The sequence below is a fragment of the Lissotriton helveticus genome, chromosome 3_1 (genome assembly GCF_964261635.1).
Source record: "Lissotriton helveticus chromosome 3_1, aLisHel1.1, whole genome shotgun sequence".
Lineage (NCBI taxonomy): Eukaryota > Metazoa > Chordata > Amphibia > Caudata > Salamandridae > Lissotriton > Lissotriton helveticus.
This window is the reverse complement of record NC_136061.1, coordinates 961584576-961728754: the sequence shown is the minus strand read 5'-3', so window position 1 is coordinate 961728754 and position 144179 is coordinate 961584576.

Here is a 144179-nt window from a genome sequence, read left to right as displayed (position 1 = left end):
GCTGTTGCTGCCTGATTTGCCCCTACCTGCGGTATCGTAGCGCTAGACTGGCTGACCTTGTTGTTTGATATTTAATTTAATTTACATCGTGTGCTGCTCGCTTGCCTAATTGCGCTGTTGCTGCCTGATTGTGCCAGTACTGCTTGGCCATTTGTTCTCGTTTGTTGAGGCTGTGCCCCAAAGTCGTCCTGCTTCGCTTTTTGGCTCGCATCCATTTTGTTGTTGTTATTGCGCCTCCCAGCCTGGCTCTCCACCCCGCTCCCGCCTCCCAGCTGATCCCCCCTCCCACAGAAAGGTTAGGCTCTTCCCTCGCTAGCAAACGCTGTGACCGTCCTGAGTGCTTCAGAAGCAGTCGCTCCCCACACTGCTCCCTGCTCCTACCTGCGGTATCGTAGCGCTAGACTGGCTGACCTTGTTGTTTGATATTTCACTTATTCTACATTGTGTGCTGCTCGCTTGCCTTATTGCGCTGTTGCTGCCTGATTTGCCCCTACCTGCGGTATCGTAGCGCTAGACTGGCTGACCTTGTTGTTTGATATTTAATTTACTTTACATCGTGTGCTGCTCGCTTGCCTAATTGCGCTGGTGCTGCCTGATTGTGCCAGTACTGCTTGGCCATTTGTTCTCGTTTGTTGAGGCTGTGCCCCAAAGTCGTCCTGCTTCGCTTTTTGGCTCGCATCCATTTTGTTGTTGTTATTGCGCCTCCCAGCCCGGCTCTCCACCCCGCTCCCGCCTCCCAGCTGATCCCCCCTCGCTCCGCCCCCTCCACCATCCTCTTATGACAGATGCCTTTGCGCGCAGCGCTCACGCGCAGCAGACGCGCCCCATGCGCGCCGAAGGTGCGCCAAAGGTAAGCCCGTCTACGCCCGTCCGCGCCTGGACTGCGCCCAGCGCCCCTGACGCCCGCAAAACGCACCCGCATATCGTATGACGCCGCTACCCTCTTCGCCCTTAACCCCGGACGCACACCACAATGCTGCAAAGCTGCCCCAGGACACACCCATGGACCCTTCGCCTGTCAATCCTGCAAGTTCGCCTGCATCAGGACTCACACCAAATCCACTAACTCCAAACACAACTCCGAATCTAACCACCTGAAATGCATCCTGCTGAACACCCGCTCTATCCACAGACACGCCACTGAACTCTGGGACCTACTCGACACTGCATCACCGGACGTCGCCTTCCTCACAGAAACCTGGATGAACGCCTCATCAGCGCCCGACATCGCCATAGCCATACCGGACACTTACAAGATCATATGAAAAGACCGCACCAACAAAACAGGAGGAGGCATTGCCATCGTCCATAAGAACACCATCCGAATCACGACCAGCTCCGACTATAACCTCGCCTCCGCCGAACACCTCCACTTCCAGATCCACACCGACCCCAGGACCACACTTAGAGGCACCCTTATCTACAGACCACCAGGAACCCGCACACAATTCAACGAAGACATCACTGACTTCGTCAGCCCACATGCCCTCACCTCCGAGAACTACATTCTACTAGGAGACCTCAACTTCCACCTGGAAAAGAAAAACGACAGCAACACCACCACCCTTCTGGACAACTTGACCAATCTTGGACTCAAACAACTTGTTGACACCCCCACCCACCTGGCCGGACACACGCTCGACCCTATCTTCACCTCCAGCAAGCACATCTCCTTCGATCACACCACAGCTCTCCATTGGACGGACCATAGCTGCGATCACTTCAGCTACAAAAAGACCTCGACCCACAACCCCCCACAACCTATTCCTCGAAGAAACTGGAACAAAATCACCACCGACCAACTCTTCGCATTGCTTAACCAAAACCCTCCTGCCATATCATCGGACCCAAACCAAGCCGCCACCAAACTCGCACAATGGATCACCCACAGCGCTGACGAATTAGCACCCTTGAAAAACCACCAGATCAAACAAGGTAGCAAAAAGGCCCCCTGGTTCAACGATGACCTTAAGAAATCCAAGAAGTTATGTCGTACTCTCGAGAAAACATGGAGAAAAAACCCAACCACTGACAACCTGATCACCTTCAAAGACGCCACCCGCAAACACCACCAACTGATCCGATCCACCAAGAAATCAGCATTCAAGGATCGACTCGACAATAACGCCCACAACAGCAAGGAACTATTCAACATCGTCAAAGAATTTACCAACCCCACCGCCGGCATCAACGACATCACTCCCTCCCAAGACCTCTGCGACTCCCTATCCTCTTTCTTCCACAACAAAATCGCCGACATACATAACAGCTTTAAAAACCAGCCAGAAGAACAGACCACTCCACCCACCACCGAAACAAAACAGCACCCTCACAACCTTTGCGCCTGGAACCCAATCACTACTGAAGACACCATCCGCCTGATGAACTCCATCCACTCGGGATTGCCAACCGACCCATGTCCCCACCACATTTTCAACAAAGCAGACTCCATCATCGCACCCCATCTCCGCGATGTCATCAACTGCACCTTCAACACCGCTACCTTCCCAGAAAGCTGGAAACATGCCGAACTCAGCGCCCTTCTGAAGAAACCCACAGCAGACCCTTCTGAACTTAAGAACTACCGCCCCATCTCACTCCTCCCATTCCCTGCCAAAGTCATCGAGAAGGCCATCAATAGTCAGCTCGCCGCCTTCATTGAATCCAACAATTCCCTCGACCCCTCACAGTCCGGCTTCCGTGCCAAACACAGCACCGAAACCGCCCTCATCGCAGCCACAGACGACATCCGAACACTACTGGACAACGGAGAAACAGTTACCCTCATCCTTCTGGACCTCTCCGCTGCCTTCAACACAGTCTGTCATAACACCCTTATACAACGCCTCAGCAACGTTGGAATACAAGGAAAAGCCCTGGAATGGATCATCTCGTTCCTCGACGGGAGAACGCAGAGAGTCCGCCTCCCCCCATTCAAATCAGAAGCCACCGAAGTCATCTGCGGAGTACCACAAGGATCATCACTCAGTCCCACCCTCTTCAACGTTTAGATGAGCCCCCTCGCATCCATCGCGCGACAACACAACCTCAACATCATCTCCTATGCAGACGACACCCAGCTGATCCTCTCCCTCACCAAAGACCCAAACACCGCCAAAACCAATCTACACGAAGGAATGAAAGAAGTAGCCGAATGGATGAAGAACAGCCGTTTAAAACTAAACTCAGACAAAACGGAAGTCCTCATCTTAGGATCATCCCCCTCTGCCTGGGACGACTCATGGTGGCCACCAGCCCTCGGTACAGCACCCATACCTACAGATCACGCACGTAACCTTGGCTTCATCCTAGACTCCCCCCTCTCGATGACCAGACAAGTCAACGCCGTCTCATCATCATGCTTCAACATCCTTCGCATGCTCAAAAAAATCTTCCGTTGGATCCCCACCGAAACAAGAAAGACAGTCACCCATGCACTGGTCACTAGCCGACTGGATTATGGAAACACCCTCTACGCCGGAACCTCAGCCAAACTACAGAAAAAACTCCAACGTATCCAAAACGCCTCAGCCAGACTCATATTGGAGATCAAGCTCACATTTCCAGTCACCTGAAAGACCTCCACTGGCTCCCCGTCAACAAGAGAATAACGTTCCGTCTCCTCACCCATGCACATAAGGCCCTCTACGACATAGGACCCGAATGCCTCAACACACGACTGACATTCTACACACCCACCCACCAACTACGATCATCCAATCAAGCCCTCGCCGTAATTCCGCGCATCCACAGATCTACCATGGGAGGAAGATCATTCTCCTACTTAGCGGCCAAAACCTGGAACTCTCTCCCCACTCACCTCCGCCTTTCACAGAACCACCTCTCCTTCAGGAAGCAGCTAAAAACCTGGCTATTCGATAAGTAATGCACACACGCTCCCTCAAGCGCCTTGAGACCCTCTGGGTGAGTAGTGCGCTATACAAATTCCTAACTTGAACTTGAACTTGAAACTTGCATGAGTCATTATTATTTTATTAGTTAAGTCGCTTACCCCAGAATTGATGTTTTCGTTCTTGCTGTCCAGCATGCCTTTCCTTCAGCAGTCCTTGATGCATCCCAACCTGTGTTGTGGGTTTCATCACCATTTTCAGAATTGTCATCATTTATCACTATGAAAAGTTCCTTTTGTGTCAGTATGTTTGTGTCAGTATATCGAACACCTGGCAACAATTTTATATTCCATCTCAGGGAAATACTGCAAGGCCCCACTACTCTTCTTTAGATGACTGAATCTGAACATTTGAAACCCCAAATGTTCATTCAATAGCTGTCATTGTATGTCTGTGTGCAACATTATAACACCTTTGACTGGGTGTCAGTGAATTGAGGTATGGTGTGAACATTCAAGAAGGTATAGCATATACACTGCCACCTGAAACAGAGATAAGAAACTCCAGACTTACAAGAAAGAAATAATTACTGAGGTATTATTCTGAATGACGAAATGCTAACCCTGGGCAGAGTTTACGGAGTTGCACTACGCCGAACTCTGCGAAGTGCAAAAAAGCCTCCGCCGCAATACGCAGAACTTCGCAAGCGGCGGAGTACGATAGAAAAATGCAGTTCGCTGTGATTGCACAGTGCCGGATGCTTGACCGCACTGTGAAATCAATGTGAACGGCACCATGCACAGTGCAAGTGGGCCCTGCTTTCCTTTTCTGCCACTCGAGTAGATTTTTACTGCAGCTTTCTCAACGTGAACGGGCAGTTTCTCAACGCGAGCTGTAATGAGCAAACCTGACCCGCATTGAGAAATCTCACCAGGATGTTGATTTTCCACGCTCGTACTCGCCAACTTGACGTGGACGATTGCGAAAGAGGAAAAATCTCGCCGATAGGTTGGTTTTCCTCACTCGCCAACTTGACGTTGACGAACACGAGCGAGGAAAAAAACTCCACTCTGCAGCGGGAAGTGGAGTTTTTTGGAACTCTGCGGTCTCCGCGTAACACTGAGCGCAGAAAACTCTGCGAGCGGAGCGGAGTTCACCGCTCAGGGTTATGAAATGCACCTTACCTAACAGGAAGCCATCTACTAAGTCACCTCTTGTATGACGGTTTTATAAGCCATTGTGTCTGAAAATGTTGGAGTAATTGGTGCTCCCAGGGTATTGAACTTCAAGGAATGTCATGAGGGGCTCTGTACTGCACATATCTGTTATGAAAAGTGAGTGCTGGCTTCTGCAATTGTGGAACAGGTGGTATTTGTAGGAAGCTGGGTTTCTGTTGCAGTAACCCCCCCACTTTTTGCCAGGTTTCTGATGAGCTTTGACTTGATGTGCCTTGGGTCCCTGCCAATCAGGTTCCCAGGGCCTGTGTTCCTACCCAAAACTGTACCTTTGTACCCCCAATTGGTACCTCTCTGGCAACATGTAAGTCCATTGTAAAAGGTACCATGGGTACCAACGGCACTGTGACCAGGGAAGGCCTCTAAGGGCTGCAGCACATATGCCACCCTTAGCGGTTCTGTACCTTAACAAACACACACTGTCATTTCAGGTTGCATGTTTTGGTGCAGAGAAAAGTGAAGAGTCGACATCGCACACATACCTGTGCATCCTGATCTGGGAAACCTGACGAGACTCCATTTGTTTTTATACATTCAAACGCGCGCGGTTGGAGCGCGTCTTGGGGTGGCATGCATTTTATATTGCCTTGGAGCATTGCAAAATATTGGATTAAATTTCACTATGGTGTGCATTCTATCATTATGGTGTGATATTTATGCCTGTTCCGTCCATGGAATATTTTGCACCCTTGCTACATTTTTCATGTATATTACAGTCAATATGATTAACAAGTATAGATATAGGACACAGTAGGTTCTTTTTCAAAATATAGTTGAATAATTAGATAATGTGAGTAGGTTCACTAATGTGTTTTTCATCATCTAGCTAAAAATGCTGCCATCAATCTAGCAGGTACTATTATATAATCCAATTTACAGTTTCAGCATGTTTTACAAAATATCGTATGGTTTGCAATTATGAGCAAATGTTTGCATTGTACTTAAGATACTCGCTAAACGCAACACTCATAAAAAACGGGTTTGAGTGCTTGTTAAAAGTTCAATACACGGATGGAAACTGATGTAACATCAAATGTTTGTAGTGTTTTTCATGCTGAGTGGATTTGTTTGCCATCATCTAGATGCTATGTGGCACTTATGTGATTCTCATCAAAATTGTAGTTTCCCTGAAGAAGGGCACATTTGCCAGAAATGCATTGGGAGTACCATCGAAATGTTGAACTATATGGGATCATGAACCATCAGTGTCTTGGAGTAAAGGCTACGGGCACTTGTTAAACTGTGGAGAAACTGAGAGACAATGATGTGTGGTTAGAAAATTAGATTACCTGAGAAAACATTGGTTTAAAATATATGGACTCATTGTCTGAAACTTTTTTGGATGATTCATATTCATTCAGCTGTGCATCCTGATCTGGGGAACCTGATGAGGCTCCAGTTGTGTTTTCATACATTCAAATACCCACGGGTGGAGCACGTCTTGGGGTGGCATGCATTATATATTCTTTAAAAAAGAGAGGGACCCTTGGAAACCCAAAGGACTAGGGTTCAAACAGAAAACCGGTCTGCCATACAGGTGTGTGGGGTGTTGCTGGGACATAGCAGACTGTTGTGTTGGTCTCACAAATCACAGTGTGTCCCCTTTTTCCTTTTTTAAACTATGAAGTGGTTGGTTAAAGTTATATATATGTTTTGTATAATATTTTCGTTGTTTAATACATGTGTTTTTGTTGTAGATGATTTTATTCAACAAGGGTACGCTAACCTGTAGTCTTGAGAAAGATGGTTCAACCAGACTAAATGATTGTAACGTGTCAACGCCAGTTTAACATAAATTCGTCAATATTTTGTTACCCTAGATGTTGATGGACTGCAGTACATCATGGTTCATTTGAACAATTTGTAGAGATGGTTATGGTTTTTTATGAGTAAGCTTAATGTCTGTTTTAACTCTTATTTTGTGTTTTTAATAATGTCTTATTTTCTGTATGTTATTATTGTATTCAAGACATAAAAAATATTTTTTGTTATGCGTATGAAATGATCTTTTAACTTTGTGAAATATTTTTCATACATTTGACTTCCAGACGTAGGATCAGTAGATTTTTGTGCCAATTCATCATGACAGTTGATTTGAGCAGTGACCTTCATAGTTGGATGTTGGGCGATTGAGTTTTGTGTTTGGTGACGTGTTTATGAGTAGGGCTTAAGAAGTACTCCCAGAGAACACAGCCTTGTGGTTTTATGCATTATATATTGCCTTGCAGCATTGCAAAATATTGGATTAAATTTCACTATGGTATGCATTCTATCATTATGTTGTGACACATACCTGTGTGGCATGCCTTCAACCCACTACCTATTGTATAGATAAGACACCCCTCTAGCTGGCTGCACTATACCACTGATGAGGATACAGTTACATGAGCACTATTCCCCTACAGTGTCCAAGTCCATTCGTAGACATTGTAAGTCCAGTAAAGCCATAAATAGTGTATGGTCTGGGAGTTTGTCATTACGAACGCCACAGCACCATAATGGCTTTACTAAATTCTGAGAAGTTTGGTAGTAAACTTCTCAGCATAATAAACCCACACTAATGCCAGTGTGGGATTAATTATACCATGCACACAGAGAGCATCATAGAGATGACCCCTGAAAAGTGACCAGCTTCTGGTTGGTTTCCTGACTGTTAAACAAAAGCCTGCCACCACGAGACATGTTTCAGGACCCCTGTGGTGGGATTCTTTGCTCCCTGGGCCCAGAAATAAAGCCTTTCCTGGGCAGGGGTGGTCCCGCCTCCCCAAGGGGGGAAGAGACATATGTGGCAGGAGAGCTTCAAAGGCCTTGCCGCCTTTGTAACATGACCCCGAGCCTCTCCTGCTATCAGGAGCAGGAGACCTACTTCCTGTCTCTCCTCCTTTTCGGCAGGAGGATAGGAGGAAAAAATCTGCACAGCCCAGAAGGTGTGCCCACCTCTGCCAATCCCACCCCTCAGGTGGGGGAGGCGAGGTAAAGCCCACTCTTCGGTGCCCGCCATCTTGCAGATGGCAGGAACTCTCCAATCAGTGTTAGGGATTGTGCTCACCCCCCACGTGGGGTGAGTACACAGAGAGCGTAGTCACCCTAAGGTCAGTAGCCAATTGGCTAAAGACTTCGAAACCCCTAAAATGCCCTAAATGCAGTATTTAGGGGCGGCCCTGAACCAAAACAGATTCATGCAACCTACAAAGAAGAAGGACGAAAGAAGACTCCTGCAGAGGAGAATGCAGAGAAGAACTGACTTGGCCCCAGCCCTAGCGGCCCGTCTGCAGTTTCCAGAGACCCTGCGCTGAAAGTCACCCTGTCCTGCTTCAAGCAACCTCCAGAACCCCTGGAAGGACTGACTGCATTCAATAAAGACCGGATCTCCTGTGAACTGCAGCTCTGTTCATAAGAATGTCTAAAGTAAGACTCCTAGCCAGATGAAGACAAAGAAACCCTATGCCTGGAATCACCACTGTACCCATCGCCCATGGCCCAAGTCCGAGTGGCCCACTGGTCCCAGCGAGGTCCCCCAGCGCTCCAGAGTCTGTGCCCACCATAAGCTGACCCCTGCAGGACTCCCCAACGTCGCCTGCAGCCTCTGCACGGAGACCCCACCAACCGCGAGTGACCCGGTAAGGTGTAATTCGACCTCAAAAGGCACCCCTGCATCCGGCCACCGAAAGCCCTGGAGAAGAGGACCTGAGGTGCACCTACATCCCCAAGCCCTCTAACTTACCTGCCCAGCTGTTGGTTCCTCCCGGAAGACTTCCTTGACCAAGCTTGCAGCCAAAATCCAAAACCCACACCTCCCATTGAAAACAACAGGGCACCGGATGCCAAAACAGCACCATGCACCCGCCCATTCCAGTGCTGCTGTGGGTGCACTTTGTATGCTAACTTGAATCCCCCTTTGCCCTGAGCTTAAGTCCAGGAGCTTTGCTCCCTCAACCTTGTGGCCTGCTTGTGAGCAGCCACCAACCGGAGGCCCCCTATCCCCATTGGATAACATTGGGCCTCAGCACTCCGCACCCAGCCACCCTAGTACAGCTGAGGATGTTTTGAGAGTGCATCCTTGACCCTGGGGGAACCCTTATTCCAACCCCAGAAACTCACCCCTCACGACCGTTTACTTACCTGCAAAATGATAACCCTATTTTCTTCCAAAGGATTGCATTGACTGTTTTCCTCTGAAAAACTTACACGTGGAGGGTGTTTTGTATGGGAACATAAGAAACTGTGTTTTGCGAAAAACTTTTTTACTTACCTTTTATCTAGGAAATGTCTCATTGTGATATCTAGGCATATCACACTGAGTAAGAAAAGTAATCGGAAAAGTAATCTAAAGAGTAATCAGACAGTACCTGCAAAGTCAATGAAAAGTAATCTCAACTGTTTCTAAATAATTGACCTATCTGTATACAACACAAGTACATACAACTGCATTCAACTGTATTGTTGTGCCAAGTATTATTTCACTTACTTGCACCAGGCCTGGCTTGGTTCTAGAAATAAAATACAACAAAATATTATTTTTATACAAACAAATTAGTCTGTGTTCAGTCTCTGAGTGTGTGAAATAATTTCTTGCCTGAGTGTGTACAACAAATGCTTAATACTATCCTCTGATAAAGCCTTATTGCTCGCTCACACAACCACACATAGAAAGTATGGTATTATCTACTTTAGCCTCTGCCTACCTTTGGGGATGCACCCGACTCTGTGCTCATTATACCTTAGTTTGGTATAGTACCTTCAGAGCCAGCTTCGTACAGTATTCAGTGGAAATTTAGAGACAAATCAAAACATGTGAACTATCCTTCTACGTGTGGAAAGCTAGTAATTCCTAAACACTCCAACGTGGTGTGGTGTAATTGTTTGAGGTGCTTGGAAATACTATGTGTGTGTTAATTTTAAGCAACAGTGCATCCTGGAAATGTATATTTTGCACCTGGTTACCTCCTGCTTCCACATTATGGTAACTTGCAAATCCAAAATTTGTGTTTTGTAACCATTCAATAATTGTGAATGCTTTGTGCATTCAGTTACCAAATCACATTTTGGTATTTACTATGTTGTGTCATGAAAAATTATAGTCTCACAAATTATTTTGTTCCCTTTGCATTTTTTTGACCAGTATGTTAATGGCTTTTTGTACACTAAAACACACAATTTTACAATTGCAGCCCAATTTACGACTTAATTGTAAATCACAAAACATTAGTCCATCTGGCCCCTAGAAACTGTTGAGATACTATCGGGTCAATACAAAATTCCTCTTCTAATTATGTCAATAGGGCTAAAAGCCCTATCACCTACTGATAATCTTCATTATTTTGAGTTTAAGTATTCCTTGTCATTCCTTCTCCCTGCTTTCTCACCCTCCCAAACCAAGGGTCTGTTATGACCATAGTTTAGTTGTGTTGGAATGTGACAGCCTCTTGTTGCATTGAAGTGTGAAACTAACACACCAGAGAAAATGGATCTTCTTTATGAAATAATGCACCTGTAATAAGGTAGACGTGATATCCACCATGTTTGTGAGGGAGTAACCGATCTGCCAACTCTAAATAAGGCCCAAAGTTCTTAGAGAAGAGGGTAGAATTGATGACTCCATGGTGAGGCATAACCTCACTTCGTAGGAATTGTGATGAGAAAGACCTGGACTCAGAATCAGTAAGTAATCAAGCCATTAATATACAGCTACCTACCTAAGTCATTATTGACCCTGTTCTCAGGCACGTCGCCACCCACGCCGCACAGCACCACCTGTGTGTCCGCGCCCCCAAGCCCGCTGCTGCCGCTGCCAGAAGTTCAAGGCCACTGGTAGGCCGTAGGTTCTGTGCCAGTTTGCCTTGCTGTAATTTTGCTTCTCTTGTTGTATTGTGTCTCATTGTGTGTTTTATTCCTTTTCTTTCTACTTTTATTCCCCCTTTATTCCTCTCGTATTGTACTGTGCTCTTTTGTTGATTTCTCCGCCCGTTCTTCCTGCCGCTGTGTCCCCTATGGCTCTGCCCCCCTGCTAGCCCATTCGCCGCCCCGCTCCCAGCTGCTCCTCCCTCCCACCTCCCCCTATATGGCAGGTGCGCGCAGCGCTGGTGCGCCGAAGGCATGCCTAAGGCAAGCCCGTCTGCGCCCGTCCACCCCTGGACTGCACCTAGCGCCAGACACCCTGGTTCCCGCGAACACCAGGACACCCGACGCCGCTACGACGTCAACACCCTCCACGCACTCAACAGCGGACGACCTCACGCCTGCTTCCTGGCCGCCCCCAAGTGCACCAAAGGACCCTTCTCCTGCCGGAATTACAACTTCACAAGTCTCCGAGCCGCCAACCCGCCCACCAGGACAGGACGCAACCACCTCAGATGCATACTTTTGAACACCCGCTCCACACACGCAAACATGCTGTCGAACTCTGGGACCTGTTCGACACATCCTCCCTGGACGTCGCCTTCCTGACAGAGACCTGGATGAACGACTCCTCTGCACCCAACATCACCAGAGCCATCCCGGACAGGTATAAGATCACCCACAGAGACCGCACCAACAGAGTAGGAGGTGGAATTGCCATCATCCACAAGTCCACCCTCAAGGTCTCGACCAACTCAGATGATACCCTCAGCACCGCCGAACACCTGCACTTCTAGATCCATACTGATCCCAACACCACCCTCAGAGGAACTCTGATCTACAGAACCCCCGGGCCCTGGCCTCAGTTCAGCGACTCCATCGCCGACTTCGTCAGCACACAAGCCCTCGCCTCCATGGACTACATCCTCTTCGGAGATCTGAACTTCCACCTCGAGAACAACAACAACACCAACTTCACCACCCTGATCGCCAACCTCGCCAACCTTGGACTCAGACAACTCGTCACAACGCCCACCCACTCCGCCGGCCACACACTCGACCCCATCTTCTCCGCAAGCTCCCACGTCTCCTTCAGCCACACCACCGAACTCAACTGGACCGACCATTGCTGCATCCTCTTCACCTTCTAGAAACCCACCACGCACCACCGCACCCAACCAATCCCCCGCCACAGCTGGAGCAAAATCACCAAATACCAGCTAATCACCACACTCGCCCGAAGCCCACCCGCTGACCTCACCGACCCCGATGCCAGCAACCTCAGGAGTTGGATTGACAACTGCACCAACACTCTCACCCCGATCAAGAAACCCTCCAACAGACGCACCAACAAGAATGCCAGCTGGTTCTCCGCGGACCTCCAGACCTCCAAACAAACCTGTTGAAAACTAGAGAAGAAATGGCACTGCAAACAGACATCGGAGAACCACGCAGCCCACAAGAATGCCATGCGCCAACACCACACCCCATCGGATCCGCCAAAAGGACATCCTTTAAGGACCGCCTCGACAACAACGCACACAACAGCAAAGAGCTCTTCAACACCGTGAAGGAACTTTCCAACCCCAGCTCCAACACCAACGACATCCCACCATCTCAAGACCTGTGTAACTCCCTTGCCACCTTCCATCGCAAGATCGCAGACATCCACGACAGCTTCGACAACCAGACCACCATGACAGTCAACGACACCTCAGACCTCACGGCCACCCCCCCGCCCCCAGCGCCTTGAGAGCCTCACGGGTGAGTAGTGCGCTCTACAAATTTCCTGATTGATTGATTGATTATTGTCCAATGTGTGAGGCAGAGATTACCCAACACTTGCAAAGATGTATCTAACTAGAAACTGGAGCTTTGAGTGGAGTTGGGTGGAGATGCTGGAGAGGAGTTTTTGGATTACTGGGGGCTGCTAGGTGTGCCAGTTTGAGTAAGAAACACTTACTGAAATAGAAGCAACATTCTTGAAACATTCAAACCTATCCAAGCAATGATATTTTTGTGTGCTGAAGAAGACGTCCTTGAGTAAAGATGTCAGCCTGTTACACCTAAAGGATACAGGCTCCAATCCCAATGATGCAGCTAAAGAGCTGAGTGTCTGCTGCAGTAATCGGTAGGTCAACTGCTGTTCACAAGACTCAATAAAGGTAAGGAAGCTTGATAGGTTAATGCAGCTGCTAATAAAAGAGTGATAAGGGAAAAGCAGAGAGGGAGAGAGAGGCACAGAAAGATAGCATATGTGTTTGTGTGTGAGAGAGAGCTCAGATTCTTTTATTTTAGTGTAGGTATTTGGTATATTGTGAGTTTAATTCTTTAGAGAATGTCTGGACTTTACAGAGAGCACTTATATGTCTTTAGAAACATCACAAACTTAAAGTGATTAACATGGAACCGGATTTACAAAAACTAGAATGTGTTTAGGATGTGGTGGATAGCAAATGTTAGTGAGGTACCATTGGGGGTTGGTACCAGAATATTGTAATCTAATAATATTGGGTCCTTAATATATTTTCCAAAAAAACTGCCGCCCCCTTGGAGTTAATCATATAAATCTATACTCAATGAAGCAATACTTTAGTAAACCATATGTAAGCCACAATACTTATGCCAGGCAATATTTTTTGTTATTGATATTCTGACGTATAGCTGTTAGACTATTTTACATTATGAGTTTTTTTTTAGCATACCCAGATTTGTTTACAATTTCAGATACAGGGATATATAGCAATCTGCTCACAATCACACAATTTGTGGTTGCATGCTAAAGAAGAAAAAAAAAAGACGAACGTATTTCCCAATTAAATCTCAGGATTGTCTTGCTAAATTAGGACAGCTGGAAAGTATGAACTGATGCACTGAGGGCTCTCAGCGCATTCTCTACTACCGCCTATAAAAACATAAAGATAGATGTGTGTTTTCATTTACTCTCCCAACGCACCTGCCTTCTCCAGTCTCCTCTCCCAAAAGCAGAATAGTTTCCATTGATATTTCAGCTGCTGTCTTCTTCATGGTGTACATGTATTTTAAGGAAGAAGATACAAAGCACAGTTTTAAAATGTGCAAAGTGCACACAACAGGTCATTAGGGGAGAGGATGTGTTCTCACGGCTAACCTACCGACTTTGGAGCTGGGAAACCAAGGTTCGAGCCTCGGGGTCGACTCCACATCTTGTGATTCTGGGCAAATCACTTAATCTCCCAGTGCAGACCCAAAAATGTAAATGAATGTTATCCTTGTGTAACGTAACTGGTGCTCATGCAAAGCACTCCAAAACTTTCGGGTCGAGTTCGCGCTATATAAATCTGCAAAACAATTATGCAACCATGAGGTCTCAATGAATGTACATCTCTTCATTTAGCTCTTATTACAGGAGATGGGAGAACTGATGCTGTTATCCTGAACAATCCGGGGCTACCAATACCATGGGCATCTCTAATTTCAGTATGGGGAAATACACAGCATTTTGACCCAGAAATGGGCAATCACTGTAGGATTTGATATTACTGCACCAGATTCCAAGGGCAATTCCACAGTTTTGGTGGTTTTCTCCTTTAATCTTTACCAGTTTCTAGCTGGTGAAATAGCTGGGTGTGAAACACATGGATCGGAGTTACCAGTTGTGTGATCATTATTTCACCCTCACAGTTTTCCCATCATGATTCCGGTAGGTTAAATGAGCCAAAATGTATTGTGGAAAAGGCCGGTAAAATAGGCAAATCATGCAAAATTCAGTGTGTTAAAATTGATTATGTTATGCTCCATTTTTCTTTTAAAAACTCAGACCAAGTTGTATTTACCAATTTACCATATGTGGTAAATACTTCACCCTGGTGAAATAGTATTTACCATTTGAGGTATGGTAAATATCTTCCTCTATTCTGACGCACTTGTAGTGAGAGCCAAGGAGTGCATTATTCCCACACATTTTGTAATTCCAGATTCAGGAGTTACTGGTGACTTGTAATGGACGCCTTTGTCTACGTCTAGACTGCTGCTGCTGCTATCTGAGGGGGAAACAACCTTTACAACACAACTTTTACAACGCACTACCATTACAACTAAACTTTTACAACGCAACATCCATTACAACGCATGCAATTACAACACAACCATTACAACGCATGACACTACAACGCATGTCATTACAACTCTGTCATTACAACGCATACCATTACTACGCATAACATTACCATCCAACACTTACCCACTGTTGCACCCCCTGGAGTTAGAATAGTAATTTTTACCCCTACACTATGAAACACTTATCCTACTGTTGCACCCCCTGGAGTTAGAATAGTAATTTTTACCCCTACACTATCCAACACTTACCCTACAGTTGCACCCCATGGAGCTAGAATAGTAATTTGTACCCCTACACTATCCAATACTTACCAAACATTATTATTATTATTATTATTATTATGCGTTCTTATATAGCGCTCGATTACCCGTAGGCATCTCGGCGCTTGCCTTGGGAACCCGTCCTGGCTTTTCCCTGTGAGATACCCGTACTCGGCATCCCCAGGGTGAAAGCCAGGCATCCCGCCGCGGGAGGGCCGTAGTGGAGATTAAGCAGGCTAATGCCCAGAGCTGCAGAGTGTGAACCCGTGATTCGAGTAGGCACCGAAACGAGAATTATCGAGTCCGTGGATATTTGGGCTCAGGACCCTGCCGCGTCGGGAATTGAACCCTGGTCCCGGGTCTGACCTCTGCTTCAGGTCTGCCGCCTCTAACCAGTGAGCCACACTTCTCCACACGCAATGTAATACTATGCGTTGTAATGGTATGCGTTGTAAATGTATTATGCGTTGTAATGGAATGCGTTGTAAATGTAGTTTTTAAAATTTCGTTGTAATGGCATGCGTTGTAATGTAATGCGTTGTAGTGGATGTTGCGTTCTAAAAATGCGTTGTAAAGGTATGCGTTGTAAAAGTGTGCGTTGTAACGTCATACATCTTATCTGAGGAAGCCCTGTGCTGACATTGCTGGATCAGCCTGGGGAGTCTCCAAACCCAATATGAATGTGTCACAGTTTTGCTGATATCAGTCTTTTTTTTGCAACTTTATTGAGCTCAAGTTCGACCTGAAGGTAATAAAGTTCTTTATATGGGCACCACTTACATTACACAAGGTTACATTCCTTTAGGTACAGGGAGATTAGGTGATTTGCCCAGAATCACAGGATGTTGAGCCGATGCCGAGACTCAAACCTTGTTCCCCATTTCAAAACAGTTGGCAGCTCTGGTGGTAACACCACATTCTCTCCCCAGTCTGTCTCTGACGCCATCCATCTATCCCTTCTACTTCCCTGTCAATGTTTTGTGAATTAAAGTGATCTGATTGAGTGAGACTTGTTTACAGTTTATGGTGTGCCGGTAATCTTTAAAGAAACAGTACCCCATAAATCATAGGACAGGAGTCCACCAAAGCCAAATGCTGGGCTTTATAATGCTTTTAAGGGATAATTGGATGTGACCTGGCAGATCGCGTTTCCATCGGGTTTCTTTTAATCCAAACATCACTTCAGAGTTTTCCACTCATTTTAAGGGGTCTCTGGTTTATTGTCAGATCTGCCCTGAGATTCAGCTCAGGGCCCCAAGCCAGGATGGCTCTTTTAGGCCCAACAGGAAGCCGGAAAGTAAACCAGGCCAAAACCACAAAGCATGGCCGTGTCTTCCAGAGCTAAACTGAGCTTTAACAAGGCATCTTATAGCCGTTTTAAAGAGAACAAGCCCCGTAGGGGGCTGAATTTCTGGCACCAAAATGCTAGCATCATGGAGGAATTTCATCTGGTGAATTCCACTCTACATTTAGATTTTTCTTCAGAAACTGGAGACTTTTCTTTTGCCTTTAAATGAGACTCTAGCCTTTTACTTGTTTGATGTGTTGCGTAGACCGTTGTCACACTTATAGGTAGTAAGTGACTGATCGTGAAGACCCCTTTGAACAAGCCAATAATCACTAGTATAGTGTTTGTGATATGCCCTCGTCACAATCTGTTGACTTGGGGTGGTTTAAGGTAAAAACTGTTTCCATTATAGCCAATAGGCAGTGGCTTATTGATAACGAAAATCCTCCATTAAAACAAACAGGCGGGAATTACTTATTGTGAAATGCGTGCTTGACCGTGCCCTTAATTTCTCAATATTCATGCACATTTTCATCTGTGGGATTCAGCTGTGTAGGAAATCAATTCTTAGCCTTTTTAAAATAAAAAGGCAGGCTGAATTGTCAGATTTATTGACTGTTTTTATTGTGTTTACTGATGTCTGAGTCCTTCCTGAGTAAGTCTTGGACGTCTCTACCTTGTTACCAGGGCTCGAGTCGGGGTACCACACGGGTGGACGGTGTCCCCCCACTTATTTTACCAGGAGCTCGATAACTGGAGCAAATGGAGCCACACATTCATTCTTTGGCCTCTCTGGGGTGAGATCGGAGCTCATTCAGAACACTGCTCACTCGCTGGCTTGTCTGATGGAATCGCATCTAAGGGGTGAGCGAGGGAAGGCAATGAGTCTGATGGTGCAAGCCACCTCTCGTGACGTCACTTCCTGTTGTGACGTCAGCGTCCCCCCACTTCTTTTTTAGGACGTGTGACTTGCTTGTTACCTTGTGGGTCAAGTGCTATGGGGTACTTTATGTTCAGTTTTGGAAACAATGATGAAGTGGCCCAGGTGACCAGAGATAAAAGACCCCAATTGGCACAGCTGAAGGACAGTAACCCCAGATTGACCTCTGTACTCCTGATCTTGGTCCCACATCAGCTGCGGCCCGTGCAGGTAAGAGCGGTGAGGCCGGGTGGAGGGAGGGGGATTTTGACAGACGACGAGGGAAACTTATTTATTTAATTTTCCCTTGTAGTTGTCTGTTTATCCCATCCCAACCTAGCCCTGCTGCCCAACCACTCTTACCTGCACAGGCAGCTCCTGTCTCACATCTACCTTTACATAGAATGTAAAATACAGTTACCCATATTTTTCATATTTTTGTAATTTTGTTTAGAAGTGTGATGAGTCAAGTACAAGCTGTTTTTGGCCTTGGAACTTGAGGGACAGGGATTTTGATTGCAAGACTCTGTTAATCATACTGCTACTGAGATTTGCACCAATCAAACTTCCCTCGTGCCTCTGCTGTTTTAGACTGGGCATTACCTAATAAAATATTTTGAAGGATTTAAGATTATTCAGTCTCTCAACATGGATTGGACAACTCACCCGTTTATCATCTAGAAAATGAAGATTCCAGTGCCTGATCAAATGGAGCATAAATCATTTTTTGAAATATATAGATGTAATAAAACCTAATGTCTCAAATTAAATATAGCCTTTACAAAAATCTAACATTTAGGCATTCATCAGCAGACAAAATAACTTTACAAAGCCATCAGCTCTTCCTTAAATGCCAAAGGAAATAAACCAAGTCCTCACCAAGCCCTCAACAAGCATAGAGTAACCATGAAATATGCACCCACTTTGTGCCAAGATCTGGATATGTACTATACAATTTTGTCCAGTTTCATTCAGGATGATTAGGAAACAGAAAATACTGCCCCTAATAATAGGTTCTGAGCTAAATTCCGATTACTGTGCAAATGGGCTTGCACACAGGGATCCGAATTACGAGCTGTGTGATAATGATCACACTCTCATAGTTTTCCCTGACAAATTCCAGCAGGCCAAATGTTTTGAAATGTATTGGAGTAAAAGATTAAAAACCTTGGCTAAAAAGGCACAACATGCAGAATTTGGTTAGTTAAATAACAGTTCTGCATATTATGCCTCATTTCCACATTGAACACTTAGAATATGAGGAATTTACTAACCCTGGGCGTAGTTCGCAAAGTCACGTAGCGTGAAGCTACGCGAAGATGTTATTGCACTACACGAGCAACGGGTAGCTTCGTGAGCGTGCGCAGTTGCTTGGCGCGCCCGTTCACGATGCGTTTTATTTGTTCAGGTGTGTTTTGTGCGTGTTCGGGGCGCTGTTTGCGTGCTCGGGGGATAGTATCTCGCGAACTTACCCATGCGGTCGCCTATGGGCGCAGCCATCTTGTTTTTCAATTGTCCCGCCCGCTTGCAATGCCTTATTTCCTGTTCCGGGTTGCGTACAGCGTGTTCGCGATGCACATGTCATGTTTGGGAACACAATTTACTTGTTCGCGATGATTAGTGCGTGCTCGCGGAAAATATCTTGCAAACTTACCCACGCAGTCATGAATGGGCGCGGCCGGCTTGTTTTTCACTCTATGCTATGGTTCTAGGCCTAGTTTTTTATCCTCCTTCAATCCTTGCAATCCTTCGTTTTTAACACTGTTTTTATAACTTTTTTTATTTATCATCTATCTCTCTCTAGATTTATATTTTGCATTTTATTTCTACTTTTACTGTTTGTTTTTTTAACTTTTCTACTGTTTTCTATTATTTCTTTTTTGAGCTCCTACTTCTTCCCCCTAACTTAATTTTGTTCTTCTAACTTTTCTTTTCCGCCTCCTATACTCCCAGAACCATGGCCAAGGGTAGCAGCAGCACTGGTGGCTGCTCCAGGGGCAAGGCGCTTGCACCCAAGAGCCGCCTGCCTTGTGGCAGAATGCGCCCTGCAGGGGTGCAGGCCAGGCAGCTTTTTGGCGAGGCGGAGGTTGCCACCCTTGTTTTTGTTATTCAGTCCACCTCCCCTTGACCTTGGCAGCAGGTGGCAGGCCGGGCTCCGGGTGCCCTACCCAGGAGCGTCACAGTCGGTGGGCGAAGGTGCGCCGGGCAGTGTTTCACTGCTCAGGTGTCCGGCGTACTCATAACCAGCTGGCCCACCGGTGGTCAGACATCCTGGACCGGGAGCAGGACCTGTTGGAGCCGCTAGGTGTTGAGGTCGTGGGGCTAGGTGAGTAGCTAATATATAGTAGTGTAAGTATTGTTGTGTATCATTTTTTGAAAAATAACAAGATTACTGCTGCCTACATTGCAGGTAAATTAAGTTTAAAACTCTTCTGTGATTGTAGGACACAGGTGCTCGGCTCTACTCTTGTTAGCAACTTTGCGCTAGCTTGGGCTGATTAATGTAAGAGTTTACTTTAGAGAACTGAAGTTAGGTAATGCAATTGCTAGAGAGACTCTGGGGGCATATTATCAAAAACTGCGATAAAATTATTGCCGTTTTAGCGTCAGGAAACTGCCGCTAAAATGGCGATAATGGGCTTGATAATATGCCCTTGTGAATTTCCATACCAGCCCAGGTTAACACCAGAACCTGGGCTGCTGTGGGAATTCACAAGGACATATTATCAAGTCCATTATCGCCGTTTTAGCGGCAGTTTCCTGCAGCTAAAGCGGCGATAATTTTATCGCAGTTCTTGATAATATGCTCCCTAGTCCTTCCATTGTCCTCCTGTAAAATAGTGGTGGATGGATACTAGGTTTAGTTAGTATTAGTTCATCATTTTTTTACAGTCTGCGTGACACCTCCTCTGTCACTGAGTGCTGCTTACCCCAGCTCTCCATAGAACCTTTTGGTTTTGTAGTTTGCTTAGTGAGTGGTAGGCTTAGCAGTGTCAGTCAGTAGCAGAACAACGATCAGACACAACCAACCAACAATTTGGTGTATGCACAAATGTATGCATGTGTTGTGTCCTCCATCTCATCTATCCATTTTTGAAGGCAAAACAAATGAAAATGCAGACTTACTGAACAATGGGCCCGTCTGGAAAAGGTGGTCTAGGTCAGGTGGTACTTAGGCTTCCTTAGTATTCTGGAAACTGAATGATTATGGAACATTGGATTAGTATTCATAAATAAGTAGACGGTCCGTGAATCCTGCAAGCCAGTAGTCGATCTGATTAGATAGGTCAATTTTATTGCAATTGTTTTTTTCTAAAATGTTTTTTGAGCGTTTTTTAAAATGATTTATTTGTTGCACAGCACTCATTAATGTTTGCCTCTTTCTTTATTAAATCTTACATGATCAGCACCACCCAGGTGCAAGAAGACGGGGTCTGAGTCGGCGGGACAACCACCAGAGGACCGATCCTCTACCGAGGGCCCTGCTGCTGGCCCCAGTAAGTCCCCCAGTGGTTAATATTAACAATTATATTTCCCTAACTTTTACCACACCTTATTTTTTTTTAACTATTACTTATGGTTCCACTTCCTAATTCTATTCTTTACAAAAGCTTCTTTGACCTTGACTATCTGTTTCCAAATTCTGGTTATCCCTGCCTCTGCTATGACTCTCTGTACTACTACTATTAGTCTGTCTGTAGTTAAGCTTGCCCAGTTGGCCACTCTTTATTTAAGGTTTTCTTTTGAATACAACTTCCGATTGACCAATAGGTCTAGCCACTGGGTACTGTTCTTTGGGTTGTCCTCTTTAATCTTGAGGCTTTGACAAATCACACCAACAAAATGCCCCACCAGATATTGACTCTTTTTTTGTTAGGATAGTACACACTAGCTACTACTGTTGTGGGGATTCTGCACAGCCACATACAGAACTATGCACAAGAAAATAGGATGTTGGTGATGGGAGGTTGGACCTTACTCACACCTCAGTCAGAAGAACCCACAATCCCCTGACCGACTAGCTATAGTGTCTAATTAGGTCCCAAACCCCCACACGAACATACTCAATGATTCCACAACCTAGAACATAACACCCTTTCGTTCACTCACTCGTTTAAGTCCTCCCCACCACACCAAATACCACAGAGTCTATGTGTAAGTTCAAAAGGTGTATTAATTTTCAAATAATAAACTCTGTTTGTTGTTCTATGAAATTAGTACTACAGCCAGCTCCAACAGCAAAATGTATAAGATTAAAACAGTAAAGATTTGTTACAAGTGCATAATAGAAGACAAAAGATCTGTGTGAATTCTGGGAGACCCCTCACCGTAGAACATAGAAAAACTGGTTACATCCATCATAAGCTCTGCAAATCTCTGGTTTAGGGAATCTTCCGCCCATTATGAGAAAAATGGTGCGCGTTAGACAGTATAATGCAATTATGCAAGCATTTCGCAGTCATGCCAAAAAGTGTAACATGTTATGGCTAAGCAATATGGACTAACCGAACTCCATAAAAAAAAATGGCTTGTTTTCGACCTCTTCACTTGTACGCAACAGTCATGTGGCCTCAAAGGCGTCTTAGTGCACAATGAGCTATGAGGTAAGATGCGCAAAAGAGTCTACATGAATCTAAAATGGTTACATGGCTCAAGCTATCTTTCCAAAGGGTAGAGTAGGACTAGAGATGACCCAAGGGACCATAACACTACTGTCTGTCTACTGACTCTACTCGAGTCTAGTACCCAATTTGGACCAGTGAGGATGTATGTTGTACATGTTGTACTATTTACTTTTTTTTTTTCAATCTTCCTAGTGAAAATGAATAAAAAAGGGGGAGGTGTAAAGGCATCTAAAAATGTGTAAAAAAAATTCTAGGCGTACTACCAGTACCAACCACCAGTACCGGCGGGGCCAGCAGCGATGGCGATGCTGCCATTCCGGAGGGGGCAGGTGAAGATGCATCACCTGCAGGAGCTACAGGGGGGAAACCAGCAGCAGTGGCGGGTGTTGGTAAGATATTCATTACTTATTGGCATTACTACTAGCCGGAAGGGTCACTTCACTCACTGTACTGTTGAAGAAGACACCCTTTACTTAGCATTAGCATTAGCAATAGCATTACCAGTGTGAGTTGAGTAACCAATGGCCTCTTCTATCTGACTCCAACTCAGCTGTGAAGGTTTTATGGAGAAGACTAAAAGTCAGATCAGCTGGCCTTGATGGATGTGTGTTGAACAAAAAGGTAATGAAAGGTTGAAGGAGGAAGGACGGACGAGATGTGATATGACTGGTCAAGAAGGATATGTTGGAAGCATGCATAGGTGGCTGATAGGAATCAGATCAGATGCATGGGTAGTTGAAGGATGGGTGGAAGGTGAAAAAAAAAAGAAAGAAGATGCCTGCCTGGGTGGGTGACACAGTATGGGTGGGTACTAGATAGCAAGAATCATCAGCCTGGTTTATGGGTCAAACTCAAAGCCAAGGCAAGCAAGGAAGGAACGGATGCATGGATGGTTGTTGGTGAAACCAACTAAGGTTTGTTATGAGATATATAAAAAAGAATTATAGACATTTACTTTTAATGGATGGATGCCTGAATGTATTCAATCATCAAAGACAGCATAGGTGGAGGCTGTCACTGGATGCAAGTATTACTTTGAAGAGAGTGTAAAAGAAACTGCACCAGAGTAGCAAAGAGGAGGGGAATATATAAGTAGTATTTTCAGTATACAGTTGACTCTGTAGTTTGCAAGCACATCATATATATATATTATTATCAAGCGCCTTCTTTGACTCTGAGGACCACTCCCTACCTATGTTAATTTATTTTTGATTGTGTCAGCCAGCGTGCAAAGGGTGGCCTATCTGTTGGTTACACAATCAATGAACAAAGTAACTTATGCAGTAGCAGTCGGTGGTGGGAGTGCTGGCGGGTGGTGATGTGGGGAGGGGGAGGGGCAGGGTGGGGGGTAGTAAACTATGGATTATGATGATGCAGTGCACACAACAAAATTTGTTTTATGTATTTGTATGTTTACTTACCAGTAATTGTCTGCAATCCATAGTTTACTATCCCACACCCTGCCCCTCCCCCTCCCCACGTCACCACACGTGAGCACTCCTACCACTGACCGTTACTGACCTTATGTCGTTGGTCAATATCTAAGCAACGATCATTGGATCAGATATATAATATCAATCTGCCTTTGTGTAGTAGCCAGGGCGGAGTGAAAGTGAAATTGAGAAATTGCCCTTCATGTAACGGAGAGAGTATGGACAGTGCCACCCGTAATAGAAAAATATGAGCTTCCCCAGCTGCAGACAGTAGTAAATAAAAGTAACGGGAGTCTGCGTCGTGACATGTATGTTTGTCTTGGGTGCAAGCTTAGCTGACTGAGCTGGCATGCCGGCTACAACAAGGTTATGTAATTTAGCTAAACTAGAGGTTAGCTAAAGACTGCTGTTCTGTGTTCTGGAGCCCATACTAGTGCTAGTATAATGCCTGAAAAACTCTAACAAATGTTAGAGGCCGAGGAAGTGGGAGGATAGATACTTACCACAAATGTTATGTACTGCGCTTGCTAGTGCTACTATGCCACTATGTGTTGAATTAATTTTGTGTCACTGTGTTGCTAAGAGTATTGGTTACAATTCTTTTTCTTTCTTGCTATAGATCCTCCTTCCAATGAAAAACCATCACGGAAGTAGTTGGCAGCCAGGGCCCAGCGTCGGAAACTGGAGGCCATCTGCCAAGAGTACCGTCGGCTGGTGGCTCAGGCGAAGGAGGCGGCGGCAGCAGCTGGAGCCTCCTCCAATGCCCCGGGCCCCATCCAGGCCCCGCCTCCAGTGGGATGGCGCCACGGTCAGGCAGCCGCCCACCGCCGCACATTTTCAAGCACTGCTGCCCCGCACCCTGGATGTAAGTGCAACTGCAGGGCATTTCGCCGCAAAATTCTCCTCCGGGTGGCACAGCAAGAGGACTAGCTAGAGGAGCGAGTTAAGATCATGGTGGACAAACACCTGAAAACCCGCCGAATTCAGAAGGACCCCGTTAAATTGCCCCTTTTTTATTACTTTTGTTGGTGGGTGGGAATTGGGTGTTGGAGTTTCTGGACATTGTTTGGACTTTTTTAGTTTTGGACATTGGTTGGGGTTAAGGAGGGAGTGGGTCAGGTTTGGGATAGTTTATTTTTGTTAGTGAAATAAATTATATTTATTTATTCTTACACATACGATGTTAATGTTTTGTGGGGGCTTACTGTTTTACAAATTTATTTACGTCACATGGTTTCCTTGCTGCTGCAGGGCAGCAGCCAGTGTTGGATTTAAATAATCTGTCAATTTTTTTAACACACAAACAGATAGATGCGGTACCCTTCACTGAGTTATATTTGTCCTACTAGTACTGTCAGTCTCTCCTCCTAGTCCATTATACCTCCCACCAAACGTATCTTACCTGTGATTGATGATGATTAAGTTTGACACAGCAATTGCTGCATTGTTTCCCAAGACAATGGAGAAGATGCCATGGTGTGGTGGTAGGTAGTAGTAGACACTGGCACTAGCATTTGCAAATAAAACAAAAGAGACAGTCACTTGCCTGAGAGAGACTGTGGGAGGAGTAGCAGAACGACGTAAAGTACAGTACAGAAGAACACTGCCAAACAAACAATATTGCTACCGCTAAAGTAAAATAAAACAATGGTGGCGGGGACAGCCTAGTACAAGAAGTTAGGAAGTTATTACAATAAACTGTAGTTGTGTCGAGTGAGTGACTTAACACAATCGTAATTCGTAAACTTTACTGCTGTGTGGTAGGATGTTGAATTTGATGATGAATTCAATCAATACCGGTACTTAATAATTATGATGTATTAGGTGGGTCCCTTTGGAAAAAAAATTGATTGTACAAAGACTGAGCATGGGTGGGCAAGCAGAAGAAGATCCTCGCCCTGCCTTGACATTGAATTAGTGTTGCTTTCACCACATCTGCCCCAGCAAGCGTGTGATCAATTGTTGGTGTACATTTAATGTAGTCACATCACACCTCAATATAAATCACACAGCCCGAGGGAAGAGGGTTAGGGTTTGATGAATGGATGGGAAAGGGGGGTTTGGGGAAAGGTTTGACAAAAAAAAACAGTATGCATGGACACAACAAAAGAAAAACACAATCTTGGAAGACGACCATAATCCACCATCCAATAAATCTATAAAGGGAGAAAAAGGAAATGCATGCATGATGAAGATAACTTGATGGTTAATGAGTAGTACTTACTGACTACTACTAGACAATTAGATAGTACAGGGCAGCAGTATTATATGAAATTAGCCTTGCCTGTATGCCCTCAGAGAGACCCAAATTAAAGTACATGCTGTAACGGGCTTACTTTTAAAGCTTGCAAAGAAAATTAAGAAATAGTTGTAGGGATCAATTAGCAAAAAAAACAATAACAAACAGTCGTAATGATTGAAGAGAAAAAAGGAATCAAATTATTTAAAAGACGAATGATGAATGATACTAAAGGTTCACTCTGCACATCATTCTTGGGTGCCACTGCCTGCCTGATGCGGATTGGTAAGGTACATGTGAGTTGTTGCTCCCAGTATAATAGCAGTGGGTAAAGGCGGGCCTAAAAGTGTAGATGGAAAAACAAAAGGGGTATTGAAAAATAAATGAATTTTAAAAAATCAATTACGGTGGAGTGCAAGAAGACAAGACCGTTCAGTAAGAACACTTTCAAACTGAGGCGGCTTGGATACATTGTGTCTACTCTATTTACACAGTATTAAGCTACAACAACAGGACATTAGCCAGCACAGAACAGTACCATGGCACCGGGCCGCAACCCAAACTCCATTTACCTTAAATTTTGACAGAGCCAGAAAAAAGGCATATACAGCAACCTAGCATTTCCCAAATCAAGTGACTAAATCAATGCACCACTGTCAGTCATACCACAACACTGGACTCCATCACTACACGGACATGTAGCCCAGGTCTGCTAAGGTTCTTGTTAATTTGTTTTGTACTGTTTACCTTTTATGCCAGTTCATGAAACGCAGTTATTCCATCAATCATCTCCGATGCAACTGACTGACTGCGTGCAAAGATAGTATGGTCAATCATCATCATGGTGTGGAACGTGTACATGTTGTCCAACACCAATTCAGTCTGTAGTGAGTGACTCCGATTAAGTCCATCCATATCCCATATTGAAAGATTGCAACGGATATTGGCCTGCACCTGCAGTATTAAGAGTACAATGTGGTTAACTTATTAAACAACAAGAAAACATTGACTGTCACTTGAGTCACTTTTACTTTGTAGATTAACTAGTATAGTTTGACTTCATGCACATTTGCTCAGAGTCAGCAAGCATCCAATGCAATGCATTGCATCATTCATTAATCATTACCTGTCTTGCTCTTCTCTTTGGCTGTCAGATCAGATGCCCAGCCTTCTGACAGTGATGAGTTTATTTTTGGATGCCTGCTCAAGTTCTGACAGTGAAGAGTTGTGGATGCCTGCAGACAGAGGTGGTAGCCTTAGGACAGTGATGAGTTTTGGCTCGGAAACAAAACAGAAGATAGCTATAGTCACGTACGTTTCACTTCTTATGGAGGGACTGTTAGAGGCAACATTTATTGTACTATTCTCCATCCAATGTCTTGCTTGATGGAAATGTATTTAGGGTGAGTCAGGTAGATGGAGCAGGACTCTGAGGAGTGGAGTGGACAGTTAAATGCACAGAGGTGCAACTCCAATAGGTAAATAAATATAGGAGACGGTGGTGATGGATTTGTTGTGATTTGATTGAACCAGAAAGACAGATACACACACAAATAAAGGAAGGAAGAATGTAACAATTTGAAAGCCTAGTTGTCAGGGAAGAGAGCTTGTCCTCAAACTCTGGTGGTTCGGACAGAAGTAGGTCATGTCACCCACTACTTATGTCTTCGAAGTCGCTCTCCTCTTCCTGCTGTGATTCACGTATTTTGTACTCCGGTGGTATGAAGTGCTGATTCATTTTGATCAAGGTTAACCTCTCCATGCTTTTGGGCAAGAGACTAGTCCTTTTCACAGTTACAATGGCACCAGCAGCACGGAAAAAACACTCAGAAGAGACACTTGTGACAGGGCAAGCCAGATACTTTATCGCCAGCCTGCTGAGCACTGGCCATTAGCTTCTTTTCCCATACCAATACACCAATGGGATTTGCTCCATGAAAACCTCTGTTGTGTCATCCAGATAGGCCTGGACCATCAGCTCAATGTTCAGGGGTGCTCCGATTTGCTTGTCCTCTTTTGACTTTGCATCAGCAATGGACTTACTCATCCCTTTCCATAGAAACCAATCAGTTACCATTTTTTTTATGTGGCTGATGATCCTGTTGGTGCTATTGTTGATGTTATTATTGGTAGTGTTAGTGACTGCTGGTAGGCAAAGGCACTGCTCTCAGGCTCTGAAGTAGAACTTGACTCTGGATACCCTGTAGTACTTGCTCTATCCTGGGGTGGCAGGCCTCTCTTTAAGAGCCATTCATTTTCTAAATCAGTGGCTTCCTCAGCTATCAATGTTTTCTACTTGGCAACATCCACTTCTGAAAAAGGAATTACTGCATTACTGTTCAGAAATAATTTGTACCGTGGATCCTAAATTGTGGCAGTAATGTAATGTCGATGTGACACAATGTTTTTTTGCATCCTTGTATTTTCAGATAAGCGAATGGCTAAGGCGTCCGCCAAATAACATGCGTCTACTTTGTCATCCACACCTTTGTATGTTTCAGACACCTCCTTCAGCTGTTGCACTAGCATGTACAACAATGGGATAGTTTGGCAAATAGTACAGTCCTCCTTGTTGACCTCATGTGTGAAGACCTCAAAAGGAAGTAGCATCTCTGTCAGGCATTTAACGAGGTCCCATTGGCCCATCTCAACGGTCATGGCTTTCACAGTAAGATCCCCTATTCTTCTTGTCATGACATAAGCATAAAGTGGTATGTACTGCTCAAACAGACGATCAAGCATGTAATAAGTTGAGTTCCAATGTGTTGGCTCCTCCTGGATGAGTGCTTTGACTGACATGTCGTGCTCACGTTGAATGACCCTCAGCTGCTTTCGGGTTTTAAAAGAATGGTTGAAATGTATGCATATTCTTCTGCAGGTGGGCAGTAAGTTGCTGACTTTGCTTTCATTTTTCAGAAAGTCTTGAACAACAATATTAATGCAATGTGCCAAACATGGGACCCTGAAATAGCCACCATCTTTCATGGCCTTAACTACATTACTGCCATTGTCCGTGGCAACAAAACCAATGTTAAGCCCTCTTGGTCTCAGCCACTCAAAGATCTTGCTGTTAAACTCATCCAAAATGTTTGCAGCAGTATGAGATTTCTCCATAGCAAACATGGCTACAGTTGCATGTTTGTGAGTGTCATTAAAAATCTCAGCAGTGTCAACACCTGCAGATATCTTTTCTCTAACACATGAAAAAGAAATCCAGTGTGCAGTGATGCACATGTAATTAGTGGCTTATCAACTGGTCCACATGTCAGTTGTCAGGTGGATACTCTGAACAACACTCTGTTTTAAGGCTTTTCCAAGCAATTCCAGCACGTCGTGATGTAGTGCTGGAACAGCAACTCTGGCGAAATAGTAGCGGCTGGGAACCTTCCATTTTGGGCAGATGGTTGTCACAAATTCCAGAAAACCCACCCCTTCACCAAAGAAAGAGGGAGAAGGTCCATTGCTAACATTTTAGCCAGCTTTGCATTGTACAAACGTGCTATTGGGTGGTTGCGTTCGTACTGTGCCTACGGCCTAGTAAACTTGCTAAGAATAGTAGGCTGCATGGTCTTCCTTTCTGTTAGGCTCAATGTCGCACTGCTGGGGAAAGGGCTACTTTGTGTACCACTACCAGAGAGAATGTCCCCCTCTTCTTCTTCTTCCTGTTCCACCATGAGCAGACCTTCTACTTGTTTATCCCCACCAACAGCAATGGCTCCAATTTTTATGCGACGAAGGTGGTCCTCCCAGTTGATTGCTTGGTGTTTTTTCAGATGGGTCATTTGGCCTCCGGTACCATAGTTTGTACCAAGCTTACCACGACTAACAGAGGTATGAAAAATGGAGCATATAGCAATGTTCTCCTCCTTTTCGCTAACTGTAAAGAAGTCCTACACTGGGGAGCTTAACTTTTGTCTCCTGCTGGAGGAGCCACTTCCAATGCCGGATGATCTAGAGGGTGTGTGTTGAATTTGACTCTGTAGCTGTGCAGTACCACTACCTACTTCTGCTGAGATGGTGCTTGTGCTGGATGTAGGACGCTACCGGCCCTTTGCTAATGTAAATATGGAAGCTGGAGGTCGTGTTGGTGTTACTGTTACCTGTGTTGGAGGTATGCGTGCTACATCCCTAGTCACACTCGCAGCCATTCTGGATAGGGTAATAATGTTGGTCTCCATGTCCTCGGGCCGGGAGTGATGTTCGTGATGACTGGCTCATCATCAGTATCCTGCTGTTCTACATCGACCTCCATAAGTGTAAGGCTTTCTGGAACCTTCCTTTTCCCTAGCCTGGTCTTGGGATGTGTCTCCCTCTCATGCTCATGTTGTGGCTCCCAAGTGGCATATAGATCATCACAAGGGATGCTTGGCGAAGAACTCGATGGACTAACCCTCCTTTTCCTTGCTGGGGATTTGGAAGACAATGGATCTCCTGAATGAGTGGCTTCCTCTTCTTCTTCCTCTGCATGAGGCTCAATTTCCTGAACTGCCCCTACTTCAGGAAGAACAACAACTACTATTGCGGGCGGTGGTTGCATGCCGTTGTTGTTGACCATTTATCTGCTGTGTTGTTCCCTCCTGTGTTAATTGTGTACTACTTTGAGATAGCGATAAGTTTAGGTCAGGCTCAGCATCACTGCTTTCCACCATTAGGCTGGCTACCTCTTCCCCACTCATCTGCTTGGGCCTGGGTTGGTGGGTTGGGCCTAATGATGCGGAGGTGCTGCCCCCAGCTTGCCCCCCAGACACCGCTGCTGCAGGTGTAATGTTTGGTTTCCCAAAAAAGATGTTGGGGGAACACCAGACTTAAGTGTCACTTCTTTTTTGTGTTCCTTCTTCTCAGCAACTTTCTTGGTGTTAGAGGACCTGGTACCTGCTTTCTTTGGGCCCATATTCTTCAGATGTCAGCAGCACTCAGTTGCACAAGTTGCAGAGATGTCTGGTCAGGTCACACCACACATCAGTTCGTGTACAACAGCAGGACGTCTGTCTGGCAGCACAACCGGTGATGATGACAGACACCTCCTCCTCAGTCTTTTGTGCACCTAAAAGCAAAACAGCCAGAAGAACATCAGTCAAAGGTGGAATTTGTTGTGCTTTAATTTTAATTACTACTAGTGTACTGTGTACACTCAGGAAGAGTAAGAATAGCAAAATACAAACGTAGTAGGACCTGTTTGGCCTTAATTTGTGCATCATGTGGGATGGATGAACCATCAGGGACCTGCAGCTGGCAATGGGGATGGAAGCAGAAAGCCAAGAGGAACAATGGAAAGACACACAGGCCTATGTGGCTAAAACAGCACACTACTACTACCACCACAAAATGGCCCCTAGGCACATGGTGACTCATCACAGGCACAAGGGCAAGGCCCGGAAAACAATGAACTCAAGCAGGCCTATATCCCTATATGGCCAGACAAAGGATGCCTGTTACACAACACAGCTTTAATGCAAAAAAGAAAATCCGCATGGCTAAAAAGGTTGGAAAGTTACACAACAACACATACACATGCAACAAAGGCATTTATTTAGCACACACCCAAAAAGTTAACTACACCCCAAAAAGTAAAAAACACTTTTGGAATTCAATCCAATGCCATCCTTGTCCTAAATGATGTTTAAATTCAAAATTCCCGTTTTTTGCAGCACCGATGTGAGCTTAACGTTGATTTCGCAAGCGTAAGACCCATTTACTTTGTGTAACTAACCGTTTCCATTTCCCTTAACTGCTTGTCTACCACGCATCCAAGTTACAGCCCACACTTTATTTATTTTTTCCACACCGCCCGTTCACAGACCCAGCCTCAGACGGACTACCATTATTCTTGATAATGCATGGTAAACCCACATCTTTCCTCAACCTGCATGTGACCATAGTATCTGACACATTCACCAACCCGTTCAACGCATGTTAAACCCGCACGATTTTTCCACACCGCATGTTAGCACACTTTTCAGCTGTTTTTCACCGTTGATCTAAGTTGCATTTTTGTATCCTCCCGCAGCGCTCCTTGATAAAGGACTACTTGAGTCCGAAATGCATTGGAGCATGTTTTGAAAACACCGTTGGATTGTATTCAACTGATTGAATGGCGTGATGAAACGCTTCTTTACATGAACCTGTGAATCTTACCAAATATAACAAACATATGAAACTTTCTCATTGAACTTTATTTGAGTCAGTTACGCTGAACCCTACAAGTGTGCCCAAGATACAGGGATGTGCCTACGTACCACGTAGCACACGTTTTTGTTAGTATCAGTTGGACGTATTCGGCCAGTTGCGTCGCCTGTAGGAGCACCTTTACCCTATTTCAACTTACCACTACTTTTTCTACAACCCACTCGTTCAACCTCTTGCTGTGCGCCTAAGCCTTGTCTTCTTGCTTATAAATTCAAAAGACAACATAGAAACAGCTGCTTCAAGCACCCCTGATGAGAACCTCTGAGAGTCTGGGGCTACGGGCAGACTAGACCACAGTGGATGATGCCACAAAATGGCCACAACCACATGGCCTGGCCACCCACAACAACATGAAAAGAAGAAGACAGACAATGCAGGCCTATGGCAAAAGCACAGTGGATGGTCCCACAAAATGGCCGGCACCACATGGCCTGGCCACCCATAACAACATGAAAAGAAAGAGAAGTCAGACAATGCAGGCCTATGGCAAAAGCACAATGCTTGGCTTCACAAAATGGCCCCCACCCACGTAGTCAGCCCACCCACAATAACAAGAAAGTACATACAAAGGACAGGAACAGGAAGTTGGAGTCCCTGAGGAACTTCCTTCCTCTTTTAAAAAAAAGAAAAAAAAAGAAAAATGACTCCATGCTCCAAAAACCACAACCAAATGACAACCTGAGGAGCTTTTTAGCAAAATGAACAAAATCATCATTTTCGAGAAGGTTTTATGCAGCTCGAGAGATATTGTTCGCCAAATTGCGAATTCGGTGTGTTTGGCATGGCAAACTGTACAAAAAAAAGTTGTTATTGCGTGCGCGAACACGCAGATTGAGCACGGGAAAAAGACAAAAACTATAAGTCCGCGTTGTCGCGCTGTGCAGAGTTGCCAAAACTACGCGAGCTGAACTCCTATGGTTTCCTACTGGCTTAAAAGCCCTATTTATTTAACACAGATCCAAAAACTGAAATTGCACCCCAAAAACCACATTTTGCAATTCAATCCAAAGCCATCCATGCCACACATGATGTTACAATTCAACAGACAACACAAAAACAGTTGTTTAACCTTCATGCACCCATGATGACTGATGATGAGTAGTACCTCTGGGCCTACTGGCAGAGTAGGCCACAAGTTTGGAGGCCTATGGCAAAAGCACAGTGGCTGGTCCCACAAAATAGCCTCCACCACATGGCCAGGCCGCTCACAAAACAAAAGGAATATAAGACAGACAATGCAGGCCTATGGGAAAAGCACAATGCCTGGCTTCACAAAATGGCCGCCATCTACATGGTCAGCCCACCAACAATAACAAGAAAGTGCATTCAATGAACTCAAGCAGGCATATATCCCTATATGGCCAGACAAAGTATGCCTCTTACACAACATAGTTTTAATGCAAAAAAGAAAATCTGCATGGCTAAAAGGTTGGAAAGTTAAACAACACATACACATGCAACAAAGGCATTTATTTAACACACACCCAAAAAGTTAACTACACCCCAAAAACCACATTTTGGAATTCAATCCAATGCCATCCTTGCCCTAAATGATGTTTTAAATCAAACAGACAAAATAGAAACAGTTGCTTCAATCACCCCTGATGAGTACCTCTGGGAGTCTGGGCCTACTGGCAGACAAGGCCACAAGTTTGGAGGCCTATGGCAAAAGCACAGTGGATGGTCCCACGCAATGGCTGCCACCACATGGCCTGGCCATCCACAACAACATGAAAAGAAAGAGAAGACAGGCAATGCAAGCCTATGGCAAAAGCACAGTGGATGGTCCCACAAAATGGCCACCACCCCATGGCCTGGCCACCCACAACAACATGAAAAGAAAGAGAAGACAGACAATGCAGGCCTATGGCAAAAGCACAATGCTTGGCTTCACAAAATGGCCACCACCCACGTGGTCAGCCCAACCACAATAACAAGAAAGTACATACAAAGGACAGGAACAGGAAGTTGGAGTCCCTAAGGAACTTCCTTCCTCTTTTAAAAAACAAATTTTAAAAAGAAAAATGTCTCTATGCTCCAAAAACGACAACAAAATGACAACCTGAGGAGTTTTTTTAGCAAAATGTACAAAATCATCATTTTCAAGAAGGTTTTATGCAGCTCGAGAGATATTGTTCGCCAGATTGCAAATTCGGCGTGTTCGGCATTGCGAACTGTACAAAAAGTCATTATCGCATGCACGAACAGGCAGATTGAGTGCGCGAAGAAGACAAAAACTGCAAGTCCGCGTTGTCGCGCTGTGCAGAGTTGCCAAAACTACGCGAGCTGAACTCCTAGGGTTACCTACTGGCTGAAAAGCTCTATTTATTTAGCACACATCCAAAAACTGAAATTGCACCCCAAAAAACACATTTTGCATTTCAATCCAAAGCCATCCATGCCATACATGATATTAAAATTCAACAGACAACACAAAAACAGTTGTTTAACGTTCATGCACCCATGATGACTGATGATGAGTCGTACCTCTGGGACTACTGGCAGAGTAGGCCACACATTTGGAGGCCTATGGCAAAAGCACAGTGGCTGGTCCCACAAAATGGCCGCCACCACATGGCCAGGCCACTCACAAAAAAAAGGAATACAATACAGGCCTATGGGAAAGGCACAATGCCTGGCTTCACAAAATGGCCGCCATCCACATGGTCAGCCCACCAACAATAACAAGAAAGTACATTCAATGAACTCAAGCAGGCATATATCCCTATATGGCCAGACAAAGGATGCCTGTTACACAACACAGCTTTAATGCAAAAAAGAAAATCCGCATGGCTAAAAGGTTGGAAAGCTAAACAACACATACACATGCAACAAAGGCATTTATTTAACACACACCCAAAAAGATAACTACACCCCAAAAAAACATATTTTGGAATTCAATCCAATGCCATCAATGTCCTAAATGATGTTTAAAATTCAACAGACAACATAGAAACAGTTGATTCAAGCACCCCTGAGGAGTACCTCTGGGAGTCTGGGCCTACTGGCAGACTAGACCACAAGTTTGGAGGCCTATGGCAAAAGCGCAGTGGATGGTCCCACAAAATGGCCGACACCACATGGCCTGGCCACCCACAACAACATGAAAAGAAAGAGAAGACGGACAATGCAGGCCTATGACAAAAGCACAATGCTTGGCTTCACAAAATGGCCGCCACCCACATGGTCAACCCAACCACATTAACAAGAAAGTACATACAAAAAGGACAGGAACAGGAAGTTGGAGACTCTGGGGAACATCCTTCCTTTAAAAAAAAAAAAAAAAAAAAAAAAAATATGACTCCATGCTCCAAAAACTACAACCAAATGACAACCTGAAGAGTTTTTTTTAACAAAATGAACAAAATCATCATGCATCAAGAGATATTGTTCGCCAGATTGCAAATTCGGCGTGCTCGGCTTCGCGAACTGTACAAAAAGTCGTTATCGCGTGCACGAACACGCAGATTGAGCATGCAAAGAAGACAAAAACTGTAAGTCTGCATTGTCGCACTGTGCAGAGTTGCCAAAACTACGCAAGCTGAACTCCTAGGTTTACCTACTGGCTATAAAGCCCTACTTATTTAACACACATCTAAAAACTGAAATTGCACCCCAAAAGCCAGATTTAGCAATTCAATCCAAAGAAATCCATGCCATACATAATGTTAAAATTCAACAGACAACTCAAAAACAGTTGTTTAACTTTCACGCACCCATGATGACTGATGATGAGTAGTACCTCTGGGACTACTGGCAGATTAGGCCACAAGCTTGGAGGCCTATGGCAAAAGCACAGTGGCAGGTCCTACAAAATGGCCACCACCACATAGCCAGGCCACCCACAATAACAAGAAAGTACATACAATGAACTCAAGCAGGCCTATATCACTATATGAACTCCTAGGGTTACCTACTGGCTGAAAAGCCCTTCTTTAATTAACACACACACACAAAAACTGAAATTCTACTCCAAAAACCACATTTTGCAATTCAATCCAATGCCATCCATGATGTTAAAAACTTAAAATTCAACAGACACCACAGAAACATGGTTGAACCCATAGGTACCTCTGGGCCTACTGGCTGAAATTTCAAAGAAATACAACTAGGCCCCTACTGAAAGTACAGGCCACCCACAACAGTAATTTTTTAAAACGATGAAAAGCCAAGAAAACTGTAGGTAAAAAAAAGCCCCAATCAAACAAACATGTACACCAATTCTCCAACTTATTTGTAAAATAAAATCTCAAATCCAAAAGTCTTCAATAAATCCAATCCAATGATATGATGCCGCAGACATACACAAAAAGAGATCCTTTCAGCTCCAAATCCAAAAGAAAGTGAACAGCACATGGACAAAGCACTGGGAGGAGCCTGGTGGACAGGAACAGGAAGTTGGAGACTCAGGGGCACTTCCTTCCTCTTGAAAAAAAGAGTAGAACAAAATGACTCCTTGCATAAAAGACTATAGCCAAATTACAATCTGGAGTTTTTCTGAGCAAAATGATCATTTTCGAGAAGGTTTTATCGTGCGCGAGAGATATTCTTTGCCAGATTGTAGTTTCTGCGTGTTCGGGAACACGATCTTTCCAACACTGCCGCCGGAAGGAAGATAGGGTGTCCGAATTACGTGTTTGCGTTCGCACAGTCTCGCGGTATAATGCCGCCGGATGCCAAACCTCATGGCGCAGGCGAACGGGATAGAAAATCGAGTCGGCGAGCGCAGAATCACGGTAAGTCGTTACCGTGCCCGCGAGAATGCCTATTGAGCGTGCGAGGAAGAAAAACAACTAAGCCACGCTGCAGATTGCGTAGTATTCAGCAACTTCGCGCTCGACGCCAACCGCAAAGTTACCGAAACTTCGCACACTCCGCGAGCGGAGCATAGTTTACCGCCCAGGGTTAGAATTTACCACAACTGGTAAATACCTCTCCCTCGGTACGCGATATAAGTACCCACCTAATTCTGCATAAGTTTAAATTAGGGCCACTGAAACAAATTATTTGTAGAGTAAACCAGGAGTCTCAATAGGGCAGGAGTTTTTTATGCTGTACTGCTATCAATGCAATAGATAATATTCCCTCTTCACAAAAACAATGTGGAAACAACAAGATATCAGAGAAAATCAGCAAAAAACTGGTAAAGAATCATAAACAGCCTAGGACATGATATGGTTTATACCCTTGTATAAGTTTTTATTAGTGTTGAAGCATTACAGTTAAATATGCCAAATCCTATGACATAATCAACATTTTATCTTAAGCAGAGTTAGGATGGAAGAACTAAGATTTTCTAATGCAACCAAAGCATCGTGTGATAGAGCTCCATCATTTACACACAGCACATTTTCAATTGAAATGGTCACTACAATTGCAGGGGCATCCCGTTATACTGATAAAGCTATATTACACACAAATGATACTGTCTAAAAATCGGGTTTCTCTTTCAGCACTAAGTAAAGTTTCTTGATTTTTTTCTTAATCTTATTAAAATCTTATTAAAATCTTTCCATCAAACTTCTGAATTACAAAACAAGTGCTTCATTTTTACTTTCCTAACTGCTGAATGTGTACAGTTCATTTACAGTTATTTACATTTGTTTGCCTTACAAAAACTGACGTCCTACAGCATTTCCTTTCACAGTTGTACATGAGCAAAATTGTCACATACTTTACTTTTCTTTCTCTGACTCCAATGTGAGAGGAGTTTGTAAACAGCAATCTCCATGTTAAAAAATAAGCAGTAATTTGTCAGAAGACAAAGACCTACCTTTGACTGCAGTCTTTGATGCTCAGCAAAAGTGACAAGTTAATACAGAATTGAAAGGCATCTTTATTTACTGGTTGGCCTTTCATGACTCAACAAAAATAGGCTTGTGTCCCACTACAGTTTGGAAAACACTGCCTTAGATAACAAAGGGCCTGGTTTAGATCTCGACGCCAAGCCAATCATAACGCTGCAATACAGTATTTTGATTGGTCTGAGTGCCGTGGTTCGGTGCTCAGACAGGCAGTGGGAGCCTCGGCATGTTCTCCACCCAGGCTGCAAGCAGCCTGGGTGGAGACCATGCAAAGTGCGCATGAATTTTAAGCTGGCCCGAGACGGCCAGCCAAACATTACAGATGCACTTACAGAGTATGCCCACCACTCCTCCCCCTGCTCTGAGAGCAGAGCAGCCCTGCATCACCAAGCTGCCGCAGAAGGACAAAATAAAATGCTAATAACATCTAGTTATTATCATTGTATTTTTCCTCTACTTCACTGCTGCCAAGCAGTGGGGCGACGCTCCTCCACTTTAGCTTAGGGGTTGCCAGTGCGTAATTTGTCTTTTTTGATAAAGGCTCTCTTCATCTGCTCAATTAGTAGCACCATCTTGTTATTTGCAATTCTGTTTATAACTCTACTCAACAGAATACCTAGGTATTTAAGCCTGTGAGGTATCCATATCAGTTGTGGGTCTGGCATTGCAGCTTTAACCATGGTAGACGTCACGGGCATTGCTTCACTCTTGGTCCAGTTTATTTTATATTCCAAGAATCTAGAAAACTCTGAAATTAGCTTAATAAACACTAGTAAAGACAGGTCCAGTGAACTGAAGGGTAAGCAGAATATCATCTGCAAAAAGCAAGAATTTGAATTCTCTAACCAGTATGTGGACACCTTCTACACCACAGTTGGGTTCAAAGGGACATATCTCGGTTCATTGCTCTAATGGCTTGGATAGAAGGCAAAGAATTTCATCTAGAAGATATTTGTTTCTAAAGAAAAGTTTGTCACAAAGGATATTCTGTGTCCTTATAGACATATTGCCCATGTTTTCTAAAGCAGTTCAGTAAAAAACATGTATGTTGCTGCCTCAAAAGACATGCTATTATAGGTCATGGTGGATCACCCTTAGTGTTTCTCCTTTTTTTAATCCTATGTGCTCTTTAAAATTTGATATGGGTGCACTGGTCAGGTCCAGTAGCTTTGGAATGAACATCGATAGAAAGGCAAGCATGTCAGACCCCAAAAATCATGTTATTGTCTCTGTGACTTCTCGCTTCCTGGTCCATTATCTGCTGTTGGAAGTTCCACAACACATTTCCTAAGGCCATGGGTATCAATATGTTGTTTTCTGGCATTAACATTTGTTACTTAGATTTGATGTCCGAGTATGGTAAGTTCTCTATAGAATGAATTAATCTCTTTGGCAGTTTCTGTAGTGGATAGCTCCATGGTCAAGATGGAAACTTTAATACTCTTGAATTCACACATTATCAATTCCAGGATGATGATGGACATAATGGCCACCTTAGGTTGTGTCATGTGTTTTTACTATTCAGAGCTTCTGCGAAGAACAACTGTCTGGTCATCCTGTGGCTAGACATCTATATAATGGGGATAAGTGATACGCCGTCCCTAAGTCACTGAATGAAAACAGTCTTTGGAAACGTAACAAGGATCATGATCATATGTGCCAGATGCCGCAGATCCGAACCAGATCCCCAAAAAAACAGTTCACCGGACCCAACAGTGATCGTCTCCCTCTGGTATATTTGGATGTGATAATTCAGGTGTAGTCTTGGCTATCCATTGCTAGGGGAAGTACGAACTCCATTTATGTGTCCCAGTGCAAAAATAGCCACCTCCAGTCACTGTAAATGTGGCCTAATTTCACTCCCTGCCCAATTCAATATGGTGGCTGTCGTGAGGTCCTAGTGCTCCTCTCCACATCCCAAGCATTGTATTCCCAAAGGGTAGGCAGCTCTATATTCACCCTCTCAGACACTCTCTTGCCAGCTGTGACAGCTAAATTCCGCCACACCAATTTTCTTCCAAGTGGCAGCTTGTTGGAGCAGCAGGCTTGGCAGCACTAGCAACTCCTGTACTTTCTCGGACCCCAGATCACTGCTGGGACAGGAAGTGTCATCTCAAGCACATCAATGGTCGCTGCTGCTCAAATAGGATTGGGCCACTGCTTCCAGCCTTGTCCCCATCATGGCAATGCCTGCTTCGCCAGCCAGTGAGGCTTCAGAACTTTGCTGATACAACATCGGCGGTGTCTGAAGTTCCTGCAGTAATATCACTGATAATGTATCAATCAATACCTTTGAGGTACATCAGACACAGGGCTACATTTTGGGCCAGTCCTTCTAGTCATGGTGTAGCTCTGCCCTTCCATCCTATCCGTGGAGTAAATCTAGCACCACACTGGGCAGCTCACAGGTACAACAAAAAACGTCCATAGAAATTAATGGAAGAAGGGATGCAAAATACCATCCCATAGGAATTCATTTTGAAATAATTCAACTGTCTTTATAAATATTTATACACTTATTTTTAGTGCATTGACTTATTAAAAAAACAAAATTATATTAAACTTTTAAATGTTTAAAGCATATTTTTTTAATTGACATAACACATAACTATTAATTAATTAAATTTAATATGCTAGTAATGATGCAAGTAATGATGTTTCCTTTTTACATTTTGTATAAAAAGCAATATTAATTAATTAAAACAATGTATTGTAATTATTTAATACATATTTAATTCATGGATCAATGTAATGTAACAATATTATCTATACATTAATAATGCTTATGTTAAATTAATTAACATTTTCATTTTACCGTAAAGTATTTAAAATATTTTTTAAGAATCAATAAATTCACTGTTGTTCCCTATTCCTTACCACATGCAGATCTCTGGTCCGGTGGTGCAGGTCTCCGCCTATGCTTTAAAAGTTACTAGTAATATCATTACACTGGTAGGTTTACTAATAGATATTCACTCCCTGCACTGTAGGGGTTGAGACATGTAAGTCTACACTTAGGTGAAAAATCTACACTCGGAAATGGTGAATAGCAAAAATGTGTTGACCTACATCTAAGTAAAAGAATACATTTACACAGGAGTAAATCTGCTTGTGAAAGTTTACTTTTGTGAATAGACCATAGGATAAGTTCTATAACTAACATAACAACAGAAGAAAACATCAATTCAGTATCTAAAAGTTGTAAATTAGTTCCAAGTCCTTTTTTTGCATGAAACGTAAAGTTCATTTGCATTCTTCAAATACCCTTTGTGTCAGACTTTCAAAGGTATTGTTTTACCATTCCAAGATTTTGTTTTACAGTTGTGGAAAGATCCAAGACCTCGCAGCTATAACGATGCCTAAGATTCTTATTAAACCAGACACTTTACTCTGCCCCAGTCAACAAATGCATTCAATATCAAACTCCTCATTATCTATTTGGATGTTTGTTCTATCAGTCTACTGTTTTCAAAGAAAGTTTTCACCTGGCACCTACTTACTTGTGAACTAAAGGCAATGACTAAAGACTTCTTATAGAACATACATTCAATGCAGCCACAGAAGGAGGGAATTCTCAGCTGTAATTGACCTAAACACAGGAAAGACGTCTGACATCCCACATAAGCGGAGAAATATGACATGTTCATAAAGAGAAAATGAATAAAGTACACCTATTTGCTTAAAAAGATAGTGCCAACAGAGCTGTTTCTGCTGTTTAATGAGATAAACAGACACATACCTGTATTGAATTTAATGTTATATAAACAAATATATATAGCTAGAGGTATATGCAAGTAAACTATAGATGGGGATATGGTAACTACTAAAATCAAGTTCAGCCTTTTCTTCATTTGTTTGAGAATAAGGGGCTAAATTAATGAACTCTGCAACATATTTTTTTCACAGTGCATGGTTAGTTAAGTGGTGCAGCATCCAAACCAAAGTTTTATGAAGATCACTGTCTCATTGGAAAGATTGAATCTTGCCAACTTTATTAACAGATTATCACTGGTCATTGATCCACTTTATAAAGTTTCAGAGAGGTGAGCCACGTATAGTTCCAAAGTTGACTGCTTTCCATCATCAACAGAAGTGGCACCCACACTTGTCACCAGAAATATTTTTTACCATTGTGCCACAATTCCTCTAAATTAAATTAACTAAGATTTCCTATCACATTTGATGGGTTTTGGAGCACAGATGCTATCCTCTCAAGGTAATACCTCTTTACTGAAGCAGAGCCTCTCTAAATTTGTATCTTCCACAAGAGTGTAGGACTTGGGAAGGTGAGTCTCACTTTCCTCCCAGCTAATAGAGGGAAACTTCAAAAGCCATATTCCAGAAACAAATTTTAAAACATGTGTGGGGAGAATGAGGGGGTGCATACGAAAGCAGGCAGTGATGCACCAATAACCCCTTGTTTTGCTGCAAACTCCCTATTTCAGTGCTTGTGGTTGGCATACATTGTATAAATTATATAGATGTTCTGCTGATGAGGGCTTTCCGAATGAGAGTGTTTGGTTCCAATGCATGTCTTTATTGTTCGTCACCAATACAAAATAGAAGAAAACATTGACTAATGTGAATGTATTTTCTATGATAACAATATGTGTGTATGATCACAAAGTGATGGTATGATCTTTGGTGAAAAATAACATAGATGCGACTGGAGCTTCAGAATAGAGTTGTGGGATTGATGTCCTGAAAACCCCAAGCTTGAACCTTCATACAAAAGTGCTTTAAACTTACCTGTCACTGAGAACTTGGAAGGACTCTATGTTGTGGAAACATTAAAGTAAGAAGAAAACTATATTTGTCACCTTTCTATTTTATGCTTTTTGACTGATTCCTATAAAGCCTTTCTACTTGACTAGTTGTTTTACTTTCTATAATGTTGCCACAGAATCCCCTGGCTTTCTTTTGTACCATCTTTACAAACTAAGGAAGCAATGGGCCATGTGGCTGATCTTGGGAAACCTCTAGAAGTACTTTACCAGGAAATAGAATACCAAGATGGCAACCGACCAAAGTACACAGCAAAAACGACACGTCCTGAGAGAAAAGCTGAAATGCCACGTTGGTGGGAAGAGAGATAAATGATCCACCCCACTACATTATTTTCCTCCTATTTTTAACGAGGTTGTGTAATAATGCTCTCCACAATCTTCAAATATGAGAAATTAATTATTTATTAAAGATACACAGGGATGCGTCAGATAGCTAAGGGGCAAAGAAAGCAAGTGCCAGGGAAAGGTATGGAACACACCTACCTCACACAGTGTTGGATGTCACTACATTCCATGCCTTGCCAGTGACTTAGTACAATTACATCACCACACCTCCTCCCTTTTTAAACAGAGCGTCAATATATACATTACATAAGAAGACGATACACAGTGTTAATATAAACTGAGACTGAAACACATTACTACAAACGGTCCATACAAACTTAAACTAAATCAACAATAAATATGACACCTATTATTTTTGTAGAAAGAAGAAAGGGAAAGAGGAAAGGAAAAATCAAAAAACAATGGAATAAGGAATATCATACCTGAGGATTAAGTGATGTGACATAATCATGTCGTTTTCTATGCCTGATAAAACTTGAGTAATTTTCCTGTTTGTCACAATCTTCTCACTGTCACACGTAGATTTGAGATGCTTATGATACTCTCTAGGTTCAAATCTGGCCATCCCTCTAAAGTGTACTCTAGGATCCAGTGACACAAGGAAAGTGTTCCATCAATTTCCATTGGATAATTTTACAGCATGTTTGCATATTTCACATATTTGTTGTGGTTCTTTAAAATTTGACAGACCATTTCTTACCAAAATGGGATTTTTAATTCTAACCCAATCACCAATCTTCAATCTGTTCTTTTCACTAGTGTTTATAGTTTCAGTTTTCCATTTTATTTCTGTTTGCTGATTTTGCAAATTGCACCATTCATGGATCATTTTAACCATCCAAAATGGACATTACTCCGTAGATGCGTTCATCCTCCTCATGAGTTCAAAAGCACTTTTAGAAGTAGCTAATTTTGCCATGTTCTGCTTGGTGAGGGAACACATGATTCAACCACCACTTCAGTAACCAGCATTTTATTACTGGAATTGCACCTTACACACATTTTCACAAAATCATCAAATTCACTGTCCATTCTTGGCCACAAAAATTCATTTCCTATTTTCTTTTGGTAATGGTTGAACCTAAGTGACCAGTATGGGCTGTAGATACTATTATTTGTCAAAAACATTCAGGAGGAACTAGCTTGTTTTTCCATACTACTTTTCCACCTTCAATGCATAGCTCTTCTGACACCTTCCAGAACATCTGCAGGTCTGCTGACAAATATTTTTCTTTAGGCCACCCCTTCCATAATCAAATACATTACTTCTTTGAGAAAGCTGCCATTGCCTACTGCACTTGCCCACTCCATTTCTCCAATATACATGTTGCTATCAATAATGTAAGCAACAAAACATTCCTCAATTTACATTTCCCATTCTTGCTCTTTAATAGGTAATCTGGACAGACAGTTTGCCCTACAGTCACTTTCTCCCTGGAATATACTATTGTAAACATGTACTCCAAGAGTTTGACACACAGAGAGGAATCTGTCTTTTGGCCATCGTGGCGACAACAATTGGGGAATGTCAATATAAAAATGCTTTTGGCACTCCTGTGAACATACATTTTGTTAAACAGTATATCAGTGCCATTGAAAAATACAGGGCCGTCGGGACAGAACAATGCAAGCAGCCCACCCCAGGCACCCTCACTAGACCTCCTTTATACTACTCTGAAGCAAATGCAAGGTGAAGCCAGGATAGAGAGCCGGAGAGCTAAATAAGCAGCGAAGAAAATTCAGAGCTCTATGAGGAAAATTAATAAGTTGTATGAAGATATGGCTGATAGGGTCGCCCACGTTGAGGAAAGAACAGGGAGATTGGAAGATGATGTCAGTAGGTGGAACTCGTTTAAGGAGGCACAGGAGAAGGTGGCAGAGGATATCCAATGGAAGCTAGAGGACTTCGAGAACCGCCAGAGACAGAATAACATTAGACTTTTGGGGGTTGCGGAAGGGGTTGAAGGGCAAGATGTTAGGCCGTTTGTTATTAATTTAATGAAGGGGGCCTTTCCCGAGATGACGACCTGGAGTTGGGAGAATGAGGTACAAAGAGCCCATCGTTTTCCATTGACCCCAAAAAAATCCTACGGGGCATCTCAGGTTGTAAAACCCCGGGCAATTCTTGTCTATGTCGGTAATTTCCTTCTCAGGCAAGAGATTATGGACAAGGCAAAACCAGAGGCTAGACGCACGTTTGATGGGGTTACATTCTTTGCCCGCCCTGATTTCTGCCACGTTACTGTAGAAATACAGTGGAGATTGAGATAGATAATTGCTAATTGCTCCTCTTCAGAGCCTCGGGCACGAGGCTTACTTATTGTACCCAGCACGGCTTAAGATTATTGTTAAAGGGCACGTTAGAATGTTTTATTCTGAGATTAAGGTTCAACAGTATCTGTCTCAATTAAAAGAGCAGAAGGGAGGATGGGAGGTATTTTCTGTCTTCTCGGTAGATACACAAAACGTAGAGGGGATCTCCCCTAGGATTATTTGGCACTAAGGGCATAGAGGCTGGAAGCACGTGGAGGGGGTGCGACTGCTGCAGTTTAAGCTGTCACACATAGGTCATGAGTGACCTATTTGCTTGTAAGGGGGGTGGGGGGTCTTAGGGGGGTGGTTTTAACTGGGGGTGGGGGAGGGGCAGTGGGCAGGGTGGTGGTTCACATGGTATAGCACAGCACGACATCTGAGATGAATGGGCAGTCACAGAAGGTGTGTTAGTAAAAGAACAAAAAAAAATTCAGAAGGGACAAGGAAATCATGCAGTGACGGCTTGTTTAATTGGATGGGACATGTATTTGATGTATTTTCATGAATGTAAGGGTTGCATCTATTAACATATGCGGTCTGAATGACCATCAATGGGGTTGATGGGTCCTTTTGGAATGTATAATTAATGATGAAATAGTTACCATAGGATCAGTATATGGATCAACAGAGGATGACCCGGATATCTTTGAATTTTTAGATTTAGAGTTGGCTTCTTGGCCCAAGCCGGTTATCCTGTGTGGCGATTTTAATATAAATGGGGTAGGGGCCTAGGTACAGAGCATGGGCAACGTTATCAAGGACTAACAAACAACAACATGTCGAGCGATAGTTAATCTGGCACGTCATAATTCTGTAGTGGATGTGTGGGCATGTTTGAACCCACTAGATAATGGCACCACTTACCATTCCACTCCGCAAAAGGTCTGTGTCAGGCTTTATTTTTTTTTTTTATCAAATTCCCTAATGGCAAGAAGTCAGATTGAGAAACTCCCTAGGATTGTCTCTGACCACAATCCCCTGGTTTTTACATTAAAAATGACAGGTGGGGATAGGCGGGAGCGGGTATGGACATTTGTAAGAGAGTTAATTAAGGATGAGGGCTATCTTAAGCTTATGAATGACTGGATAGTAGCTTTCTGAAAGATTAATCGAGGTAGCACTTCTTCAGGAGTAAGCTGGGGCGCTTTCAAGGCTTGCATTCGTGGGGAGACATTAAGCTACAGTCTTTATAAACAAAAACAAGAAGGGACTAGAGTTAAGAACTTGGTTATAGCAGTCTCGGACGCAGAGGAATAATTAAATTTGGCAATCCTCTCCGGGCCTCTCTGGATCAGATACTCCTAAAAATTGTATGTGCCAAAGCAGAGGTGAATGAAAGTATTGCTATCAAGCTGCGACTTATTTACCAAAAAGGGAACAATGCCACAAATTAAGCGCGCGTGTGGGACATATACTTGCAGTTCGTACAAGACAGAGATCGGCCTCTGGAGAAATTAAAGAAAAATCGGATGGTAAGGGAGGAACAGTTGTGGACTCTGAGGGGGTCAGAGAGGTGTTTAGACAGTTCTATTCCAGACCATATAGTGAAGAGCTCCCAAGGGATCTTTCAGATATCCAACACGTATCTCATGGATTTCTCTGGCCCTTTTCTTTCCGAAGAAGACAGGGAGGCACTAGATGTCCCCTTGACTCCTGAGAAAAATTTTGCGGCACTTAATAGTCTTCCTTCAGGTAAAGCTGCAGGGCCCGACCAGATCCCCATCGAATTTTTTAAAACATTCCAAGTGGCAATTCGCTTCGAATCTGGTTGATACAATCCTGCAGGCTCAACTAGGAAAGTCTGTCCCAAAGTCGTGGGCAGGGGCTGATATTGTGGTGATACCAAAAAAAGGCAAATCACCTTTGGAACCTGGGTCTTATAGACCTATAACCCTTATGAACTCGGACACCAAGATTTACTCCAAGGCAATGGCTCTTAGGCTATGCAAGATTATAGGACAGTTGGTCAATTCTACCCAACATGGCTTCATCCCAGGGAGAGGTACTGCACAGCACGGCCGTAAGGTTATCACTCTCTTTGATGCCATAGAAGTCTCAGGAGATCCCATGGCGGCTATGTTTCTGGATGCAGAAAAAGCATTCAACCGGGTCTCCTGGGACTTTCTTTGGATGGCCCTGACTTGGTGCGGTATTGGGGAGGGGTTTATTAGGGCAATCCAGGCACTCTATCAATCTCCCACGGCCCGACTCAGAATTAATGGAGGGTATACCTCGGAGGTGTAGATTAAACGTGGCACTCACCAAGGATACCCATGTTCGCCCCTGTTATTCGCGGTATATATCGACCCGCTGTTCCGCAAATTGGAAGCAAATGAGAAGATCTTACCTATCAGGATTTCGGGCCAAAGTTTAAAAACACTGGCCTATGTGGATGACGTGGCGACCCCCTCCCCTACTAGCGCTATACTGGAAATCGAAAGGGAGGCCGTGCTATTTGGCCGGATTTCTGGCTATGCATTAAATGGCCCCAAGACCCAGATAATTATGAATAGCCAGGTGGTCCGTGAGGATATACGGGTGGTCAACTCTGCTGTGTATTTGGGGATTAGCATATCAGCTGACTTAGATAAGATTGGGAATAGAAATATCGAACTGGTAATCGATAAAGTTAAGAAGGACCTTGATAGAATGAATGATTTACATTTCTCCTGGGTAGGGCGTTCCAATGTTGTGAAAATGATCATTTTACCCAAGTTCCTTTATCTATTTAGGACAATCCAGTTGATATTTGAGGGCAAATGGTTAGCTGCACTAGAACAATTAATTAATAGATTTAATAGATTTATCTGGGCGCAAGGGAAGACCAGGAGAGCCCTTCGTTTCATGACTCTCTCCAGGGACAGGGGAGGATGGGTGGTTCTATTTCAGGATGTATTATTGGGCAGCAGCCCTCCAGTACATGTGTGGACTGCTGGGGGGTGATGCCTCAGATCCACAGGTTAAACTAGGTTCAACTGATATATATGTGATACTTATCGGTGAGTACGCAAAGAACTGTTTTCTTAAATATACCGATCCCAGCTACTTTAAAAGAACTAGATTTAAGACACTGATGGCAGCTTATAAAATCTGGGCGTCATTTTCTAAAAAACTGGGGCTGGGGAGATTCAATGTTTATACCCGGATCGAAAGGAATATCTCTCTACCGGGAGAAATATTTACCGATTCTGTAATGGCTGAATGGGGAAGATGGGGGATTCGGAAATTTGGTGATCTGATGGGAGTTGATGGAGTACTTTAATTTTCAGATATCCAGTAGTTTTATGGTATCAACAGCAATAATTTTTTTAAGTATTTGCAGGTCCGGAGTTATCTAGTAAATAAACAGGGAGGCTCTGCCGGGTTTTGTAAGAACAGGATCTTGGATGTTATTGAGGCTGGGGTGGAGTGCTCTATTAGAAGATTTTACTCAGAGCTGCCTGCCTTAAAGGGGGGATAATCTGGAAAAATATGGGAGGAAGTGGGCAGACAAGCTCGGGGTGGACCAGGATAGTTTTCAAGACTCCCTTGAACTGGGGCGGACTACACTATGCTCGGCAGGGTTGCAGGCCCAACATAACACAACGATTTATTCCTTGTATCATACACCTGCTAGGATAGCTCCGTGGGGGGGTACTGCCGGTACCATGTGTCCCCGGTGTAATAGGGCTGATGCGGATATAATTCACATCTTTGCATCCTGTCCACAATTCCAGTCACTACATAGGGCTATTGAATCCTTTTTGGATAAAACTTTAGAAATTAGCTTAACCCTTACACCAGCTTGGATTATCCTTGGGGTAAGCGGGGGCGACGACCAATGTACACTACATTACTTTTTTTTTATGGCCATGTTGGTTCTACGTATGTGTGTGGCAACGGCATGGTTGGATAAGGTGACCCCAACTTTTCACCAGTGGTTGGCTAGGTTGCTTTCTGTGTATAATTTGGAAAAAGGGATATATGATAGAAAGGGTAAGAAAGGTAGAATTCTTGGGAAACGTATTTGGGAACCTATTATGAGGTGGAAGGAGAATGTGTAAAAAACTTGGAATTTTGAATTCTGTTTTTATGTTAATCCCTTCACACTGAAAACATCGATTGTTTTCTCTTTGCTTTGTTTCTTCTATTTACTTTTTGTATTTTGGACGAGTGTCTGTGCTATTTGTAAAACTGTTTGATTTATTGTTGTGCGGTCATATAAAATGTAATAAAAATATTTAAAGAAAAAGAAAAATACAGGGCAGTATATAGCCAGTTGCTTTGAATGTAGGCCCTGATGTCCCATGGTACATGAGGGCCTACTTTTCTTCAGCAACAATACAAAAAACATAAGAATTATTACACGTTTGTTAGGGTTTATGTTTTAAATACTTTCTGGTGTTAAGTGGAGGTGGTCTGCAGTTTAAGCTGCCATGCACACTTGCCTGTTCTGCCACCTAAGAGTTGCTATGGCCTCTGCCTGCTTCCTGTTCCTTAACCTCATCACTGCAGCGCGAATTCCGCCGCAGTGCTGAACATTCGTATCGCGGGCGTGGTCATGACGGCTCCCGACCGTCATCAGCACAAGCCCACCGTGACTCATGACGGCCGGGAGCCGTCATGAGCATGGACGAGATTAAAAGTAGTGTGACTGCTGAATCTAGCGAGCATGTGCTCTTGTTCACTCTTGCCGAACCTTGCTCATGCCACATCATTTGCCTCCGACACCACATACAAGTTTTAACCACAACACATAGCCTTGGACAAAAAAGAGGCAGCATGCTGCAAACCTTCTCTCCTTCTACAGTCAACATAGGGAGGGTCGAGGTACAAGACACTGCATAGTAATCTCAAAAGTTTACAAAGTCTGTCCAAGAAACCCAAAAGATTCCCAAAAGAGTAACACTGACCACAGAAACTAACGTTATTACGTTTGTAGTATATTACTCTGTGTGCTCTTTTATTGTACTTCTGGTTATACATAATGGCCCATAAGGCTGACATTTGTGTGGTGTTTCTAATTTCAACTGCTTTAACAAATGGCATATTCTTTTTTAACGATATAGCTCTGAATCGACATTGATGTTTTTTAGTTTATTGATTTTTGTCAAACAGCACTTGAGTTCCAAATCCTTTACCAATACCTTGAGTAAGTACTTCAGGCCCTGTAAATAACAGTACTTACCACAAATACCCAGAAAACATTCACTGTCCTAGGACCCAGATCAAAAAAAGACTTCATAGGGACACTTTATTTATTGAACTAGTGCAGCATTGAAGCTCTGGGGTTCCTGAGCTGACACCTGTAACTGTACGTTGGATGCTGTGATACCTTTGTTGGAAAGAACTCCTGAGTTCCCCTTTCTATCTTGTCATCAACACCTTATAAAAAAGTCCTAGAGAGACAGATCATGTTCTCTTTCCCACTATAATACCATTCGCATTGTTCCATGCAAAGAGAGGCTCCAAGGCCCACGTGCGTGACGCAGACAGGGTGATACCGATCCAACACACTCGCATAGAGATCTCACTGTCAAAATATCCAGTGTAGTGCGATTTTAGAGATTTCGACCACAAGCTCATATTTTAGCACAAATAATATTATTTCCAGCTGTGAGACTAAAGTCAGTGGGACTACTGAGACTGGCCAAGAGCGAGGAAAATATATGGTGCTGGATCCTTAAAATAAGACCATTGAAAGTAAAGCAGCAGTTATTTTAGTTGGAGGAGTATTTATTTTTTGGGTTTGGAGTTAGTCAATACCTTTTCATTTTACTAAAACAATATGCATAAAATATATGTATAACATACTTACAGGGGCTATCAGCCAGCCCACTTCATCAATTGGTCTGTTGTGTCCGCCCATTACAGGATTTAGCATGGAGCAGTAAGTCATCCCTCTTCAGACATGACCTAACTTCACTGTGAGGGACGGCCTTCAGGCCATATGCAAGGAGCGCACCCACACACAAAGTAGTTACCTTCACTGCCATGGTCTCCTATGAAAAATTGTGTTTTTGCGACCCAAAAATGTTTTTGCATCTATGCAATGATTTTGTATAGATTGAGGAGGGCCGGACAGCTTCTTTAACAACAATGCTTTGCAAAACGAATGGCAAATCAAAACACGCACTGACAAAGACAAAAGACCGGCAGCCAACGCCAGATTTGTTGGCTTTGGAAAATAGTTGTTATTCCTGCGATCAACCAGTTCAGTTAAACCACCATCATTTCTCAAAGACTCCTTCTCATGTTCACCAAAGTGGTGGAACTCTCAATAATTAAATACCTCATTGTGTCATTGGTTCCAGCACAGCCACGGCCAGCAACCCACGTCAACGAATATATTATCACCACAGATAAGAAAGGGGGAACACTGTAACCCTGGAATCTGGGTCAGTAAATATAGAACAAAACAATGGTTCCTTATGGGGGAAGTCACAAACCTGGACCTCCTAGTCAAAAGAATGTAAAACCAGAATCAATCTTTATGAATTAAACAGATAATTTAATTCTAAATATAAAATTGCAATGCAGGTGTTCTAAATACGATACAGTGAAAGTGTAAAGTGACAGTGTAGAAAATGTGCATTGGTGATGAACGGAAATTATTATATATATGCAGTTAATAGGTACATCGAAAACCAAGGACTGATAGAATAGATTAATCTTTGGAAGTCTCCAAATAAGGGTCCATAATACTTTCCATGGTCAGTCATATTACTACAATGGTATTATTGGTGACAATTCAACCCTGTCGACAACAATTTGTCAAGGTCATCCTCAGGGCTAAATGACAAGGGTAGTGACCATTTTAGGGAATAAGCCGCAAAGGAGCGGATGAATCAAAAGGAAGTTGAAGAATAGCTGTGGTATTGGGCCCTCAGTTTGAAACAGCATCTTACAAGGATCGGTGCTGTAGGTTTCTATGGGCTTCCTTGGGATCATGCTGCCGCACTACTGATTCTTTAAAACAGTCTTTAAAACGGTCGGCAATATGCACTCTTTGAGTTTTGACCTCAAATAGGTGCAGATTTCCAACTGTTTGGAAACGAAGCGATAGATTAAACTTTTGCAAGTACCTTAGGAAAACTGTGTCAGCCTCAGCTTTCCAGGACTAATCCCGGAAAGGCTTTGTTCAAATGGGAAAAAGGCTAATTTAGTTTTCTGAATGTGTTTCTTTTTTCTCTTCACAGGGAAAATGTTTTCCCCAAAAAGAAACTGCTGCCCCTGCACACAATATGTTTATGGTTGTTGCTTCCCCCTTTTCCTGCCATAAAATTGAATTTACTTTTGCAGTCATGAGTAAATCTCCAACCATTCGATACCAGGAAGAGGTCAGACAGAGGTTTGCAAATACTCACAAACCCTTATGTTTGTATGGCTACAAACGTACAGGACATTCCCGCCCTGGAGCCACCACTCACCACACGAGAGCAGAATTATTCACAAGGAAACCTCTGCCTGGGTGGAAGAACAACTTTTGTGAATCACAAAACATACTTTAGTAAATTGCAAAACATGCTTCACTCTCCTAAATTAAACGCACACAAGCAAATAGTGAATTAAGTTTTAGATTTGTAAGGGGTGAAGATTTGGAACATCTTCAAAATTGCAAAGTTTTCCCTCTGTAAACTTTCAAAGGTTTTTATGCCTTTCCAGAGGTTTTTAAGTTTACCTGCCCCTGTACAGCATGTGACCAGGCGGGAAACAACCTTTACAACGCAACTTTTACAACGCACTACCATTACAACGAAACTTTTACAACGCAAAAACTTTTACAACGCATACCATTACAACGCATGTTTTTACAACGCAAGTACTTTTACAACGCATGCCATTACAACGTAAGTATTGGTAAGTATATAATTATATTTCATATTTTATATGTTTTTTTTTTTTTAAGTTTTCAGTTTTTGGGTAAAGGGGTATTTTTAGGGTTCAGGGACAGTTTTCAGTTTTTGGGTAAAGGGGTATTTTTAGGGTTCAGGGTCAGTTTTCAGTTTTTGGGTAAAGGGGTATTTTTAGGGTTCAGGGTCAGTTTTCAGTTTTTGGGTAAAGGGGTATTTTTAGGGTTCAGGGACAGTTTTCAGTTTTTGGGTAAAGGGGTATTTTTAGGGTTCAGGGTCAGTTTTCAGTTTTTGGGTAAAAGGGTATTTTTAGGGTTCAGGGTCAGTTTTCAGTTTTTGGGTAAAGGGGTATTTTTAGGGTTCAGGGTCAGTTTTCAGTTTTTGGGTAAAGGGGTATTTTTAGGGTTCAGGGTCAGTTTTCAGTTTTTGGGTAAAGGGGTATTTTTAGGGTTCAGGGTCAGTTTTGGGTTTTTGGGGTACAGGGGTATTTTTAGGGTTCAGGGTCAGTTTTGGGTTTTTGGGGTACAAGGGTATTTTTAGGGTTAAGGGACAGTTTGGGGTTTTTGGGGTACAGGGGTATTTTTAGGGTGCTGGGTTAATTTGGGTTTTTTGGGGTACAGAGGTACAGGGTAAAAAAAAATTAAAATAATTAAATTCAATTAAATTAAATTATATTAATTACAATTAATTAAAAAAAATATATTATATACTTACCAATACTTACGTTGTAATGGCATGCGTTGTAAAAGTACTTGCGTTGTAAAAACATGCGTTGTAATGGTATGCGTTGTAAAAGTTTTTGCGTTGTAAAAAATTCGTTGTAACGGTATGCGTTGTAAAAGTATGCGTTGTAACGTCATACATCCGACCAGGCTGTGGAGGGAGTGGAGCTGTTGAAAACTCTCGGCACTTTAAATAACTGTATTCTGTTCTCCATTTATGACCTATTGTTTACCACATGGGTTTATGTAAAGACACACTCTTTGACGATCTGGCTTATGAAGACTGTTCCTGGTCTGTAAGTGGGTGGAGGCACGTGAGGTCACTTTTTCTGTGACTGACACGAGGTGAACAAATAATGGAAGCTCGTCAGGGTTTTGAGAGTCATTAGATTGCCAAAGGAGTACCAAACGTAAGCCTTTTGTGCTCGTAATAAGGTGACCCTGAAGGCGTGTCATACGCCTTATGAATGACACTCGTTAAACCACTTGGTAGTTGATCTTACTTTCACAATTTAAACCTTTTCTCACCAACCACAATCATTTTCACATTATCACCCAAATCATTCTTTGAATACTGTCATACACATGGAAGTAGTTAATAAGCTATGCTGTTTACTATTGCATTCTTACTGCTCGATGCCAGATCCTCAGGTCAACACGATCATGAGATTTAACACCTCGTGCTCACCCAGTCATCCTGTTTGTGTCGAATTCCTGGAGAAGTGATAGAAATATTGTCCCATTTGTGTTAAGAATAGAAAATCTACATCTAATGGATGATATTTCTGTTAAGAACATTATGGTTAAAATATTGATGCCAGATGATATTCTTCTTGACTATATTTTTATATATACAGTGGATGGACATTTACTTCTTTTTGGTGAAGATAACTTCTTATGAAGAATATAGCATGTATAAGGGTAGGGTGCTATGCCTAATGCTAGTGTTATCAGCTGCATCGAAACCTTTACCATACCAATTCGAAAATTAACCAGGGTGGAGAGTGCCCACTGAATTAGGAACAGATATAAAATATTAAAATCATTTTTATTTTCAATATTAAAAGAGTGCCAAGATTGATTGTAAATGTTTCGTTTCACCTGACACGTTTTCAACTGCTCTGCTACATTAAGGCTGCCAAAAGAAAACCAAATAAAATAAATTGATTACTTTTTAGATATGTATGTCGATTGTACCTTAAGGTTTCAATATCTAATTTTATCGATTCATGACAAACTTTTCATGATCCAATTATTAGAACATACCTGTTCTTATGTTAATGATCTCTTTTTTAATGGCCCCTGTAATATCTTCCAATCAAAGCCAAGAAACTCTAAAGGGTGGTTGCAAATCAAATTCAACTCTACGATGAGAAAATGTCATTGCTGCTCTCATGGCAGTCAATGTTTAGGCATTCTCAGGAACAAAACCATGATAAGTTAGATTGTATAGGAACTTCTAAATTCTTACAACATGCTTCTTTCAACAGCATAGATGCTTATATCCATTTCTGTAACCTATTATATCATGGCCGACACATCTTAATTCTGCCAGGGCCTTCGCAATGTGGGACTCAGACGGGTCTGTCCTCCCTGAACTCTACGCTTGCAAGGACTCCACCGTGCAGCCAAGTAAATCAGATGATTTTTAGGTCTCGGCCTGCGAAAGACTGCGCACATGCGCAGTCGATCTGGCGAGATTTAATGACATAGAGTATTTTCCACTAGCGAGGTTAAGCCCCGCCCCTCTTTTCCATTGGCTGGCGTCACCGTTCATGCTAAACGGTGGCCAGCCATTGGAGAAAAGTAAAGAAATAGATGTTTTTTTCTATTTCTTTACTTTTGGTATCATCGTGGCACCTGCGCTTTACTTGTGACATTAAGAGTAAAGCGAGGGTGCCGTGATGATACCAAAAGTAAAGAAATAGAAACAAACTTCTATTTCTCTACTTTTGGTCGTTCGGTCGTTTAACACGCCAAGTTGCTGACACTTATATCAGCTTAAATATTGATTGCCGGCATTTTGGTCCGTAGAGATGCAAACCTAATAATTTCTCTTTGAGACATGAAGGCCGTGAGAAGATGTGCACGGAATAATGTAGTCAAGCAATATTTTTATGGCAAGGTTATTGTTGAGAACGTTCATTTAACATGAACACTGCTGTGCGACGCAGCCACACTCAGCAGGCTAGGGGCATTACTGTCGACAGAATAGCCCATACACATTGAAATTCAAGCGGCATAATTACATTATTTTAAAATACCTCGACAACACACAGTGGTTTTGCATACGTCAAAACAAAAAAGCTTTCCTTCCTCTCTTAAAAGAGGAGGTGGGTGCCTCTAATGAACCATGCGACCTCCCATAACTTATTTAAGACATTAGGCAATGTTAGCATGTGTTGCCCTTTCAAGAGAATGGATTGGAAGATTGGCGAAATTGGATACCACAGTGTTAAATAAAGGTTGAAGGCAACGCGCGTGCGAACTACCGGCTGCTTTTTTCGGAGTCATCTGTACAATGCCGCATAATAGCACTGGAATTTTGCCGACCACAATTCCTCAAAGATCTTTTGCAAACACGTTGTCAGTGTGTCTTGCGCTTTTTCCTTTCCAATTAATCACACAATGCCACCTATTCTGGCCCTCAAATTGATATTAAAATTAGGTGAGCAGGCCCCGGCAAGGTGAAATTTAGCAGTGATTTGTGCTGTTTTTTGGGTCTTAGGAAGCAGGGATTAGGGGGGGCTTCGCCATTTTATGAAAGCACTAACAGAGTGCTCTGAAGCTACAAGAGCCTCATTGTGTAATTTTTCTCTCAAGGACGGTGTAATTTACACGTTGGTAATCGGGCAGAAACCACATGGACGCCCTTTCGAGTTTCACAAAAGATTGCTTTAATACAGCAGCAGGACGTAACGCATAATTGTACCTTCGCACCCAATTCATCATAGACGCTGTCCCGTTCCTCACACTAAACTAAAACAAAGTTTACATTTTAACTCCCCTTTCCCGAATCAAGCCCACTCTTGCTGCTGTTTAGTTTTGACTCTACTTTTCGACCATTTTCTCAATTCTTTTTCAGTGTGTTTCCCTTTGGAATCTTTCTATGTCCTCATTCCTGCCTCTGCACTTCTCGTGGCTAGTGCCTCTGAAAGTCTGCCCCAACTTTTACCTCTGCAATTATCTGCACTGTTGTCTACAGTGGGTTGGTGGCTCAGTTGACTAATGCACCCGTTGCAGAGATCTGAATGTGATCATTTGGACACAGGTTTGAATCTTGGTATCACCATTCACCATTATAAAGCCGACAAAATGAGTCCTCTTGAGTTGCGCAATCTATACAACGCGCCAAGTCGAACCGAAGAAATACGAGTCAGTAAATGAGAGTGCAGGGCTTGGATAAACTCAGGGAGAGGGGGTGGGTGGAGGGGAAGAGCATGTCCACAGAACTCTAAGAGCGCAAAGCAAGAGGGAATGTAGAGTGCAGTGAGGGGTATGGATTGAACTATTGGAAAAAGGTTCACTTGACTTCCTCCAGTCGCAAAAGGATCCTTATTTTTATGAGACCATGTGTTTCAAACACATGGCCTCATAAAGACAAGCTCCGGCGCAATCTCTCCCCCCCCTTCTTTGCCTCTTCCACGCTCTCCTCCATCCCGTCCCGTCTCCCCCCAGCGCCTCACCCCCACCGCCCACCATGGGCACGTCCACACTGCCCTTCCTCTTAGCATGACTTTGCGTAAGTACACCCAGTCCCTCGCCTGAGCAAGGGTGCTAGTAACTCGTGCAGAGAGACCATACTCAGAGCAGGCAGTGCCAAGGTGTGAGCAAGCTCAAAGTGTAAGATGCACTGCCCGTGTTTAGTCGGGAAGTCTCCAGTTGTGAACAGGGAGGAGCCCACCCCAAGCATCTCTTAACAGGGACGGGTATGGGGGGGCGGGCAGCGATTGGCATTGTAAATGACAATGCCACTTATTTATCTGTTTTCAAAACCAACACATAAATAAAAAGTTTGTCATTTACAATGCCATTAGCATATGCATATGTATTTGTATATGTATAAATATATATATATATATATATATATATACATATATATACACTGAATACATACACAGATATACACATATATAAACAACTGCATGTCTATATAAATTACAATATTAATGCATGCATACATATACATACATATGCATAGTATGTACATAAATGTTTAAAAAAAACACTAATAAAAGCAAAGCTAAAAGCGACTTAATTACAAACAGAATAGCTTAAGCTTAACTAAAGTTAAAATGCCGAGACCGTTGCATTGCAAATGCTTGTTTTACAGTGTTGAGAAAACCTAATGTGAGAGCAGGATGTTGCAGTTAGACCTCCTGCCAATGGGCGAGCGGGGGACTTTGATGGACACGCCCTCAAGATCGAAGGAGAACTGTCTTGCTGAATATTCAACTTCCTCACATTCTTCCTTGCCTTCATTAGTACTAGAGCTGCCTGGAGCACGGAGCATGAGCAGGCCGCAGAACAGATTCGAGCTCTATAGGCCAAGGGCCTACTTCACCACTGCAGAGTCAATGGATGGAAATCCTGCATCTTGCTATTTTACTCGGCTCCCTATAAAGCTTGTAGATTTAGGTATTCTGCGTCAGTGATATATTTGAGCTTTAGGATTTATTTTCCCTTTGTTTTCACATGGCTAAATAACAACCACAGCCTTCACAGGACAGCAATCAGTGGCTTATTAGGCTTATACCTATTTGTGTCACAGACAGCATTGTATGCAACGCTGCACAGTCAGCTCCTGCTCATGATTAGTTAACTTGCTTGTCAATCTCTGTTCACTTCTTTTAATATGTGGCTTTCTTCTTATTCTGAGACCCTTCCTCCTAGGGGTAATAGCCTTTTTACCTTTATTTTTGATTGGCTAGAGTGTAGCCTTCCACATCATGGAACTACTTTTGTCACATTTTGTCCATGCCATTACTTGTTTAGCACTCCATCGAATTGCATGTCTTTTCCAGCGCAGGTTTGTTCTCTTTATATTAATCCTCCTGGCTCCCATATGCCTCTCCTCCCACCCTCCTACCTATGCTCCACAGATGCACCCAGGCTCTGGCGGGGCAGCTCCTCCGCAATGGCAGAGCAGCATCACCCCACTGGCTCAGATTCTGGATCAGCCAGCGTGTTGCAGGGAGGTGCGGGCCGGGGCGTGGGAGGGGGGAAGCGCTCATATGTGTTTGGCCGGCCGTCTCAGGTCGACCAAAACACACAAGCACTCTTAGGTTTCTCTAACCCAGCTGTGTGGCACAGCCGGGTTGGAGAAACCCCACAGACTCCCTGATCTGAGTGGAGCTTCTTTCCAGCCCGTTCAGGCCAATACCTGCACTGCTCTGCAGCACGATTATTAGATAGGGTGTCTGTGACGTAGTCACAGTGTCTGCTGGGACAAGGAAGTACCAGCAACAAGGTGCATCGTGGTAGGCAGCTGGTAGCAGATAAGTTGAACTTTCTTTCAAATGTTTTGAGTTATTATTATAGTCCCCACACCCGCGCACCCGCCCACTCTCCCCCCACATCCACCTCCCCTGCTCACCACTTTTTGTATGTGGCGGCCGCCACTGGCCTCTGGATTACAGCCTTGTGAATGCACTGGATGTCTCTAATGCTCCTCAATTGTAATTGTAAATGTGATTTATACAGCACTTACTATCCCTGGTGAGACATTGAAGTGTTTTGCGGTGTCAAAATTAGAAAATCGGCAGATTGGCAAATGGGCAAGTCTGAAATGGGAACCTTGGTGATGCTCTTAGTGATCCATGGAGGTATCTGCCTTTGGTTTTGCCAATGTCTGCAAAGATATATGCTTTTAAACTCCATTGGCATTGGCAAAGCCAATAGGAGTGTCCACCATTTTAAAAGTATAGCAAACAGTCAAAACATCCTTTCTATATGTCCAAGATGGGCAACACATTGCATTGTAACAGCCGACAGCGCACATGACGATGCAACAAGTTGTGCCACACAATGCGGTTGCCATCTTTAAACGCTACAAACCCATGTTTTCATTGCTTTCTATTCTATCTACAGAACCTCTTGGTCACGCTCAAAGAGAAGTGAGTCACTTGCTAAATGTTGTCAAGCAAGACCGATTGGCTTTGTCAATTCATATTATTGATTGCTAGCTTTCTATACCACTTAAAACCAACCCATCACAAATATAAGTGGGTTGAGTATAGAAAGGATCTTCGTAATATTGCATTCTTCTTTCCTTCAGGAAAAATGTAATTTTTTTGTGTAGGTAGCCTCGTGTTTCATATAAGATTGGCAAAACAATTACAACTTGGAAACAGATTGAAGGTGAATAAGAGGTACCTAACAAACATATCCGTAGCTCATAAATTTAGCTAGGATGTAACTTTTAAGATAAAATCACTTAGACTTGTGAGCCATACCTGTATTTCTGAAGGCAAAACTACAAGTCCCAGAATGCAATGTCTTATTGGCTGAAAATATAGGCTTGGTTCAAGTTAAAACACAATACATGGCCCAATTGTCAGCTATGTTTATGCACAAAACAACAATTAAAGGGTGTGTTGTGGGACATGATCATCACCCCTGAACAGTGTATCCACGGCTTTTTAATGGCTTGTTCATTACAGACTGAAAGTATCTACTAGACATACACGTTTATTCACTCTTCTTTGTAAATATACGAGCAGCCATGGTATTTTGGATTTATTCACTCAGATTGTTCTATGTTTAACTTAGTGTTTTGATAAAGTTATAAGGGCTGGGGCTAATATTGTACTAGATATATTTTGTTAGTGCATAAAGGAGTGTTAGTTTTATTTCAAGTAATTACAGTACAAAGCACATGGTTCTTTTAAAAATGTATTTTTATAGCAGGGACTGGTTTCCGTACAGTGAATGGGAGAGACTTCCTGAAGGGCAATGCTGGTATAGCTAAGACAGTCTGTCACAGGTGAGGCTTACCAGGCACAGGAACAGTTTTGCTCCATTTCCACTGATAATTCAGAGGCACTAGACTGGTCTTTAATCCCTTTAGTTTTGACTTTTGTCCATTGTTTTGCACCAAAAATGTAGCACCCCCACCAAGCCCCCCACCCACTCGCCCCATAAACATGTGTGAACTTCAAATCAAGTTTAACAGATGTTATTGGCCCTGGGGTTTAAAATGCACTTTTTGCTATTTATTTTTCTAAACATGTTTTGGGGATTTTGGTGAGCGGTAACAGTTTTGTCCTCTTTAGTCTGTGTTCTTTAATTAATTTCATGAATAGCAATCTGAATATAAGGAAGTCTGGGGCATATTATCAAGGGATTTATCTCCGCTTTTTTGGCTTTAAAAGCCAAGAAAGCGGAGATAAAATTATCTCCCTATCAGCAACAGGGTGCTAACATGCAAATTCGCATGTTAGCACCCTTTTTCTCTACGCTTCCCCTTGCATCTCTAATGAGATGCAAAGGGGGCGTTCCAGAGAAAAATAATAGGAGAAATGTTGTTAAGCGACATTTCTCCTATTATCTAGGATTTCGCTAACCATGTTAGTGATAAAAAAAGCAGCGCTAACCTGATAAAAAAAAGCAGCGCTAACCGCGGTTAGCGCTGCTTTTTTTACACCTGGTATTTTCTTGACTTAGCCATGATATCCTATGGAAGGTGGATATCATGGCTAAGTTTGTGAGCCCCTATCATCAAGCTAGCGCCAAACTCCAAGAGATTATCGTTGGTTTTCCAGCGATAATCTCTCATTTGGCAGTTAGGGCGAGGATTTTTATCACTTCTGAGATAAGCCTTACTAATAGCAAGTTATCTCTGCGATAATTTCCGGCGATGCTTAGCGTTAAAAAATTTGTTGCTAAGCCTCGTTATCGATAAATATCGCTAATCGTTGGTAATATGCCCCTCTGTTCTGTAGGCCTCACAGTCATGTAATTCAGCAGGACCTCGTTGTATGTCAGATTTAGACATGTAGTTTAATAGATTAGGTGTAGAAATAGTTTTATTTTTATTTGTGCATAATTAAGAGGCAATATAAGTGAAACGCTCTATTTGTAACAATCTTTTTTGAGTGTGCTTTTTAACGTTTTTCTTAGCCCTCGTGTTTTACGGTGGTAAGGCCAAAGATCCTAATTTTACTGCTATATCCTGGTGGGCACGTGATGAGGCACACAGATGCTATTTGTAGTGCCAAATAAAAAGGAGAATTAAAAGAAAAAGCCTGAAAAACTCTGGCGCATATAAATTCAATTCTTCCTAGTATTATGAACCAGGAATCCTTCGGGGAATCTTTTCATGGTGGTCGTTAATGAGACTTCCTTCACTCCGGCGATTCCTTTCCTCATTAGTTGGACACATCCTTCGGATAATGATACGGGCGAGCGTAGACACACCCTAGATGCTTCTTGCGCTCCGATCTCAGCTCCTTTCATGTTAAACCTTCTGATCTTCAAAGTTTCTATCCACTTCTGACTTTATGAAAGTAACGCCTTTGGTTTATATTCCAAGGATAGGTAGGCAGGCTCTTTCAATCAGGTAGAACAAGGGTTTTTGCTCTGATTTATTAGACAGATGTTATTTCATCCAATAATGCATGTCTATAAGTGTTGATTAAAAAAACTGGATAACAATTTACCTAATCTTTCCCAGAATGCCATCAGACCAGAGAACTCAGTCATGACGTGGTTAACACTCACAGCTACTGCTTGAAACCCTCCACGTGTAGTTTGCTGTAACATTCAAGATTTATGTGTGGCAGGGAAATCTGAAGGATTTTGGGGGCCCTGGGCAACAAATGTAGTTTGGGCCCCTGTTTGGAACAGCTTTGGATGTATGATCCAATTTCAGTTCTTTCATGCCCTTTTGGCCAGGTCCTTGAAGGTACACAGGCACCCTCATCCAAATGCTAAATGTGTTTACATCTAATATTCAGGTATAGTGACGTGTTTTCAATATTGTAAAGCAGCAGCAGCTCACTAATATTAATGATCTATGTAACACCCTCTCATTTCTCATATGTGAGGTCCTGCTTTGTGCTAAAAGAAACATTTATATGGATGTTGCATTAAGACAGTATTTAAAACAATATATTTAACAATTATTAGAACATTGGAATGTTGGGAGTTCCATTGAAAACAATGGAGTGCTCTGAGCTTATAATGGCTGGTATAAGCCTGGAGCACCAACATTCCAATGTTTCTTTGTTCACAGCTCTGGCTGTGAACAAAGGCTTCAGAGAGCCTGAGGGGATTCCAATCCCCTCACACTCCCAAAAGGCTTTGTTTTTTTTGTTAGAACATTCTGTCCTCTGGTGACAGAATGTTCTAATAGCCTTATAGCCCTTCGTAGATGGGCTATACCGCTATTAAAGTCCCTCTCCCTTGTTAAAGGCCCTCGCTTTCGGCTCGGGGCCTTTAACGCTGGAGAGGGCCTTTAGTAGCCGGTATAGCCCTCTACGGCGTGCTATAAGGCTATATTAAAGGTCATCAGGCAAGACTTTCTGCAGAACAGAGTTGGCTCTAACAGAGCCCCCCTGAAAGAGCCCACTTTGCCCTTGCCTTAAAACTCTCTTATGCATGTAGCCCAGAGTGTTGAGCATATGTAGTTATTCATAAAGGTCTGGACATCATTGTGGAACCAATTACTGGGCTCCATAATGATCCCACATTAAGCAGAAGGAGAACAGATCAAAGTAACTTGAACACTCATTTCAGCCCTTCCCACAGAAAAAAATATAATGCAAATTTCAGTTTGATTCACAGTTCTCTGTGACTTTTCCAGACAAATTGGATAGCTGACCTTTAAGAATAAAGTTTCAAAAGAAGCTACATAATTTGCAAGCTTTGAACTGTGAACTGAAAACAAGATAGAAAGGGTTCCGAAGGCCGAGCTTTGGAAAACCAGAAGGTACTTGTTTTGTGACGGCCAAGATCACGTGTCAAATGGGGCATTTATGAACTTGTAAATGGTTATAAAACTGCACTTAGCTCGTTTGAAACCTAAACATGTATCTATATTATATGCATTCGATAGACCAAGGGGTGTAACCCAGAGTCAAGAAGTTGTTAATGCACTAGGCAAAGTGTGGGCCAGCATGCCAGGATTTCAAGATTCAATAACCATGCCTTGAGTGTGGAAACATTCAATAAGTGGAAGTCAGCAATTCTCAGAGGTGGTGTAACGCCCATTCTCTAGAATGAGGTTGCAGGAGCTCAATGGACTTGACTTTTGGGGAGGCGCATGGAACTTTTTCTAGAGGATGCAGGAAGTTCTTAAGAGTGCACTGGTCCTAATACATTTTCTTTCTCCTTACTTCCATGTCTCTTCATAATCCTTCTTGCACCAGGCAGTCTAATGCAATCACCACAGCTTTTTGACTGTGGAAAGCTACAGATTGTCCCCTGATGAATGTGTCGTGTGTGGTGAGACAAAAGCTCATTAGTGCAGTTTAATTAATCAAATGTGAACAAATGTCGATGTATGATCTTTTAAAACAAGTTGAATTTGATTTCAGGATGTTTAAAAGTACATTTAAATTACTTTATTGGACTATTGTGAGTTCATAAGTCTAAAATGTTGCATTGTACTCAATATCTCCATTCTTCTCCTCTGTGTCTTTAGTTCTATCCGCCTCCATCAATAGCCTTTATCCCTACATACCACCCCACATTCCCCTTTATCTCTCCGGATATTCCATTTCAGGTTTCAATGTGATTCTGGCAATGTAGAGATAAGAATGGCCTTCAGCAGGTCAGTGTGTTTGTATATTGTATTAGTAAATGTATTTTGGAGAGGTGTGGTGCAGCAGCCAGGGCAGCTGACTTTGAAACACAAGGTTCACGGTTCGATCCCCGGCTCCGGCAGCAGCTCAGCTCAGCACCATGTGACTCTGGGCAATAGCTCACTTAATTTCCACGATGGCCCCCAGCGCCTTGAGACCCGTAAGGGTGAGTAGTTCACACTTTACAAATATGGATTTATATAGTGGTTACTACCCTATACGAGGCGTCGAAGCGCTATTCGCTGAGTAGCTCCCCGCTCCAGAACCCAAAAGGATTAGTGGTGGTTTAGTATGGGGAAATATGAGTATAGTATTTGTATTAATATTAGTATAGGGAAGTACAATTTAATTTGAGCGGAGGACATGTGAGTCTGTTAGTTGGATTGAATAGAGTAATGGAGGGATAGAAGAGGTAAGAAAACCAGAAGTGTCCATTGGGAGATAATAGTCAGACCCCCAGGAAATTGCGGCATGGATTAGCAAATTTAGCGGCACAAATATGGAAATTTAGCGGCATAAATATGGAAATTTAGCGGCATTTTTGCGGCACTCGATTTTACTCATAATCATTCATTTTCAGCTTTAAATCAATAGAAAATGTTTCAGCAGAGTATTCCACTTTAAAATAGTTATGTTTAAAGTTCTGCCGCTCTACGGAAGCACAGATACAAACCTAACCTTGTTTGAGGGGGTCCTATTTCTCCCTGGGATGTTCTAGCACCCATGTACACACCCCTTCTGGGGCACTGCTGCCTCCTGGACCCATGAGGCACGACACCTCTTCCTAGGGAGCCTAGGGCACAGGATCGTAGTGGGTGGAGGTGCATTGCCACGGCTAATGTAAGGATGTTAAACATTGCTCTACACCATGGCAGACATACTGAGGCCTGTAGATGGGAAAACGTGTAATGTTTTGTTCACTGTTAGTTAACCGCATGCGCGCTAGCGGTTTTCCCGCTGCGCGCTGCATTTTAAAAAAACCTGCGTTACGTGACGAGCTAAGCTCGTCATCAGCGTAGCGCAGGTTACACCCATGACGAGCTGAGCTCGTCATCAGCCCCGAAGGGGTTAATATCGCATTATTGTAATATGCTAGAGGATGGATTTGTTCTAATCTTAAAAAGGGATGGGGGATGCAATATACGTGCTTTTTGTAAGTTCAGTAATCTTACGTACCAATAAAAAGATTATCAAAACAAAATAAAGAAATATTGCTCTACGCAGATCAGTAGCATGGGGGTGGGTGTGACCCCTTATACAATACAGCCCCTACCTCAATGTGACTTACAGGTGATGTGTGTGCAGTTTACATCCCACCTCTTTACAGTTCTAACCCTGGTACCACTGCACCTCTTGCTCAAATGGCAGCAATCGCCACTGTGTGAAAGCCTTTTCTGTGTTTTTGTGATCCTAGGAACTATTAGCTTCCTCCAATCGCAGGTGGGTTCTCATGCTGTAGGATACCTGCAGTGTGAGCTTTTCTTGACTGTCTTGTCAGCTTTACAAGATTTTCTTAGTGTGACCTTCTACGCGGTGTCTTAGAATCCCAGCTAGGATCCCGGGTAGTATCAGAATTCCTCAGCAGTGCCAGATGACCAGTTCGTAAATTATTGCTAATCTTTAAACTATTACTATTTTACACAGTTTTCTTTTCTTTTTCACTTCAAACCATGCGATTTTTCATTTTATGGTTGTTCATATGGACTTCCAGATTTGAGATGTGTCAGTACTAACATCTCAAGTCTTTCTCCAGTGGTGCTGCAAAGTTGTCAAAGATCCTAATAAATATAAGGAAGACAGGAGCCCACAACCTGTGGTACACGGTGAAAAATCAGCCATAACTGAGGTGCAAAGGGAACATCACACTTCTTGGCCCCTATGCTACTGCACCTGTTGCACTGTTGACAGCTAAACCCCTGGCTGCCCCTGTTTATCTCAAAGTAAGCATCAATCCAGACAGACCTTTCAGTATTTTTTTGTTTTACAGGTTTCTCTAACTCAAACTCGACCCGCAGCACTTTACATGAGCACCAGCTTTTTTTGCTGGTGTATCTTTTAGATACAGTGAGATTGAGTGATTGGGGTCCCCCAACATCAACAGGCACACATGCCTAACACAGCTGAAGGTCAAAGGAGGCAGACATACATCACACAACATCACTTCAGAGACAGGTAAGAATGAGCCATCACAACATAATCTGGTGTGCAAATGTTTAATGCACATGAGCACATGTCAGGTGAATATTAATGATACGTCTACATGATGCAGACTCAAAAGATAGGTGAGGATACATATCCGTTGACATCAAGGGAGTACCTTGTAGTAGTGTGGGTGGTCCATGGTTACATAACCTTGGCCAAGGACCCTATGGAACATGGCTATTTGCACCTCCCACTTACCCCAGCCTCCTGTCGCGTGACTCCTCCTCATCACCATGATGTATATCGTGGCTGTGGAGCTGCGCGAACTGCGCCTCCTCTCGCTGGCCTCTGGCACAGAGACACTGCTGATGCTTGATGCAGCCTCACTCCCCTCCTCCACTCCCAAACTGTTGGCACCAAAAGTCCCAGACTGCAGATGCTCCACTGCAGTGGTCACGTGGCCCAAGGCCTTTGCCACATCACCACAGTAATGGCCCAGGTCGACCTGCAGGGACACAGATCTCCACGACAGTACAGCTGTGCTGTTGCAGAGCTTTGTGCTGGCCCTAATGGAGGCATTGGAACGGAGCAATTTCTGGCGATGCCTCCTGCGCTCGCTCTGTTGCCCTGCTATGGCGGCACGTGGGAGCTCCTATAGGCACATTTTTATGTCTCTGTTACCCTCAGCAATGGCTGTGGTCCTTTCACGCACAGCGTCTGTCATTGTGCCTATTTTGCTTGCCAATTTTGATATGTTGATGTTAATTGCACCAATGTGTCTCCCCTGCAGGCGCTGAACACGCAGCATCCGTGACTCAACCACACCATAGCCTTGTGTAGGCTCCTCAGATCTCTCTGCAGCTCTTCCCAGGGGCCTGCCCCGCTGTCGGACTCAGACACGTGCTGGTGTTTGAGCTGGCGGAGTGACAATTGACTGCCGTGGAACATTTGTGGCTGCTGGTCTCTGCTCCGTCGCCATCACCTGCAGGGAGAGGACATTTGCCCTGTGGCTCGGTGGTGTTGTCCGCGGTGGTGGTGGTGGTGGTGGTGATGGTGATGGTGGTGGTGATGGTGTTGGTGGTGTCGTGGGATGACGTCCCAATGGAGTCTCTGCATCGGTCCCTGCCGGGGTTTCTGAGATTATGAGGCGTCCGCTGTCATCTGAGTCCAGGGGTGATGCGTCTGTGTGTGAAACAGTGCATTGTTATTATTTTGTCTGAATGTATATGTGTTGCATACTTTCAACTACATAAATGACATATTTGGACTGACTATTGGCCCTGTGCTGCTGGTCTCATTTCATTTACATTGGGGATCATACATGCACACTTGGATGATATGACTACAACTCCCATGATGCAACACTTTGGTGAGGGTATATGCATTAGGCACTACTACATGTGCACTGTGATTAGCCTGGGGTAGACAATATGCTGCATATCTGCACTGGCATGCATCTTACCTTGTTCTTCTTCCGCAGCACCGAAAGTGTCCAATTGGGTGACCCCCACGACTGCTTCAGGCTCAATGGTACCCTCAACGAGCTCCTCAAGGGCTGTGTTGGGTGTGACGTTGGATGTCCCCCCTCCTGTGCTAGCTGCATCCTTCACCCTTTCTGCAAACCTCTCCTTCGCCCTTTTCGTGAGGTCATACCACTTCTTTTTTTTAGGTCGTCTATGCTGCGGTGTGTGATTCCTACAGCATTTACCCTCTCCTTGATGCGCAGCCAGATCTTTCACTTTAGTGACAGCTTGCCAAACAGCCTGTCATGTTTGCTGCTCACCCCCTCGATCAGAAGTTCAAGTTCTTTGTCTAAAAACTTCCTCTTCCTCTTTCTGGGCGTATCCTTGTTTTGGGGTGATCCTTATCCATCCTGGAATGCAGTGGTATTGCTGGTTTGTGGTATCAGTGTTTCTCTCCTCAGCTCCGGTGCTCTGCCTCCTCCTCTGGGCACTGAATGAAGCATGGGCTGGAAGACTTCCTGGTTGTGATGTCATCAACCTGCTTCCAACGCGACCTTTTTTTATGCGAATTCGCTAATACCGAAATCGTAAATACCGCTATTTGCTAATTCGGTATTTGCTAATCTTTATTTTAGACTCTTGCTATCGTGGTTTCGGTATATTTTATTGATTTTTAGCGATTTGGTATTAAATACCGAATCTGTTGATGCATCGCGGAATACAAGTACTTATTTGCGATTCCTTATTTCTCGCAAATAAGGACTTGTTTTACCAAATTTGGATGCATATGCCCGTATGTTTTTCCCCCTATCTTTCATTATCCTTATGTTTTTAGAAATGGTTGATTTGGATAGAAATACAATAATATTAGTAAAGTCCAGAGAGCGCCGCCCCACTGCTCTCAGAGCAGGAAAAAGGAAAAATAAAACAATAAAAACATAATTATTATCATTTTATTTTCATAGCTATGGGCTGGGTTAGGGCGGGCGGGGCTGGTATCAAAGTGGGAGGGAGTGGTTCATGCAAATGAGTGCGCATGGCAGTTTGGCTGGCCATCTTGGGCCGGCCAAACAGTCATGCACACTTAGCATGTTCCCTCCCGGGCTATAATACACAGTCTGGGTGGAGAACATGCAGAGGCTTTCAGTCCCCATCTGAGCGCCGAACTATGGCACACAGACCAATCATAATGCTGCATTGCAGCATTGTGATTGGCTTAGGGAACCTGTGTGCTTCCTGGACTCGCCAGGAAGAGTAGCGGAGAGAGGACGGTGGAGAGACAGCGGCCGTGAGGAGGTAAGTGGATTTCTTTTGTACTTTGTTCCCCCACGACTCACCACCCCCTTCTGCCCAACCACCCCATTCCCTTCCAGCCACCACTGCTTCCAAGGCAGAGCAGAACATCCAATCGTGGCCCACCCTCTACCCCATGTCCATTAAGGAGTGTCACAAGGCCCCAGGTTCCTAGAAGGATTTATAGCATCAGATGTTATATCTTGGACTGTGGCAAAAATCTATTGGGGCTTCTGTGTTGGGGTCTGCGATGAGCGTTTTGTGTGCCCATCCTCAAAGATTACTCAGTGGTATCCCTGTCCTCCAGTGTGGCTCAAGATGGGTCAGCATCCACCCTGGGCAACTCTCTAACTAAGTAGTTAAGCATTTTCTTCTGTCTGTTTGTTAATGCGTACAATATTTTTGACGTGTGTAGGTAAGAATTTAAGACACTTTGTAAATATGTTTATCAGTGTTAACTTGTGAAAGTCTGCAACTGTTTGTTGTTGCTTAGTAACTTTAATTGCAATGGATATTTTCAAAGCTAGTCAGTCAAGGGGGTTGGTTTGACTTTATGAGACAAATGCTGTGCAAATTCACCTTTGGTTTGTCACTGTTAAATCTGTTACTATTTCCACATTTTTGGGTTAGAGAATACTGGTAAAGAACATCTTGACCATCTCAATTGCGAGTGTACTCCGTCATTGCTTTGCGCTGCCAACGCCACAGCGGAGCAGTGGATGGAAGTTGTGGTCTTCACTTTTTGTCACATTTGATGTCCTACGGAAATAGGACCCTGTAAGAGATATCCATAATTGCAGTGCAGACCCTCAAACCACAGTGCACAGACTGCGCTATTGACAGCAACATCTCTTTAAATGACATTAATTTCCATGGCCTTAAACCAGTTGTAGACTCCCCAATCCCGTCCCGCTTTGTAGTAAATGTTTCTGTGTTTGCATTGGTGCAATCTACAGATTCACCTCCACATTTTCAGCATCACTAGATGACATGAAACGTGGATGTGTTTGGTCTCCAATTTACCCTCCACAAACCACTTCATGTCAAGGCAAGACTAACCAACTCTCGGTCAGAAAGGTTCCAACCTTGCAACAGTCAAACGTTTGTATTAATGCCCATAATACATTAGAACTTCTACTCTTAGATTGTAAAGTGCCCCGTATCACAAAGAAGGATAAAATGCCACATTTTGGAATCATTTTACAGGACATAAGGGTCAACAGAAACTTAAGAGTGATAGGTCTGCTGCTTCAGTAGCTGGCTCACTGCCCTCCTCTGCCCGCCATGTTGGAATGCCCATGTGAACAGTCAATCAATCAGGGGTTTATATAGCACTCTACTCACCCATGAGGGTCTCAAGGCGCTGTCGGCGAGTGTCGGTAGTGGGAAAGAAGAGCTCATATCTTTTGATTCTTGTAGCATCTTCTGTTTGAAGTAAGGAATTTGCAGAAAGTTGCTGTTCCTTATTTGAGGAGAGGGAATGTCTCACAGAGCAGAGTTGGTCAGAAGATCTCTGATGTTGAGTCACTGGTGGAGTTCGAAAGTTCTTCAACTGCCGAGGTGGCATGATATACACAAGAGTGAGTGAAACAATGTAGGGGACTATAGGATGAGTGCTTAGGTCAGCCACTGAGGTCACAAGAAGTGAACTGATGAATGTCCTTATGTTATGTTTTCTGTATTTATCTAAGCGTTTATCACCCATGATGGTATCCAGGAGCTCTGTAGCAGGTGTGTGAGCCCAGGGGGCTGACTCCAAAAGCCAGTTCTACAGCTTTTTGCAAAGGTCAAGAAGAGATGAAGAGTCTCTGATGTGTTTTGGGTGGTCCTTCCAGACTTTAGTTGCCAGGAACTAGATGGTGCATCCCTTCTCTGCCTTTTTGTATGCATGTGGTGTGTGCTAGTGAGAGACCACTAGAACGAAAGTGTCTGAAAGGTTGGTGGAAGCAGTGGCGGCTCCACCACTAAGACGGAGGAGCGTCACCTCACTGTTTTGCAGGACTGAAATAAAGGAAACAGAAAATGATAACAACTCGATATTATTATCATTTTATATTTTCCTGCTGCTGCAACTCTGCGGGCGGGGTGGAGCTGCTCTGATGACACAGCAGTAGGGGGAGGAGTGTTTTGCCCACTCCAAGTGTGCATGAATGTTTGACTAGCTGTCTCTTTGTAAAATGAATTAAAATTTTGTATTACGTGATTTTTCCTAACTTGAACACAGGGCCCGTTCTAGGATTTTCGGGGGCCCGGGCAGAAAGGGAATGTGCAAGGCCCCTCTAATTTACATAAATGACACATTCAGTGCTCCGGAAGTTGCTTTCTGCAGATTCCTGGGCCGCAGCTCCTACTCTCAGCCATCTGCAAGAACCTCTTTTACAGCTCCTATCAAGCTGAAGGTGTGAGAATTGTTTGTGGGCTGAAAGGTAAAACTATGGGGGTGCTAAAGAGCTGGGGAAAGGGCATCCCGCAGTGTCTCTAAATGGGCAGCCGGGCAGGAGGCCTAATTGCAGGACAATCCTTCAAAATGTGTCTCCTTGCAACTGGGACAAGAGGATGTTTTTCCCCCCCCTAGGCCTCCCCCACCATCCCCAATCGCAAGGAGACACCTTTCTTTCAGTTAGATCGGCAGGAGTACAAGAGGACCAGTTGTGTGTTGCACTGGAGTGGGGCCCCATGCTGGTGCTGAGAGCGAGACCCTGGGCAGCTGCCCACACTGCCCATGCCTAGCGCCGGCCCTGCTCGGATACCAACATCAAACTTGTTCACACCAACAATGTCTTCATGAGAGACATTCTCTGCTCGAACCAGTCTCTGGTGGTTTCTTATGAAATGTACTTTTCTATGTGCAGTGCACGCTTGTGTAAGAAAATTTTTGAAAGATGGCAGCAAACCACATTTCACTACCGAGGTGTAATTTCTCAACATTTTCATGGAAATCACAAAATTTAATGAGGAAAAATAATCTGGTTTTGCAAACCCCTAAACATTTGTCCAGAATCTGGAGACATCAGAAAATCGAATAATGCATCCTAAAGAAGTTCTTCCCACATACCTGACAAGGATTAGCCAATTTCATCCACCAACCACTTTGTAGAGGGATGGCCCTAGTTTCACCAGGAGTTAAAGTCCCTTCTAGAGGCCTTCCTCGCCCATCAACAGAGAATTCAAATTATCACTGGAAGAAGGGAAGTGGAGGACATAGCTGAGAAACGCCCAGAGATTTTCTCGGTAGATGTTTGTACTAGGGCATTCCATGAAAGGGCATATTAGAGTCAAATTATGCCCTGCAATTTTGATGCATTGTTTTTTAGAAGAAAGTGCTACGAAAAAGAGACAATGGTGTAGAAAAGGTTGTGTAAAAGTGGGATGCAGCACCACACTCCCGGGTGCTACAGGTAACAACATATTGGCGAGCCATGGGCAGCATTATGGAAGCATAGGAGGGGACCTACTTCTGTGGCAACGATCTGAGATATGTCTCTGGTGAGCAGGCTGGGTGTCCTTGTGCAACGGTCCAGAGGCCGCACTGGAGACAGAGAGATCAAATCTAAGGTATCTGGTAAGGTAGAAGTCAAGTGGGACTGAGCGGTGGTTCGATTGTACACTTATGGAGGGACAGTATAGATGACAGTGACCCATTGGGATTTTATGTGCGTGTGTACATGATTTGTTTTTTTTCCCTCCCTGCACTCCTCCCCTGCTCACTCATTCCCCCACTTCAACAAACTACTCCCTACCGGACATTGGGCATAGTTCCTCCTCGTCTCCCCGCTATTACTCCTTCTTCCCCTCCCTCCTACGATTTATTGAAACATTGTTTATGTGCACTGTACCTTACTATGCTCTTGTATCTGATGTAACTTGTAACGCAATGATCCTAAATGTAAAGCACTCTGATACCCTCTTGGGTCAAGTTTGCGCTATAGAGAACTTTATAAATAAAAATAAAATAAAATTTATAGGGTGGAAATGTGTGTTTGGGATATCATAAAACAAAAATATGAGCTCTATCATTAAGAGACTGCATAGCAAACTAGGGTGAGGTAGCAACAGTAAAACTGCAGGTCGTTTACCCAGTCGATACATGTACAAAAGGGAAATGTGTTCTTCTAAGACAAATTTTAAATTAAAAGATTTTTGGCTGATCTGAAATACAATATTTGACTGCATCAAACGGGATGCTGCAAATAAAGCATTTTTGAGTTAGTGAGAAGGCCAAACCGCACTTTGAGGTATCAAACAGAAGTTGTTCGACCAATCAGAACCCAGAAAGCCAAGCTAGCTTAGACTGTGACAAAGTACAGTGTTCCCAAGCGCGCCCTAGAACTCACATTGTGATTAGGGCAAGATTTCTTCACAATGTGGGACGCGAGCACTCAGCACCTCTCCCTGCCTCCGCACTGCCATCTTTCATCAGAACTCCAGGCTCAAAACTTTGCTAATCTACCACAGGAATGTTCTCATTGGTGGTTCAGTTCCGAATCCAGCCTTACCTCTCAGCTGCGCTCCTTATTATGCATCTTAAATATGTTTACACTCTCCCTTGCTTCACAGCTCCTCCTGGGTGGCCGCAGCAATTAATACTCCACTCTGGGCCGCCTCCGCTCCAGCTGATGTGGCCAAGATGGCGAATGAATAAGTGGCTGGACCCAACATGGTAGATGCTGATCTCGCGATGACAGCACAGGACACACGGGGGTTTCTACCAATATTCCGAGCAGGTTAACCTTTCCAACCCTGACAGGGGTGCTGTCATGCCCCAGGCTTTTACAGTTAAGCGCCACCCCCTTCACTGGTTAAAAGAAAGTTATTGCCTGAAGGGAACCATTATACGTGCAAAGCAATATCCTGAACGCATAAGGGGAGCGGGTAAAGGGGAGCGAATTGGTTTAATTGCAGAAGGATGTGAGGCCCCGAGGAAGGCCTGGAGCCTGAAATACACTGGGGCAAAGTGTAAACGTCGAAAAGCATAAAGCACCAAGAATTTCTACTTACTAATAAGTAGGTGGCTGAAATTCGTTATGAAACAACTGGAAATAAATTCATATTGAAAAAAATTCTCGTGGCATAGACGAGTTTTTCTCTGCAGCTGGAGACATCAATCTCTTGCTGATGTGGGCTATAGCAAACTGCTTAATTACACAGAGCACAAACCCAGGTCTCTCCAGGCCTTACACACCACACACCTGCTCAGCCCGATTGTGGCTCAGGCGTCTACCGACAAACACAATAACATTACAACAAACATGGCCAGAAGTCACAATACAACTAGGGTCAGACTGGGACACAAAATAGGCCCAGGCACCAAAATAACAGTGGGCCACATTAAAGAAACATTTCGTTTAAAACAATGGTAATATATGGGAAATAACCAGTAAAAAACGGCCCACCTTCCCATAAATCCGGCCCAAAACTGCTAACAAGCACTTGCAATGCAATAGGTCGCGCATTTACAAGAGTTTGAGTTATTGGCTTTGTAAATGGAAATATTTTTTATTTATGTGGTTTTTAAAAAACATAAATAAAGGGCATTGCCATTTACAATGTCAATAACTTGAACTCTTGAAATGAGAAACCTATTGCTTTGCAAATGCTTTACAAGAGAGTGTGTCCTGCCTTTCCCTGCCGGCAAGAGTAGGCAGGATAAAGCTCTTTGAGAAAATAGCGCTCAGCGGCTGTAATTAAAGCCCACCGAGCAACAACACACGTAACAGGATGTCTTCATGGGAGGTTACAAAATGGGAATTGGTGGTACTAATGAGAGACTACTAAGCCTATTTACTAATGAAAAGCCACATGTAATGTTGTGGAAGACTTCATGCGAGGGGCGTTAGGACCCGCGGCCAGCGGAAAGTGAAAGGAGGAAGCGAAAATGATATGGGGAGGAAAGGGAGGGCCAAGTAGTTCAGGTGAAAGCCGGGGACGAGAAGACATATACATCAATAAAGCTCCCTGATCCTCACAGTTACGGTGTCCGTGTTGTCTATGCGGACTGATGAACGCAACAACTGGTAACGAACGTGGTTGCTAGAACCCTGCTTGCTAATCGATGTCCTCGTGAAGACAATGGAGGGAAGTTGGGAACCCACCCCAAATGCGTGTCCACTCCAGGACAAACCAGATTGCTGAGACGCGACCTTGGGATTCTACCCCAGTCGCGCATTATTGCTGCTTCAGTAAGCGGTCCTTGCAGCGACATGCCTTCAGGAGGCCACCCTGAGCGCTTGCACTTTCCTCCGCCTGGCGACTGTCTGCTACCCCGGAAACTGGACCCTGTCACAGGTCCTCTGACCAGCTGCCTGCTCCTGGTTTCCCCAATGGTGAGTACAGCTACGTATGCCCATTGTGTAGCCCTGTATGCCTCCTGTTCTGCCGAGCCTCTGCACTTCAGCACAAGGGCCCTAAAATCTCGCGAGGAGTCAGCCCTGCTCGGTGGCCATCTTAAGGTCAGGCAGACTCTACAATAGGCTGCCAGGAATCGAGGGTGGCCATTTTGAAGTCAGGCACCTGCTAGAAAACAAACAAAAAAACAATCAACAGTGGAAAATAAACAATAATAATAATAACAGTAAAATTAACACACAGTGTACTTACTGGATCTGCTACACCTCTGGGTATTCTTCGTCATTCTCCTCACCAGTTTGGGCCACATGCTCACAATACCAGCCTTCTCCAGCCACACTTACAGGTTACCACTACAAATTGCATTGCCAGTGCCAGGGGATTTGTTTTGTGGACCCCTCATGGCACGGCACCAGCTCACTTCGTAGCCAGTTATTGGTGGAACCTTTTGCTTGCGCACACAGAAACAAAATGACACCACAAGTCGCAGGCAAGGGGAGCCAGGCCAAAGTCCCCAACATCATCGTCGCAGGTAGGGCACAGACTTGCTTTGTTGTGAGTTCCTTTTCCGCGCCCACCGGAACCTCTGGCTCTTGTATCTGGTGTTGGTAGGGGTCTTCACTGGCAGGAATGGCTAGAAGATTTTGAAGACTTCATGAAAGGCTCGCAAGTCTCTGACCCTGATCAACAGCTCATTTCACTACGCAATCTAGTAGGAAAAGACGTTGGCCAGATCATCAAGGAACTCCCGGCAAATGTTGCGTCCTCTTATCCAGATGTGCGTGAGGCACTCAACAGAAAATTCCTTCACAAACAAAACATTGATTATGAACTCTACACCTTCAATCTGGCCTCAAAAGAAAAAGATGAATCCATGGGAGAATTCATTTTATGCCTCGAACTGCTAGCACACTACAGTCCTTTCAACACCTTCATGACCGAAGACTCTCTTCACTTGGGAATCATCGAAGGATGTCAATCAGAGTCTCTACACAGATGTCGTCTAAAGAAAAGTTGCTCCTTGGATGAAATTGAAGAAATTACAAAAGTCAATGATCAAGCAGAAGAACATGCGGAAAAAAAATGGAAGCTGGAAAAGTTGAAAAATGTGAACAAGCCTTCCGGCTTCAATCTCACCTAACGGAAAGTCACTCCTCTGCAGGTCGACAATTGTCCAGGTCCAAGGATTGTCCTCAACGACCAAGTCGTCATCACAGTCTCAACCAGACTGACAAGAAATGGGAGCACCAGCTAAAATGCTATCGCTGTAGACAAGACTTCCCACACACCGAGATGTGTCCCGCATTAGGTCAGAAATGTCAGTGATATGGCAAGTAAAACCACTTTGAGAAAGTGCAGAACAACACACAAAGACACTCACAGACAGTCGAGGCAATCCAGCTCTCGCCATCATGCCAAGGCGGAACGTGACTGGTGAGATACTTCCACCAGCTTGTCATGATCGAGTCTCTATTCTCACATCACCTACAAGTCGCAACACTCAGAATCCCAGGAAACAAGGTCTCTCACACCCGTATCGCAAGACAGTGAGGAATATGTCTGCATAGTTGCAGATCCTGACAGGCTAAAGAAATACCCACGACTATATCTCCAAATGGGCAAGCACCTGGTCAAGTTCGTGCTGAATAGTAGAGCATCCCTCAATTACATTTCGGTTGCAGAATACAACAACATGAATCCACAACCTCACCTGCACAAAGCTGCTGTGCTAGTTTACAGTACACATGGATGTCGAAAGAACCTCTTTCTTGTCTAAGACAATTTCAGATTTCTCTCACATATGAAGATAGAACTATTCCAGCTCACATTCATGTTATTGAGGGGCCCGAAGCAGACTGTCTCCTAAGCTTGCCTACAGCTGAACAACTTTAACTGGTGGAAATACTATACAGAGTGGATGATGAAACTGACATCATCCACAAGTTCCCAAAATTGTTCACAGCACTTGGAAAAATGGCTCATGTTCAAGTTTGTCAGCACATCAATGAACGCGTGACACCCATAGCTCAACATCATAGGAAAATACTGTTTCATCTTCAACAGTCTGTGGAGGAGGAGCTGCAAGACCTTCTCCAGGCAGATATCATCGAGAGAACTTTGGGACCTACTCCCTGGGTATCTCCTGTGGTCATAGTACCAAAAAAGGATCAGTAGTCAAAGTGTGTCTCTGTGTTGACTTGAGAGCTCTGAATACTGGCATTGAAAGGGAAAGGCCTCCTGGTCCCCACATCAGTGACATAATCACGTCATTGAATGGGGCAAAAATGTTTTCCATTCTGGACCTGAACAAGGTCTATCACCAGCTTGAACTTCATGAAAGTTCAAGAGAAATCACCACTTTCTCGACTCATCAAGGCCTATTCAGATACAAACAGCTCAGCTTTGGAGTTTCTTCTGCTTCTGAGATCTTCCAAGAAGTGATCAGAAGGGTTATTCAGCATATCCCCAACACCCTTAATTACAGTGATGACATTCTCATGTTTGGAGCAACTGTAAAGGAACACAACAAAGCACTGGATCGGGTATGTCATGCCCTCCTGGAAGCAAATCTAACACTCAAAGAAGATAAATGTGAATTCTACAAATCAAAATTGAAATTCTATAGACATATTTTCTCGGGCACAGGAATGAGAAAAGATCCTGAAAAAATTGCAGCGCTGAATGACACACCTCAACCTCGAGATGCTGGAGACGTTCAATCATTTCTAGGAATGGCCAGCTACTGCGTGCGTTATATCAAGGATTATGCCACCATCAGCTATCCCCTGAGGAAATTAACTAAATAAGGTCATATATTCAAATGGACAACTAGATGCGATCAAGCATTTCACTCGATCAAAGCATCCGTCGAGTCGGCCAACGAACTGGCCTACTTCAATCCTCGTCGAAAGACTGAAATCACGGTGGATACCAGCCTTGTGGGACTTGGAGCCATATTGCTCAGTACGATAAGGAAGGTGATCAACATCACATAGTAGCCTACGCCACCCGCAGCCGGGTTGATACCGAGGGGGCGTACTCCCAGCCTGAGAGCGCTTTCAAATCTTTATCTATGGAAAACACTTTACGCTCATCACGGACCATCAAGCCCTGACATCTATAATCGGAAATCTCCAGGCCAAAATGCCACCCAGAATAGAGCGCTGGGGAATTAATCTTCAAGAATATACCTATACAATCATTCACAAACCCGGAAAAGCAATGAATCCAGCTGACTACATGTCGCGACACCCCAAGATATCTTCAAGCTCAAATCAGTCGTTAGCGGAGGAGTGTATACATTTTGTTGTAGCTCAAGCAAAACCACCCGCAGTCCCTCTCAAAGCCATTCTTGAAGCTACTGCCGCGGATGCGATCAAGCAGGATCTGATACATCATATCCAAACAAACAGCTGGCGACACCTAGAAGAGCTCAGACACAATAGACATGTTGACAGCTACAAACTAACCTCGTTCCGACATGTAAAAGATGAATTGTCCATTGCCAAAGATAGCCTCCTACTAAGAGATAAAAGGATTGTCATTGCAAAGCAGCTGCATCAAGGAGTCGTCAATTTGGCACACGAAGGGCATGGAGGCATCGTAGCCATGAACAGAGCATTGCGTGAACGTGTCTGGTTCCCTTCTCTTGATGAGATGGTCGAAGTCACACTGAAGGAACTGCCGGAGGGCGTCTGGGAACATGTTGCAGAAGACTTCTTTGAGCCGCCACAATCAAGTAAATACATTCTTGTCATAATCGATGAATACTCACGCTTCCCAATTGCTCATCTAATATTATCAACCAAAGCAGCCACCACTATATCACTGTTGGCTGAAGTCTTCGCAGCCTGGCAAATACCTAAAGTAGTTAAGATAGACAATGGCCCTCAATTCAATGGACAGGAATTTACAAAATTTGCTAACCATCTCAAGTTTCGATATCGGAAGATCACTCCTATGTGGCCACTGGCAAATGGGATGGTAGAGAGATTCATGGCCACTCTGAAGAAGGCTATACAGCAAGCTGAACTGTCAAGGCGAGATGTTCAAACAGCACTAAATGAAGTACTACGCGCATATCCAACCACGCCACACAGTACCAAGGACAGGTGTCCAACAACCTTGATGCTTGGCCGCACGGTGCACACAAGGATACCCGTTTGGGAAGACTCAGCTGGCTGTATTCGTCAAGATTCAGAACATGAAGATTTAGCAGCAATAGACGGATTCAGAAAAGCCAAAATGAAGGAATACGCAGACAGTCATTCGAGAGCCAAACCGTCATACATCAAGGAAGGAGACAGGGTGCTCGTCCAGCAAAAACAACAAAGAATATTTGATAGTCTATACCATGCTCACACACTGCTAGTAACAAAACAAAAGGGGACTATATCATAGCTGCCTCAGATGACAAGAGAATACCAAGGAACATTGCACATTTTCCTACATGCACGCCAACCACAAGAGAGACATTGGCTGCGCCATTAAGTGTAATGAAAGAGGACACCCAAGTGATGGGAAGTGAGCGCACATCTCCTTTCCCTCTGCTGAAAGAGAGAGACCTAATCAAGATGTAACCCAGCGGCCACAGCATACTCATCGAAGGCCTACACGTCTCATTGAAGAACTGTAACTATGTTTTCTTTTATTTTGCTCCGTTGTTTATCTTAAATTCAGCCCAAGTTGTGTACGAAGGGGCGAGATGTAATATTGAGTAGACTTCATGCGAGGGGCAATAGGACCCGCGGCCAGAGGAAAGAGAAAGGAGGAAGCGGAAATGAGATGGGGAGGAAAGGGACGGGCAAGTAGTTCAGGAGAAGGCCAGGTACGAGAAGAGATGTACATCAATAAAACTCCCAAATACTCACAGAGACGGTGTCCGTGTCGTCTATGTGGACTGATGAACACAACACCACAGTTTACAATGGTCAATGACACAAGCCAATTAAAAAACAGGGTGGAGAGTGGGCAGAGCTTCACGTCCATACCTTAATACAGCATGCCTTGCATAGCAGTGCATGGCCTGCCCAGTCTCGACCCAAAAAGCCAGCGCAAACACTGATCTGTAAGACCAGGTCATTAGGAACTGCCTTATAGGCCAGTCCTACCCTCAGTACAACATTTCTTTTGTTTGGTTGATATTTAAATAGTGTTACATGTTAAAACAAACTGTATTTAAGAGTTATGGTTTTATTTCATACACATTTTTGTTTTCATTGTATCGTATAGGCAAGATGGCCTTGCCAGTTTTTTTTCTGCCACAGCATTGGCTTGTCTAATGATTACATGTTGAGGGACATTTGTGTCTGTTGTACTAGTGTTGTGGCATTAGATCCATGATGCGTTTTAGGTCTCAGCAATGGGTAGAATTGAAAGCTTTCTGTTGTCAAAGGACTATTTTCTGCAATACAACATTTCAAGTAAGCTTTAGGTCAGAACCTTGCTCGTGACTAGATGGCTTTCTTGTTCATCTCAGTTTTTAGCTTCATACTAAATCGCTTTCCACCCTATCCTTGTGTTTGTTCCATCCCTGAGGCTATTTACATTGTTTCTGAATGGATGCCTTGCATCATTAGACTGCAGACATGGTGCCATTTTTTATTTATTTGTCTTTTAGTACTCCATGGGAATGAATTATTTTCTTCGCTGTCTTCACCTGTTCCCTGGTTTATGGGTTTTTTCCATTATTTTTGTGAGGGAAAGGCAGTTGCATACTGCTGCAGGGCTACTTTCTTCTGGCCATTTCCTCCTGTATCGCAAATTACCCTATCCATCTACCTACATTATTTCGTCATTTTCTTTATTATCTTTTGGGAGTCACAACAGTTCAACACAACTACTACCTTTTTGTTGCAGTTTTATATAGAGCAAACTCGACCTAAAGGTATTGGAGCGCTTTACGTGATCCCCAATTACATTATACAAGTACACCATGGATGTCATTTAGGGGTCGCAGCTGCAACACCTGGCTTGCCCATTGCGACCCCAGAGACTGTCTTTGCGACCCCTGGCCTCAGAGGTGTCAATGTCAGTACCTAGAAGACGAACAGCTCGTCCTAATGGACGTAGTTTGGAGCTCCATTTTCCTGGTTTTCTGTCAAATATTTTATTACACAATTTAGTGTAAGTAAGGTAAGTAACAAGCATTTACAATGCAACGGTCTCGACTTTGCAAAAGTTAGAGCTATTGGCATTGTAAATGACAAAACATTTATTTATGTGTTGGTTTTGAAAACAGATAAATAAATGGCATGTTATTTACAATGCCAATAGCTTAATCTTGCAAATGCGAGAATGTATTGTGCACTGAGAGGGACAGTAAGGAGGCATTTGCGCTGAGAGGGGCAGTGAGGAAGTATTGTGTGTTGAGGGGGGCAGTGAGGAGGTATTGTGCATTGATGGTTCAGTAAGGAGGTATTGTGCACTGAGGGGGGCAGCGGGGAGTTGTGGTGCACTTTAGAAATAATCTGAAACTAAGACCACAGCCCTCTCGAGATGCATGCCGGACAGTGGGATCTTGCTTCGACACTGTACTCACAGACCCACCCCCCTCCCTGGAAGTTTTCTGCAGGAGATGAACTCCGCTAGAGCCTGACATCTCTCTGGATGTATGCTGCAGTTGAATGGTGTCTCTCCTGCCCCTGCACCCACAGACCTCTCTCGTCTCTCTAGAAGCAGGCAGTACAGTGGCCTCTCTCCTGCCCCGTGTAACCACAGCCCTTTCGAGATGCATGCCGGACAGTGGTATCTCACCTGGACACTGTACTCACAGACCCCCCCCTCCCTGGAAGCTTACTGCAGGAGATGAACTCCGCTAGAGCAATTACATAACTCAGACATGCACGCCACCACTTTAACGTGTACATTGGCATACGTACACAAGGAAAACTGGAAAGGAACTATACATTTGCATATCTGTAACATAATAAAGAAATAAATACACGTGGGTAGCATGCAGCGATACACAAGTACATATGTGAAATCTAGCAGACAACTTGCTATCTAACTATTAACTATAGATTTATAAGCATAGCCACCACAGTCACAGGAGTAACACTCGTATGCACAAAATGCGCAGAACAGACATGCACATATGGCAATATCCGTAGGACAACGCTTACCCCGGTGTGGCAAAAAACAACTCCCAGTGTCTTATATGCACACAAATTACACATATACACACGCAAATAGGAGCGGCCTTACCCCAAAAATGTATATGGTCATAATAACAAACACACATATCCACACTCGTCAACTCCCATCTACATAAAATTCACGACGGACATATACCTCACACTACACCAAAATGAAAAACATAAGACAAAATATACCGACACAAACAACGCAGACACCGGTGCCTGGAACACGACAACACACAAACGCACAACGTTTTCAACGTGCTGGCTTCGGAACGCAGTTTAACTACTCGGAACTATTGCAGATTTGGAAACAACGCTTTCAGTGTGTCTCCTCGACAAACTCTCGCCTCATATAGGAAAGCAAAGCATGTATGGGCCAAGGAGGGTGGGAGCGGCCCGCCGGAATTCACACAAAAAAACACCAGGACCCGGTAAAAGTGTGGTGTGTGGCAGCGCAACGCCTTCATGACACCATCTGCCACATTCACAGCAGACTTGGCGCTACAAAAATAAACGTTCCCTCTCAATTTGCACAGCCTCCGAACCCACAACTGCAGGGCTGTGTGTTGCGCACCAGACATCGGAGCATCTTTTTTTGTAACGCACTCCAAAGAAGAAAAAAATGGCGCGTTGCCTTTTTAGTAGCGCCCGTGCAGGCAATAGTTCTGCATTGTTGCATTATCTCTGGGGGCTGCTTGGTGCTCTTTACTTATGACACAAGGCGCTCTGGGGGGTGGTTTCTGCAGTTGACTATGACACCAGCTGCTGCTTCTCCTCCACCCCGTGCACACACAGACACACAAACATAGTGGTGCTAGGCTGAGAGGTAATGTGCAGACACCCTTCAGATGGGCAATGACGAGAGTTTGCCGTGGCAGCCGCTAGTGGGCGCTGTCAGCACTCTACAGCAGTCAATCTAGACTATATGCATACCAAGTGCAATAGGAGGTCTAAGAAACAAGACAAGCACTCGCCAGGCAGCGGCACCCGCGCTTTACTTTTAACATTAAAAGTAAAGAGCGGGTGCCGCGATTATACCAAAAGTAAAGAAATAGATGTATTTTCTATTTCTTTACTTTTGGTATAATCGCGGCACCCGCGCTTTTATTTTTAATGTTACAAGTAAATCGCGGGTGCCGCGATTATACCAAATGTAAAGAAATAAAAAAACATCTATTTCTTTACTTTTGTTATAATCGCGGCACCCGAGCTTTACTTGTAACATTAAAAGTAAAAGCACGGGTGCCGCGATTATAGCCAAAGTAGCTCGCCACAACATGCTGCTTTCTCTTTAAGAGCCTGACTTACTGCTGGAGTAAAAGGTTCCTTATCTTCTTTATTGGGCCATCTGTTTTGCCCCATAAAGAAGATAAGAAACATTTTACCACAGCAGTAAGTCAAGGAACCCAGTCTGAAAAGGACAGGGCTTTAAGAGAAAGAAGTATGTCACGGCGACCTCTTTTTTCCAATGGCTGGCCACCGTTTAGCATGAACGGTGACGCCAGCCAATGGAAAAGAGGGGCGGGGCTTAACCTCGCTAGTGAAAATACCTCTATCTCATTAAGTCTCACAAGCGAGACTGCGCATTTGCGTTGTCGTACGCTAGCCGAGACCTAAAAATGCTTTTAAAAGTAGGCATTTTGGTGAATTGACACCAGTGAAGGACACGGGGCAGATTCACAAGCCCCTTGCGACACTTTTAAGCCGCTGTTGTGTCACTTTTGTGACGCAGCGGCGGCGTAAACCATGTGCCACATTGGACTTATTTACGACGTGACGCATCTAGGCAGATGTGTCACGTTGTAAAGCCCTGCGCCACATGAAACCTGCGTCAGGTTTCATGTGGGCCTTCTGTTGCAGGGCGGGCGATCCCTCGCAGGAAAGCCCCTACAAGATTTCACTGAGTCAGTTTTATGATGCTGCTGCGTCAAATCCTTACGCCTGCTTCAAGCAGGCGTAAGGAATGACGCACCACGTTAAGTATGGGCGACCCCTGTGCATTGCAGGAGTTGCATTGCGCTTGCGATGCGACTCCACTAATGAGCCACCCGTAAGCCACAAGATGCGTCATGCATCTGCCCCTCCTCGCACCATGGTGCGCCGCATTGTAAATGCGACGCATCTGTGGTGGCGCAAGGGGGATTGCATGGCGCATCTGTTTTGGCGCTTCCCTGTTGATTTGCAGAGATGGACCAGAAGTTGTAAATCTGCCCTATGCTTTTTTTGTAGGCACAGGGAGATTAAGTAGTTTGCCCAGAATCACAGGATATTGAGCCGAGACTTGCACCTGGTTTTGCACCTCCAAAGTCTGCAGCTCTGAACGTTATGTCATATCCTCTCCCTTTTGCGATCACTTGGGCTCCTTAGGACGTTCTCTGACATCTCTTGCAAGACATTTGTATAGCTTTACAATGATTTGTTAAAGCACCTTAACTTATTAGCTTAAGTATATTTTTTGTGGTTTTAGTCTGCAGTCTGTGTGGATTGTAACTTAACTTTCAATGATAGCTTTGTTTTCTCGTTTAAAAAACACATATTACTTTGTACATTATGTACTCCTCACTACAGCAGCTTTTGCAGTATTCATCAAATGGTCTCTAGTCATTTCAGTGAACCCAGGACCGGCTTTAGGGCATGGGCGAGCTGGGCCCAGGCCTGGGGAGCCTACAGTTGTGGGGTGGGGGGGCCACAGATGTAGTTTACCTCTGAGCTGTCTTGAATAATGCTCTTATCCCAGGCTACCAGTTCAGTTCATTAGATCCAGAGTGCAGACTTTATATAAAATATTGTTTTCATTTGCCTCCCTCCGAATACCTTTCTCTCACTCCCCCTTCTTTCTCCCTCGCCCCTCTCATGGACTCTCACCTCTGGTTTTACATCTGAATAGGTGAAGCTCGTCATGAGCGTCAAAGGAGTTAAGGTAAGGCGAGAAGGGGCACATGTGTGTTAACAGACTGGTCACTGGTCTGAGATATTCCACCAGGACGTGACCGGGGAGCATAAAAGTCCCCTGCCTCACCTGGATCACCAATGGCAGGGGGTAGATGGAGAAAGGGTCTGGGGAGGAGGATCAGGAGAAGTGGCAAATTTAGTTGCACCCAGGGCCCTGTCTGAAGATAGGCCGGCTCTGAGTGAAACCAATGTTATCAGGCTCAGAAGAATGAAACACTGAGATTCGTCTGCTGTGATTCAAACAATGCAGTTCAGAAAGTACAGTGCGTGTAGATCCCTGCAGATGGTGCAGGACTGGCACATTACACCCACTCTTACCACATTCGTGCCAGGTGTTTAAAATAGAATGGCTGATGGTGAAGTAAGTCAAAGCCTCTTTGCAAAAACAGGTAGTAATCTGCAAGTCACAAGTTCAAAGGTCGGAAAGGCAGATTCAGCCTTCCATCCTTCCAAGCTAGGTAAATTAAGCACAATTAAATTGTGGTTCGGCACTCAGATGGGGAACGGGAGCCTAGGCATGTTCTCCACCTTGGCTGTAATGCAGCCTGGGTGGAGAACATGCAAAGTATGTATGACTGTTTGGTCGGCCCGAGAGGGTCGGCCAATCAGTCATTGCACACTCACAAAATGCCCACCACTCCTCCCCTCTGCTCTGAGAGCAGAGCAGACCCGCCCTGCCCCGCCAGGTAAAGACGCCACAGCAGGAACAAATAAAATGATAACTATGAGTTATTCAAATTTTATTTTTCCGCCCTTAGTGGAGGAGCCGCCACTGGTTAATAGAACAACTATTATTTGCAATGCTTTGAAACTGCAGAAGTGCATTATGAACAACAGAAACAAAAACAAACATGACCTGACGTCTTAATCCATTTCAGTTGCTTAGTTTAATTTTAAATAGTGATGTAAGATAAAAATGATCAAAACAAGGAGTTATCCTCTAATTTCATACCCATTCATGCTTATTTTATCTTGGGTGTAATTACCCGAAGTGGTATAATGGAGTAGTATCAGGCATTTCGTGTAATAAGAGTAGCGTGAAATTCTCAAATTTACACAAATTACACCAGTGTAATTTAACTTTCACCCAGGCCTACAATTAACATGATTTTGCTATGAAGACCCCAATAAAAACGCATGCAACTTATATTCCGCTCCACACTGCCAAAAAACCGTCATTGGTGTAATGGAATGCGGTTGTAATACCAGAAGCAAATGTGGTAATAGGGATTCTCCAAAAATAAAGTGCCTAGAGAATCTGAATTTCATTAAAGACATGGAGGTCAGCATTATGCATTAATTTGTTTATGACATTCCAACGCAGCACTTTAAATTATATATTAAATCATAAAATATTGGCAATGCAGGGTAGAACCTTCCTCCACATATAAATAGTCCATTCATGGAATAATCTTCCTCTTAAAATGTGTAACTTGCTTGCTTTCTCTTTATTTCTGAATGTACTCTCTTCTAATTGACTTCCTTCTTCCTTACGCTAGCTCGCACACACCATCCACTGACTTATTGATTGTTTTCTGAAACCAGAAAAAACTTGCTAAGTATTCATTCCAAATTTAAATAACGAAGATTATTCTAATAAATATATCTTTATATTTTTTATTTTTTAACAGCACATTAATATATATCACACCCATAAACCATAGAGGGAAGGGCAGGATAATGCTAGATTCAGTGTAATCAATGAAATTCATATTCTGTAGGCACATTATTTGGAGAATCGCTATTTCATTTCAAGACCGTAGGCTATCATTATGCATGTTGGTAGCCATCTAACACCACATTTGCCATGTGCTCAATGTGCTTAATTGGCTTGCAAAATTGTTTAACAAACACAGAAGCCTTCGATCAACAGGCGCTCTCATAATATCCTCCAGTCTTCCACCTTTCCAAAAGGCCTGCCTCGCTATTGCACCTCTCATTGAATATCCTTTAATTTCTGTAAATCAGCACCTGCTTGCTGCATGGGACATTTCACCCTTCTCGCAATGGTACCTGTACTTACTGACTTGAAAGCCTTCACATAGGAAATCATTAATTGGTTCACCCCATCGGGGCAATACTTCTGCATTCTAGAATCGCATTCTGTCATATAATCTTTTGGACACAGCTTCTTGCATGCATCAAATTCTGGATAATAAATAGACTCTGACATTGTTTCCATTCTTTTCTGTAATATCCAATGCTTTGAGATCAGAAACTCTGCGAGAAGAAATTAGACACAACAAGGATGCCAACTTCATAGTTAGTCTTTTCAATTTCAAATATCTATTGCGTGGCCATGAGGTTAACAAGGATAAGAACCAATTGACATTGCAAAATACCTCATATCTTGGCTTAGGAGGTCTCCGCATTCTAATGCTTTTTAGAACGCTACAAACCAACACATTTTTTCCTACACCCCAACCATCAGAGACTGCCGATCTGTAGCAAATTATTGCTCTATAACTAAGACCCTTATCAAATTGTTCCACCAGAAAGTTAACTACCTCTACTTCAGGTGCCTCCATGGGATCCAAATTAATTTCCATGCCACAATGTACCCATAATTTCCAAATGCCTTTATATCTACACAGAGTACCTGGTGCATAATACTCAGTGATTAACTCCTCAACCTTTCCTGAAAGTCCCAACATGCCTGAAGATCTCCTAATACTTTCCAGAAAAGAATGTTCAAAGTCACTGTCTGAACTAGAGGATGTTCCTCTCCATCTATGTCTTTCAAAAGACCCTTCATTACAGGAAGATGGTATTTCTCAAGCGAGTTCCAAAAGCATTAGAAACCATGCCAGTGACGCCCAGAATGGAGTTACTAGTACCAGAAAACATTTCTCTCTCCTCGCCTTCTGCAGGACCTTCTAAATCATTGCAAAGGGGTGAAACGCATATGCGCTCATCCCCTTCCAAATCTGTAGGAAAGCATTCACTGCTGGAGCCCCTGGATCTGGCATCCAACTGTAATATGGTTTTGGTTGACATGTCAACCTGCTCGCAAAAGCGTCTACCTCCAAAGGACCAGTAACTGATCTAGCAATCCTGATTCAACTTCCAACCACTGTAATCCGATAAAATCATTGAATTCCAATCCGCAGTTGCATTTTTCTTCCAAGGCAAGTATTCTATTGGTAAACTGATTTTGTGTTCTAAACAAAATAACCAAAACTCATTTGCCATCTCCGACAGCCCAAGGGACCTGTATATAAGCCACTGCAGAAACATTGTTCATATTTAACAACACTGCCCTGCCCTGCTCTGCAAATAATTTCTGAAACTCATGAGAGTCAACTCCAAACAATGTATGTGTTGCTCTCTCTTCATGTTTGACCACAATCCACCATTATCCTGTACACCCAAATGTGCACCCCAAACAGTTAGACTCACATCTGATTCCAAAATAAAGTCTGGATTAAACCAAAAATTGCTTGCTCATTCCAGGCATCTACATTCTCTAACCACCAACCTAATTCCACCTTTACCTCCTGGTCTAGGTTTATCTTGTCTCCGTACAATAAGGCTGTCCAGAGGGTTCTCACCTTCACTCTCTGCAATACACGAAAGTAAAAGTGTAATGTACCAGAAAACCCCGCCTGAATTGAAGAGGTTAAGAGACCTGTTAGCTTTGCAAATTCCCTTAGTGTCAAAAACTCTCCTTCCTTATCTAGGTTACCTTCTTTACTGGTAATAGTAAAACCACATTGGCCGTGTGTTAGATCTGGGGGTCTCTAGTTGGCAGAGGTAGGTACCACTGTCCAAATTGGGACCCTTGCTTCTAGTCAGGGTAAGGAGGAAACACTCTTTAGATAACCTCTGCTCACCCCCTTGGTAGCTTGGCACAAGCAGTCAGGCTTATCCAAAAGTAATGTGTAAAGTATTTGTACCAACACTCACAGTAACACAGTGAAAACACCACAAACTGACTCCGCAACAGTTTAGAAAAATAAAGGTATTTAATCTAAACTACACAAGACCAAAACGACAAAAATCCAACATACACAGTTCAAGAATATGGTTGCAAAAGAGTTCTTAAGGTTGCGATAAAATAATCTACCGTTGCGTGACATTTTGCCAATAGTACCTTTTACAAGCGACAAAGTTCCAAAGCAGAAGCTGGTGTGGTGGAAAACAAGCGATGCGTTGCTCCTGAGACCCTGGGGAGGCGATGCGACAACCCGGCTGCAGCAGCGGGCGTATTGCGATGAATCCGGTCTGTATGGGGAGGAAGGCGGACTTGTATGGATTCCGGTGAGTAGGATCCGTAGGACGTTTTCTCTCGCAAAGGCACGAAGCGATGATCTTTGGAGTTGCGACGATATCCGGGGCGACGATGCGCGGACCAGCGGTGATCTCTCTCGCGCAACTTCTAGATGCGATGGCTTCTGCGAAGACACTCGCAGCGACGGGATGCGGTCCGCAAGCAAGCGGTGCGGCGATCTCACCCAGCGACGACAGGCTCTGCGACGAGACTCGCAGCGATGGTAATCTTCCCCCACCGGTCCGGTGCGTCCCGCAAATGAACTATGCGACGGCTCTGGCAGCGGCAACAGGCGCTGCGACGATCTCGACCATCGTAGCAGCGGGATTTTCCTCACATTGTCGGTGATGCGCGCCGCCAGCGAGCAATGCGACAAAACTTGCAGAAAGTCTTTAAAAGCTTGGTTTCCAGCTGCCCAACACAGGCAGAACTTCTAGAGGCACCACACATGGGCCACACACTCCAGGAAGGACAGAACTCTCTCAGTAGAGTTCAGGGAAGATGGGGGTGAAGTCCTTTCGTTCCTGGGACTTCAGAACAGGGAGCCAGCTCTTCTCAGGCCCTTCGAGATTCCTTCAAGACAGGTGACACAGCACAAAGCAAAGTCCTTCTCCTCTTCTTGGCAGCAAAGCAACAGCAGGTCAGTCCAGCAGAGCAACAGCAGGACAGTCTTCCTTCTTCAGTTTCAGCTTTCTCCTTGGCAGAGGTTCCTTCTTGATTCCAGGATGATCTAATTCTCTGTTGTCAGGGGTCCTGTACTTATACCCCTAAAAGTCTTTGTTCTCTTTGTGCAAGTGGGCCCTGAGCCCGGTCTGAACCAGTTCTGGGTGTTCCTTGAGCACTTTGTTTTCCTGGCTTCTCCTTTCCTTTCAGAATGAGGGGCAGGGTCGTCAGCCGCCCAGCAGGAGGTGGAGCCAGCATTGTGGAAGGCAGGCACAGCCCTATTCAGGCCCAGGTGCTATCTCCTCCCACCACTTAAATTGCAAATGCAGTCATTCAGCCCAGGGCTGACCCAGCCAGCCTCCTGGGGGCTCCCCAGCCTCTGTCACTCTCAAACCAGACAGTCAATTCACAAACAGGCCAAGGCACCCAGAAAGGTCAGACAGGAGAACAGCTACTTTCTAAAAGTGCTGTTCTCAAACACAGGAGTTAAAAACCACCTTTCCTAAAAGATGTGTTATTAAAATCTGAGTTCAGGGATACCAGACTTTTATATCCTACCTTGCTCCTGTGGGAGGTTATGCTGGTAGCCACTGTAGCCAGCATTCCCCATCATAGCCTATGGGCAAGGTAGCCTTACAATAGTAAAAAACGAAAATGGCTGCCTTTCACTACCTGCACTAGTACATGCTCTACCTTTCACATACACTGCACCCTGCCCAGGGGGGTACCCTGGGCCTTCCATAGGGGTGACCAATGTGCACAGAAAGGGAAGGGTTAGGCCTGGTCAGTGGGGACACTGACCAGGAGAAGATGGCAGTTCACAGTCTGCAAGCAGGCACTACGGTGGCAGGCCTGAGACACCATTTTAGGGCTACTCATGTGGGTGGCACAATTAGTGCTGCAGGCCCACTAGTAGCATTTGTCATCACCAGCCCTGGCACACCCAGTGCACTTTACTAGGGACTTCTTGGTGATACAAATAAGCCAATCATGTGTATCCAATCACAATAACAATTCCCACAGGGAGGACTTACACTCTGACACTGATCAGCAGTGGCGGAGTGTCCAAAGCATCGAAACCAGCAAAAACGAAATCCAGCACAGCATCAAAAATACAGGAGGTAGAGGCAAAAAGATAGGGGAAACCACGCCAAGGATGCCAGGTCTAACACCGTGTCTATCCTGAAACCTAAAAATTCCAGAGTGCATGATGAGATCAAAACTGACTCCTCCTTGTTCACAATATAACCTAGACTTTCCAGTAAATTCCTGACCATATCTAGGTCGTATTGGATGTGATTCTGACATTGGGACATTACTAAGACGTCACCTAAATAAATGATCATTTGAATATCTCTCTCTCTCAGGTAGGGTACTTGGGTCCTTGTTGAAGCACCACGCCACTGAGGATAGGCCAAATAAAAGAGAGCAAAATTGGTAAATTCGATCCTGCCAGATGAACTGAAGGTAAGGCTGGCTGCTCTGTACCTTAGGAATTGTAAAGTAAGCACCTTTCAGACTGACTTTACCAACCAATCGTTCTTCAACAGCATGCCTCTCAAGAAATGGATACCTTCCATCTTGAAATGTCTGTAATCTAGAAATCTGTTCAAGTCCCTCAAGTTCATAACCAGTCTCCACCCTACTTCTCTACCAGTAAGAGTGTAATTACGAAAACTCTGTTTTCTTTGCTCACCACTACAATAGCCACTTTCATCAATATAGGCTTTATCTGTTCACCAACCACACTCTGGTAGTCTAAGCTCAAAATGAATTCTCTTGGAGGAATGCACTGAATGGAGATTTCTGTGAAATCTATTATAAAAAACTGCATTATTTCTGAAACCCTTGGGTCTTGCATTATTGCCTCTTATACTCTGATAAAATATTTTCGATGTCAATGTAAAAACTTAGAGTTTACATCTACCGCATTGCCCACATCAACTATACATCGACAGTATTTTCATCTTCATCTAATCAAATTGTTGGAGTATTTTATGATTTTGACAATATATCTTTTCTTTCTGTTTAGATACATGTGGTCTATCTTTCTTGTTATTATTTATTAGTATTGTATTTTCTCCTAAAAATTGTCTTAGAAAGAAATGAAATAAATTTAATGATTGAACGTAAGAAGAATATACCAAGGGCGTGGCTTAGCGCCCGTTGTGGATTGCGGCGTAGGTGTCGGCGCTCTCATCCCGCCGAGGGGAAGCAGCGGTCCGTGACCCTCTCTCGACCCGCTGAAAGCGGGACTCTCCCGCGGAACATGGCGCGCCTGCAGTGATTTCTTCAGGCGGCGCTGACAGGACCTCCATTACCGCTATTTTCACTGCCGGAGTTCCGGTCGCGGCTCGAACACAGCCGCGGCCGCCATTTTGGGTTCGCAAAACACCGAGGCTGCATTCCAGGTACACGCAGCTCTGTACTATGGCCATTCTTATGCCTACAGCCTCATTTCTGTCATATGTTGAGCCCTGTCCTCCCTACTTTTGACATGCTAGGCTTTTTGGCTGTCATTGCTCTTTTATTATGGTTTTGGACATTAACTTAAGCTTCCTCAGCTCTTTATTGATGGCGGCCATTTCATGAACTGCGCTATTTTTCTGGATTTTTCTCCTACAGCTCCTGGTTCACCTTAATTTCTTAGCTGCTTCAGAGACTGTTTTTCTTTTTCCTGTGATACATTTCCTCATCAAGCTGCTTTGTACTTCACGGAAATTCTACATATTTCCTATCTGGTTACCTTTCCTCCTGACGGCTTGCTTACATGGGCAAACTTACGCCGAACGGCATTACTAAACCTACACAGCACGTCTTCCTTAAAAACTCCAAGGGGTTCTCGGCCCTTGCCCAGTTAGAAGCTTCTCAGTCAACTTCTGCCCATTCATTGACGTCCTCAATGGAGCAATCTGCGCAGGCAGGAGGGAAAGGTACTACCAAAAGGCTGAAAAAGGACCCCCCTTCTCCTTCTAATCGAACTTCTGCCATATCCATGAAACTGTTATTGGAGGAGATAAGGGCATTACGTCCTTTTATGGAAGAAACCAACGCCAAATTACAGGTTTTGACTGACAACTGGTCTCAAATGGATGCAAGAGTCACTTCTGTGGAGCGCAGCGTTTCTTCTCTTCAGGAGTCGTCGTCCAAAGTCTCCCATTGCACACACAGGTTGCGTCTCTTCAAAAGCAGGTGGAGGAGTTGGAAAATCAAAATAGACGCAACAACCTATGTATTTATGGCCTGGTGGAGGGATGCGAGGGGACTGACCCCGTTGTTTTTTCAAATCCTTTCTTCGCAACCTCCTGCATCTGCCAGAAGGCACTGTGCTTAACATACAACGGGCCCATAGACTTGGCAGAGTTCCTTCTCCTACCTTCACTTCCTCGAAACCAAGAGGTGTCATCATGTATTTTCTAGAATACACCGACTTATTAAAGGTTTTCTCAGCGGCTAGAGCCTCGCCACGCATAACTTGGTCAGGATCCTCCTTGTTATTCGCACAGGATTATGCAAGAGCCACGGCGAATCGGCGCAAGGCCTTCCTGGATATGAGACCCGCTCTTCGTTCCATCGGTGCCAGATATGGTCTCTTCCACCCCTGTTTTTTCAGGGTTACCTACAACAACAAAACAACCACTTACGAGGATCCAGTCCGTCTTCAGAGCTTCCTGAATTCTTGCCAGGCTGATGACATGGACCTCTCTGGTCCATCTTCATCTTTTCCTCCGTGATTTCTACCTCTTCTCTCTCTTTTGATGATTGAAATCTGTTATTGTTCTTTCTCCTTCACTTGACGTTCGTATTTAGCAGTTATGTATCTTACTCCCTTATGTTGATATACCCACTTCCTTTTTCCTTTGTGTTCTCTTTCATTACTCTATTCTTCTTTTTACATGGTCTCTTTTGCCTTTTATTTTCAGTGGTATTGTTTCCTAATGTTATCCTTCTTTATTCACAGGTTATATATCGCGTTCCGTCTTGTCCCCTCGGTGATTGATTCGTTGACCCTGTTCACTCGACCTTCCCTAGTTGGCTCTACCCCCTCCTCCTCTTCTTCTCGTTTGATCCTCTTCCCGATTGTGCTCACCTCCTTTCTCGTAAGTACAGTTCTTCTTCTTGTTCATCATGTTTAATGTCCCCTCTGTCCCGTTCTCCCTGACTTTCGCATTTTTTCAATGCTTAAAGGTGTCTTTTTTTTATATACTCGCCTCTCCCTCTCAACCTTCAATATTTCGCTTCATATTCTCTTGTTTCTACATTTTCCTTTCTTGCGTTTTCGGTCTTTACTGTCCTGTTCTCTATCATTGGCTTCTCTCCTCTTATTCCCTCTTTTTTTTTTCATTCCTGCATTCTCTTCTCTTTCTCCTTTATATTTCTCTTTTTTTTCCTATTCCTTTTCTCCTCTCTCTCTAGCATTAATGCTCATTTTCTTCTTTTCTGCTCACCTTTTCTCATGGGCTTCTCTTCTCCTGTTGCTATTGGTCTTTTTTTTCTTCTGTTTTTTATATTATGTCATTGAAAATTATTACATGGAATGTTAAGGGCCTTAATTCTCCGATCAAGAGGCAAAGAATTTTAACTCACTTAGCCAGATTGAATGTTGATGTTGCATTTTTACAAGAGACTCATTTATCTGATGTAGAATCGGCTAAACTTAAACGGGGATGGGTAGGTGAGGTTTATTATTCCCAGGGTGATGGTAAACGAAATGGTGTAGCTATTCTATGTCGTAAAACCCTCTCCCACTCCCTCATTGCTCAGGAATCGGATGATGAAGGTCGATGGATTTATGTTAAGCTGTCTCTAAAGGGTGTTCCAATTTCTTTTCTTAATGTCTATGCCCCCACTGGTGGTGATCCTCCTTTTTGGCATGATTTTTCCCACCATATCACCAGATTTGCTGATGATAACTTCATCTTAGCAGGCGACTGCAATCAACGCCTTGACCCTTTCCTTGATCGTAATTCCAATGCTCCTTATCTCCCAAATAAATCTCATAAGCTATTTACTCAGGCTATCTCTCAACACAAGCTTATTGACGCCTGGCGCTTGTGCAATCCGACAACGAGAGAATTTACTTTTTATTCCCCATGCCACCACTCCCAGTCCCGGATTGATTATATTTTTGTTACTCATAATATTTCCCAAACTCTTACTAACGCTGAAATTGGTCCTATCTTATTTTCGGATCATGCTCCTACCATAGCCCATATTGACATACTTCCTACACCTGTTGGTCCTAAGAGATGGCGTTTTAATAACGCCCTTCTATTGGATCCCAAATTTACTGCTTCCTTAATTGAATTTTTCGATGAATTTCTTTTGTTTAATGGTACTTCCTCCATCCCCAAACACACATTCTGGGATGCCTTTAAGGCTGCGGCAAGAGACTTTATAATTGGATATGTTGCAAAGAAACTAAAACTTGCTCGCAAACTTACTGGTGATCTTCTTCAAGATATCAAGAAATTGGAACACGCCTATTTTACCTCTCACTCACAAGACAGTTTAACAGCTCTTGTTAATGCGAAAATGAGTTTCAACAAAAAATCTACAGAGGATGCCTCTCTATTTATTGAAATCCAGTGCAAAATTCTATGGTGGTAGAAATAAAGCGGGGAAAATTTTAGCCAACTATCTAAAAATCAAGCACAATAAACTGAACATTGGAGTCTATCTACGACACTCATTCTAATCTTCAACATAAAGATGCAGACATCCTCACTGGATTCTCCTCTTTCTACAAAACTTTATACTCCTCCGAAACTCAGCCCTCCATCCACTCTTTAGATAATTTCTTCTCTACCATACATAAACCTGCCCATTTTCCTCTTGATCTATCTTCGCTAGAATTAGATATCTCTCAACATGAATTACTTCTAGCACTCCAGACTCTCAAACAAGACAAGGCCCCCGGACCAGATGGCCTCACTGTTGAATTTATTCTTCATTTTTCAAAACTCCTTCTTCCAAAACTACACTCTCTCTTAGATTCTTTTCTTGCCTTATGCGCTTCCTCGTGTTCTTTCTCTGACGCTCACATCTGTCTCATACCCAAGGAAGGGAAAGACGCTCACTACTTGTTATCCGGCAAGTCCTCGGGATCAGCGTGATGCAAAAGATAAGCCACCTCCTGATCTATCCAAACCTTGAATGCTATGATAGCCAAAGGTTAAGGAAGGATCAGATGAGGGCAATAAAGCCCGCGGGGAAGAGAGGGAACGGCAGGGAAGGAGACCTGAAACGACAAAGAAAAGAACGATGAGTAGTCCCTTCTCCTGTTCCCTTCTAGCACAACACAAAGTGTAATACCCCAGATTACTAGTTCCCTCCTGACCTTTATCTACCTGGAAATAATATGTAACGAATGGTATCAGTGGAAGATAACTCTCTTCACCCTCATCCACGTCTGGGATGACTGAGAACCACGCTATCCACACCTGTAATACAGAACACACATCCTTACACACATTCCTAATAAAGGGTTTGAGCATGCAAATGTTTAGGTTGAACCCTGCACGTACCCCCTTATGAAAGTGTCTGCACTTCTAAAGGAGCATCACGAATGAATAGCGTAGTCGGAGGTAGACACAGGAAACCAAATAATCCTGCGTGGGTTGCATCACCCAGTAAAGTTCACAAGTAATCACAGTACCTCATTGTTCCTTGATGAACCAGCAAGTTGAGCAGGCACTGACCGGTATCCACCAACGGTATGTTCGCAAATTGCAGCAGAATCAACCAATAAATATTCCCCAACCTGGGCAGCAAGACGCTGTGATCCTGTCGTGGATCGAACAATTACCAAGCCTGGTAATGCCTGTGGCAATATGTAGCGTTTTCGTCCTCCGCACGAGCCGTGGGCAAAGGCTCACCAACGGAGGGCAAACGTTGCAAAACAAAACGGAGCAGAGAAAAACACAGCTCTATCGTCCCCCGCAAGAGCCAAGCTAGCTCGTCCAACGGAGGGCAATGTAGGGTCTGGTAACCCTTTAAGCAGCACAAGAACGTTCGTCCTCCCCATGAGTCAACCCGACTCGCCAACGAAGGGCAAACAAGAGATTCAACGATCAGACAGCCGTCCAATCGTAGCGCCAGGTACAAAGCAGGAAAAGATTGACAAGAGACAGAGAACAGCCACAGCACGTCTCATCCAAAGGTCTGTTGGTACGAAGAATATCCGACGCCATAAACAGGAAGTGAGTCACTTATGTAAACTTCCTGTGCATCCCCGCAAAGGACTCTGGGAGACGTAGTTTCACAGGGGTATCTGCGCCATCACCTGTTCGCTGCAGCGGCGCTCTACGGGAACATAACACTACTGTAAGAACTATAGGCCCATTTCCTTGGTCAATATTGACTACAAGATATTTGCTAAATCGCTCGCGGCACGTCTTGACCTCCTACTTCCAGATCTCTTAGGCGAGGAACAATCAGGCTTCATCAAGGGCCGATTTATCACGGATAACACTAGACTGTTTAATGTTTTATCAAAATCTCATAAATTACCTAATGCCCTTGCAGCAATCGCCCTAGATGTTGAGAAAGCTTTCGATAGGGTTGAGTGGACCTATTTGTTTCATACCCTTAAATGGTTTGGTTTTGGCCCTAAATTTATCTCTTTAGTCTCTTTATTGTACTCCAATCCCCGTGCGGCGGTTTGCGGCAATGGCCTGGTCTCCTCCTTTTTTGGTTTGGGAAGAGGAGTTCGTCAAGGGAAGGCTGTCCCCTATCCCCTTTTCTTTTTAACCTGGCCTTAGAACCTTTTTTATCCAAACTCCGTCAAAACCCTAACATTCATGGCTTTCATGCTTTAGATTCTCAAGTTAAGCTTGCCGCGTATGCAGATGACATTTTACTTTTTATTTCCAACCCAACTGAATCCATTCCTGCCTTTCTTGCTGAAGTAAACGATTACTCCCAGATTTCTGGTTATAAGCTTAATAATGACAAGTGTGAGATTTTGCCCTTGACGAAGTTCACATTTAAGCCTGATTTTAGTGCCTCCAACTTTACTTGGAGCTCCTCACACATTAAATATTTTGGCGTTCATATCACCCCTTCTATTTCGGACACGGTTTCCATTTGTTTAAATAAATGCGTTAAAAAATTATCAGACTTAACTTCTAGATGGCATCCCCTTTACTTATCATGGTGGGGCCGCCTTGATACAATTAAAATGATGTTGTCTCCCATAGTCCTCTATACTATTTCTAATATTCCTGTCTCCATTCCCTCTAAATTTTTTCGGAAAATTAACTCAATTTTGACATCTTTTCTCTGGAGCAATAAAAAACCTAGAATGTCCCTTGCCCGACTTATATGTCCCAAGTCAGAAGGTGGAGTTAACTTCCCAGATTTCCCAGTTTATCATAAGGCGTTTCTATTACGACAGGCCTCCCTTTGGTTGCAAGACCCGACCTCCCCTTGTCCCCTATGGGCCAAACTTGAGCGCCTCTTCCTTTCCCCTTTCTCTCTTGCTGAATATCTTTATTTTTCACGCAAACCTTCCTCTACTCCTACTTCCATCCACAAATTCACCGCTAATGTACTTTTATCTTCTTCTCCTCCTCCCCCTGTGACTGTTGCTGAGTTCCTTGCCTCCACCATTTGGCACAACACTTCCCTTTTAATAAGGGATAAGCCCTTTTATTGGAAGTCGTGGCAGCACAAAGGACTCATCTGGGTTTCCCAACTGTTTTCACATTCTTCTTTCATACTCTTCCCCACTCTTCGCACCACCTTTGGCTTGCCTGCTTCTTTCACCCATAAGTATATGCTTCTTAAAGAAACTGTATTGGCAACTTACACTCGCCTCCTGCACGCACCTTCCTCTTCTTCTTCTATTTCTATCTCACTACTTCACTCCTTTCTACGCACTACTCCTAAAGCCTCCTCCATTTACAAGCACCTTCATACTAGAGACTCCATCAGATCCAAATCTAAGGTGGAGGAATGTTGGGAACAGGATCTTGCTGCATCTTGGTCCGTTCCTGTGTGGGATAAGATATGGAACAAAATTCGCAAATCCTCGAGAGCAGCGACTTTGATACAAACCTTGTTTTTTATTTATAATAGACTTCTTTTCACCCCATTTGATTTGCATAAACGTTTTCCCACCGCTCCACACACTTGCTGGTCCTGCTCTTCTCCGCAGGCGACTTTGTTTCATATGATATTTTTATGTAAACCGGTCCATGACTTTTGGCTGCAGGTCTGGGCCCAAATTAATGTAATGTTTCATACTTGCATTCCTTTCTCTTACACTCATGTTTTTTTAGGAAGTCTTTCTCCTTGTTGGAACGATGCTGAATTTAATACTCAGATTATTGATTTATTGTGAGCTGTTGTGTTTCAGCAAATTACAGTGAACTGGAAGACCTTTCTAACATCTCTTTTAAAGCATGGTGGTACAATGTTTGCCATAATCACAGACTGGATACTGCTTTTGTTTTTCCGGCCCACATGGCAGCAAAACGCATGGACTTATGGCTTCCTGGTACGCTTTATCTTGATGTATGTACTAAACGCTCTTTTTGCCCGCAACCTTCACAACAAGAAGTTCTCAAACCTCCTTAACTGCCCTTTACATTCCGTTTCTTCTACATTATCAATTGTATGTACTTCCCTTTGTATACTTTTATTTCCACAACTGCTGTTTTTCTTTTGCTTAGTTTTTGACGCCTATGATTGGTTTTCATTATTGTTTATGATTGTACTATGCCCATTACTTATTGATGTATTTATACTTTCTATTTCTCATTATATTATGTATTGACACCTTATTCCTTTCCTCTTCCCCGAAATAAAATTCTTTTTGAACTTAAAAAAGAATATACCAAAAAAGATAAGTGGTGAAAATAAATAAAATCATATATATATTTACCATAACAATTTTGTTTTCTTTATCTATGTGTACAAGTATAGTTAGTGGTTACATTCATCTGTACACCTAGAATGTTTTTACATATTTAATTGATGCTTGCTATGATTTCTTTAAGCCATTGATGTTTTGTCCCTGCGTATAGCAAGTTCATTAGTTATGTAGGGGTCCCCTTCTTTCAAAAAAGTAAAATATTTTTGATGACCACCTACTCTTCGCGGCGGAGAATAAGTAGTCTCTGTACTTACCCTGGTATCCAGGACCCCTGGCCATGCGGGCTTACTTCCTTTTACCCGCTGATAACAGCCTTTCTGCTTGAAGGTGCTTAATTGGGACCTCTGGTAATCTTGGCCGGCAGAAAGTCTCCATTTGCCAACCCTGCCAAAAACACCTTTACTGAAGCACTTTGGAGAACATATTACATCATAAAAATTGACAATGTAGAATAGAATCTTCCTCCACATATAAATAGTTCATTCACAGAACCATCTTCCTCTTTTAAATGCTGCTCCTAAATCAGTTAAGTAATACTTTACTTTACACTTTATATCCGTAATAATAATGTATGTGTGGTATCCTCCAACTGGGGGGGGGAGTCTCTCTGGGTCACATCTTTTCTCTCCTCCCCTCTACATAATGGTTTGTCATTGCATCCTTTTGTTGCGGTTTGAATGTTGGAATAAACAGAGTTCTAGGAGAGGCTCCTGCATGAGTCTGTGAGGGGCACACTGGAGGTGACAGCTGTGGTATTTGATACTATGTTCGCATAATAAAACTCCTTCTTCAACCTACTTTTGTCTCCTGTGGTCTACCAGCAGATGTTACTCTGGTGACAAAGCACAGGATCCGAAAACCTCACTGGTAACAGCGAAAGTGATGCCTCAACACATGGGTCAGAACGTCAGGAATCTGGTTTGGAAGGACTACTCTGGCTGTGTGTACGATTTGTCCTCTGAACTAGCATTGTGTTTGGTCAGCTTAAACTGATCGTGGTGTTGAGAGTACCTCGGTGCTGTCAGGGGCGGATCTAGGCTCATGGCGGCCCTGGGCAGGGAGCGTAGGTAGGGGGCACCGGAAGAGGGGGTCCAGGCGGGGCGGAGCCCCCCTGAGCTCAGGAAGGTGTTTTAATAAAACGTCCCTAAAAGGCGTTAGATGACCGGTACCTGCGGCTGCTCCTACCCTTCCGAATTTGTCTCAGAACAATAAAATTTAGGAGGAGGAGCCAGACTGCTCCTTCCTGTGACGCTGCGAAAGTCTGCTGAGCCGCCTTTCTCTTTCGTTTCGAATAACCAGATTTGTGTACTCAAATTCTCTTCATTTTGCTTGCAATGTAGTAGTATGAGCTTTATTCGATATATAAAAATATCATAAAAGCATGTTCAATTTTACAAGATGAAGTTAAAAAAATTAAAAAAGACATTATACATCAAATATTAAGATAAAATATGCAACATACTACACTTTACACTTTACACTTCTAATATACATTATTATAAAAAAGACCATTCATAAAAGAAAGGAAACAGTTTTAAAAACTAGAAAGCATTATGGACGGAACATAGCAGCAGTTAGATTGACCCTAAGACACTCGAAGTCCAGCTCTAGTCTCGTAACGCGATGGCACCAGTGGCACTGGCTGACTTTTTTTCCAGAATCTTAGCTCTTATCAGCCCTGCACAGCCTAAAAATGTGGCCACCCCGGAAATCAGTGACAGTGAAGATGTGTCTGTGCACAGAATGCGTAGAGCAGCTCGATGGTTCATTGGGCCCAACATTTGACATACGGGCTTGAGCCACTTCGCTCTGGCCGATCTGTATGCTGGGCAGGCAAACAAAAGGTGCGCAGATGACTCATTGTGGTAATCGCAACCCGGGCAGGGCATGGGTGATGGATATAGCACATTCCAGGAAGCAGTCACACTGTTGGTGGGAAGAGTCCCCAATCTCAGCTTCAGAAACAGTACCCTATCCCTAGGGACCTGTATAAAGTCCAGATAGGGTTCCAATCTGCAGACAATTTTATGTTCAAAGAACCCCTCCGTAAGTTTCCCTAGTTTGGGTTCAGAATTTCCTTTGTCTGTACCCAATCCCAATAAACTTGCATGAGAACCTGCTTTGTCGGCGGGACCTGGCTAACCCAGGCCTCCCTAAGGCCTATGTCTATTAAAAGCTGTCTCAGGTCCGTTATCCATTTTATCCTGCTGCCAGTATCTGCTAATATCAATTCGTCCAGGGCTGCCGCATAGTTGGACAATTCAGCAGTCCTTCTAATACGTGCCCAGAAAAGGAGGGGGCGTAAACGAGCAACGTCGCGAATAGATCCCCTGCCCATATCATAGAATAGAGGTTTCAAGGGGGTTGAAACAGGAAGGGTGATGAGATCTCTCATAAATTTATTTTCAGATTTGGCGAGCTCAGTAACATTCTCGAAGCCCCAAAGTTCGGATCCATATAGAGCCAAAGGAAGTGCTTTGCCGTCGTAGATGTTGCTCTCTAATGATAGCCCCAGAGACCCTCTTGTGGCATAAGAGCATCTTGGCTAGGAGGGAGCCCCATCTCATGTTCTTAGAGACGCGGATTCCCAAATAGTCAAAATACTCAACAGTGTCCAGAGGGGAATCATTTAGGGTAATGCCATTTCTAAAACGTTTGGAAGGGTTAATAGTCATAAGTTTTGTTTTTGATGTATTAATTATCAACCCCCGAGAATTACAGAAGTCAGCAAAACTGTTCAAGAGTTTCTGGAGTACCCCAGGGGATTTGGAGATCAAGAGGGTATCGTCTGCGAAGAGGAGAGTAGGTGTCTTCTCCCCCACCAGGATCGGAGCGTCTGCTGGATCTTGCCTTAGAAAATCAACCACCCCATTAATATATAAAGAGAACAGGGTGGGCGCCAGAACGCAACCCTGGCGGACTCCCCTGTTCACCACGATCCTCTCTGTCAACTGTCCCTGATCTCCCCACCTGATTCTCGCGTAGTTGTCATTATGTAGACATTGCAGAGTATCGAGAATCAGGGGGGAGATATCTAGTTGTTGGAGGACATACCAGAGTTTGACCCGGGGGACCAGGTCAAATGCAGTCTTCAGATCTATGAAGGCCAAATACAAACTGCCCTTCCCTAAGATTACGGCCTTCCAATAGATCATGAAGAATCTGAACACCTGGTCCATTGTCCCCACCTTTTGTCTAAATCCTGTTTGGTAATGGGACAGAATACTCCCATCCTCCATCCACACACCAATCCGGGCAAGAAGACCCTGCCAACCACCTTCTGTATCACGTCGATTAAACTAATCGGCCTGACGTTGGCAGGGTCCTCCCTGTTCCCCTTTTTAAAACTTGGGACAACCTCTGCTCCTTTCCAGGAGTCTGGGACGGGGGATCCCTGTGATATTAAGTTCAGTATCTCTGTTGTTTAAGGTGGGGCAACCCCCATTTGTCCCCTTGAGGGGAGCAACCGTCAGAGGTCTATTCCTAGATTCAACATCTATAGTGGGAGTAGATTTTGGACACAGAGCATTGGAGGGAGGGAGACGATTTACCTTGAGATTTAGACCCTCAAAGATCTTCCTGAGAGAGTCTACCTCTCTTTTGAGAGTTTCCACTTTTTGCAGTAACCCCTTGTGGGAGTCTCTGCAAGTGCAGAGACTCACTGGGGGCACTGCACACGTGATACTGCTCACCCTCTAAGCTCCATTTCCCAATCCCTCCTCCAAGCTATCCAGTACTATGAAACAGTTGGAGCAGGGAATTGATAAAGAGGGCTCATCATCTACCCTCGTATCTCCTAGAACCGTACTTCCGATTGGACTCAGTGGGGGCCCTAATAAAGCGGGAACAGAGGACAACCCAGTATATTCCGACAATGATCTATGTGTGGCTTGATTAGACTGTTGGGGTGTTTTTTTTTTAAACATAGATGGGATGACCCTTTGGGGACTAGTACCCAGCCCCACCTCCTGATGATCACCACCCTTGTCAGTGGCTGTATATTCACCTCCCAAAATCTCTTCACACTCATTTACAATGGTTTCTATTCTATCTAGGACACAGTTACTAGCCGCATGACTAAATTTTGTAACCTTCTTGCCCTTTTTATTACCAGTCACTCCACCCCCCTCCATTGCCTTCCTTTTACCCATTTAGAGGTGGAGTTTATAAGAACGGCGTTTGCACCACAGTGCCCAGTTAATGTTGTTAATAGTCCCCCAGTTCGCCATCGAGTATATGGCCAAAAAGCCCGCCGGTGATCACATCCAGTTTGCTGGTATCAAAAAGAGTACCTTATGTCCCGAGTCCTTGATGTTAGAGAGGTGGCCCTGCCCTGCCTCTTCCTGTCGATGACGGGCGAAGATGGGCCCGCCCTTGGCCAGGGCTTCGCCCGGCGTGCGCCCGCGCGCGTCCCGCGCAGCGGGAGACGTGGAGAGCTTTATTGCTGCTGGTGAATGGGGCGGGACCAAGGCTCTCCCCGCAGGCTCCTGGGGATCGTAGTAATGCAAATGCCCCCGCGGCTCCAATGAAGCAGGAGGCGCGAGGAGCTGAAGAAGTGCTGCTGATTGGTGGGGGGGGACCAAGGCTCTTCCCACAGGCTCCTGGGGATCGTAGTAATGCAAATACCCCGCGGCTCCAACGAAGCGTCTCCCCAATGTTATATACACCTGTACCAGCGGGCCAGCAGTGGGTAGGGAATAAAAAAGCCAATCAGGAACCAGGAGGAACGCAGGCACGGAGGCCAGTGAAGAGGGGGGGTCAGGGTGTTTGGAAGAGGAACAGAGCGGGAGGACACCAAATCCCTGCCTGGGGCCACCACGCAAATATGTATCCATCCTCAGAGGATTATTATATTAAGGATGTATATTGCGTGGCGGCCCCTGGGGTTTGGCGGCCCTGTGCAGGTGCACAGCTTGCACATGCCTAAGGCCGCCCCTGGTGCTGTTCCACTTTTACTTCTGGGCTCCTTTGTGCGCTTACCTGGAATAGGGTGCAAGACTCTTACCTTTGACCAGCTTAGATTACCCTCAAGTTGGAGGGAGTGTTTGCTGTGCTGAACACTCCTTGTGGAGTGATGACTGCGTCTTTGTCAGGTTCTACGGCGTTAGCCTAATCTGCAGCACTGCTTTGTTTTCGCTGGGGTAAGCATAGTAAAGCTGAGGGGAAACGCTGTTCTTGATCCTTTTGCTGTTTTCGCACCAGCTGCGCAGGCTTTGTGACAGGATCAGAGTTGTTTAGAGCTGCTGTCAAGGCTGGTGGTCAGCAGGGCTTGTCAGCTGAGTTGTGCTCTGATCGTGAACGTCAGGAATTGTCGACATGAGAGAGGAGCAATTACTAGGCCTGGGGGAGAACTTTGCTCCGTTCATGGAGTTTGCAGAGTTTTCTGCACTCTGCACTCCACGGAGCATGCGGAGTACAGAAAACTCTATTTCGCGATCTGCAGCAGAGTTTTTTCCCCGCTCACGATCGTAAAGAGTAAGGTCGCGAATGGTAAGTTTGCGAGCGCGAGCTGCCGCTCTGGTAGAATTTCTTCCCTTGCGATAGGAATACCAGCACAAACTGCAGTTCGCACTGCATTCTGCCACTCGCGGAACTTCGCAGAGTTTTGTAACTTTGCGGAGTTCCGCATAGCAAAATTCTTCGAACTACACCCAGGCCTAGCAATTACCAGTCAAGTGGCTTCATCACGCCTGTCACGCTGACAGGCACAGCTGTTGAATTTCGATTGTGCCATGGTGGTGACGTTGGCGAGGGAAGCCATTTGGTACAAAGGAGAAAGAGAGAAGGTAAACCCCGTGCAAGTCACACTGACAGGCACAGCAGTTTCAACTCCGCCCACCTGCCGCATCTGTTTTCTTGTTTTTGTTAGTCTCTGTCATATTAATGCTTGGTCAATTGTATTAGGCAGTGAACGGTCAAACCACTCCTTCTCACCTCTGACTTCTGGAACGGTGATGGTTGGACATCTGCCGAAGGATGCCTGCAGAAACCCTTATGTGCTGCATTTCTTATTTCCTTTTGTCTCTCTAAGAGAAATCCCATGTGAGGGAGAAACAGGAAGATGAACACCTGATTAAGGAGGAGGGGAAACCTACTTTTCTAGCCATCGAAGAAAGGTAAAACATTGCCACCTAGAGAAAACCCTCCTTCATTTAATAACATTTGACACTCCTAGTTGCCACTCCAAGTTAAAAAGACTAAAGACAGGTAAAATCTTTTTTTCTCTTTTCTTTTACTCAGGTTGCAGTAAGGAAAAGGTCAAATGAAAGACTAAACTTAGAACTAATATTAGCCCACTACATGTTGTGTGTTTTTTTGAAGGTTAATAGCGGATTTTCCCCCCAGTCATTGAAATAGTTGTCAAAAGTAACATAGCCCTGCAGAATGTGACACCTCCACCGTTTTTTCCAGCTACTCCAGGGGGGCCCATTTTGAAATGGAACAAATGGAAGAAAGCAGTCTATAACTATGCAGTAATGTGTGGTCCTAACCTAGGGTTAGAAAGCAAAGTAGCGTTACTACAGCATTACCTAGAGGCTGAAGGGCAAGAGAATTTGGAACATTTGCCTGATTTGGGTGTAAATGATGCAAGAGGGCTAAATGAGTATGAAAGAAGTATTAGGAAGCTGGACAACCATTTCTTACCAACAAGCATTGGCATAGCCAATAGATCTCGCCTTTGGGACCTTATAAGTGTTTAGTTATCCAGCACAATATCCTTGGTGCAACAACATCAACTGTTGCATGGCTAAACCCTTATAAGGTCCAAACGGCGAGATCTATTGGCTATGCCAATGCTTGTTTTAACTTGTGGTAGAATCCCTTTGTTAAAATGTCTATTATATTCATAAAACAATGTATAAGCAATAATTGTTTTATATATACTTAACAATGATGCAGTAAAACCTATTTCCTACACGTTAGTCTTAGTTCAAAAATCATTATGTTGATTAATGGAAAAAGTGTTTACTCCAGTTGGCATTGAGCGAGCAATATATAACAGTGCACAATTGATTTGCCCTGCTTTTCTGTAGTTCTGTAATATGACCCATGTGTAAAGCATTATGAATAAGTTCTGATCCCGTGATGCTATCCAGTTTGCCTGGTCAACCTTGAAAACATGCATATTTTTATTATGTCTCGGACTGCATGCGAATTAGAGAAACAACAGCAAGAAAACAACCAGACACCAACGAAACACCGAAAGAACTAAGAGGCACATTCAGCAGGTCACCTGCGGTCAGGATTGTTGTTACAACAGACCAAAAATATGCCCCGCTGGAAATGGCCGACCCTACAGCTACACTCAAATCCCCTGGTGCTCCTGAGACAAATGATTCCAGTCAGGTTGTGCTAACAGGGTCGTGTTTAGGGCCGGCCCGGAGCTGTGACTGATGCCATGTTACTGCACTTCTATCGGTTTTAGCATCAATCATCGCCCAGAGGAACTCTCGCGGGACTGCCTGACACCATGACAAAATTGTTTACATTAAAACATGAAGTGAAACACCGCAAAGAAAAACTGAGCTGCCAGACCGAGTGCCCACGACCAAAATATATCAGCGGCGCTTTGTTTACAGGAAGTCAGGACATGTTTATAGTTTAAAGGCACGCCTGAACTCTAATGAATGTTTTCGGGAGCATTATTTGTAAGCATTTGAAATACAAGAACCTAACTCAAAAGCATTTTTACACAGTATTTTGTGTTGCAGCAGGAGGTCTCTCACATAAAGTGTTATCTGTACCTGTAGACTACTAAGGCGTTGTAGGGTTCTGGGTCCCTAGGCCTACATGCATGTGTAAGAGCGGCATGGACACAGGAGTACTGTGCATACAACTGGCAACAAGCACGTGTGCTCGGGCCAGGGTTGGATTGGGACTAAAAATCAGCCTGGGCACACTAAAAATCAAGCGGTCTTCACTGTCTTCACTTTTCAAGCACTGCACTCGTGCTTGTGGCGACGTCCACCATGCGGGAGAGAGCAGAGGCCATATGTTTGTAATTGACATGGCTGCGCCGCTGTTCACTCCTGCAAGGTGGAGGCCACCACAAGCATGAGTACATTGCTTGAAAAGTGAAGACCAATGGCTAAAGGCCCTCCGAGAGCAGCGCATGCGCGCTGCCTAGGCAAGACCTAAAAATAAGCACCATAATGGAGCGCTACTATTTTGGGAAGCGGTATCAGAAAGAGGGGCAGACAGTAGAAGAATTTGTATCAGATTTGAGAAAACTGGCTGCAAGCTGCAAATTTGGGGGAGCACGCGAAGAGCTGGCAAGTGATCAGTTTTTACTAACATGTAGAATTGAAAGAATACGAGAGGAGTTGTGGCTGAAGGATGGTCTGCCACTGGGGGAAGTATTAATTGTAGCCAGACAGGTGGAACGTATGATGCAGTGTGTGAGTGAATTAGAAGGAGGAGGTGTGGGTAACCCTAAGGACTTCATAAGTATTGAGGAACAAAAGATAGAAGCAATGTTGGATTTCAGCAGAGGCATTTGGCAAAATGTTCAAGGGAAAGGAAAAGCTACAAAGAATGGATGTCAACCCGGGAGGATATGGAGGACAACCCATACACATGAAGGGTTCATTTCGGGGAACTGTGGCATACAAAGACAAATAAACAGTCACCAAGGGATATTTATCTCAGACAGGTGACAATTTCATAGGGTGGCAAGCACAAAAGGATCTAGGGATCTATCTTAACCCATCAAAGACCCTCAAATTCTGGTTCAGAGTGTGGGCAGCGTACAAGCGAGAATAGAAGAATTCCCTGAAGTTTTTGTCTGAACAGTTTGGGTGTGTTAAACACTATGCTCACAAAATAAAGCTTAAGGAAAACTCACAAGCAGTCTCAGCCAAAGTGTGGAACTTGCCCATATCCATGCAGGAGGTGGTCAGAGAGGAGTTGGGGAAACTGTGCAGTTTGAAAGTGATTGAGCCTTTGGAGGAAACAGAATTGTTGGCACCAATAGTTGTGGCCAAGAAAGGTGATGGGGCAGTGCGATTATGCAACAACCTCAGAGCCCTTAACAGAGAGGCTGTAGTGAATAAATATTCCCTGCCGAACATCATACAAATGATAAGTAGGGTAGCAGAGCCAAGGTATTCTCAACAGTAGACTTGACTCCTGCATACTACCAAGACAAATTGCACCCTGAGTCACAAGAACTTATGGCATTTATCACGCCCATTGGATACAAGTTTAAATGTACGCTGTTTGGACTTGTGTTAGCGGCTGCAGTTTTCCAGAGTATTATGACCAATATGCTCCAAGTGATCCCAGGGCTACTATGCTATCAGGATGATGCACTGATATTTGGGGAGAATGAAGTACAACATGACCAAAGGCTCAAACAAGTTTGGATGAGGTTCAAGGAGCAGGGGAGTACATTAAAAGCAGAAAAGTGCAGAATAGGCTGCTAGGAAATAGAGTTTCTGGGACATAGAGTGACGGCAGATGGCATACTACCTAAAATAGTACTGTAGGACACTATACTAAACCTTAGGCCTCCAAAATACAAATAGGAAGACAAATCCCTTATGGGAATGGTTGAGTTTTACAGTAAATTAGTTTAGAATTTGCTAGATGAACATACCAAATTCACTGTCTGTTGAACAATGGGGTAGTGCTCGATTGGAGTGAGGAATGTCAGAAAGAGTTTGAGGACACCGAGGCAGCTTTAGCGGAAGCTTCCAACCTGAAAGATTTCATATCAGGCAGGATAACAGTAATAACAACAGATGCCAGCTCCAAATGCCTAAGAGCTAGCATGACTCAAGGGGAGGAGACAATAGTGTTTGTTTCTCAATCCCTGCATCAGGCAGAGATGAACTACTCTGTGATAGAGAAGGAGGCTCTAGATGAACATTGGGCCATTAACAAGTTTAGAAATTTTGCACGGGGAACCAATTTCGACTTGAGGACGGACCATAAGCCTCTCATTAAAGTATTTACAAAAAAGGACTAGACTCCATCTCGAGTAGAATCAAGAGGTGGGTCGTGAATCTTCAGGCGTACACATTCGGAGTGGAGTATGAACCAGGAGTGAGAAACTATGCTGCAGATTGCCTCTCAGGCCTCGTAGATTTCCCACTGGAGGGGGAAGACTATGCTAACATATAGGAGGATGAGGAGTTGGGTTTACAAAATGAGAAATCATGCACCATAACCCAAGGGGCGATAGAAGAAGCACAGTGTAAGGAAGGGTTGAAAGAACCCACTCTTGCAGAAGATATGTGAAAAGGTGGATGGTCAGTCCAGGATAAATGAGAGAATTTTTCAAACCATTTGGATGGTTAGAGAGGAACTGTCCATTGTGGATGAGTATCTTTTCTGTGTCACTAAGCTAATTCCACCTGGAGCCTTAAGAGACAAACTGATCAACTTGGCTCATGAGGGACATCTTGGTATTACCAAGACTATACAGAGGCTAGGTTTGGATTTTTGGTGGCCAAACATGGATTTGGATGGACATACAGAGGAAGATACAGGTGTGTATACTGTGCTCCTCTAGTAACAAAATACTCAAGCTGCATACACCACCCATGTACTGCAGATCACCACCAGAGGGTCCATGCTTGAATGTAACCCTGGATATAATTGGTCCGTTAATAGGGTAGAAACGACCACCATACATTTTAGTGCTGGTAGACCTTTACTCCTGGTGACCCGAGTTTAACATGGTCTCAGAGGTAAACACAAAGTCAGTTATAGAGTTCCTGCTAGAAGTATTCCTCAGGGAGGGGTTGCTCGCCTCTATACAGACGGACAACAGGGTTCAATTCCACTCTCAGGAAATTAAGGAGTTCTAACAGTGCAATGGAATAAAACACAAGCACTGTGCTCTATATCACCCAAAGTTTAATGGGATGGTAGAAAGACTGAATAAAACCATCAAAGAGAGCATCCAGTTTGCTAGACTCAGTGGGTTATGCTGGAGGGAGGAAGTGGCAAAGCATTTGGAAGCATATAGGCTAATCCCACACCAAACTACCAACTTGACACCTTTTGAACTAATTAAGGCTAGAAGGCCCAACTCTAGGTTGGTACCGGGGTGGATGAAGTGGCACACATGGTGGTCAGATCTCACTAAGAATACTCCTTTGAAGGAAAGAGAACAGAGAGCCATGGCTGAAAGAAAGGCAAGGTATGACAGAGCACGTGCGGTCAAAGACATAGGTTTCAAGGTGGGTAATCTGGTCACAGTCAAAGCTCCCACGGGCACAGAGAAGTGGTCCGAAATTACAGGACCTATGAGAATTGTAAAACTATTCAGGAATACAGTAAAAACTCATGATACGAGAATTTGGAACTTAGGGAGGGTGGTGAAGTACCCTGTCCCCATTGCAAACAATACCACAGGACAGGATGAGAGTGAGACCCCGGGGTAGCAAGTACTCTTACTGCAGCTGTAGCCGAGAAAGCCCAAGTTCACACCAGGTCAAGTGGAAGAAACATATGTTGTCCAAATTCCCTTAAGGCAGAGCTTTCCAAACTTTTTATGTTGTGGACAAACTTTTTGGAGATGTATCATTTTGGGACACAGTAAGGCAGTGTATCGAGTGAGCGTAGCGAGCGAGCCCAAACCACTTAATGGGTGTTCGGGGGTTCTCCGCCGGAATTTTACTTTTTTTTAAAACAAAAGTGGGCAAATGGTGCATTTTCAAGCAAATTTGAGACCATGAGGTTGAACACAGGCTCCTGCAGCGGATGCCTTTGTTCACTGAGCCACCAGACCCGGCATACACACATCTTTCTCTCTCTCTCTCTCTGTCTCCCTCCCTCTCTATATATCTCCCTCCCTCTCTCTCTCTCTCTCTCTCCCTCCCTCTATCTCCCTCTCTCTCTCTTTCTCTCCCTCCCTATCTCCCTCTCTCTGTCTCCCTCTGTCTCCCTCTGTCTCACTCACTCTGTCTGTCTCCCTCTCTCTCTCGAACTGTCTCCCTCTCTCTGTCTCCCTTTCTCTGTCTCCCTCTCTCTGTCTCCCTCTCTCTCTCCCTCTCTCTCCCTCCCTCTCCCTCCCTCTCTCTTCATCTCTCTACCTCTGTCTCCCTCCCTCTGTCTCCCTCTATCTGTCTCGCTCCCTCTGTTGCCCTCCTCCCTCTGTCTGTCTCCCTCTCCCTCCTTCTGTCTGACTCCCTCTCTCTGTCTGTCTCCCTCTGTCTGCTCCCTCTGTCTGTCGCCCTCTGTCTCCTTTCCTCTGTCTCCAACCCTCTATCTCCCTCCCTCTGTCTCCCTCCCTCTTCCTCTCTCTCTGCCTCTCTCTCCCTCTGTCTCCCTCTCACTCTCTCTCTGTCTGTCTCCCTCTGTCTGTCTCCCTGTCTACCCCCTCTGTCTCCCCCTCTGTCTCCCTCTCTATGTTTCCCTCTCTCGTTGTCTCCCTCGCTGGCTGTCTCCCTCCCTCTGTCTCTCCCCCTCTGTCTCTCCCCCTCTGTCTCTCTCCCTCTGTCTCCCTCTCTCTGTCTCCCTCCCTCTGTCTGTCTCCATCTGTCTCCCTCCCTCTGTCTCTCTCCCTCTGTCTCCCTCTCTCCCTCTGTCTGTCTCCCTCCCTTTGTCGCCCTCCTCCCTCTGTCTCCCTCTGTCTGTCTCCCTCTGCCTATCTCGCTGTCTCCCTCCCTCTGTTTCTCTCTCTCTGTTTCCCTCCCTCTGTCTCCCTCCCTCTGTCTCCCTCTGTCTGTCACCCTCTGTCACCTCACCCCAGCTTCCCGGGCACACACACAGCAGCACCCAAGCACTTCACAGGTCTTTAAAAGACCATTTACTTGTTAATGAGGCTTTGTTGTGAATCACCTGGCCCCCATAGAGCAGAGTGTCTAGGAATGCCTCTTAATTAGCAGCAGTTATGTGCTAAGTGCCTGTGACACACCCACCATTTGCAGGCGACACAGTACTGTGTCAGACACACAGTTTGGAAAGCTCTGCCTTAAGGAGTATGCTGTAAAGTAAATTGTTGTATTATACTGTTCACCACAGTTTCACATGATTTTATGTTCTATTGGTCTCTCTTACTAGAATTGGCACTATCTCTCTCACCTGCCTTTGTTCTCACCCTCAAGGATTCCTGGGTTTCTTCTTTTCTGTGAACTCATTGCTCTATCCTTAGTATTCATCTCTTGCATGCTGCTCGGGCACCCATCTCTTGTGTGCCACCTAGAACAGCTTTCCTCTAGATAGCATGCCGCTTATAACACCACTCCCCTTTAAGGTGCTAAGACCTACCATTCTCTTTAAGGGTGTGAGTCCTTTTTCAATGTGCTTAATCTTTTTTTTTCTTGCCTTTCTTTTTTCCATTATCAGAGACTCCCTCTGATAAGGTCCAATATTCATTATCCGACCCCCTTTTATTCTTCCTTTTTTCCATGTCCTTATCTAGGGTCTCTTGAACTCAGCTTCTCATCTCATGCTGTATACGTTTTTTAATAATCTCTTCATTAATCTTTCCCTTGTGGACCACAGGTAACTCGTTACCTTTCTATGTCATACTGATTAAATACCAGTAATAATATAAAATAATATACAAACCGCAGTTAAATCTTATTCTCCTTTTTCCTACCAAAACTCTAACTCTCCTGACCAAAAGCCCTCATACCATCGAATCACCTCAGCAACGATACTGTAGCTGTCAACTGTCATTGGTTCAGACCAAAAAAACGGTAGCGTAGTCTCTATAAATAACAATGGGACAAGCCCAAAGCAAGAGGACTCCCAAATCTCGCGTTGGGTCAGCACCATGCCATTGCCCAATGCATTCCTTAAATATGCGTAGCTCTGCTCTACACGTCAGAGAAGCTGATTCCTGGGAGGCAGGCTACAGCACTTATGTTCTGGTCTGGTGCATGGTCAAAGCGTGGAGGCTTGGGCACGATCGAGAAGGACCGACCGCAGTTGCAAGACTGGCAGGGCCCCTGAGCAGACGTGCCTTGCTGGGGCGCACGTCTGAAGCCGCCCAGACTCACAATTAAGCAAAGCTTAAGACAAAAATGTTACACTGGGGAAATTAGGGAACTTGGGGCCATATGTATCAAGCTCAAATGCATTCGCAAACGCCGAAATTCGCAGAATTTCGGCGTTTGCGAACGCATTTTCGGTAAATGGTATGTATCACACAAATCTTCATGCAAAATAAGGAATCGCAAAATTTGAGATTCCTTATTTTGCAATTGCATTTAAGGAATTGCAAATTTTGCGATTCCTTAAATGCAATGTATGAAGCCTAAAATAATTGCAAAAGGCCCTTAAGGAATCGCAAATTACCACCAACTTCTAGTTGGTGGTAAGTTGCGATTTCTTTGAAAAATGCACATTTCAGCATTTTTCAAAGTGCCATGTGACGCACATACATGCCCTTAATAAAAAAGGTATGTTGTGGTGTGCAAAGTAGTACCCCTGTAGTAATCTTTTACATGCAATCCTAAATACCTTTGAAATTGGACCTAAAACATCTACAAAAGGGAATATTCATATACAGTTTGCACAAATAGAAAATACCATGCCTCTTTGCACTTTTACTGATAGTGAGTTGGGCGATTTGAAGCTGATTCAGAAAGCAATGCCAGGGTATGTAAGAGAGTAATCTTGCAGTACTACTTCCAGTACTCACAAATGTTTTAGTGAATGGCTCCAAAGTCTTTAAAATTCGGGTAAAAGACCAAACGTTTTGGGTTCGGCTGTGCGCAGTTCTGACTAATTTTGAGTGAAGACAGAAAAATTCGCCCTTTGACTGGACAGGCAGGACAGGTAAAGCTTCCTGACTTTGATGAAGCAGTCAGATGTCCTACTCCAGCCAGGCGGCATGTCGGGCTGCAAGAATTTGCCACTGCAGCAGTCTCTGTTCACTGCCTACTGGAAGTCCATTCATAAGAAGTGAGACTGCAAGTGGGCATTCATGGTTCTGTCCATGTATACACAAAGTAGGAGAAAGGTGCACAATGGCTCATGGCTCATGTGGGCGGGGCTTGCGTAGAGCTCCACATTTCCTCCTGTACTTCAAAACTTCCCTAACTTCACACTACGTGATTTTGCACAGCTCTAATTTAGGGATATGTCTCAAACTCAGAAAAGTGATCCAAACTCAGAGACTCAGGTGGACCCAATGACAAAGGCCTTGACCAGTATCTTGAACAGATGTGCAGGCGCAGTGCAGGCGCAGTGCAGAGTCAAAGGCCTGTGTTTTGTTCCTTTCCACTCTCTAAAATGCATAAAGAGAACTTGGAATTTCTATAAAATACTTAATGAACTGCAGAAAAGGACAAGAAATGCATTTACTGTTTACTCATTCGGACTAGGGCTGTTTGCAGATCATGCATTAGACATGCTCTGCTGCAGATCATGCCTGCAGAGCAGCCTCGTTTACTTGCCCTTCCCATGCCCAGTTTTGTGGGTGAGTACCAGCAAGGGGATTTACAAGTTTGAACTACAATTGTGTTTCATGTATTTATATTTTTGTCACTTGGAGATTGAGGGATTTTTCCCAGGATCACACAGTGTCAAGTACCAAGATCGGGATTCAATCCAAGATCCACAGCATAACACTTGCCAGTTTAGCCACTTGCCTACATGGTATGAGGCTTTAGCTTTTACATCAGCTGAAACAATTGGAGAGGCTATTTTAGCCATTAGTATATTGATACAGTCACTAAACTAAGTTACTGTGTTCAATATTTGTTTGGGAGTTTTATATAACACAAGGTTACTCGCAAACATTTAGATAGGGGGCCAAATAGTTTGGTCTGTGGTGTTATCGAGAACTGCAGGCTGGAAGTCCCAGGGTGGGGTTTTTGGGAGAGATGTAAGGTGGGCATAGGGGAAGCATGTACATCTACTGGGTGACTTGAAACCAGAAAAGCTGGGATCAATCCTGGCTTTCCCGCTTAACCAATAGTGTGTTCCTAGATAATTGTTTTAATTTCCCTTTTCCTCCTTTTTCTTCATATCACAAATAAGATGACCTCAAAATACATAACTTCATGATTTGCACTTTACAAAACCTTCTCTTATGTTTGATTTGATAAACTATAGTGTTTCCATATATAATAGCAACAGAGGGTGCATACAACAACTGACTTCACTATTGGGTTGCTGGACCATGAATGGATCTAAAATCCTTTTTGAAACTTATCGCGTTAAAAAAATGCTTCTCAATGCACTGATATAATCTGATAAACTAAGGTGAGACCTTAGTAACCTAAGCTGAAATGCATCTGCATTACAATGAAACACACTTTTTGAATTTTAAAGAGACTTTAACATATTTTTACACATTTGTCGCAAGATGTCTTTAACATTTAAGGTGTTCCTAAAGTTAAGTGGTGCAAGACACCTTCTTTTCTTCATTCCCATTTCTATAGATAATCTATAATTAAATGCTGTTCAATGTATTTATCATCTTTCTCAATGGTAGAGCTGAGTCAAGCAAACCACAGCCCAGTGCTGCTGTTGACCAAGGGGCTGCATGTAGAGGTCAGGCGGGCCACAATCAGCCCCCGGGTAAAACTGTGAGTACACTGACATAGCGTGAATAAGACATGAAGGTATTGGAGCACTTTACATGAACACCAGTTAGATTACACATGAAAACGTTCACTTTTTTTTGTTAAGAAAACGTTCACTTTTTTGTTTTTTTTAGGCATTAGTGGGAAGATTAATTGATTTGCCCAGAATCACAGGACGTTAAACCTAGTTCCGCAGTTCCAAAGTCGGCAGCTCTGGATGTTACCCTACATCCTCTCCCACTTCAGTCCTGCCACTGTTTTGGACTTTGAAGTCTCCATGTGTTGTTAAACGCCTCTTGAGGTACACCTGCAGATAGCTTCTAGATGTCTGTGATCGAAAACCTATTTTCTTCAGCACCAATGCACACAGTGGGTTTCGGCCCAGCCTATTGCTTAAAACTGGTTAGCTTTCTCGTCAATCTTATTTTCTTGCTTAATATTCAGTGGTTTTCCTTCTGCTTCTTGTGTTTCTTTTTACCCTGGAGCCTAGCTTCTTTACCATCCTTTTGAGTGGGTTACTTATATCCATCCCCAGCTGAGATTCAGGGAACTATTTTCTTCTTTGTCTTTTATGACTCCATCTCATGACTACATCTCACTCATCTGCTACTTACCCCCTCATATACACACCCAGTGCAATCCAAATATCCCATTAATCTCACAGCTTCGCTGTAAAAGCACAGCAACAGGTATACTCTTTCCAGGGTTTGACTGAAGAGTAGATTTTATCATGCTGACTTTGAATGCACAAAGGCAGCATTTATGTTGGTGGGGGGGGGGGGACTGAGCTGCGCCACTCATCTCAGCTGGAGATGTCTCTTCTCCTAGAGGCTCATAAATCGACACCCAGAAATGCTGCACCAGTTGACCTCTGCATTTGTTTCATTTTCTAGTAGTGTGAAAAGTAAATTGGGCCTTGACAAGAAGTTTCCCTTGCATTCTGACACTTCCTTATTCAAGACAGCTGTTATTTTATTTTAGTTAGCTGCAAATAGCCCTCTGTGTTATTTTTAAGCTGGATCAGGTGCAAAAGGCTTTTAAATTCTGGTCTTGAAAGTGCATGAGCATTCTTAAAAAATAAACTATGCCATTTATAAAAACTGAAAACATTGAAGTCAATGGTGAGTGTATGTGTTTCCTCCAGTATGTGTAAAAAAAAAATATTTTACTTTATTTAAACCCATGCTTTACAAACACGAATTGGCACATCTAAAAAATGTGCCAATCCCATTATAGAGGTAAGATCTCTTTGCTTTGACACTGCTTGGTATTTCTATGACTGAGAACAAAAGAGCTTATTAGAATATAGCGGGGCCTGGAATAATTGAGTAGGTGGGCTCCTTGATGTAAAGATGGCCTGCCTGTCCGTGCTCAACCAACAGAACTTGTATAGCCTCTGTTAATGGCCTTGTATCGCTGTGCTAAGGCCTACATGTCTGTGTAACCTCCAAATACAGATTAAATGTGAATAATTTCAAATTTATTCATGATTTAGGTTTGGGATATCAATGAAGGGCAGTCAGTTTTCAACCATAATTGGCAATCATTTACTGATAGCTAGACAATGATAACACTATACTGATAGCTGGAGAGGTGAAGGCCCGCAAAAAAAAGGGAGAGCCAAACCAAAAGGTATGTTATCTTATCTGTAAGAGCATAACACAGAGCCATCAACAGATTTAGTATGTACATTATCCAATTGATATTATGTAAAAAAGTTAAACAGCCTTTTAAAGTTAAAAAAATCTATTAATTGTTGAAGCTTTACTACCCTAAACAACATTTACTAGAAGTGAACTTACAAAGATTCATGCCCCATCTACCATCCTGATAATGATGCTATTATTGAACCTATTAGCATGCCATTTATCATGCGTACCATATATTTGACCAAGGTTGTTATTTTAGATGGAGCAACATCCTAGTCTATCAAAGCATGCACACACAATAGAGGTTTATGTTGAGCGTGCATCATGAACTGTTGCATTTTAATGTGACATGGAAGGAGAACGAGACACACTCAAATCAAGTAATTACCAAGGATCACACAATTTGACCAAGTGGAGAAGCTGAGATTCACTGTAATGTCCTGGTTTCACATTATGCAATTCATCCAAGAGATGGGTGTCTCTCTCACCCATTTTGCATCAACCGTTAATGCTTTATGTTTAGATTTTTGAGACGCTACACCAGTACACTCTGTTAAATAATCAATTAGTCAATCAGGGTTTTATATAGCGCGCTACTCACCCACGAGGGTCTCAAAGCACTTGGGGGGAGGGGGGGTAGCTCTAGATCAGTCGAAGAGCCAGGTCTTGAGGTCGTTCCTGAAGGTGTGCAGTGTTAGGGAGCGTCTGATGTTCACGGGGAGCTCGTTCCAGGTCTTGGCTGCGATGTAGGAGAAGGCTCTCCCACCTGTTCTGTTTCTGCAGTTGCGGGGGACCTCTGCCAGTGCGAGGTCGGTAGAGCGGAGGTTCCTCTTGGGTACGTGGAAGGAAACTCTCCTGTTGAGGTATTTGGGTTCGATGGTGTACAGGGATTTGTAGGTGTGGGTGAGGAGCTTGAAAGTGACCATTTTCTCGACGGGGAGCCAGTGGAGGTCTCGTAAGTGTTGGGTCATGTGTTTGTGATGCAGATTTTCGAGGACGAGTCTGGCAGCGGCCTTCTGGATGGTCTGACGTCTGTGCAGTAGAGTTCTGTTGATTCTGGCATATAGGGCATTGCCGCAGTCCAGTCTGCTGGTTATGAGTGGCTGGGTGATGGTCTTTCTGCAGTCGGGGGGATCCACTTGAAGGTCTTCTCTGAGTTGAGCTTCAAGCAGCTGTCTTTCCTCCAGGCTGCCACCGTCTTCATTCCTTCCTGGATACAGAGTCTGGTGTCTTTGGGATTCTTCATGAGTGAGAGGATGAGCTGGGTGTCATCGGCGTAGGATACAATGCTGAGACCATGCTGTCTGATGATGGTGGTGAGGGGGACCATGTAGATGTTGAAAAGCGTGGGGCTGAGTGATGAGCCTTGGGGTACTCCGCAGCTGATATCGGTGGGTTCAGAGAGGAAGGGAGGGAGTCTGATCCTCTGTGTTCTGCCGGACAGAAAGGATCGGATTCAGTCGAGGGCAGCTCCTTGTATCCCTGCATCATTAAATCTGGCTGCAAGGATGCAGTGAGAGACGGTGTTGAAAGCTAAGGAGAGGTCTAGAAGGATGAGCGCCGCAGTGTGTCCCTGGTCGAGAAGCACGCATACGTCGTCAGTGGCGGCAAGGAGAGAGGTCTTGGTTCTGTGGTTGCTGCGGAATCCAAACTGGGAGGCATCTAGGATGGAGTTCTCTTCGATGAAGGTGGTCAGCTGGGCATTTGCAAGTCTCTCGGTGACTTGGGCCACGAAAGGGAGGAGAGAGATGAGCCGGTAGTTTTTCAGGTCCATTGGGTCAGCTGTGGGTTTCTTGAGGAGGGGTTTAACCTCCGCCCGCTTCCAGTCATCTGGGAAGATGCCGGACCTGAAGAAGGCATTGATATTCCTTCCCAGTTCGGGTGCGATGGTGACAGCGGCACTGTGGAACACGTGCGGTGGGCAGGGGTCCATAGGGGTCCTGGGTGGGGTGTCTGCATGGTGGTGGTGATGCATTTAATGGTGGCAGGATTCCAGGTTATGATGGTTGGCTTATCGGCAGCATTAGGGGGGGTGTTGTCTGGTGTCGGTTCGTTGAAATTGTCATAGAGGGCCTTGATCTTCTTGTGGAAGTCTGAGCTGAGCTTGTCGCAGATTTGGTGTGACATCCATGGCTTCGCAGGGGGGTGCTGTATGACGTTGAGCAGTTCCTTGACATTGGTTGCGTTGGTCAGGATTCTGTCTCTTATAAAAGTCTGTTTGGTGTCCCTTATGCGCTGGTTGTATTCCTTCAGGGCGCTCCTGTGGTTGTTCCGTGCTTCCATCATTTTCTGGTTTCTCCAGGTTTTTCTAGGCATCTGAAAGAGCGTCTGGCTTCCTGTAGTTCAGTGGCTAACCAGGCAGTCTTCAACGGGCATTGTTTGGTGTGGTGCCGGGAAGGTGGTGATGAGGAGTTCCTCTGTTACCTTGCTCCAATTTCTTTGAGGTGGTTGCGGGGCAGGATTGGGTGTGGTGGTGGTGTTGAAGGTGAAATGGACGCAGTTGTGGTCAGTCCAGAGAGGCTGGGTGGTGTTGCTGAACTGGATGTTTGTTACTCCTGCGAAGATAGGGTCAAGGCTGTGTCCAGCTCTGTGCGTGGGCATGGTGACCAGCTGCTTCAGTCCGAGGTTGTCGAGGTTGTCGAGGAGGGTGGTGGTGTCAGAGTTGTTGCGGTTCTCTAGGTGGAAGTTCAGGTCCCTAAGAAGAATGTAGTCCGTGGAGGTGATTGCGTGGGGTGCTGCGAGCCCAGCTAAGATGGTTGCGGAGTGGGTGAGAGGTCCTGGCGGTCTGTAGATGAGGGTGCCCCGTAGCATGGTCCTGGGGCTGGTCCAGATCTGGAAGTTGAGGTGTTGTCACTTGTGCTGGATGTGGAGAGGCGGAGGGGGGTCTTGTGTACGATGGCATGTCCTCCTCCCGGCGGTGGGAGCGGTCCTTTCTCTGGATCTTGTAGCCGTCGGGGATGGCAGTGGCGATATCAGGGCCGAGGGGGCATTGGTCCAGGTTTCAGTGAAGAAGGCAATGTCGGGCGATATAGTGTCGATCAGGTCCCAGATCTCTACGGCTTGTTGGTGGAGGGAGCGCACGTTGAGGAGGATGCATGTCAGGGTGTCGGTGGTGCGTGCGTCAGTCAGGCGGGCCTTCGGCGATAGTGAGGGTATTGTTGATGGTGAAGGATCTGCTGCAGGCTCTGCACAAGAACTCTCCATGTGTAGTCTTCGGCGAGGATCTCACGTAGTCGGTGTGTCTTCCGGGATTGAGTGCATTGAGGATGGTAGGATCGTACCAGTGGGACCTGGGAGAGCCAGGGTTCCAGGCGCTGGTCACGTTCGGGTCGCGGGTGGGTGCAGATGGGCTTGCCTTAGGCGCTCTCAGCGGCGCGACCACGCAGTGGTCTGCATTATATAGGGGAGGGGAGGGATGCTCAGTTGGGAGGTGGGAAATGGGCACGGGTAAAGGTGAGTGGCCGGGATAGCAGTGGCGGGAAGCAGGAGATGGAGATGGGGCGAGGGTGCTTAAGACTTTACGGATGAATATAATTACCAAAAATGACAACAGGAAAAAGAAACAGAACGCAGGAGTATAATAACCAACAATTACAGTGACACCGGAAAAAAAGAACTGATGTAATGCAGGCAGAGAACGCTATTACCCAAATGAGCAGTACTCAGGCAGCAGCCTCGAACACCCAAGACAGGGGGCTCTGCGGCGGCGACGACGTAGAGCAGAAGCTGTCGGGGAGTGTGCAGGCCTGTGACCGAGGTCCAGGTCTTACGAGCGTTCCCCCGCAGTGGTCTGCATTAAATAGGGGAGTGAAGGGATGCTCAGCTGGGAGGCGGGAAACAGGTACGGGTAGAAGGGCGGGGCCGGGACTGCAGTCGTGGGAAGCGGGAGATGGGGACGGTGCGAGGGGGCTCAAGAACGTATGGATGAATATAATTACCAAAAATGACAAGAGGAAAAAGTAACAGTACGGATGAGTATAATTACCAACAATTACAATGACACCAGAACGCTATTACCCAAATGAGCAGTACTCAGAGGCAGCAGCCTCGAACACCCAAAGAAGGGGCCTCAGCGGCGGCGACGTAGAGCAGGAGCTGTCGGGGAGAGTGCTGGCCTGTGACCGAGGTCCAGGTCTTACCTTAAATTTGTGTATAACATTTAATAGAGGTGGGCGACAAACTGAAAGTTCGAACCAGGATCGAAGCCTGGCTCTGGCACAGTTCGGGGGGCTGTTGGAACTGCAATCAATCAATCAATCAAGCAAATTTGTAAAGCACGCTACTCACCCGCTAGGGTCTCAAGGCGCTGGGAGGGGGGGAGTGGCTACTGCTGGAACAGCCAGGTCTTGAGTTGTTTCCTGAAGGAGAGATGGTCCAGGGTCAGCCGTAGGTGGGTGGGAAGGGAGTTCCATGTCTTGGTCGCCAGGTAGGAGAAGGATCTTCGTCCGGCGGTGGATCTGTGAATTCCTGGGACGGAAGCGAGGGTGAGGCTTGCGGAACGGAGCTGGCGGGTGGGTGTGTAGAATGTGAGGCGGCCGTTGAGGTATTTCGGGCCCATTTCGTGGAGAGCCTTGTGTGCGTGGGTGAGGAGTCTGAACGGGATCCTCTGGCTGACGGGGAGCCAGTGCATGTCTTTCAGATGTGCAGAGATGTGGCTGTGGCGGGGGATGTCCAGGATGAGTCGTGCAGAAGCGTTCTGTATGCGTTGGAGTCTCCTCTGGAGTTTGGCTGTGGTTCCAGCGTAGAGGGTGTTCCCGTAGTCCAGACGGCTGGTGACGAGGGCCTGGGTGACCGTCTTCCTGGTTTCGGTGGAGATCCACCGGAAGATCTTTCGGAGCATGCGCAGGTTGTTGAAGCAGGAAGACGAGACGGCGTTGACTTGCTTGGTCATCCTGAGGGAGGAGTCCAGGATGAAGCCCAGGTTGCGTGCATGGTCCATTGGCTTGGGTGCGGTGCCCAGGGCAGGGGGACACCAGGAGTCATCCCAGGCAGCAGGGGATGGTCCCAGGATGAGGACTTCCGTCTTGTCTGAGTTCAGTTTCAGACGGCTGAGCATCTTCCATTCCGCAAAGTCTTTCATTCCTTCCTGGAGGCAGGCTCTGGCGGTGGCGGGGTCGTTGGTGAGGGAGAGGATCAGCTGGGTGTCGTCGGCCTAGGAGATGATGTTAAGGTTGTGTTGGTGTGCGATGGCTGCGAGAGGGCTCATGTAGACGTTGAAGAGGGTGGGGCTGAGTGAGGATCCTTGCGGAACGCCGCAGATGACTTCGGTGGCCGCGGATCGGAACGGGGGAGGCGGACTCTCTGGGTTCTTCCGGTGAGGAACGAGATGATCCACTCCAGGGCCGCTCCTTGGATTCCGGTGTTGCTGAGGCGCTGTATCAGGGTGAGGTGGCATACGGTGTTAAAGGCTGCTGAGAGGTCTAGGAGGATGAGTGCAGCGGTTTTCCCGTGTTCGAGCAGGGACCTGATGTCGTCGGTAGCTGCGATGAGGGCAGTCTCGGTGCTGTGGTTTGCTCGGAAACCAGACTGTGAGGGGTCGAGGGATCCGTTGGTCTCGAGGAAGGCAGAAAGTTGTCTGTTGACGGTCTTCTCGATGACTTTGGCCGGGAAAGGGAGGAGCGAGATGGGGCGGAAGTTCTTGAGGTCCATGGGGTCCGCGGTGTGTTTCTTCAGGAGGGCGCTCAGCTCGGCATGTTTAAACAAACGGAAGGGAATTAAAGCATAAGATGCCAGCACTAGTCTAAAAGGTCCCTTTTAGTTATGGTGAACAGAAAGGTGCAAACAAAGGGCTGGGAGCACAATTCCCTATACTCCCTCAATTTAAGGCTGATTCAACGAACCTAACCTTCAAACAGTTTTACAACACATAGTAGCCCAGCACACTTTAAACACGATCTATTACAATCAATAAGTCAAAGAAAGTTTGATTTCACGAACAAGCCGATGTTTTTCAATTTCAAATGTTCTTTATTGTTCAATCTTTAAAAACTTTTGACAGCATCACTTTTGGAACCGCCAACGCGTTTCGTCCCGTCCAGGGACTTCTTCAGGGCTACACAAGTATATATAAAAATAGGGGACTATTTACAATTTTATACATGACAGTATTATACAGGATAAAAACGCATACATCGACTTTTATTCATTTTATAGAACACGTCTTCTGGTACTACATAATGTCATTTTTTTAAAACAGTACATTCTTTCACTAGATGGACGAAAGGAGGAAAAACAAGCAAGGGAGAAACCACTTTCTAGTATTACATGACCAGTCAAACAGTCAAAAGACATACCTTAACCAGACAATATAGTCAATTCTGATATTCAGATTCTTAAACATTCTTTGTTGACAGTTTCTTATGAATTTTTAATGATGATACTGTGAATATTAAAAGATTATATAAGTTTATTAGTATAATTACACTACAAGAGCGTCTAGCATTGGATTTTATCATTTATTATACTTACAGGTATTTCAGAGAAAAAAGTATTCTATTTGGTGACCCTTTGTCATTTCTTCATCTGGTTAGGACATATTTGATAGTCGGAAGATCAGTTTATACAAAATAGTAACCTAAAATAAATGATATTAATTATAGATTATTGTCTAAAACAGGGTCATATTTATTTATGATTAATTATCGATGATTCCCTAAAAAAACATATTCACTATTTTCAAAAGAAGGGAAGGAACAAGTGTCTAAAGACCTTTGGACCAATGTTTTTAGTGCAGAGTTCTATTGTTAGACTCTCACATCTAAGAGGCAAGTTGCAGTGATTTAAGATTAAGTTGTTCACATTTGAGCTGAATGTTGTAATCTAATGTTATTTAGATTTACAACGCAACAGTTTTAAGATTTAAAAATCAAAGCAATCTTATTCACATAAAGTGTGTCCAAAAGGGTCCTATAATCACGTTCATGCACTGTCTAAAAGCATCGATATCATGGCTTTAGACTCTAGTTTATTGGCCGAGAGAGTTTCCCCTCTTAAGCATCTAGAAAAAAGTCGGGCCATTTTTTCAGAGTCTACCTTACCCGGATATAGTAGTTCGGGTCCGTAAAAAGGGTCCTCGATCGTCTCTGCTCAAACAGGAATCACCACGATATTGAGGAGGCAAACCCTGCTTCTTATATACTGTGTTTAATTGGGAATTAAGACACATTATTCAATCACCAATTATCGTAAATTGGCGCGCTTTTTTTAAATTCGTTTACATTTGTTTATGAGCTTATATGCCAAAGCGTGCGCCATTTTGGAGTGTCCTTATTGGTATGGTGTGTATTTATATTGGGACTCACCGCAAATAATAAGTAGACAAGTCGCTTCGTATTTGAATCAGGATATTAGTAAAGTTATAACTGAAATATTTAAATATTGAGATGAAGCGTATTGCGAAATATTGATATGTAACATAATCGTGCTCGACTGTTCTTAATTATCTTTAAAGAAAGAAACGGCATACTGGTTATATAGTCAGTTGATTTGGGGTGATGAATTAGACAATATAGATCGAAAGTTAGTCTGAAAAGCGGCGTGGGATTTGTTATTCGGCATGTTTCCAGCTCTACGGGAAGGTGGCGGATGCGAAGGAGCTGTTGATGATGTTCTGGAGTTGGGGTGCGATGATGGAGTCGGCTTTGTTGAAGATGTGGTGTGGGCAGGGGTCGGTTGGGGAGCCGGAGTGGATGGTGTTCATCAGGCGGGTGGTGTCTTCGGTGGAGACAGGGGTCCAGGTGCAGAGGGTGGTGGTGGGGGCGTTGGTTCGGTGGTTGGGTGCGTGGTCTGTGCGCCGAAGCTGTTGTGTATGTCGGCGATCTTGCGGTGGAAGAACGAGGCGAGTGAGTCGCAGAGGTCTTGCGAGGGTGTGATATCGTTGTGGCAGGCGCTGGGGTTGGAGAGCTCTTTCACGATGCTGAAGAGTTCCTTGCTGTTGTGGGTGTTGTTGTCCAGTCGTTCTTTGAATGCAGTCCTTTTGGTGGTGCAGATCAGCTGGTGGTGTTTGCGGGTGGCGTTCTTGAGGGCTGTCATGTTCTCTGTTGTCTGGTCGTGGCGCCAGGCTTTCTCTAGGGAGCGGCAGGTTGTCTTGGAGTTTTTGAGTTCGTTGGTGAACCAGGAGGCTTTCCTGCTGCCGGGTCTGCTGGAAGGGTTCTTCAGTGGTGCGAGGTCGTTGGCGCAGTTGGTGAGCCACTGTGTGAGGTTGCGGGCTGCTTCGTTGGGGTCCGTCGTGTTGGTGGGTGGGTTCTGACTGAGGGCGGTGGTGAGCTGGTCGACGGTGATCTTGCTCCAGCTTCTACGGGGAACCTGTTGCGGGTGGTGGTGAGTCATGGTTCTCCTGATGTTGAAGTGGACGCAGCTGTGATCTGTCCAGTGCAAGCCTATAACGAGCTGAGCTTTCTTGTGGCTTCTATCTGCCTCCTTCCCTCTACCCAGATTCGGTGTTACGGTCAGACTTTGAAACTTGTTAATCAGGTTCTAGTCCTGGCGTTGGCTCAACATTGTGAGATTCTGGGCAAACCACATAATATCCCTGTGCCTTCAAACAAACCATATGATGTTGTGTAATGTAACTGGTGCTCTTGTAAAGTGCTACAATATCTTTGGATCAACTTGGTGCTATATTTAAAAAAAACATGTACTTAGACCTAAAACAAGGCCTTACGATAAGTAAAGACAAATAGATACCCATTTATTTGCTGATTGAGCCAAAGCTGAATCCGAAAGCGTGGATATATTGAGGCTTTTCAGCTTAAATTGTGTGATCTTAGGCAAATATTTTATTTCACCAAAACTCTTTTTTCTTCATTATCATGCATGAAAGCACTTTTAAGTATGTGAGCTTAGAATTCCAGTTGTACAGAAAAATCACTTTCAATAAGTACTTCTCAGTGCAGCGCTATAATGTGCCTGCCCTATTAATGCCAAAGCTTCCACGTGTTAAAGAAATTCACTCTTTTTGGATTTTGAAGAGAATTTATCCTATTTTATATGATTTTTTGTATGATTTACATAGCAAAGGTTTTCAGGACTCGGCTTGTGCACGGGCTCTAAGATGTGAGCAAGACCTTTGGATCTGCTCTGGCTTGGCTCTCCCTATTTGTTGACTCACCCACCTCTATGTTTTAAATCAAGTTGACACAAGAAGTGTTTTCAACATAAAAATGCCAAAGTTAAGTCAAGGGAAAGTAGGATACTCTAGTTTTATGTGATCACTATCTTTTCCTGACTTAACAAAGTGACAGGTTTGAGTAGATCTTAGAAAAGGCTAAACACATTCAGTGAAGGTAATTACATGCATTAACAGAACAAAGGTCTAGGAGAGCTCACAGAGTTACAGGTCTTCACAGTCACATGAGTGAAATGTATGCAGACAGACGGTAACATGGAGCTCACATCTAGTGCCAGACTCTTGGGTCTGAGGGAAGCAGTTCAGATAGACTGATCATAACTACCATGTAGAGTAGTGTGCATGTGCTCAAAGAGGGACACATCCTTTATCCCGACAAAAGTATCCTAAATTGTTCGTGTGCATTAGGTTTTAGATTTTTCTTATTACATTCAATATTTTATGATTCTTTATCTCCCACGCTACATATATTTTACCAGTATGAGACGTTTTGACAAAATGTCCTTAATATTTTTCCTATGTGCAGGGTTTTCCTAATTTTTAATTCCTTTTTCATATTTCCTAAAAATACACAATTTCATTTTTTTGTGGTATTTTTCATATGGCTAAGCCTGGTTTATCTCACAGTTTTTTGCCTTAAAATAGGGTGTTTATTCTAGAGACAATTACCATATATTTGTTTAATTTCGTAATCCACTTAGGCTTTTACATTTTTGATTTTGGTTGTGCTTGACCTGCTCACACTAGGAGCCAGTTTTGCCCCACCCATTGTCCATTATATGTGTGCTCCGCCTTGGCGTGCTGCTCCCATGACAGTGACGATTGTGCGGACTGGTTTCCCCCTCAGAATGTTTGAGCCCACTGTGCTGTTCAATTCACTCTCTGTTTAGGTCTCGCCTAGGCAGAACTATCGCTCATGGAGGCCCTAAACAGGGTCTAATTCTACTTCACGCTCGATCTCGTTTGTTGTCTAGCAGTCATGCCCACTCCCTCCTGAGCGCTTAGAGACCTGGCGGTGATTTAGCGCTATATATAAATACCAATTAACAATAATAATGGCTGTCTCTGCAAGACATGGTGTATTCAATATATGGGCATTAATTACTGCCCATGTTATGCACTTCTTTACAATTGGCCCCTTTTCCTGTCCTTTGTAAATGATGACTTTTGTGTCACCAGTAGGCTTAGAACTCCCTCCCTAGTACTTCTCTTTCTCCTGTTGTTACGTCTCATAAGGACAGCCCCTCTTGCATGTGTCCTCACACTGTAGTTTTATTAGCAGCTTGGGAGAACTATTTACTTAATTAATGTACACAACACTCATTGGATGCCACCTTCAGCAATGGCAGCTGCTTCTTGTTTTGGTTGACTTTTTGCTTCCTCCTAACAGACTTGGCATTTGCATTTCTGGGTTTCCTGCTCACCAGACATGTTCTATGGGTGCCTGTACATACACATACCCTTCCGTGTTCTGTTTATTTCTTGGCCGACTTGTTTTCTTTAAATTGCCTCAGCACCATTTCTTTCAGAATCACCACTCTTCCAATATATTTGTTAGGAGTTTAATTTTATTTATTAGGATTGGCATGTTTATTGTAGAGCCGAAGCCAAGACTCAAACCCAGTTCTCCAGGCATAAGGTCGGCGGCTCTGTAAGCTAGACCACATCGCTAGCTTGAAAAGCAAACTTGTTTTTCACCTTATTGAGAGCCAGGCAGCTCAAAAGATCATCCTAAGTGCCCTCATTTATTTTGTGTATAAAGCTCTCAATTGAAAATGGTGACTGTAATGTAGCACGTTGTCTCTGAAGACTACGGTGTCGTGTCCCCGATCCCAGTAACCACACAGGACAAGATGGGACAGGTTAGATACTTCTTTATTATTCTTGTACAGCATGCTATTGCCCTGACCTCTCGCTCCGAGGTCCAGCAGCCGAGTGTCCCTTGTCCCCACCCCTTGACCGGATGTGGTGTCCGGTGTCCCCTCGCCTCTGTCCTGTCCCAGGGTCCTAGTGCCCTTGTCCTGGGCACGACATCTCCCCCCTTGTTGCCAACAAACATTTTTTTATTTTTTTTATGAGAGAGAGAGAGAGAGCTGATGATATAAGATGGCTCATAGGCCCCTTTCATTTTACATCTCCTCACTTAGTCTCTTTGTTCCCATGTGTTTCCTTCGTGGACGCTGTTTTCTGATATCCGCTTGTGCTTCTTCCTTTTGTGTGTCTTCCTACAGTTTTTGCTGTGGCCTTTCCGCTTCTCTTGCTTCTACCTTTCTGACATGCGAAAGGTGCCCAGTGACGTGACACTGGCCAAACTGCCGCCGTTGTCATCCGTTCTTTTGCTTTTGTCATCGGCAACTTGCCTCCGGGGAACTCGTTGCCATATTTCCTAATTGTCCTTGTCTGACCATCGCGGTGCCTCTTTTATTTCTTTTCCGGTTTGTCGCATGTCTTCCTTGGTTCTCATGGGCCTTTGTTGTTGCGTTCGCTGTTTGGTCTCTTGCAGCAATGTCTTCTTGTTCCACTCTTTCTACCCTTCTTGTGTGTGGTAATCTCATTCTTCTTGACTCCCTCATCACCGTTCCATTTCCGCTTTCTTGTGCCACCACCTGTCTTCGGTGATCTTTTCCTTGTTGGTGTTGTGCCAAACTTGCTTCCAATCCCACTTGGTTGCCATCTGAATTTAATTCCATGTGCAGCCTCTGGTCAGCATTGTAAAAAGTTCAATCGGGTCGGGGACAATCGATATTTGCCCGGCGGTATTGCCTCTGTGACCCTCTAGTTATTTAAATCAATGAAGAGGCAGGCGCTGGAGACTGAAAAGCAGGAAACAAGGTTTTTTTTATTCTCTCCGGAGGAGAACACAACGAAACGGACAGAAGGTATCGTTCTGAGGTGCTCTAACTGTATTTCTGAGGCCTGGCCTCTTATACCCACATTTATGACTTTATTGCAGATTACACATACATGTTTAAAGCTTTGATGTACGGAAAAGACGTTCTCGGAACTCCCCTTTGGGCCCGTTCCCACACACATTTACAGTTAAAGTCCCCACCCTAGTCACAACAGGTGATGAGCATCGCGCAGCTGGATAATCCGCCGATTCACGGAATGTGGGGAGTTTGATCGGATCTCATGGGGTGGGGGGCTTTGATCAACCCGGGGATTCTTTGATGGGGGAGGCTTTCTATTGTACGGGGAGGGGCAAGGATGGTATCGGCAGAGCTGGGTGTCGGCTTGGGAACGGGGAGGAAAAAACGGGCACACGGGGAAAAAGGGGGTTTGCATCTAAGGGCCGGAGATCATGAAAGGAAAGCAGGGAGGTGTCGCGCTGGGAACAGGATGAGGGCCTGGGGCAGAGCAGCGCCGAAGAGGGGTTTATGACTCAAGGCAGGTGCAAGCAGGGGGTGGTCAGCGTGCAGGCTTAGCGAAGGCAAAGGGCTATGTCAGGGGCCAGCGGCATGCAAAAGGGTTTGTTCTGATCGGGGCATCTTAAAATGGCGGGCGCGCACGACAAAAGTGTGGCATCAGGGAAGAGGCAAGATGGCGCAGATAATGTTCACCAAAACGCACTAATTTTCCACAGTCCTCCCTTTAACATATTCAAGACATCTTGCTGGTTCATTTTCTATTCGGTTCTACTGTGGTGGGCATGAGAAAGAAAACGGTAGGAACCCTAGATGGAAAAGAGTTGTAAACAATACATTTTGAGGTTTCTAGTTTTTTTTTTTGGAGGTGCACCTATTTGATAAAGCAGGAAAGTCATAGGAATGAAATACAAAAACGGCGAGCAGCAAGTACATATCATAACGTGAACTGGCAGGTTAATACATGTTTCAGATTCGGATTGGAGCAGGATCAATACAATGGCGGCTGGGAGAGAAATGAGGCGTAGCAAAACGGTGGTTGAAGATGTCGAATGTTCGAAGTTTTATGAGTTCTCATTGTTCTTTGTGGTCTTTCGTTGGCGCTGTTGAGCACCGGCGGTGGAGCTACAAGTCCAGCTCTGTTCAGTTCTGCGTTGCAGGGCACGACCCTTTCCTCGCGTTTCTGGTCGGAAAGGTCCTTTTCGCCCTGTGTCCTTTGAGGTGATTGTCAGAAAGTTCCGATGGAAGAAGAGCGTTCAAAACAGTCCATAGGGTAGGTCAGAGGAAAAAGGGGGATGGAGCAAGGCCAAATTGGGAACAAACTAGGGGAACGAGAGACTTCAAATGGGCGGGCGTGCGACGGAATTCAGAGAGCGGGGACTTGTCGACAGGCACTGGACGTCGAGCAGGGGCATCAGGTCGACCCTTTCTTTTCATGCTGCCGAAAACAGTGCCTCGTCCTGCAGCTCCTTTCAGTCGTGGTCTCGCCTTGGCTAATGTCGCAGGTGTCCCTTAGTCTGCAGTCGGGCCTCGTGCTCCCACATCCGGTCCTTCTCTCCTCCAACAGCAGTACCCTTAAACAAGTTTGAAAAGACAGTCTTTAGAAAATTTGCAGATGAAGATAATCAAAAAGTCTATTTCTCTCCCAGCTCCAGGCAAAGAATGAAAATGTCCGTTATTTTTAATGTTCACAACTGGCATATGAATGACCGGTGGCGGACCTGTTGGATTTACTACGACTTTCCTTCATAATCATTTATTACAGGCATGACAGTTCATCTGATGGTAACCCACCTTCGGGAGACAAATCTGGCAAAGATATGCCGTTCTCTAGAGTTTCACATTTACAAAAGGGTACAGTGAGTCGTCAACATGGTACTACACAGGTATTTTGCTGAGAGACGAACAGGGCTAAACATTTCCTTTCTATCGGTGCATCCTGTTTTTCAACTACTGCGGGGTTCATTTTGATGATTTCTTTACCTTGGTCTAGTCTGTTAACCTTGTAAAACATCATTCTGGGTCCTACGTAACCTTTTACAGCCCGGTTACTTAACTAGGAAGGACAGGGGTTTTATGGGAAACAACCAGGGACATAGACAGGGGAGGTAACGGGGGTGATCGTTTTTCTGGTTTGGGTATTGCGACGATTCGGGGAGGGGAGGGTCGCGTATTCTGAGGTCCTTGTTTTATACTATAGGAGCCGTTGACATGTAGTTCCCTTATTTCGGGCCAGATTAGGGAACCTCTGTCGTCTTACCCGTCCTTTCCCTTACGGCCCAACCTGGGTTCATTGACTTCTAGCGGAAAAGGAGAGGTAATGACGCGGCCTCAGGGTGATTGTATTAAAGACAAGCGTTTGTGCAAATACTGACGGTATTTGAAGCCAATTAGGTGGTGTGCTAGGGGTGGCAATCTGCCAATTTCGGGGCTAACCACTCGGAAGAGTGGTAGTGCAAAAATAGAGAGAGAGAGAGAGAGAGAGAGAGAGAGAGAGAGAGAGAGAGAGAGAGAGAGAGAGAGAGAGAGAGAGAGAGAGAGAGAGAGAGAGAGAGAGAGAGTGCAACGGCAGGCTAAATAGTACACGTGCAACAGAGAGGGCGGCAGTGCATTCAAGAAAGGCTATTTAGTGCATTACACAGTAAAGGGTATTCACGAGTCCGCGTTAGAATCTTGTAATCATGCAGTTTGAGCATTAGACAGGGTAGAGGGGACGTGCTTTGAGAAAAGGAAAGAAGAAAAAAGGAGGTACCATTTTGTCGCACTTTCTCGCATTCTCGGTCCTTTGACCAGTTGGGTCAACGCCTCAGTCACACACACACATTCCCTCACAGTTTCGCATCATACGTGACATGGGTTCATTCGTCCGGTCTGGTTTAAGGGTGATCACTTTTTATCAGGTTGTGCTAATTTTTCGGGTTTGTTCGATACGTGAGTAGTTTGCAGGCGTGCTTAGACACCACCCTGCGGCGCTAGTCCGTTTCGTGTATTTAGACATGGCAAGGTCTCAGATCTTCGCCACACCTTGGCTGTAATCTCTGATGTAACCTGCAGAGGAAGGAAAAAAGGGGGGGGTGGGGGAGACAGCATTCGCGCGCATTCAAATACATGGATTCATAAGTCCTTTACTTACCTCTTACTCGTCTTTCCTCCTTGGGGCAGGGTCCCCGGGGATATGGTTTTCGGAGTCGAGGGGGGGTAGTGTGTTCATGTAGGGCGTGTGCGGGGAAACACAAAAAGGAAACCAGAGGTGCCTAGTGCGAGGTATCTAGTCAAAGGATATATCTCACTATCGGGATCCTTAAACCTCTTTCAACGCCGTGGCGTTCTAAAGTTCTTCGGTTCTTGGGTCCCTGCTACTTTGGAACGTTGTACTTTACAATATTTACATTATTTCATTTCACCCTCCTTTTACATTCCCTCATTTACACCATTCGTTTTACCCATCCTTGGAAGTCACGGTCTTCCTCTACGCGAGAGTTCATGAGTCAGTCGCGTACTTTTAAGGCGGAGTGTCGTGTTGTCGATCCGATCCGTCCTCCAGGGCTGGGCAACCATCTTCCTTTAACCTTAAAGAGAGAGCAGAGTAGGGTGCACAGAAAAAGAACTTTCCTACCCATCCCATATTGTTTTAAAATAAAGCATGCAATACCCGTCCATAGTTTCAAAGACTTTATTTTGCAAATTCATTTCAGCATATGGATTAGGAGGGTGTGGTCGTATTTGGTCGGTCGTGGCAATGGCTAAAGTGCGTACAGTGGGGGGTGTTGTTTGCAACAATAAAAACATCGGAAAGTTTTACTCATTCATTTGTAAGAGACTAAAACGTCTATTAATTGGCTGGGGGTTCGGGGGCATATATTTCATAATTCAGAAGCATAATCACAATAGTTGTAATCAGATTTCCTATATGCATACCGTACGTGTGCGTCGTAAATGGGGTTTACATCGGTTATAAAAATATAATACAGTGTACATTTGTAATCAACATTTGTAATGGGGATTCTTTCATACTGTTCATCGAGTGAGCTCTCCTTGTCTTTTCTAGCCAAGTGTACAAAGGATCACAAAAATCTCAGAACATCAAGTTTATATTAGTGCGAAGGAACACCACGAGGTGTTCGTAAGTTCCGATTGATACCAGCGCCATTTTGGGCGGGGCCGGCACAGTCCGGAAGCAGCATCAGGGGGAAATGTTTCCATTACTGGCAGTTTGGACCAGAGTCCTTTTCGGCAGTTCTAGAATTCACGCTAACAGAAGGTGTGGCAATGTCATGTTAGTTTCGTTGGCGATCGAGGCAGCCGTCCCTTACCGGAAACCTGCAAAGGCCGAAGGCTCCGCCGGGGACCTTTGTATGATCTTCAAGGCTGCGGAGATGCTGTCGGAGATGGGGGCTCGTGCTCCATGGGACAAATGTTCGAGTTATACGGCTGGCCAAAGTTACTCTAGTGGCCGGGGCCCGCCTTCCAGCGGATCCAGACGCCATTTTGAGGCCCTACAGGGGCCACTCTCGTCGAGTTTGCAAGAATGGAAGAGACCCTTCGGAGTGAAAGGAAGAGGTCCCTGTTTTGTGAGAGCGGGACGTCCAGCTGGGGTGCAGCTGTGATGCCCCCACCTGGGGGGGCGAGGGAGACTCGTTCACATCGTCTCCTTCTCCCGGTGTACTCCATGCCGCTCCTTTTCATCGCCCCGCATGAAGGCCTCTCCACATCCGGTGTTCCCCAAGTGCCACCATTGTACGTTCGGTGCTGCGCAAATACTGGGGTGCCACCATTGTACGTTCGGTGCTGCGCAAGTACTGGGGTGCCACCATGGTGTGTCCGGTGCTGTGGAAGTATGGGCACCATCGCCTGACTGGGGGTGTTCGGCGTCGGGCTGGGGGCTGGGAAACCTCCTACCGGTGGAGGTGGGAGAGGCTCGTCCGCGTCGCCTCTCCCTCCCAGCCCAACTTGGACAAATTGTTGTGGAGGTACGTGCAGGACATCCCGCCGTCCAGGACTGCTGCGGCTGTGACGGAAGAGAAAAGGAAGAGGTGCCTCGCTCTCCTCTTGACATGTGGCGGGACTACCTTAGTCTTTCCAGGCCCGTTGCGGCCGGCCAAGGAGACATGTGGCGGGACTACCTGCAAATGCCCAGGCTGCGGGCTCCTGCCTCTCCTCCGGCTCCCCCATACGTTAAGATTTCCTGACCAAGAGTTGGCGGCGGGGCTCGCCTTATATGGGTTGCCGTTGGTTGGGCGTAGCCGTAACCCTGCCCTACTTTGGAAGGTTCCAGAATGGGGGGGGGGGGCGAATGTTCTGTTTGACTTTCATTTTCTACAGTTTATCGTTATTATTCCTTGTTTGTTGTGTTAAATTAAAAGTTCAAGTTTATTAATGGTCTACGGATTTTGTTTTATCATTTCTTTCTTTCCAGGTTGCTTTTATGCTAAGTTTCTGCTAACAGGGGTCGAGTAACACGGAAACACGTGTAGAGGGATGACGCAGATTTGTACATTACATACACACGAACTCAGACGGGGGACAGTACAAGTACGACATACAAAGACCCAAGACAAATATAAAAACAGTTATTGGTCATATTTATCTCTTTCCGTCTGTGAATTTTAAACGAGGCTGGGTTCCCGTCTTGACATTGCCCGACCTAGGAGAACTTGAGCATGCCGCTGAGATTTTCCTGGCGAAATCTGTGCCATCGGGCATAATCAAACGTGGTGGTTCTGTCTGGTCTGTCTATGTAAGTCGGGTTCTTCTCTGTCTCGCGCCTTTTCTCGTACTGTCGGTCTGTCGTTCTTGTCGGCCCTTTGCCTTTACTCACGCTCAGTAGAGTCGGGCATTGGGCTTTCCAGTGTCCGACATACCTACAAAAAGCGCATTGGTCTGACCCTAAGTCTGGTCGTCCTTTGCATAGTGTCGGGGGATAAGTTGTGGGTAGCGGTGTCCTGGGGTTGTCCTGTCGGTATATTTCCCTACTTGGTTTATCCTCGTCTTTTCTCTGTCGTTTCGTAGCCTCTCTGCGCCACATACCGAGACTGTCGAGCATAATTGGCGTCGTCTTATTATTTCGAAGGGCTATTTCTAACGTTTCTATTTTATCAAGGTCAAAGGATCCTGCCAGTGGCCACTGTTTGTCTTGGCTATCTTCGGTATACCTGTGCCATAATTTATTATAAGCTATGGTGACTAACCCATAGTTTATGAACATGTCCTTATTAGGGGTGCCTTCTAGTGGAGCTATATGGTCCACCTCTAACACCCGGTCCGGGCTAAACAGGCTATTTATCAGTGGGGAGAAGACAGACATGACGGCTCGTAACGAGGGACTAAAAAGTCAGCACTGCCTATCTTATCACTAGGTGCAAAGACTAGACAGAATATTTCTATTCTACGTTGTTTGCAGGTAGTGAATACCTCATGGATCAAAAAAAAATATATAAAACCAAACGACCAATAAATAACAATGGGGAGAATGAGTAGGACCGCAAAGATCTGCGTTACCTACCCTTTTCACTATCTGCAAAAAGGGTGGTCTCTTCCCTGCTTGCAGACAGGGAATCTCCAGGAAACAATAGTTTGTGAACAACAGTTCAGCTTCAAGCAATTATTGAGTGGGGAGAAAAAGAACAAGCACGGCTGCTACCCTACCTATCCTCCACTGCTTGCAAAGGGAGAGGGAGCCTGTTGTTTCTCCGTTTGCAGACAGTGAATCTCTAAATAAAAAAAAACAGAGCAATACTAGTATTTTGAACAATCAAGCAATCAAAACAAATTTCGCAACTTGTCGTGGCAACACGACCTTACCCGGACCATGTGGACAGTTTCTTGTCTTCCGAATCCAGCGCCCGATCGTCCTCTTTTTCTCGTATTTCTCACGGCACTCCTGATGGTTCCCAGTCAGGACCGTAGATCACTCGAGAGAGGTCTGTTCGGAACTAGTGAAGTTCGGATGATCGGCTGCCAGACGAGGGTCTATTGGGCAAGAGCTCTCCCGATCGTTGCAGTCGTTCACTCTGTCGTCGGGACCTCTCCCACTGGATCCACGAGTCGCTGATGGGCCCCACGCTTGGGACGCCAATTGTAAAAAGTTCAATCGGGTCGGGGACAATCGATATTTGCCCGGCGGTATTGCCTCTGTGACCCTCTAGTTATTTAAATCAATGAAGAGGCAGGCGCTGGAGACTGAAAAGCAGGAAACAAGGTTTTTTTTATTCTCTCCGGAGGAGAACACAACGAAACGGACAGAAGGTATCGTTCTGAGGTGCTCTAACTGTATTTCTGAGGCCTGGCCTCTTATACCCACATTTATGACTTTATTGCAGATTACACATACATGTTTAAAGCTTTGATGTACGGAAAAGACGTTCTCGGAACTCCCCTTTGGGCCCGTTCCCACACACATTTACAGTTAAAGTCCCCACCCTAGTCACAACAGGTGATGAGCATCGCGCAGCTGGATAATCCGCCGATTCACGGAATGTGGGGAGTTTGATCGGATCTCATGGGGTGGGGGGCTTTGATCAACCCGGGGATTCTTTGATGGGGGAGGCTTTCTATTGTACGGGGAGGGGCAAGGATGGTATCGGCAGAGCTGGGTGTCGGCTTGGGAACGGGGAGGAAAAAACGGGCACACGGGGAAAAAGGGGGTTTGCATCTAAGGGCCGGAGATCATGAAAGGAAAGCAGGGAGGTGTCGCGCTGGGAACAGGATGAGGGCCTGGGGCAGAGCAGCGCCGAAGAGGGGTTTATGACTCAAGGCAGGTGCAAGCAGGGGGTGGTCAGCGTGCAGGCTTAGCGAAGGCAAAGGGCTATGTCAGGGGCCAGCGGCATGCAAAAGGGTTTGTTCTGATCGGGGCATCTTAAAATGGCGGGCGCGCACGACAAAAGTGTGGCATCAGGGAAGAGGCAAGATGGCGCAGATAATGTTCACCAAAACGCACTAATTTTCCACAGCATGTGCTAGGTCGTGTTCTGCCGTCATAGCAAGTCTGATCTCTTTTGATGCTTTGTGGTGCTCTTCGGTCCATGTGAAACTTTTACCTTTGTTTGTTAACTCCCTCAGTGCGGTGCTTGTGGCGGCATCACCTTTTCCCAGTTTTTCATTTATGTTGTGACCTGTCTTCAATATGCTCCCTTCCGCTGACATGTTGTATGTCATGGCCATGAGACCCATCATTTGCGTTGTGATGTTGCTCAGCAGGCACGGTGCTGGGATGTCACCCTGCAGCACATGAATGTCCTCTTTGATCTTTTTGTCCTTATATGCTATCTCTTCTGTGAATTTTCCCATGTTAATCACTGGTTTCTTTGACCCCCAAGTGAAAACTTCTAATCGGGATGGCCTCAGTGCCAGCTTTGTCTTCATCTTTCCGTATTCCGATATGCACATAATGTTGCGTGTTGTGCCGCTGTCCAGGACGAACTTTGTTTTGTGTGATCCTACTCCTATGGTCACAGAATCTGTCTTCTTCATTTTGCTTCTGTCTGCCAGGCATGTTCTTTCTTCATTTTCATTTTCTTCAGTTGATTCTGTGTGGACTCCTTCAGTTGATTCTATGTGGACGCCTGACATGTGATATAGTTGTTCCGTCTTTTCTTCTTCTTCCTCCTCACCTGATTCTAGTAATGAGCTTCTCATTTCCGTTTCGATATGTCTAACATGTCTGGTTGTCAACACTTGTGGTCTCCCTGTTCTTCCCCTGTCATTCCTGAATTGTACTCCTTGACATACGCTGGCGTAGAGATTCCTCCCATTGCATCTTCTGCACGTTTGTCCAAACGCTGGACATGGGCCTCGATGTGGAAATTCCGTTCCACACCTGTAGCAAGTTCCTTCAAGCTGTTTCCTCACTGTCTGTTCATTCCTGTCTTTTTTCCAACCACCTGTGCGATAATTGTTTGTCATGTGATGTGCTTGTTCCACTCCGATGTCTTTTCCTCGCTCCATTTCCTTTGCGTGTGCTGTCGCTCTCGCCTCCGCTCTTGCGGATGTTCTCTAGTGATGTCGGTTCTTTTAGGATCCTTGCACGGAACCCTGTGTCACGGCAGCCTTCGATGATCCGCAACCTTATTGCTTGTTCGTTGTCAAATTTGTCAAATTCATAATGTGTCACAAGTTTTCTCAGTCTGGTCGCAAAGTCATCTAGCGTTTCATCTATTTGTTGAGATGCAATTGCGAAAGTGTATCGTTCGAAATCAACATTTCTTTGCGGGTCAAATTTAGTTGTTAAGCATTTCTTTAGTTTCTCATAGGTGGTTGTTTCCTCGGTTGGCAGCGTCACTAGCAGGTCTTCAATGTTATCGCCTGCGAAATTTAGCAATAGACCCAATTTCTTTGCTTCTGTCACATCAGTTACTTCCATGTATCTCTCTAGACGTCTGATCCACTTCTCCCACCTGATTCCTACTTGTGGCACCGACAAGTTGAATGGTAGTGGTCTTCTGTATTGTGCACTTTGTCTTTCTGGCTTAGGGTCTGCCATTTTTTTTTTGCTTTCCTGCGTTCTTCTCGACCCTCTTTTGTTATTTCTTCTATTATCTTTTTCTTTTGTCTTCTTTTCTTTGCTTCCTGTTTATTTTGTCCTCTTTATTTTCTCTTTGTTATCCGTGCTTGTTCCCTTTTCCTCTTATTTGTCCTTCTTAATATCCTTTAGTATCCCCTTCCTGTTCTTTTATGTCCTTTGTACCTCCTTATCCTTTCTTTAATTTCCTTTAGTCCTTCTTTTATTTTGTCCTCTTTTCCTTTATGCACCTTCTTTTGTCATTTGTTTGTGCTTTCTTTATTTTCTTTGTGTCCTTTCTCTTTGATTGCTTTTTCTTTATTTGCCCTCTCTTTTTCCTTTGTGCACCTTCTTTTGTTCACTTATTTGCTTTTTAATGTCCTTATTCGTTCTTTTCTCTTTAATCTGCACTTTCTGGTGCGTTTTCGCGCTTTGCCTGACTCTAAAATGGCCGCCCCGCTGTTTCTTGTTCCTTATTGGTCAATTTGCCTGACCTCAAAATGGCCGCCAGTATTCTCGCGGTATTTGGTAGCTAATCGGGACGCTGCCTGACTTCAAGATAGCCGCCCGTGTATTCTTCGCTCTGATTGGCTCTCGCGCCTGATCCCAAAATGGCCGCCTAGACTCTCGCGAGAGCTCGTGCCAAATCTTCAAACTTCGCGCTTTTACACAGCGTTTTACCGGCACTCCTGGACTTCGTTTGCAGCGATCGGAGTGGGCTCCCACGTCGCTGTATTCTTCTCTTTGGCACTTATTTCTTCAGTAGTCCTTTGTGGGCAGGATGAGATCCAGGGTGGGCTCCTGGTCTAAAATCGCCGATATTCGTCGTCGATCGTCGATGGCCATACACGATGAAAACGATCCCACTGTCGTTGCCAGATGTCGTGTCCCCGATCCCAGTAACCACACAGGACACGATGGGGCAGGTTAGATACTTCTTTATTATTCTTGTACAGCGTGCTATTGCCCTGACCTCTCGCTCCAAGGTCCAGCAGCCGAGTGTCCCTTGTCCCCACCCCTTGACCGGATGTGGTGTCCGGTGTCCCCTCGCCTCTGTCCTGTCCCAGGGTCCTAGTGCCCTTGTCCTGGGCACGACATACGGGATCTGCAAACAGTTACCTTCAGTTTAGTTTCGTTTTTGTAAACATTCCAAATTGGAGGGGCTGCCTAGAATCTGCTGCTTACAGTGAGCTTTGCCTTTCCGTTGACTTCACCAATGTTCACCAAGAAGTGCGGACGCTGGTAAACTTTGGGTGGCCTACATTTACTTACTGTTGTTTGCATTGGTATAACTGAAATGGCATTTTATGTTACAGTTTTGTGCCAAGTCTTAATCGTTGCACCGATTACAATATTTGAGCAGTGCAATCATTCTTTAACATGTGGAGCCCAAATATTTCAGCTTTTGCTCCAAAGCAGATCATGCCTTAGGCTTTTATTTTGTAATGACCTTATCCCTTTCTATATCTTCCTTCCAAAATAAAGCTTGAAATGATGAATATATAAAACAATTTGGGATTTGCACTGCCGACAAACACACTAAAGCATCCGAGAGACAAAGGTGTTTTGCAGATTTTGCCATACACTGATTTTCCATCCCTTCCACTCAAAGAGCTGAGATAGTTCTCTATAGAAAGATGGTTACAGTTTGAAATGTTTTTTTATGTCAAATGCATCCGTATTAGCTCCAAGGCATGCTATGCCAATAGGAAGCTACACAAAGAGAGTGTGAGAGGAGGAGTTGAGCAGCAAACTACAAAGCATGCCTCAGAGGCTTGCACCGCTGCCCCTTCCCCTCTTTCTTCCTCTTCTTCCCTCTTTCTGTCTGTCTCGCTCCGCCTCACTTGCTGAAAACCATGACTACAACAAATGGCTCTTACCCTCTTTCCTCTCCTCTCCTTTTTTTATTTGTTCCCTTGTGAAATGGATTCCAAAAACAATACGGCTGCAAATGCCATCTTTTTCAGACATTTTTTCTAAAGTGCAGCCTCAGGCGAAGAGAAAAATAAAAGGTTAAAAATACAAAAATTCAACAATAAACACTAAATAAAGCAAGACAAAGTGGTCTCAAAGTGGCCTGATTGGTTTTATTCAAAACAATACACATTAGCACCACTTTATAGATTTTGCCAGTGAGGAGCTGCTTTCGTTTTCTCCTCTTGCTTTGAACAGCATTGTTTTCCATAGGTAGGAAAGGGCACCATTCCTGGAGATACTGCAATACCTGGTTGATGCATAAACTGAAAAACATTTAATATGATCCTTATCAGCGGTTTTCCTTATTTTAGTTTATAAAATGTATACCGCAGCTCTGTGTTCAGGGATGTGGTCTTTTTAAACCATACTGCGTACATTTTGTAAGGTTGTAAGGATATAAGCAATGGACATTGAAACATGTCTCTTCCAGCCCTGTAGTTATACTCTTAACTTTCCAGGCAAAAACACACAATGATTTCTGAATAAGAAGTGTAAAAGCGTGAAGGTAACTATGTTGTTCCTTCTTACATTTCACATGCTGTACTTTATCTTGCATTCCCTATGAGTGTTTCCCATTTCCAGGATGTTGTTACCTTTTTTTCCCCAACCAGCATGTTACTCTTGTCCCCCCCCCCCCCCACCCCCACCCCTCATAACCTATTTACCATTTTCTGGTTCTCCAGCGCCACAAGGTCATACGACTGGCAATAGCACCATGCAAATATCATCACTCCACTGAATACAAAAAACAAAAGTTAAAAACACTGTCATTTTCAACACCAAGAACTGTGCTTTCACAAATGTGAGACCTATTGCATTGTAAATGCTTGTTTTAAACTACATTTAGGTTGTGAATACTGGTGTCCATCACTTAGCCAATATAGGGTCTGAACACCAGTATATCCAATTATGACCACAACATGATTGTTGCCCTTCACATCTTCATTAGGTGACCGTCTCCCTTTATTGGCATGCTCCCATGATTGTACAGCATTATGAGTCACTCACAGTCTCTATGTAATTACATATCTAGAATAAATATATTGACTTGCAAGCCAGTTATTGACAGGCTCGCTTTTTGACTTTGTGAGAACACTTTTATTTCTGAACTTCAATTCCTTGAGGTAAGCAGATCTGTCATGCGCTTTCTTAACCACTGCTTGAACTGAAGTACAATTTTTCAGTCCATTTTAAAATATTTTACTTTCTGTTGTTAAAGTTGCTACCGCCCAATTGGCATTGTCCTGATGATGACCCCTTGATCTTAGATTGTTGGGGTCGAAATGTCAACAAATAAATAGTTTGGACCGCCCTATTTTTTGCGATTTCTTTATTGGTTTTACAACATGAAACAGTATCAACGGTTGGTCCCGGGCTGGCTTTAGGGCAGTGCGACCGGTACGGCTGAATTGGGCACTGACCTTTGGAGCGGGGAGCTGAGATCAGAGGGGGGAGCTGTGTTTGGTAATAGCTTATGACTGGAGTGATGAGGGGCACTTTTGCCTGGTGGTAGTGAGGGAATCCGAAGAGGCAGTCATGGTGTATAGGGGCGCCAAAAATAATTGTTGCACCGAGCCCCACCAGCACTAAAGCTGGCCCGGGGTTAGTCCATGGCCCAAGCCTGGACCAAGAACAAACACAGTGGAGTTACAGATGCGTATTTAGCTCCACAGTCTTTGCTTGACGTCAGGAATGCAGTTAGAGTTCCCATCTCCAGCTCACAAACATAAGGCATTATACTGGTAATGGAATTATCAATAGTTTGGACTGTCTTTATACTACTATATACTACTAATATATACTACTATATAAGGGAGATTCATGAGGCCTTTCTTTGGTTTA